At 32.2% G+C, this 144,179-nt stretch overlaps 10 protein-coding genes and 1 long non-coding RNA gene across 42 annotated transcripts; 8 read left to right on the top strand and 3 right to left on the bottom strand.

The window, feature by feature from the left end:
• Positions 1-5,677: 5,677 nt before the first annotated feature.
• LOC112719883 (transcription factor RF2b) lies at positions 5,678-9,089 on the top strand. Its single transcript, XM_025770609.3, has 4 exons — positions 5,678-6,557; positions 7,471-7,603; positions 7,956-8,040; positions 8,145-9,089. The coding sequence occupies exons 1-4, from the start codon at positions 5,923-5,925 to the stop codon at positions 8,507-8,509; spliced, it is 1,218 nt and encodes a 405-aa protein (XP_025626394.1). The 5' UTR covers positions 5,678-5,922; the 3' UTR covers positions 8,510-9,089.
• Positions 9,090-37,436: 28,347 nt separating this feature from the next.
• On the bottom strand, positions 37,437-38,692 carry LOC140176451 (uncharacterized). The gene is made up of 3 exons (XM_072207826.1): positions 38,366-38,692; positions 37,831-38,289; positions 37,437-37,751 (listed from the first exon to the last, which is right to left on the bottom strand). Exons 1-3 carry the CDS (start codon positions 38,690-38,692, stop codon positions 37,437-37,439), a joined length of 1,101 nt encoding a protein of 366 aa, XP_072063927.1.
• A 458-nt stretch (positions 38,693-39,150) lies between these two features.
• On the bottom strand, positions 39,151-43,034 carry LOC112719884 (uncharacterized). 11 transcript variants are annotated; one of them, XM_072206297.1, is made up of 7 exons: positions 42,054-43,034; positions 40,844-41,311; positions 40,347-40,507; positions 40,182-40,248; positions 40,036-40,101; positions 39,829-39,962; positions 39,151-39,481 (listed from the first exon to the last, which is right to left on the bottom strand). In XM_072206297.1, the coding sequence occupies exons 1-3, from the start codon at positions 42,889-42,891 to the stop codon at positions 40,500-40,502; spliced, it is 1,314 nt and encodes a 437-aa protein (XP_072062398.1). In that variant the 5' UTR covers positions 42,892-43,034; the 3' UTR covers positions 39,151-39,481; positions 39,829-39,962; positions 40,036-40,101; positions 40,182-40,248; positions 40,347-40,499. The 11 variants fall into 11 exon arrangements, with proteins under 11 accessions (XP_072062398.1, XP_025626398.1, XP_025626397.1 ...); XM_025770613.3 differs by having other exon boundaries at positions 39,829-39,917; positions 40,404-40,507; positions 40,824-41,311; XM_025770612.3 differs by having other exon boundaries at positions 39,829-39,944; positions 40,404-40,507; positions 40,824-41,311.
• Positions 43,035-56,232: 13,198 nt separating this feature from the next.
• LOC112719886 (uncharacterized) lies at positions 56,233-60,011 on the bottom strand. 7 transcript variants are annotated; one of them, XM_025770616.3, is made up of 7 exons: positions 59,015-60,011; positions 57,889-58,271; positions 57,470-57,573; positions 57,248-57,314; positions 57,101-57,166; positions 56,762-56,877; positions 56,233-56,410 (listed from the first exon to the last, which is right to left on the bottom strand). In XM_025770616.3, the coding sequence occupies exons 1-5, from the start codon at positions 59,850-59,852 to the stop codon at positions 57,128-57,130; spliced, it is 1,431 nt and encodes a 476-aa protein (XP_025626401.1). In that variant the 5' UTR covers positions 59,853-60,011; the 3' UTR covers positions 56,233-56,410; positions 56,762-56,877; positions 57,101-57,127. The 7 variants fall into 7 exon arrangements, with proteins under 7 accessions (XP_025626401.1, XP_025626402.1, XP_029145911.1 ...); XM_025770617.3 differs by having other exon boundaries at positions 56,762-56,942; XM_029290078.2 differs by having other exon boundaries at positions 57,413-57,573.
• A 9,240-nt stretch (positions 60,012-69,251) lies between these two features.
• LOC112723735 (agamous-like MADS-box protein AGL80) lies at positions 69,252-69,878 on the top strand. Its single transcript, XM_025775180.3, has one exon. The coding sequence runs from the start codon at positions 69,252-69,254 to the stop codon at positions 69,876-69,878; it is 627 nt and encodes a 208-aa protein (XP_025630965.1).
• A 3,254-nt stretch (positions 69,879-73,132) lies between these two features.
• LOC112723989 (agamous-like MADS-box protein AGL80) lies at positions 73,133-74,354 on the top strand. Its single transcript, XM_025775311.3, has one exon. The coding sequence runs from the start codon at positions 73,179-73,181 to the stop codon at positions 73,872-73,874; it is 696 nt and encodes a 231-aa protein (XP_025631096.1). The 5' UTR covers positions 73,133-73,178; the 3' UTR covers positions 73,875-74,354.
• A 2,635-nt stretch (positions 74,355-76,989) lies between these two features.
• On the top strand, positions 76,990-80,991 carry LOC112719887 (uncharacterized). 14 transcript variants are annotated; one of them, XR_011867171.1, is made up of 10 exons: positions 76,990-77,851; positions 78,005-78,067; positions 78,145-78,586; positions 78,738-79,058; positions 79,244-79,287; positions 79,399-79,451; positions 79,600-79,784; positions 79,918-79,975; positions 80,098-80,162; positions 80,667-80,991. It is a non-coding gene; the product is annotated as an uncharacterized lncRNA (long non-coding RNA). The 14 variants fall into 14 exon arrangements; XR_011867174.1 differs by having other exon boundaries at positions 78,329-78,586; XR_003161939.3 differs by having other exon boundaries at positions 76,990-77,201.
• A 2,848-nt stretch (positions 80,992-83,839) lies between these two features.
• On the top strand, positions 83,840-84,502 carry LOC112723991 (agamous-like MADS-box protein AGL80). The gene has a single exon (XM_025775314.3). The coding sequence runs from the start codon at positions 83,840-83,842 to the stop codon at positions 84,500-84,502; it is 663 nt and encodes a 220-aa protein (XP_025631099.1).
• Positions 84,503-106,743: 22,241 nt separating this feature from the next.
• LOC112719891 (nardilysin-like) lies at positions 106,744-115,729 on the top strand. Of its 2 annotated transcripts, none has more exons than XM_072206307.1 (19): positions 106,744-107,390; positions 107,820-107,898; positions 108,033-108,079; positions 108,928-109,040; positions 109,848-109,921; positions 110,052-110,147; positions 110,251-110,370; positions 110,669-110,902; positions 111,371-111,519; positions 111,821-111,977; positions 112,220-112,372; positions 112,546-112,925; positions 113,411-113,560; positions 113,675-113,857; positions 114,255-114,458; positions 114,561-114,667; positions 114,826-114,979; positions 115,143-115,264; positions 115,359-115,729. In XM_072206307.1, the coding sequence occupies exons 1-19, from the start codon at positions 107,064-107,066 to the stop codon at positions 115,600-115,602; spliced, it is 3,093 nt and encodes a 1,030-aa protein (XP_072062408.1). In that variant the 5' UTR covers positions 106,744-107,063; the 3' UTR covers positions 115,603-115,729. The 2 variants fall into 2 exon arrangements, with proteins under 2 accessions (XP_072062408.1, XP_025626407.1); XM_025770622.2 differs by having other exon boundaries at positions 106,832-107,390; positions 107,823-107,898.
• Positions 115,730-118,034: 2,305 nt separating this feature from the next.
• Positions 118,035-121,080, top strand: LOC112719892 (uncharacterized). Of its 2 annotated transcripts, none has more exons than XM_025770623.3 (4): positions 118,035-118,317; positions 118,401-118,502; positions 119,638-119,806; positions 120,692-121,080. In XM_025770623.3, exons 2-4 carry the CDS (start codon positions 118,440-118,442, stop codon positions 120,886-120,888), a joined length of 429 nt encoding a protein of 142 aa, XP_025626408.1. In that variant the 5' UTR covers positions 118,035-118,317; positions 118,401-118,439; the 3' UTR covers positions 120,889-121,080. The 2 variants fall into 2 exon arrangements, with proteins under 2 accessions (XP_025626408.1, XP_025626409.1); XM_025770624.3 differs by having other exon boundaries at positions 118,035-118,300.
• Positions 121,081-134,157: 13,077 nt separating this feature from the next.
• Positions 134,158-138,491, top strand: LOC112719893 (expansin-A8). Its single transcript, XM_025770625.3, has 3 exons — positions 134,158-135,088; positions 135,778-136,090; positions 137,630-138,491. The coding sequence occupies exons 1-3, from the start codon at positions 134,935-134,937 to the stop codon at positions 137,931-137,933; spliced, it is 771 nt and encodes a 256-aa protein (XP_025626410.1). The 5' UTR covers positions 134,158-134,934; the 3' UTR covers positions 137,934-138,491.
• The last annotated feature ends 5,688 nt before the right edge of the window (positions 138,492-144,179 follow it).

The raw sequence follows: 144,179 nt of genomic DNA on the forward strand, positions 1-144,179 counted from the left end.
CTCTGTTTCCAGAATTCATTATTAACTTTTTTTTGTTGTATTACCAAAAAAAATTCTTTGTTTTACTTTTTAATATATAATTAAGATATGATTGACTTTTGAAAAGAAGCAAAAATTACATAAAAAGTTAAACAATTAACTTACTACAATTATTTTTTCAAACCGCCATTTTTTAATTAAAATACTAACAAATTTATTAAGAAAACACTCACATTATCACAAATAGAATTGTTAAAATAGACTAAATCTATCGGATTAGCTTATTTATCCACTTAAACAGGTAAATATTTGTTCTTGAATTAGTTCTCTTTAATTTTAAGACTAAACGGGCAAATCTGATTAATTCAAAAAAAATAACGGATTAAACGGATTAATTTATAGACTAAACGAGAGATTAATTTTTTTGTATTTTTCAAAAATATCATCACTTTTTACCATATTTTTTTATCTAATCTGAAAATTCAGCCAACCAACTAAAAAAAATGTTTGTTTAAAGATTTTGGTATAAAAGCAGTCTATCAAAAAATTCTTTTTCATATAAAATTGGATTTTTTATCCAATTCTTTTCGAAAATAAATAGACCAACCTATATAACCCAATCGATTGACTATAAAGGATCCAGACATAAAATTTGTAACTCGCGAACAAATAAAAAATAAATGGACTGATCTTTATATCCTATGTCCTAGGGGAATTGGGTCTTAACGAGCAGAACTAGCCCGTTTAACAACCCTAAACGCACTCAACTATGGGTTCCTTTTTTTTTTCATTGATCATGGGTGCTTCATATCCACTCCAAGAAAAGATAGGATCAAATCCACAAGTATATTTTTATATTTTTGGACAGCATAAATAGGGGTGTTTGGTTGGCCCAATAAATTACACAATACTTCATTTGTGGCCCAACTCCGTTTTTGTAAGCACATGTGTCACTTTTCATTATGTAACTCTATTCATAAGTCAATACTAAAAAAAAATATTATTCATAAGTCCGCTTAAACAAATATTAATCCAAATTTAAATTACATTTTGTACCTACAATAATTTATCGACCAATACAAATTCTTAAATGAAGTTTAAATCTACAATAAATTAGTCTTATACAATAGAAATATATTTGATTTTACGAAAATAAGATAAAAAAAAAAATAGTCTTTGTAACTTGATATTATTGTTTGGAATATAATGTATTTAATCAATTCAGCTAAGAATCAGCTGATTAGGACTTAACTAATTAGTATGATTAGGTTAGAAATCAATTGGAACATTCCATTCAAGGAAGTCAATTAGAAGAGAAAGTTGGTTAGTTAAATAACTTGTGGTTGAAGTTTGTTTATAAGGCTTCAGCTGTAACTCTCATTATGTAATATCTTCCATCATTCTCATTTTTTTTATCTTGAAAATAGAATCGAGTTTCACATACTTTTTTTATTCAATTCCTCTCTCATCTCAACTTTCTTCTTCTGCAACAAGTCTTTAAACTCTCTCATTTCTCCCATCCATGCATTATTCTTTTTTCTCCTTGTTCAATTTCATTATTCGATAAAGCTTAACGAAATTTTTTTCTATCTGATTTATTTATAAGATATCTAAAAATTTTTATCTTTGAGAGGTGTGGACTTATAATACACCCTTTTACGTTTAAGAATAATTATCGTGAATTTTTGTAAGTGGATGATCTAACAACATTAAATCGGATAAATTCTAATATTATATTATAAAATTAATTATTTCAAAAATTTAAATTTATAAAATGAGATAAATAAATAATTATATCTCTAATAGATGAAAAAGAGTTTAACTTCAATTCTAATAAATATGTAAGACTACTCAAATATTATTAATTCCATTCTATTATAATGAAATAATGAGTTTGTTGATAAATACATACAAATGAGTCATTTTATCACTCTTCACGGTATAAAAATATAAACAAATAAATACACACTTTTGACACGTTCATGGATTATTACCTCGTGCCTACCGTTGTCTTGGTTTAATCTCCATCAAGATACACATGCACATGTTGATTCATGCAAAGAATCCACCCCATTCATTATTGTGTGGTTCTTGGTTTAATCAAAAGAATTGATTGTATCATTCTATTGCACAAATCAGACCTTACTAATAAAGATACGAGATCCTTTTGTTGTTGCTTTCATCATTGCAAATCCATTCTTTTCCTACACTTTGATTTGATACTCGTATATATGTTTTGGGTGGAACACATTTATGAAATTTCAAAGGTTAGATGATTTATGTTAGAAACAAGAGACTAAATTGAAAGAAAAATTTGTATATTATTGAGTGTAATCAAGTTGTTTATTCAAGTTGTCTGGAATGATATAATATAAAGGATATTTATAGGTACTAAGAGAACTGTAATAATAAATATTTAGATATATTAAATAATACTAATTGATCCTAATTATACTATAATAATCTATATCAATTTAAATTAAAGTCAAAGGGTTGAATTACACACTTTATTTTATTTGAAGTTTAGAAGATAATAAAGTGCATATAAAATAAAATTTAAGGAATATAAAGTGCAACTAAAAATCAAAAAAATAGAAATGATTTAAGAAAAGAGAAGATCTACGAAAGGCTAGTATAAATTTAATTGAGGCAAACTCAGACATTTTATATTTGAAGCATATATATGTGAAAATCTTGAAACCTCATGCAAATATTTATAAAGTGCCAAATCCAATAATTCTTAACACTTTTCTTTCTTTGCAATGAAAAGCACCTTTGGCTTTGAGATGCTGACGGCCTAATTGAATGTGTTAAAAAGGGCGACATCATCATTGTTCTAACTAACTAATTAAGAGCTTTCATTAATTTTAAAAATCGATAGACAAAATTACAGAGCATGCTTAACTATGCTTTAATGGTAGTAAATTTTATTATATCTATGTTTACAGTGACTATGACATGATAGTTATGTAAAAGGTTGTGTTTGTTTATAGAGATAGAAATACAGATATATAAAATTGTATTTAGTAGATGAGACATGAATAAAAATTTTATTTCCAAAAATATTGAATTAGTATATTTTATATTCATCCTGACAAAAAAGGACACTAAAATATTAACAATAAACATAATTTATTTTTTATTTTTTTATTATTGTATGTTATTAATTTTTCGTAATTATACTTTTTATTATTATATTTTTTTAAATAAAAAATATGAATAAATTAAATTTTTATAATTTGTTCTATTTATTTTATTACTAAATAGAATACAAAAACACTAAATTTTATATTTTATTCTTAATATCTTGTCTTATCCTATTTTCAGAAATAAATGCAATCTACGTTTTATTTTTTAAAATATCAGTGACCCTATTTTTTAACATAATAATTACCTAGGCTAGTAGTGAATGCATGGCCCTACTCCACTACGTTCTTGTGTGCAAAATGCTTTTATTGATTCTCAATAGACGCATCAATTTTTAAATTAAATTATATCCAACTTAATGATCATCGAACTAATCCAAAATAAGTTTTTAATAATGGTCATCATCATAAATTTAGTTTATAATATATATAGGAGTATGAGTTGTTTGAAAATCGAACGTTATCAAATTAAATAAATCAAGCTATACTTTTTAACTAGGAGCACGAACACTTCTCTAATTTACCATATTTATATATCAGATATATTATTTTAAACATGAAATTTATTAACATTTGTCAGACATAACTAAATATTATTATGTGTTGGTATATCCAACCTTATTCTTAACATGTATTATTAAAATGAATTTAGAAATAGTATATGTTATTAATTATTAAAATAAAAAATATTTTTAATAATTTATATAATAAAAAAATATTAAAAAATTTAAAAATTAATTTATATTTTAATATTAATAAAATATCAAAATATTATTACAATTTATCTAAAAAATATTTTATATTTTTATATATAACGTATTTTCGTAATTTATAAAAATTCTAAATTTGCATGTGCATTATCATATCGTGTCCTACGTTGGGTCGGTAATTGTACATCATAATTTTTCAATAATTAGCATCTTTTACTCAAGACTTAAATTAAAAACTTTGCTTATTATGCAAAACAGAAATATTATATTTAATAACACTTTAATTAGTTACTAAACAGTGTTATAAATAACTAAATAAAATTGGAGGGGGAAAATAACTAAATGCTAGGCAGCCAAAAATTTATTATACAATTGAAATTTATTTCAAACACACAATTTTGTAAAGAACATAACCAAGCTTTAACCTTTATTATATATATAACATTGCCAATGAGTAATAGCTTAAATGGCATAATTTATTCATACTCAATTAAAAGATTGCGGATTCGAATCACCTATCTTTAGTAAAAAAAAAAAGTACAATGTATAATGACATTACAAAATAGCCTTTGCCAAACGAAAGACAATAATTGTGCAAGCGGTGCTACTACATGCTAATTGAAAGCCAAGTGTTTACTCAATCAAAATATTTATAAATACTTTAGAACAGTATTAAATTAAATAATACTAAGGTCACATGGAGGTTCACGATAAAAGTTTTCTTTAATTCATATATCGATTTATTTAATTATTTTCGAAGACGGGCTTGACAAGAAGGCTTTTAAAAAATACAAATTATTAGAGCCTTAGGACGAAGGATTTGAAGTTTTAATTTCAAAGACGTGCATCACGTTTAAGCCTAAATGTGTAGACAAGAGAAGTTACATTAGACATATCGACTCTATTATATTATTAATGCTATTAAATAAATGGACAGTATCATATTAATATTAAAGAATAAATTATATGTTTTAGTTATGGGGATGAAATGAATAAACATGATGAGAAAATACAATTAGTTACAGGAGTGTAACTTTTGCCTCTTGCAAAAAATTATTCAATTAGTAGTTTTTGAAGGGGGGGGGGGGGGGGGGGGAATGAAAACCTTAACGTATATAAAAGAAGTGAACACAATACAAGAAAAACTAGCAGGTTTTATTATACTACAAAATTAAAAATATAGTCTATTTTGACAATAGGTATATATAAAAAAGATATATTTTAGTATTTTTGTTAGTGATACATACTCTTCTATCAATGACAACTGTTAATTCTAAAAGAATCTTACTTGAAAATATTATTATGCCGATAAATTTCTTTGTTATCATTATTTGACCATCAAAAACACATTTGAAGATTTTTTTTTTAAGAAATTAATTACTCTATTAACTTTCTTTTTCAACTATTAATCATAAAATATGTTCATCTTTTTTATAATATCTGTTTATATTATATTTTATCTAAAAATATATACAAATTAAATCGTTTTATATATTCAAAGATATAATATACACACAAAAAATAGTCATACGTATATTTATTATTTATTTTATTTTTAATGTATATTTTATATTTTAATATATATTCTATATAAATGAGTGATTTTGTGATCGATTTTTTTTATACAAATACGTTTAATATAATTATTTATTCAAAAATGTGTTTAAACTTCTTTTACAATAATAAAACATTTAAATTAAGAGTTTAACTATTATTCAGCATTGACATTTTGGCCTTTAAAAAACAAAAGAAGGATTGACATTTTGTCAAAAGCGATTAACTTTTACGCCAACTGTCTTCAATTTTTTTTTAAATTTATGTAACAACGCTTAATTAGATATGAAGACAATATTAAAATAAAAAATGTAAAAAAGAGGAAATATTTCAATTTTCTTTCTTACAATCCGAGGAAGACGAAGCCGCGAAAAAAGAAAAAAAAAAAGGAAAAAAAGACACACAGAAAGAAGAGAGAGAGAGATAGAGAAGCTAAAGAGACATTGTGCCGTGTTTTTGTTGCACACGGAGAGCGAAAAAAAAAAACTAAATCGGAAAAATAAAAACTGAAACAAAAAAGAAGAGAGAAGAAAATGGCTACACATATGCAAGATCCACCTTCGAAATCTAACCCTAACAATCCCAATGCAAACAACAATGCCGTCAATGCTCATCAATTACCTCCTCAACCTCCGCCTACGGCGGCGGTTCCGCCATCTTCCACCGGCGTAACCTCATCCGTATTCATCCGCGGTGACGGTTGTGAAGGTGGCAGTCCGAACGCGCATCACCGGAGGGCTCACTCGGAGGTCAGTTTCCGGCTGCCGGACGACATGATGGACCTATCGCCGTCGGATCCGTTCACCGGCGGCTCATCCACCGCCAGCCTCGAGGAGATCGGATCCGAGGACGACCTCTTCTCTACCTACATTGACGTCGAGAAGCTCAGCGGCGGAGGAGGGGCTTCGAACGGTTCGATTCAGGGCGGAAATGGATTAGATCAGAGCAGTTACGGCGGCGCCGGAACAAGCGGCAACAACGAGGAAGATAAGAGCCCTGGTGGAAACGGTAGCGCTGGCGCCGGAGGAGCTAGGCCGAGGCACCGGCATAGTAACTCCGTCGACGGTTCTACGACAGGCGTGTTCGGAGAGATCATGGAGGCGAAGAAAGCAATGCCTCCTGATAAGCTCGCTGAGCTATGGACCATTGATCCGAAACGCGCCAAGAGGTCTGAACATGATACTCACTTCATATTTCATTTAATTTTTTTTTTTATTTTGATTTTGAGTACATGTTTTTGTTTTTGCAATTTCGGAATTCGAACAGTGGAATTAGGTTTCTTATGCTTTTACATTGCTGCATGAAGTTTACGAATTTCGTCTTGTTGAGTTAGCTATTGAAAATGAAAATTTATTGCGTTAGTTTGTGGTGGATAATTGCACTTTTTAAGGTAATGCAATCATTTGTATGCGTGGACTTTTTCCGTTGATCTTAATGTTATTTACAAACAATTCCTTTTGGGAAATCTTTGATTCTTGACGTCCGAACGCTGATTTTTGGCAATGATATTTGATTCTTACCATGTTTTTTCTTAATTTGATGCATGAATGGATTTTGGCATTCTAGCTCTATTGTAGCGTTGGTTTGTTAACCCTGGAAGTAATTGAAGCATTGGAATTCAGAATCGGATGAGTTGTTATAGCAATTGATAGGTAGTTTCTGAATAGGCACCTTGGAAGTTTTTAAGGTTACATGGCTGATGCAGCTGCAATTGTGAATTTGTAGCAGAACCTTCAAAACCAATACAAATGCTGTGCAGGCCACAGTTCAAAACCATTTGTCATGAAGACTCTTCCTTTTTTTTTTTTGGTGACTGAAGACTCTTCCTTTTTAACATGAATTATGCTCAATCTAGTGACATTACAATAGATAATTTATTATTTCTGAAAAACAGAGATCATCATGTATCCTCCCATTTTGTGTGTGCTTTGATTTCAAATTGAGATGGGAGAAACAAAAGTGAGGGATAGTGAGATTCAAGGGACGCTGCTCTTTTGTTTCATGTCGTTTTGTGCTTCCATATCTTAGTACTTTCTGTGGATTAGTATTCTGACGAATATTGTTGTATCTTGTATGTACAGAATACTTGCTAATCGGCAATCTGCTGCACGTTCAAAAGAGAGAAAGGCCCGCTATATACAAGAACTCGAGCGCAAAGTTCAGACCCTTCAGACCGAAGCTACAACTCTTTCTGCCCAATTGACCCTATACCAGGTTCGTGCTGTCCATCTGAAACCACTTGCATGATTTTGCCATAAAATAGATGAAGCACTCAAGTGTTAAGTTCATCTTTGCTGCAACAAACTGGAAATTCCTTGTACAATATCTCATTTTGTTTATTGAGGACTGTATTTTTCTTGGCTTATATTTTTTTTCCATAAATCATTGAGAATTTAGTTTGAAAAGGTTACGATATGCTTCTATCTGCAGTTTCCTTTTTGGCTGATTATGATTACTGCTCGATGATTTTCATAATTTAAGATTATTGCCATCCAATATTTATTGACTTAAATTACATACGGAGGTTGTATATGAATATGACATGTCTCGTCTTTATTCTTTATAGAGGGACACAACAGGTCTGAGTAGTGAAAATACCGAGCTCAAACTTCGGCTACAAGCCATGGAACAACAAGCACAACTTCGCGATGGTAAATATTATTAATTCAATCACTTTGTCAAAGTGTTACACCCTTTAGACTTTATTAGGATGGTAATCTTAAAAACACTGGAACTTGTTTCTGATCTGATGCAGCTCTTAACGACGCATTGATGAAAGAAGTAGAGAGGCTAAAGATTGCCACCGGGGAGGCAATGAAGCCCTCTGAATCTTTTAATCTAGGAATGCAACAGATGCAATTTGCAGGGTCAAATTTTTTTCCAGTCCCACAAAGTTCAGGTCCTCCTGGTCTGCAGAGCATACCAATGATGTCATTCTGTCACCCCCCATCCAACATTCCTCATGAAATGCAACATTCAAATTCTCATCAACTCGCTGATATATTGCATAACGACCAGCTCGGTCGCTTGCAGGGACTCGACATTAGCAGCAAAGGATCAACCCTTGTGAAAGCCGAAGGCCCCTCACTTTCTGCGAGTGAGAGCAGCAATACATTTTGAATTTAACAAATCTCTTGATTGACCTGCTGACTCATGGCCTTGTTCCTTCTCTTCAAGATGTTTATAATGTTGACATTTAGCCGTCTAATTAAGGTTCTTTGTTTCCTTTAAAGTTCCATTTAGATTATTGAGGATTAATTCTTAAATTGTTTATTCTTAGGGATTCCCTCAACAAAGGAGCATCACCCTTGGGGTTTTTTGTAGCAAAAGTTTTACAAAAATCATGTTGAATCATGACATTTTGGTTCTTGTGGGTGTTAGAATATAGGGAGTGAAAGGTCATTTTTATAGTTTATTTTTTGGTATGTTGGGATATTTAGCTATCACCTCCGTTTGATAGCTTGTATACTGTGATTTATTGTTGTGTTACATATTTTTAAAGTATGTTTAGGGTGGATTTTGCTAAAGTAGAAAATGGAAGATGAAACTAGTTCTGAGTTCATTCTACCATGCATTGTTATTGTATTTTTGGGTTTTACTCAATAGTTGTGCAACCCAATCATTGTTGGAAATTTTTATTTATTTGATCGTGTAAATTGATTTTTTTTATTATATCTATTTATTATTTTTTACTCTCTTATTTATTTCTCTTTGTTCTTTTTTTTTTTAATTGAATGCATCTGACCTTTATAGAACATAAAAAAATTTAATTTCATAAAGAATGAAGAATGCCTCAATAATTAATTAATGGGGAGTGTTAGGGAACAATGAAAATTTTGAACAATATAAACAACTACCAATCAAATAAAAATACACCATACCCTAATTTAATATTACTAATTAAATTTACTCTTTTAACTCTATTAATTTACATTATTTACACATTATTTAAAAATCTTATTAGTTACCTATACTTTTACTTAATTATAATACGTATTAGCATTGTATTTTTAAGATCTACTGAGTAGTTGTAGAATCCAAGAAATTTGGAAGGGACCAATGTAGTTGTAGTAGCTAGCTATCATGTCCATGTTGATATTAATAACTCAATCTAATTGTGTGCCGTACATTCATGATTTCGTTTCAAATATAAAATAACTTAGCTTGTACGAAATATTTGTGTTACATTCTATCATTATAAGGTGGTTTCTCCCATACCAACCTTAAATTCAGGGTTTAAGTTATTCTGCTTAGTTGTTCTTATTCAAATATAAACATGTGTCTATCTAATGACATATCATTGACTATAGTCTAATTATGTTTTAAACTTAAACATATTATTACTTTTAATTCTTATACTTTTACCCCAAAATTATATTTAAAAATTTCAATCTTGCTCAATGACATGAAGAAGAGGACCCGAAGAAATTGCTCCATCAACATGTAGAGCTTCATTTTCTTGTTCTTGTTCTTTGAACGCTTCTAAACAGTTCCATTTTTAGATCGTGCCTCCTCTTCTTAAACTTCTCGAATTCTTCGTGGTTGTTAACGGCGTCAAGTGATTCGACAAAATGAAGGAGCAAAAGCACTTTGGCTAATGTTAGATAGGAGTTTTTTAAGGTGGTGAAAATATATTTTGGTGCTTAAAGAACCAAAATAGATAATAAAATTGGTAATAATTTGGGGTTTCTTTATAAATATGGGTTTTAAGCATATGTATTCATTCAGGTCATCATTTATATCGGACAATCAACAAGTTTATATCCTTTAATGCCGTTAACAATGATTGCCGAAGATTAAGAAAAAAATGACAGCAATCAAATATCAATTATCATTACCAAAACTCAACGTTTTCATACCATAAATCAAAGACTTCTCAAAAGGAATTGTTTGAAAATAACATTAAGATCAACAGACAAATTGCAAAACAAAAACTTCTACCCAAAATCAAATAAAAAGATAAAAAAAATAAAAATAAAAATTGAAGTGAGTATCATATTCATAAACAAATTGGTGCATTTGGTGTTAGAAAAATGGAGCGTGCGAGCATTAAGCTCACCCCTTAAAAGATTAAGCAAATTAAAGCAAGTTTAGGAAGGAGTTTATATATTGCCCCCGTCAAGTTATTACTAGTAGAAATAACACTTTTTTCAACGGCATTTTTTGCTACTGAAAGCAAATTATCGTCTGCAAACCCTTTTTGCCACCCTCAACTAAAACCTCACTAATACACATCTTTATTTTATCTACTTATGAGTTATTAATTACGGATATATATATATATATATAACGATTGATTCTTATGTTAAAATAAAGGAAAAGTATAGGGAGCCAATGGAGTATTTATATAATGTGTACAATAGAAGTTTAGGGAGTATTAGAGATATAACTATTAGTGTTATCTTTTTCTATCAGCGTAAGTTTCTATCAGCGTAAGCTTTTGGGATGAGAGTGGTTTTATGATATGAGATGTTTATTATCCCTAATACCCGGATGGTTATTCTGGATATTATAGGTGATGTTTATTTTGTAACTCATATAGCCCATTGTACACATTATACAAATATTTCATTGGCTCCCTAGCAGGACTCAAAAATAAATTTTTAAGGCGGATGATGTTCATTTTGTAACTCATATAACCCATTATACATATTGTATAAATATTCCATTGACTCCCTAATAGGACTCAAAAATAAATTTTCGAGGCGGCCTTTTTTTAATTAACAACGGAATATAAAGTCCAAAAAAAAAAAAAAACTAAAGGACAATAATTCTTAAAAATAAAATACTGATAGAATTAGCACGAAAACGAAGAGAGATACAAAAAGGTAAATTAAAAAACACATAATAGCCAAAAAATAAATATAGTCATAATTAATTATTTTATCTACACAAAAATTTGCTTTCTATAACTGATGTTATATTTTTCAGTTAATTAATCTGTTGCACCTCTTTTTAATTGTCAAAATAAGGATTCAAAAAGAATATAAATCAATATTATCATAAAAAACAAGTTTTATTGCAACAACTAAATCTACTTCTATAACCACATGATATTATACCCAAAGTTTATAATAAGATCCATACTCATTAAAATTTTTTAGAACTCTATCGAAGTAACCAAAGTAAAAATTAAGTTTGTACTAAAACCAACAAAAAATTTTCCATCTATATCTCTAATAATCTCTCCACGGACTCTTTTTTATTATGTAAAACCTAAAAACCGAACTATCTATGTTTAACAAAAAAAAAAAAACCTTTAAGAAGTGCTATTTAATCGCCTTTTAATATAATGGTCAATTATCTTTTTAATTTGACTCATTCCAACCTGAACATGCTATGAAATAAATAAATAAATAAATAAATAAATAAATAAAAGAGAGAGCAGAGGATTCTTATTTCTAGTTTTCTACAGTCTAGTTATGAAAATTAATAAACCTATAAGAAACTAATAAGACCATAATATCTTGCGTGAATCGCGGCAGAAAATATCTTAAGATTTTATTTACTTTTATTGGTTATTAACACATTCCACAGACATTAATCTTGACTATTCATAGTAGAGTAGAAAAAACGGAAGAAAAGACAAAAAGTATTGCTTTCAATTATCTATTATTCTATCAATTATCTATCATAGTAGAGTAGAGAAAACGGAAGAAAAAATATGATATGATTCAAAGATTTTTCCACACTTAAGTGTTGAGTTGGGTTGTCTTTTTGTGCTATTTTTCTTTTATTCTTTGGAGTTTGGCGCAGTTCTTCTAATTTGCTAAATTATTGTTGATGTTGTAAACCAATCATCTTATTTTCTCAAATTATGGATCTCTAGAAATATTATGGATGTCGGTAGATATTTTAGACTTATCATCATCTCGGCTTTAATTTAATATATACCTGAAAATATATACATGCAACATATTTTATTCTTCAATTAAAAGGAAAATATTCTGAAACAATCAAGTTAACACGTGATATTTTAGTGATACATGGCAAAAATCAGTATGGACTATGGACAGTATTATTTGTATATAATTAATATTATAGTTCTTAAAATTGCAAATTATATTTAGAGTAGTGTGTTAGAAAATCAGTATATTTTATAATTTGTAGCCATTAATTAATTATCATTAATATTTTTAATAATATAAAATTATATTTAATAACATAAATTACACACTTTTTTTTAATGATTAAATATAAATTAAATTTTAATAAAAGTATTGACTCCCGAAATTTTATCTTACACGTATCTGTATCTCTACTTAGGTTGCTAATAGATAGAGTTTGTTAGACTTCACACACACTTATATTTAGAAAAGTCTAGGGCCAGCAACTTTTATGTTTTTTAACCAGCATTTAACCATTAAAACAAAAGTAAGTGATCTCCCACCATTAGATATAATCTCACACAATTAAAAACACTATTGATGGCCAATTGATAATTATAAAATACCAAAATTGCTGGCCCTAGCATTCCTCCTTATATTTTATTTGTGTAAATTTTTTTCATAGGATTTTTTTCTTTTTTTTTTTCTAAAATTGTTTTCTTTTTTGCGTCAATAAAGATCAAAATTATAAAGATTAAATTTTATGTTTTCTAATCATAAAAATTTCTGATATCATAATATAGTATTACTTCTCTTAAAAATTTAATCTGATAAAAAAAAATACATACATAAATAATTATATCTATCGATAAACATAGCACCTAATTAATAAATACTATTTGCAATCTATCTGGCTACTCAATCTAATCTTAGCAATATACACCCTTAATTCTCACATTTTTTTTTACAGTTCTTTGCATGATGAGGCACATTATTCTTTGAATTTTCTCACCATGAATAATGCAAAACAATCAAACAATTATGATGGCTCTATCTCTAAATTTATTCAATCCCCCAATGCTTACAACCAAAATCCTCCACTCTATATAATAAATCCCCCACAAACTACCCCTCAACACACAAACAACCATACACTAAATAAATTAATAAATCATATTACTTAAGAAAACCCATTTTTGCAATGGCTAAATTGGCATTAGTAGCTACAATTATGGCTTGCATGGTGATAGTTGGTTCTCATGGTCAAGCAACATTGAGTTGTGACCAAGTCACAGTTTGGCTACTTCCATGCGTAAGCTATGCAGTTTTGGGAGGGAATGTGTCACAATTGTGCTGCCAAGGTATATATTCTCTTAATAAAGGATATAAGAATGGAGATGATAGAAGATCTGCATGCCAATGCATTAAGGATAGGGCTGCCCTTATTCCTGGGATTGATTATAAACGTGTTAATCAAATTGCTGGTTTATGTGGCACTAAATGTCCCTACAAAGTTTACCCAACTACTAACTGCTCCAAGTAAGTTTTTATTATTTTTCTCTTTTTTTCTTTTTCTGTTTTGAATTTTATATATAGTAGGTTTTCTTAAGTAATTATTTGAGATAATCATAATCTTATTCAATTTTTTGAGATTCTATAAGTGATGTTAGTGTTTGTTTGGGCGCCGTTATTTTGATAAAAAAAGATGAAAAAAGATCTTTTTTTATTTTTTAACGTGTTTGGCAAATTTCTAGTAGTAAAAGTAAAAGTACTAGAAAAATAAAAAAAAATATCTTTTTTGAAAAGCTATAATTAACATCTTTTTTTAAAAGATCTTTTTTCCTTAAAAAAGATGTTTTTCATGTAATAAATAAATAAAAAAGTACTTTTATATTATTATACCTAAACATAATTGATAAATAAAAAGATCTTTTTGTACGAGATACCCAAACATAAAATTACTTTTACTTTTCCATAAGATCTTTTAAAAAAAGATAACTCGAAAAAAGATCTTTTCTTAGAAGCTCACCCAAACAAGCCTTACAGTAGTATCATATTTTGATTCATTGTAAACACACATTTTCTTTTCTAATCTCTTTTTTAAGTTTCTAGCATGGTGTTAGAGCTTTTATAGAATAATCTCTTATAGTCTCTACTTATAACTTATTTAAACGTTAATAGATTATATAACTGTTATTCTTAAAGTCGTAGTTAAAATTGTCGTTGATTTAATAGATAGTGGCGGCAATCAAAACAGTCGCTAATGATTCGTTGTTATCTCTAACTTCTATTATAGTGAAAAAATAATGATAAAATTTATATTTTGTTAAATACCATGTTAAATACTATCTTTACACACCATATAAACATACAAATTTTGGCTCAAAAGATAGTTAGGGATGAATCGAAGTTGGCATTTAATAATATGTGAGAAGCATGTACGGGAAGGTGTAATAGTTAATAAGAAAATATACAAGACTTTGTTAATTAATTACTTTTATTTTGTAGTTAACGATATTATTTATATTTTTTCCAAATTTATTTTTCATGTCTAATAATATTATATATATCACATACATACATATTTATACTAATTTGATCGATATTTGATGTTATTTTATAGGGTGCAGTAAGCAGCAGCAAAGAGTTCTAATTATTGGCCTAATCGGGATCAGGATCGTTATTCACCATGACTTGTATAAATAAAGATCATTAAATAATTGATCTATATATATATTAATATATAATATATAGAAATATTTAGCAATAATTGGAAATAAATAAGAAAAATAAGGTGTACGTTACGATCCAATTATCAATTTCTATATCGATCATCAATGAAATACCTCCCTTCAAGTGTTTATTATTTTTCAATTTCTCTGTAAGGTTGCATTTGCTTACGAGTACTAGCTGCAATAGTGCGACATGAAGTATATAGATTAATGCTAAAATACATCTAAAATTACTAAAAAAATATTATGGATTATTCTACTGGGACTATACTATAGTCACTACGATAATTATGGTGTAATAAAAAGTATTGTTAAAATCAAAGTAATATTTTTTTGAATTTTGATCCTCTAAATTTTAAATTTGTATTTTAAAGGATAAAGTGTGATCTTCTACCTTTGAATAATTTTTCTCTCATATTTATTCTTGTTCCCACCTATAAAATAAATGGTGAGAGATCACACTTTATTCTATAAGTGAAATTTAAATTTTAGAGAATCAAAATCCTATTTTTTTAGAATTATACTACACATACAAGTCTTTTTGGCTTACAAGTCTTACAAGTTAGGCCAAATCTAACAAAAACTACATTCACCTATTGGAGCGTGATAATACCCGCGTAACTCAACCATTTCCAAAGTACGCTCTCACTCACCATTATGGAAGGCACTTCTTCTTCACGTTCCTCTTTCTCCTCCTCCTCTTCCTTCTTCTTCTTCTTCTTCTTCTCCTTTTTCTTTGCGTTTCTCCTTTTTCTTCACGTGTTTCATCTTTATTGTTGTTTTTTTTATTACCGTTGTTGCTGCATTTTTTTTTCCTACTCCTCTTTCTATTGATTTGCAATATTATGTATTTTTTTTCTTCTTTGTTTGATTTTTTCTCCCAAGAAGAATTATAAGAAAACGAAATAAGAAGATGAGGAAGAAGAAGCAGTAGACAGTAGAAGATGAAGAGGAGGAAGAGGAAGAGTTTTGAATTATACAGAACTTATCAGAATAGAAATACACCAAAAAATTCTTAAAATACACCTAAATATCTTCGTGTTACACCCAAATATCTTCGTACTACACCCAAATTTGCTGCAAAAAAATGTTTCCTCTAATGCCTTGTTTTTTCTTCTAAATTGAACCACACCTTAGCCTTGGATTCAAAACAATAATCAATTTCGTTCTGATTCAATTGACAAGCTGAACCTGAATTATTTATTATCTTCAACAACAAGATAACTGATGATGATGATGAAAGAGAAAGAAAAAATAAAAAAAAGAGAAAAAATTTTAATAAAAAAAAAAAAAGAAGAGAAGAGAGAGGAAGAAATAATTATCATAACCACTATAAGAAATTTTTTAATTTATTTAAAAAAAACATTTCAAAAGGTAACAAAAAATGTAATATAATTTTAACAACACTTATATAATTATCATAACCACTATAAAAAATAATCATACTAGAATTGAACTTTTTAGTTAATTAATATACGCACAATGCAAAAGTAGACTAAAAGAACACCTTGTTAGAAGATAATAGATCAGATGAGAGAGAGTTTGGTGATTAGGATTATGATTAATGAGGTGATTAGAAGCATGCAGGAGGATTAAATAATAATAATAATAATAATAATAATAATAATAATAATAATAATAATAACCAGGAGTAAATCGAAACAGCTTGAGTCGATTTATGCATGCATGTGAAGTCCCTACTAGTTTAAAATAAACTGTTTCGATTTACTCCTGGTTTTGTTCTTATATAATTCGAATGGGACTGATTCGAATTACTATGCATCAGCTATTACAAATTTTTACAGCACTCCTAACATTTTTTAAGTCATTTTTTTAAATTATTTTACATGAAATAAAATCTTTTTTGTGGTATAATTTAAATAAATTTATTAAAAAAAATTATTAAAAATTATATATACTCAAATTTCAAATATAATACTCTTTAATATAATTAATAATTTAAAAATTTAAAAATTATTTTATTTTATGCGAAACAATTACTTACCTAAGTCACTGGGACATTATAAATTTTTACAGTATTGCTAACATCTTTTAAGCCATTTTTTTAATTGCTTTGCATGGAATAAAATATTTTTTTAATTTTTAAATTATTATTGATTACGTAGAGTATTTTATTTAAAATTTGAGTACATACATAAATATTTGCATTTAAATTTAATCTTTTTTTTTTAATTGCTTCGCATGAAATGAAATAATTTTTTTAATTTTTAAATTATTAATTATGTAAAAGAGTATTATTATATTTGAAAATTGAGTAAATATATTTTTAATAAATTTCTTAAATAAATTTATTTAAATTATACCACAAAAAGATTTTATTCCGTACAAAATAATTAAAAAAAATAACTTAAAAAATGTTAGGGGTATTGTAAAAATTTATAATAGCTCGATGCATAGTAATTTGAATCAACCCTGTTCAAATTATATAAGAACAAAACCAGGGACTAAATCGAAACAGCTTGTTTTGAATTAGTAGGGACTTCACATGCATGCATAAATCGACTCATGCTGTTTCGAATTACATAAACCAATTCGATTTGTGTGTATCTCTAGTAATTTAAATTGGTAGAATTTGAATTAGTGTTGGAATAAATAATTCGAATCAGACTGATTTAAATTACATAAAATTGTCCTTCTGGTAGATCTTTATAACGTTTTTCTTTTTGGTAGAATTGTGTAATTTTGAGTTCCATTTGGTTTATATGTGTGATTTGTCCTAAAATAAATTTGATGATATAAATATATAAAATAAAAATTTAACCATTTTGATTATCTTCTTAAAAAATTCTCTATTATAAACCACATATGTTATTGTCATGATGATGTGAGAAAAATCAATCACGCTCTATATGTGTTCAATCTATTTGATTTAGAAGGGGGAAAAGGATTTCTTCTATCATTATTCTTGGTAAGGTCTTGGTCTTTGTCAATAAGGTATATTATTATAGGCTCTCTACAATAATTTAGAACTAAAATACCTTTTCCCCCCAATATTTCATATATTTTTGTTATTGTTTCATTTTCAGTATTTTATTCAAAACAAAAAATAAGATGAATACAATATAAGAGCCTATGAATTTTATTTTTGGTGGAAAAAATAATTTTTTTAGTTATAATAAAAAAAATTTATAGAGTTGTTCCGGGGCTTACCTAGAACCGGATGGTGGTTGGGCTTGTTTGTGAGGCCCAAGCGCAAGAGGAGTGTGGCCTCCGACTTGGTTTACGTCTGGGAGCCGCCTCCGAGTTGTGTATGTGAAAGAATGGGGGGTGGTACCTGCAAAGACACTCCGATGCCTAAGTCAGCATGGGTTAAGCAGGTTTAGAATGTATTGGAACTTAGTGATACCTGAGGGGTGTCAGGGTATTTATAGTGGTGATCCAATAACCACCGTTGGAGTAGTGCCACCTTTTTAGGTGGATAACCGTCCCTTTATCTAGGGATTATTGGGATATGACTTCTAGAAGTGGGTTGAGAGATTTTAGGGGCAGTTACTTATTTGAATAAGTGTTATCTGCTAGCTATCTCTTGAGCCCGACTTCTTTGGAAAGAAGTCTGTGTTGAGTCCGACCTCTTCTAAAGAGGTCGGTGAATAACGAAGGCCAATCTTTGGATTGGACCTTTTGGTGTATTTGGACCTGAGCTTTAGTGTTGGGCCAGTGTATGAACAGTGTCCTTACTCGAGTTCAATATCTTTTTCTTAAGAGTTGGATTCGAGTATTTGAACCCGGGCTTGTAGGCTCTGTATGATTGGTTTTAGCACATCTTGCTTAACCAAAGAATATTTCTTGTCCTAGTTTCGTACAACTCGTTCAGTTCGAGTTGTTTTGAGGATACATGACTTGTTTTAATACAAAGCATTTAGATCATATGGTTATTTTTTACTCGATTTTGTTCAACTCATGAGCTCGAGTTGTTTTAAATCATCAAGCCGTATTATAACCATTGGACACCAATTTGAACCTCGTAGCTTTATCCGAGCGACCATTGAAAAGATCAGCCCGTGATTTTTGCGCTTTGCCGAGCATAAATTGGCGCCTTAGGTGAAGGGATTATATGCTTATTCCCTCCCCTTTCTAGTTTTTACAAGATTGTCATCCTTGTGTATGATACAACTCGTTTTACCCAAGTTGTTTTGGAGGATAGTTTTTACATTTCGATTTTGTTCAAAAACATTTACAATCCTTTCTTTCCTTTTTAACTCGTTTCTATACGAGTCATTTGGTTGAAGGATTTTTGTTTTGATTTTACTTTAGTGATTCATTTTGATAGAAATCACTTTTTAATGCATTGCTTTAATGATTTGTTTTTATACAAATCACTTTTAAAGCTTTGCTTTTAGATAGACACGACTTGTGCTTGACACAATTTCGTTGAAAATATAGTTGACTGGCATAACTCGTTTAATCCGAGTTATTCTTATGTTGTTGTGAATACTAGAACGAGTTTTCTTGGAACAACTTGTTTTTGTGAAATTGTTCCATTTTATACGACTATGTCGTTTATTTTTAGAACTTGTAGAGATGAGATCGTGGGCTTGAGATTTTGTACGATCCATTTGTTATTCGTGTGGATTGAGTTGTTAGATCGTATTTATGCCTCGAGGAGCATATTTAGTTAAGTTACTTTTGCGACTTGTTCTAAACACAACTTTTTCAACCCATTTGGCCCGAGCTGTTTCGAGGTGTTTTCTTTCCAATTCGCATATGTAACTTCTTTCCACCAATTGGTTCCTCGTCGCTTCATCCAGGCGATTTCTATATGATCGCCCCGTGATTTTCGCGGTTTATCGAGCTTCAATTGGTGTGTGTTAATTGTAGAAAATCAATTTTCATAAGGAATTATTTTATCTCCTTATGTTGGAGGTGTGTCGCGACCTGGGTAGTTCATCACCTTTGAGGTCGGACACTTTGTAGTAGCCCTTTTCTAAGATCTCAGTAAACTTGTAGGGTCCTATCCTTTTTGTTGTCAGCTTTTCTTCGCCCGAACTTAGTAGCCTGATATTTTTTCTTATCAAGATGAGGTCTTTTGCGGTGAATCTCGTAGCCATCCTTTGTCTCAAGAGCTCTTTCCTTATCCGAGTTTGCTCTCGAATTTCCGGAAGGGGGTCAAGCTTTTCTTTTTGAACTTGAATGTTATCAACTTCATTGTAGAATTTCTCAAAACCTCTTTTCTTATCTGAGTTTGCTCTCAGATTTTTGGAAGGGGGTCAAGTTATTCTTCCGTGCTCTAGCATCATTGTAGAATGTTGTTTTTGGTTAATAATTTTGGACTTGGCTCTCATAATAAGCCAGTGCCTCTACTCGAGGTCGAGCTTCATAAAGTCGGACTCGAGTATTCAGTCATGCCATTCTTGAATCTTACTATTTGTTGCTATGTGACTTTTACAAGTTATTTTGGACTCTCTTTTTGGGAGGTCGAATAACTTGTTTTATACTTGTTGTGTTAACTTAGTAAGGTCGAATACTTATCCCTTGGCTTGAGGAGGCATTCTTATAAATTACTATCCTTTTTCAATTTGTTTTAAACAAATTGTTGTGAGGTCAGGTTTACATCCTCTTCGTGTTGATGTTTGATTATGATCACGCTGTCCTTAAGTTATTTGTGCAATTCATTTTAGGTTTGTCCCTTGCCAGCTTGATTTAGTACAAGTGGCTTAATGAGGTCGGACCACGATTTGCATTTATAACTTCTTACACCACTTTGGATCTCGTCACTTCAAGTCAGAAAAAGTGTGCGTTAGGGAGTAAGGTGTGCTTTCTAGCTGTAGTATCCCTTTTGTTGTAGATATGGCATAATCTAGGTAGATTGTTTTTGAGTAAGTCGAGTACGTTGTAGTAGTAGTTCTTTTTCAAGTCTTAAGTGATTTTTTTGGGATCTTTTTATTTTGGTGTTGGCTTTTCTTCGTCTGATTTTGTCCCGATGTCATTTTGGATCAAGACGAAGTTGTTAGTTGAGATATTTCTTCGTATGGCCTTCTCTTGGCCATTTATGCTTGGGATCTGGTTCTCGAAGTCGTACCTCAAGAAAGAGGTCGGACTTTTCTTTGAAAGCTCTAAGCCTATCCGACCTTGTTGTAAAGTTGGACCTTTAAAAGAGGTCGGACTTTTCTTCATAAGCTCTAAAAGAAGTCGGATTTTTATTTGTAGACTTGAATCCCCATAAGAGGTCAGATTTTCTTCATAAGCTTAGATCCTTAGAAGAGGTCGAATTTTTCTTTTTAAGCTTGGAAAGAGGTCGGACTTTCTTTCTAAGCTTGGAGGTTTTCGACCTCATTATAGACTCTGATCTTTAAAAGAAGTCAGAATTTCTTTTCTGGTAATCTTTGAGATTTTCGACCTCATTGTAGAGTTGATCATGAAAGAGGTCGGATTTTTCCCTTGTCGGCTCTAAAGAGGTCGGATTCTTATAAGCAAATGAGGTTTTAGACCTCATTTGTAGAGTCTAACTTTTAAAAGAGGTCGGACTTTCTTCGTGGGATCTAACAGAAGTCGGATTTTTCCTTATTAGTCTGGAGGTTTTTGACCTTATTGTAGAGGCTGACCTTTAAAAGAGGTCGGACTTTTCTTTCATGAACTTTGAAAGAGGTCGGATTTTCTTTGTGAGCTCCAAGTTTATCCGACCTTGTTGTCTGACCTTTAAAAGAGGTCGGACTTTTCTTCATGAGCTCTCTAAAAGAGGTCGGATTTTCTTTGTGAGCTCCCAGCTCATCTGACCTTGTTGTAAAGTCTGACCTTTAAAAGAGGTCGGATTTTCTGTGAGCTCCAAGTTCATCCGACCTTGTTGTAAAGTCTGACCTTTAAAAGAGGTCAGACTTTTCTTCATGAACTCTCTAAAAGAGGTCAAATTTTGTACAGCTTTCTCCGACCTGGTGGACTTCTTTGAAGTTGCTGAGATAGTTATGTGGATCAGTAGATCCATTATAGGGATCCATGTTAGGATGTTGAAAAATTTTTAGGACCTTTGTATGCATGACCTCTTTAGAGAAAAGATCATCCCCTCCAATGAAGACTGGGCCTTTGTCACCCCGACTTTTTTTCCTTTGGATCAGATTCCAGTTTTCTTCTTGGAAGACATCCATCTTTATTGGTGTGCAAACGACATCAAATTCTACCATAGGATTATTTCTTTCCATATTCATTGGTAGTGATGTAATTTGTGAGCAACCAACGAAAGATGTGCCATGTGAATTTTCCGTGTTATTCACTACTCTGTTGTAATTGATATGTGAATCCACTGAAGAAAAAACTGGATTCATCACTCCGTTGTCGGATTGGGTTGCATTCAAATTGGTTGATGCTGTGTATTTGGAACATGCAACTGCTCCATTCCATGAGTGGGTATCATGGATTTTTCCGAGATTGTAAGTCGACACAGGTGTCATTGTCCATCCTATTTCACGAAGAGGTTGGGCGTAGTCACGTTCCCTTTTCCTCTTATTTTTTTTTTCACGTAACTTCTTTTGCCAATTGAATTTTCTGAATTGAAAATTCTTTTATTCAATTAGCTTTCGAGTTCGTCTTAGTTTGCTTTCTACAATGGCCTTGGGATGGTGCTTTCTTCTCTTTTGTTTAATCCAATTTAACTGTAGAAGTAGAATCATCATCCCTGTTTGATATCCTCTGCCCATCGGGAGAAGTTTTTACGGGATTTCTGGTATCCATAGAAACTGTATTCCAGCTTCTTTTTAACATGCTTGCATCTTATTCATGTCGAGTGGTTGTCTGACTATGTTGTTGATCATCCGCCATTATCAAGAGTTGAGCTCCAGGTCCCCAACAACGGCGCCAATGTTCCGGGGCTTACCTAGAACCGGACGGTGGTTGGGCTTGTTTGTGAGGCCCAAGCGCAAGAGGAGTGTGGTCTCCGACTTGGTTTACGTCTGGGAGCCGCCTCCGAGTTGTGTATGTGAAAGAATAGGGGGTGGTACCTGCAAAGACACTCCGATGCCTAAGTCAGCATGGGTTAAGCAGGTTTAGAATGTATTGGAACTTAGTGATACCTGAGGGGTGTCAGGGTATTTATAGTAGTGATCCAATAACCACCGTTGGAGTAGTGCCACCTTTTTAGGTGGATAACCGTTCCTTTATCTAGGGATTGTTGGGATATGACTTCTAGAAGTGGGTTGAGAAATTTTAGGGGCAGTTACTTATTTGAATAAGTGTTATTTGCCAGCTATCTCTTGAGCCCGACTTCTTTGGAAAGAAGTCTGTGTTGAGTCCGACCTCTTCTAAAGAGGTCGGTGAATAACGAAGGCCAATCTTTGGATTGGACCTTTTGGTGTATTTGGACCTGGGCCTTAGTATTGAAACAGTGTATGAACACGAGTATTTAAACATACAAAGTTTTATTTATATTATGGAATGAGGTGCATTTTTTTCTTAATTTATAAGATAAATTAAAATATAGATTACAAAAAGAAAACAAAAATAAAACCAATTTCAAGAATAATCATGTTACGTATATACAAAAAATTAGTAGAAATAGAAATAGAAATAAAAACCAATTTCAAGAATAATCACTTGTAGAAATAGAAATAGCTATTTATTTGGTAGCTCAAATAATTATTTCATTATACTACTATAAATAAATTTAAATAATTGTTTGTTATAAATTGGATTATTCTAGTATAACATATTTGATTATTCTAGTATAGTTGATTATTTAGTTAAAAAATGTATAAATTAATATAAAATTTAATTAAATAGCAAAATTTTCTCAGTCAACTTTTTTAAATTTTAAATTTTATGGCCTAAATTTTAAACTTAAATCCTAAATTTTAAACCCAAACTTTTAATCTAAAATCCTAATTTTTTTCAAAAACAAAAGTTAAAATATAATTTTATAATTATTATAAAAATAATAAATATTAACTAATTAAAAATTAATTTTTTATATTTTTTAATATATATATATATATGATCGAGTCTTCCATCTGGGCCCGGGGTCTTCTGGCTCGTCAAGTATCTTAGCCGGCGGCGCGCTGTAGGCTCAGATAGGATAGTAGCGAACCAGAAAAAATTCCCGTAGTTGAATAAGGTAAGGTGGACGTTGAAAACTTTCCAACAGATAATATGGAATACTCTATATATATATATATAGTAATTAATTTTTAATATATAAACATTATGGTTTAACGAAATAGCAACAAGGAATTGGCATGTGACATTTATTAGTTCTCCAATTAGTATAATATAAGAAAATCATTATATCCAATATAGATATATCCTTGTAAAACCAAAAAGGATAATTAAACAGGTATATGCGTGAAAAAATATGATATGATTCAAAGATTTTTACACACAAAGTGTTGAGTTGGGTTGTCTTTTTGCGTTATTTTTCTCTTATTCCTTTGGAGTTTGGCGCAGTCCTTCTAATTTGCTAAATTATTGTTGATGTTGTAAACCAATCATCTTATTTTCTCAAATTATGGATCTCTTGAAATATTATGGATGCTCAATAATGGTAGATATTTTAGACTTATCATCTTCGCTTTAATTTAATATATACCTGAAAATATATACATGCAACATATTTTTTTCTTCAATTAAAAGGAAAATATTCTGAAACATCAAGTTTAACACGTGATCATGCTAGATTGCTAGTGATGATACATGGCAAAAATCAGTATGGACAGTATTATTTATATATAATTAATATTATAGTGCTTAAAGTTGCAAATTACATTTATCCCTTACTCCACTTAGGTTGCTAATGGATAGAGTTGGTTAGACTTTATAATTTAACAGGTAGATAGAGAGATCTCTGAAGGTTGTGGTAGGCTTAGAGAAGGGGGGGTTGAATCTATGCCTTCCTTTTAATTACTGTTGTTACCCTTTTAAAACAGATTTGCAATTCTGATTCTGTTTTAACTTAGCAGCGGAAATTTATGAGACAATTTATTTTTGTCTCATGAATATCAGAAAATAGAACACAGCAGAGAAGAGAAAAGCTAACACCAGCATGTATCCTGGTTCGGTTGCCTTGTGCTATGCAACCTACATCCAGTCTCCTCCACAACTGTGGAAGAATTTCACTATAGTAAACAGTATTACATACACCAATAACACAGGATTGACCCAATCCTTTCACACTCAAGTTCTAACCTAACTTGACATTGGCTATGCTAATACCTAACTATACCTCTTAGTGCTAACCCAACTAAGAAAGGGATACCATTCAGATACTAGATACAAGACACTTAATCAACCTAAAGAAATCAGAAAATAACTCTAGGCTTTTCTCTCAAGTGTATCTCTCAGCCTTTTTCACTCATGGCTTTTTCTCAAGCTTTCTCACAATGCCTTTTCTCTCAAGAAATTACAGAAAGATAAGCTTAGAAAAGTACATTACAATCAGTAAAACATGAAGGAGATTGACTTCATCAACAGCCTCTGTGCTATGCGAAAAACCAGATTAGCAAGCCTCTGATTCAGTTCTTCATACTGGCGGAATGCACCTTTGATTAGGTTACACTGTCCAGTTAGTTGAACTTCTTCAAAGAGCTTTCTCAGAACAAAACCTCTATTCACTGGTTTTCTCTCCTTAGTTTCTGAATGAACATCAAACTTCTTATATCTCCTTGCATGTGGCTGAGTTCATCTTCCAAGGTCAACACCTTGAGCCTTGAGCTTCACCAACCCACAAGCTTTTTTTCCAGTTAATCCCCAAAATGGAAACTTTGGTTCTGACTTCCCTTTGGTGACCGAAAGCCACAGAGCAGTAGAAACAAAATCTTTCAATGGTGAACCTAGATCTGAACCCTTGAGATACTTCTTGGTCCCCAAGAAACAATCTTGACCATTGATGTACAGTAGTGGTGAACAGAGATTACTTTCTTCATTTACCCCAAATTAGGGATTTGCTTGACCGAAGACATTTGACATCATAAACAGATGTTTCCAATGGTAAAACCCCATCTCAGCCATTGAAAACCAACTTGGTTCCCAAGATACACTTGTGACCGTGGATACACAGCAGATTAGAGCAGAGATCAACTTTTCCTTGTAACCCATTTTTGGAATGGCAGAGTGTTGGGAAGAAGAGAAGAAAATAAGATGCATGTAGAAGGAAATGAAAATCACCTTTAACTTCTGACCTCTTCTTGATATAGATTGATGATGGGTGATTAGACTTCTATCATTTGCTTAATCTTCTCTTTCTTGCTTCTTTAGTGAATAGCTTAGGGAAGAAGCTCTCTCTTTCTTTTTCTGAGTTCTGACCAAGAGGGGACATGTTAACGTTGCTTTTGGGTGAGAGCAAGATGGAAGAGTTTGAATGAGAGAGGCAACGAACTGGGCTTGGATTGGATCTTTTTTTTTTTTTTTTCATTCAGCCCGTTGCCTTGTATTCTTTGTTTCTCTTGGGCTTCGTTTGCATTTTAGCCCACCAGCCTTATATATATGTTTCTCTCATTCACTTGGGCTGCTGCTGCATTATATTTATGTTTGGCCTGCAACATATCATCATAAATAATCAGCAGCATATAATTATAGATAATTAATATTTAATTATTTATTTTGCCCAATAAAATAATGTTTGTCATCACTAATTAATTTAGTTAATTTCTTAACTCAACAATCTCCCCCTTGATGACAAACATATTTAAGCAATAACCAAAAGGAATTGAATTTTAGAAAAGTTAGAAAACTTCCCTTTGATTGATGTTTCTTGCTTTAGTGTTGCTCCCCCTTTCTTTTTCAAAGTTAACTCCCCTGGATTTGTACTCTTCTTTTCTTTCCTGTTTGCATTTACTTATAGAGAGCATTATAAAGAGCTACACAAAAATATTTTGACTAAGGGAGTTTAAACAATCAACACTACAAATTTAGCCCAATTCTCAACATATTATGTCAGCAGCAAAATCAAAGTATCAAGATTAATCAAGGGCAAGCCAACAGCATATGAAAGCAAGTTTTAATTGTTAGTGGGGATACATTCCCTGTAGCAACACAGTTGCAAGACAAAATTTATATGCTCAACACTATCATCAGCAACAATCAAAAGTTCACAATTCAAATCACAGAAAATTCAGTAGCAGCAAAAGCATTCAGTAGCTATTACTCCCCCTTTTGTCATCAAGGGCGGACAATAAGCAAGATCAACAAAAAAACAGCACCTTAATCTTTGCAAGAAAGTGTCAGAGACTTTCCTTTGATGATACCAGATTAGCTTGATGTGCTCTCCCTTTCTTCCATATGAGTTGCTCCCCCTTAATGTATGCTTATCGCTTAACCTGAGGACACAAACAATAATGCCAACACAACAATTCACCAGCACAACATAAAGTTCAAATGACTTAAAGTCATCCAAGTTTAGTTCACAAACAAGTCAAACAGATTTCAATTCATAAACCCAAGTCAGTCACCAAACACAAGACTAATCAAAACTAATATCCAATAATCTCAGTAAGTCTTATGTCTTATCAAGCCTCATATATGCATTTTTCTCCCCTTTTGTTATGAAGGTGGGAAAAACAAAATAGAACCTGCAAAATAGAGTATTAGAGGCATGTTAAAGCTAGATGTTGCGTTTTGAAATAAAAAATTCGGAAGAATAATAAAGATCATATTTCAACCAGCAACACCATAGTTATATAACAAAACTCACAATGTTCAAATACCAATTCTTGGTAAAAAATCATTAGAACCAAAAAGAGAGTTTCATATCACTTGAAGGTTTCAAAAACAAAAAAAAAACCACATGTATAATAAGATTCAAGCATGGTCCATGTCCATTTTTACACGACAAAAACCAGATCTCCCATTTTTTTTATTCAACAAATGTCTCTTTGACCTGCAAAATAGAATTCTCAAACAAGACATTAGCACAATTAAAACAGAAGTTGTAATTTTTCAAAAATTGAAATGATGATAATGAGAAATGTAGAAAAGACATGCACAATACATGAATGGGTTTGCAATTTGCAGCAAGTTAAGAGAATTCTTGAAAAAATTTCAGAACCCTATTCCAAGAAGGTTCAGAGCCTAGAAGATAAAGTGCCGAGTGATGGTTCTTCTTCTGCCCAGAATTGTCTCATTTGAACCTGTGAGACCAAGACTTAACAAACACATCAGCAAAGCTCAAACAATGAATCATAGCTTAAAATCCCTAAACTAGTCCTAAGCGTACAAAATCTGTCCTCAGCAAGTGGTTTTGTAAAAATATATGCTAATTGCTCCTCCGATTTAACAAATTGAATGCTAATATCCCCCTTTTGGACATGTTCTCTGATTGAGTGAAATTTCACTTCAATATGTTTAGTCCGAGAGTGCAAAACTGGATTTTTAGAAATATTAATGGCACTCATGTTATCACACATCAAGGGAATATTTTCAACATATAATTTGTAATCAGCAAGCTGTGTTTTTAACCATAAAAGCTGAGAACAACAAGAAGAAGCAGCTATATACTCAGCCTCTGCAGTGGATAAGGCCACTGTTGGTTGCTTCTTACTTGACCAAACATTTAAGGACTTTCCCAGGAAGCAACATAAACCAGAAGTGCTCCTTCTATCAACTCTATCACCAGCAAAATCTGCATCACAATAGCCAACTGCAGAAAAATCGTCAATCTTAGGATACCAAAGACCAAAATTGGATGTGCTATGAACGTATCTAATGATCCTTTTAACTGCAGAAAGATGTGACTCTTTTGGTTTGGATTGGAACCTAGAACACAATCCAACGCTTTGCACAATATCGGGTCTAGAGGAAGTTAAGTACATAAGAGAGCCAATCATTCCTCTATACCTAGTCTCATCAACATCTTTCTCAGTTTCTCCCTTATCTAATTTAGAATTAGGATGCATGGGAGTTCCCATGGGTTTGGCATTTTCCATACCAAATTTCTTAACTAATTCCTTGGCATACTTCTCTTGATGAATGAAAATACCTTTTTCAGTTTGTTTAGTTTGCAGCCCAAGGAAGAAATTAAGTTCACCCATCATACTCATGTCAAATTCACTTGTCATGAGTTTTCCAAATTCAGAACAAAGGGATTCATTTGCTGATCCAAAAATAATGTCATCAACATATATTTGGACTAGAATAAAAGAATCATTAGAGTTCTTGATGAATAGAGTTGTGTCAGTGGTGCCTCTTTGAAAACCATTTTTCAAAAGAAAAGAGCTAAGTCTCTCATACCAAGCTCTAGGAGCTTGTCTTAAACCATAGAGAGCTTTAGATAGTTTGAAAACATGATTAAAATGCTCTTTATTTTCAAAACCAGGAGGCTGCTCCACATACACTTCTCTATCTATCACTCCATTCAAAAATGCACATTTCACATCCATTTGGTATAATTTAAAACCACAAAATGCAGCATAAGCTAAGAGAAGTCTTATGGCTTCCATTCGGGCAACAGGGGCAAAGGATTCATCAAAGTCGATTCCTTCTTCTTGGTCATATCCTTGTGCCACCAGCCTTGCCTTGTTCCTTGCAATGCTACCATCTTCTCCCAACTTGTTCCGGAATATCCACTTGGTGCCGGTCACTTTCTTTCCACTTGGCCTTGGAACCAACGTCCACACTTGGTTCTTTTCAAATTCAAGAAGTTCATCCTCCATAGCTTTAACCCAAGAAGGGTCACTAAGTGCTTCCTTGACATTTTGAGGCTCTATTTGTGAAAGAAGGGCAGTGTTTGAACCTTCATTTGCCTTTCTAGTAGAGGACCTTGTTTGCACTCCATGAGAGACGTCCCCAATGACAAATTCCTCAGGATAATTCTTCAAGAATCTCCATTCACGAGGTCTGGTGGACTTGGAGGCAGATTCAGTCACCAAGGGATTCTGTGTGCTGCTGTCTGCAGAATTTCCTTCAGATTCATGAGACAAAATGGAATTGTCTCTTGAATTTTCATCATTTGCTGTTTCTGGTTCAGCTTGTCCAGAATTCTCTTTTCCATGATTCTGAGCAGTCTCATCCTCCTTTTGAGCTTGATTTCCTGCATCAACATCTTCCAAAATGCTTTGCACCAAGTTAGTATCACAGAATGTAACATGTATGGACTCTTCAATAATTCTAGCATCTTGATGATAAACCCTATATGCTTTACTCGTTGTGGAATATCCTACAAACAAACACTCATAAGCCTTTGGATCAAATTTTCCCAAATTTTCTTTGTTATTTAAAACAAAACATTTGCATCCAAAGATGTGCAAGTAATCTAAGTTTGGTGGGTAGCCTTTCCAAAGTTCATAAGGGGTTTTCTTCAAAAATTTCCTTATGATTGTTCTATTTAAAATGTGGCAAGCTGTGTTAACCGCTTCAGCCCAAAGGAATTTTGGAACATTGCTCTCACAGAGCATAGCTCTTGTCATCTCTTGTATGCTTCTATTTCTTCTTTCCACAACACCATTTTGTTGTGGTGTTCTTGGACAAGAGAAGTTGTGAGATATTCCAAATTTCTCGCAAAAGGATTCAAACAAATTATTTTCAAATTCAGTTCCATGATCACTCCTTATAGAAGAGATTTTCAAATCCTTTTCATTTTGAATTTTCTTGCAAAAAGGTTCAAAGGCCGAAAAGGCTTCATTTTTGTGTGCAAGAAATAAAACCCAACCAAACCTAGTGTAGTCATCCACAATTACTAAACCATAATGTTTACCACCTAGGCTTTGAGTTCTTGTTGGACCAAATAAATCAATGTGTAGCAACTCAAGTGGTCTTTTAGTAGAGATGTCTTCCTTTGGTTTAAAAGAACTTTTTGTTTGTTTTCCCATTTGGCAAGCATCACAAGTGATGTCTTTGTCAAACTTTATCAAAGGAAGACCTCTTACTAATTCTTTCTTTACAAGTTTGTTTATTTGAAACATACTTGCATGGCCCAATCTCTTGTGCCATAACCACTTTTCAGATTCTTTAGAGTGAAGACAAGCTACATTTTGATTCTTTAGTTCATCAAGAGTAAGTCCATACATATTATTGAAACACTTGGCAACAAACATCACTTCATTTGTCTTTTCATTAACAACACAGCATTCAAGCCTTTTGAAAACAACTAAATATCCCAAATCACACAGCTGACTTATACTTAAAAGATTGTGCTTTAAACCACATACCAAAAGTACATCATCAATGAAAGTAGATTGCTCATTACCTACTTTTCCAACAGCAATGATTTTACCTTTACCATCATCTCCAAAGGTCACAAAACCTCCATCATACTTATTTAGTTTGATGAAGTAGGTTGACCTTCCAGTCATGTGCCTTGAACATCCACTATCCATGTACCACATGTCCTTTTTGTTCTTGGATGCTAGGCAAATCTGCATGATGAGTTTCAAGTAGCCTTAGGTATCCAAATTAATTTGGATCCTTTGAAGTTAATCCATCTTGGTTGCCCAAGTGCATTGAAATCACAAATAACATTGTAGACTTTGTTTCCTACAACTCTCTTTTCAATGAAGCATTGTGCATATGAGTGACCAAATTTTTTGCAATTAACACAATGATTTTCTGGTGTGTGATGCTGAAACTGATGTGAGTTATATTGCTTGAAATGATTAAAGTTTTGAAATTTTCTGGTTCTTGGAGGAGATGCATTTCTTTTGACAAACTGATTTTTAGTAAAGTTATTTCTCTTTGCAAAAGCATTTTCACCAGAATTTTTTTGAGTATTTTTACCTTTCGAGAATGAGGTTTTGTAGTGAAGAGTTGGTTTCTTGAAAGCGGCCTCATTTTTCGAAATATAACCCAAACCTGGCCGGTTTGAACTTGGACTAGTTCTTGGTGAATACTCAGCTACATTTGTGTATTCTTCATCAGATTTTTCTTCACATTTTGAAACATATCCGATACCTGATTTGTTTGGTATGGATTTGGTATTTGATGAAGAAGCCACAAATTTTATAGAGGATGTGTTAGAAACAACATCTTCCTTGGCTATGTAGCCTAAACCAGATTTTTCAAACAATGGTCTTTGACTTGCAAGTAGTTTGTCCAAGTTGCTAGAACCTTGAGCAAATTTTGCTAAGTCACCATTCAACATTTTAATCATATCATTTAATCTTTTGTTTTCAGCAATTAACTCATGTGAAGGATCCACAATGTGCTTTCCTTTTAATTTTTCAAGTTCAGATTTTAGAAATCTGTTTTCTTCAATGATGTCCAAAGCACATTCAGTTTCCTTCACTTTTTCTTTTAAAAAATCATTTTCAACTCTTAACACATCTCTTTCAGATCTGCATCCATTGTATTTATCAAGCAGTTTTGAGGTGTTTAAGGTGAGATCATCAATAATAACATGCAAGTCCTCAATGGTCAAATCATAATAATTTACCTCATCAAGATTGTTGTTTCCAGCCATGAAACAGTCTTTGTCATCTCCTTCAGATTCTTCTTCTTCATTTGAGTCATTCTCAAGATCCTCCCAAGCTGCCATGAGTACTCTCTTCCTTTCCTTCTTGCCTTTGTCATCCTTTTTGAGCTTTGGACAGTTTGACTTGAAGTGTCCAGCCTCCTTGCAATGATGGCACGTCACTTTGCTCAAGTCTATCTTGTGCTCCTTTGAACTTGAACTTGAACTCTTGTATTTGCCTTTGTTCTTCATCATCCTTCTAAATCTCCTAGCAAAAAATAAAAGTTCGTCATCTGAAATACCATCACTAGACTCACTCTCTTTCGCTTCTATTTGTGACTTGAGGGCTATTCCCTTTTTCTTTGAGTCTGTGTTTGTGTGTGTGGCTTCATAGGCAAGGAGTTTTCCTCTCAGCTCATCATAGGTTATGGGACTTATGTTGTTACTCTCGGTTAGGACAGTGGCAGTGTTTTCCCACTCTTTTGTGAGGCTTCTAAGGAGTTTTCTCACCAAGGTTTGTTCTGCATAGTTTGTACCCATAGCATCAAGGTTGTTGATTATGATTGAGAATCTCTCAAATGCTTCATCAATGCTTTCTCCATCCTTCATGCTAAACATCTCATACTCTTTTCGCAGCATATCAATCCTCGTTTCTTTGACTTGTTTAGTGCCTTCGTGTGTAACCTGGAGTTTTTCCCAGATTTCTTTGGCTGTCTTGCATCTAGACACCTTCCGGTACTCTTCAAAGCTGATAGCACAGTGAAGAAGGTTGATTGCTTTAGCGTTCAGCTCTATCTTCTTCTTGTCATCTTCATTCCATTCAGCTTCTTCTTTCGGAGTCACTACTCCATCAGCACTTGTTTTTGTTGGGATCTTGGGACCACTCACAACGATCTTCCATAAGTTGTAGTCAATGGATTGGATGAAGATCCTTATCCTTTCTTTCCAGTAGGAATAGTTCTTTCCGTTAAAGAAAGGTGGCCGGTTGTTTGACTGGCCTTCAGTGAGGGTGTAGGCAATTGTGGTTGTGCCCAGATTGTTCGCCATTGAATCTTTTCTCCAAGCGGTTAAGCTTGATTCTTGAGACCTTAGCTCTGATACCAATTGAAGGTTGTGGTAGGCTTAGAGAAGGGGGGGTTGAATCTATGCCTTCCTTTTAATTACTGTTGTTACCCTTTTAAAACAGATTTGCAATTCTGATTCTGTTTTAACTTAGCAGCGGAAATTTATGAGACAATTTATTTTTGTCTCATGAATATCAGAAAATAGAACACAGCAGAGAAGAGAAAAGCTAACACCAGCATGTATCCTGGTTCGGTTGCCTTGTGCTATGCAACCTACATCCAGTCTCCTCCACAACTGTGGAAGAATTTCACTATAGTAAACAGTATTACATACACCAATAACACAGGATTGACCCAATCCTTTCACACTCAAGTTCTAACCTAACTTGACATTGGCTATGCTAATACCTAACTATACCTCTTAGTGCTAACCCAACTAAGAAAGGGATACCATTCAGATACTAGATACAAGACACTTAATCAACCTAAAGAAATCAGAAAATAACTCTAGGCTTTTCTCTCAAGTGTATCTCTCAGCCTTTTTCACTCATGGCTTTTTCTCAAGCTTTCTCACAATGCCTTTTCTCTCAAGAAATTACAGAAAGATAAGCTTAGAAAAGTACATTACAATCAGTAAAACATGAAGGAGATTGACTTCATCAACAGCCTCTGTGCTATGCGAAAAACCAGATTAGCAAGCCTCTGATTCAGTTCTTCATACTGGCGGAATGCACCTTTGATTAGGTTACACTGTCCAGTTAGTTGAACTTCTTCAAAGAGCTTTCTCAGAACAAAACCTCTATTCACTGGTTTTCTCTCCTTAGTTTCTGAATGAACATCAAACTTCTTATATCTCCTTGCATGTGGCTGAGTTCATCTTCCAAGGTCAACACCTTGAGCCTTGAGCTTCACCAACCCACAAGCTTTTTTTCCAGTTAATCCCCAAAATGGAAACTTTGGTTCTGACTTCCCTTTGGTGACCGAAAGCCACAGAGCAGTAGAAACAAAATCTTTCAATGGTGAACCTAGATCTGAACCCTTGAGATACTTCTTGGTCCCCAAGAAACAATCTTGACCATTGATGTACAGTAGTGGTGAACAGAGATTACTTTCTTCATTTACCCCAAATTAGGGATTTGCTTGACCGAAGACATTTGACATCATAAACAGATGTTTCCAATGGTAAAACCCCATCTCAGCCATTGAAAACCAACTTGGTTCCCAAGATACACTTGTGACCGTGGATACACAGCAGATTAGAGCAGAGATCAACTTTTCCTTGTAACCCATTTTTGGAATGGCAGAGTGTTGGGAAGAAGAGAAGAAAATAAGATGCATGTAGAAGGAAATGAAAATCACCTTTAACTTCTGACCTCTTCTTGATATAGATTGATGATGGGTGATTAGACTTCTATCATTTGCTTAATCTTCTCTTTCTTGCTTCTTTAGTGAATAGCTTAGGGAAGAAGCTCTCTCTTTCTTTTTCTGAGTTCTGACCAAGAGGGGACATGTTAACGTTGCTTTTGGGTGAGAGCAAGATGGAAGAGTTTGAATGAGAGAGGCAACGAACTGGGCTTGGATTGGATCTTTTTTTTTTTTTTCATTCAGCCCGTTGCCTTGTATTCTTTGTTTCTCTTGGGCTTCGTTTGCATTTTAGCCCACCAGCCTTATATATATGTTTCTCTCATTCACTTGGGCTGCTGCTGCATTATATTTATGTTTGGCCTGCAACATATCATCATAAATAATCAGCAGCATATAATTATAGATAATTAATATTTAATTATTTATTTTGCCCAATAAAATAATGTTTGTCATCACTAATTAATTTAGTTAATTTCTTAACTCAACAATCTCATTTCTGATCAATATATAGAAAATTTAATACACTGGATCGTGGTTAAGTGCAAATATGCAATCCATACACGGTATAATTATTCCCAATAATAACTATAACGGTTTTGTTAAAAAATTAACTAGAAACGTAGTCAACTAGAATTAATTAATTAAAAAATAAAAAATTTGTTATGAAAAAATCTTTTATTATTTAATTTTTTAAATTTTAAAATTAAAAATATAAAAAATTAACTTAAATTGGGTTATGTTATAATTAATTTCTTAGATTTTTATTCTTATTGATTGTTTTATTTTTCGATCTATTCTTAGATTGAAAAGCGATAAGAATCAGAATCTTTGTGTTCAAGGATAATCTCTAAAAAGATAAATATTTGTCTCTTCTTCCTTCCAGCATTTGGAGCAAAGATTTATGTCTCTGATTTCTCTTTTTTTCAGGTTGAATTTTGTAGGTAAAGCACGTGAGATTAACCTCCAAACAAAATTCAAAGTCTTTGGCTTGCTTTAGTTTTCTAGAGTTGTTTCCAAGAGAAGTTCATACGCTAGTTTGGATTGCTTTCTTGTGTTGAATTTTCGGGTTGGGACCTAATAAGATGGTACGCCTTTTAACTTCAAACTTTTCTATTCTAGAATATTTTTAATAGTAGCAATCTTCTTGCTGGTTGATGTCAAGTGGTAATTTTAGAATTTGTTCTGCCTCAAATTGTAAGAAAGTCTGTTTGATTATCTCCTCCGTCCATGTTAATGATTCTTGATCGATGAGGTTTTCCATTATGGCTTCTTGATCAAAATTAGAGCAAGGGCTTCGATTTTGAAACCATTTTCATGAGGAAGCCACGGGTCACCCCAAATTCTTGTTGTTCTGCTCGAACCAATTCTCCACTGCCCTCCTAAATTAAGAACCCACTTAGCAGAACAAATGCTTCTCCAAGTTTAGCTAGGCATGTATCCAATTTCAGACTTCAAAAAAAATTTTCTGTTAAAATATTTAGCCTTTAAGATCCTTGCAGCTAAAGAGTCGGGATTCTTGATGAGTCTCCAACCTTGCTTGGCTAAGAGCACTTGGTTGAAAGCTTCAAAACTTCTAAAGGCTATTCCCCCTTCCTCCTTAGATGCACATAACTTTGACCACTTTATCCAATGAATCTTTCTCTCTCTGTTTTTGCTCTCGGAGTAGAATTTGCTAATGAGGTTTTCGATATGTTGGCAAAGACTCTTGGAAAGTTGAAAAAGTACCCCATAATGTATGAGAGTATGGCTTGGGCAATAGATTTGATGAGCACTTTTTTTTCCACTCTAGAGAGACACTTTTCCTTCCATTCTTTTAACTTCTTTCAAATTCGATCTTGCACAAATTCAAAAATCTGGTTCTTTGACCTACCTATGAAGGTTGGAATTCCCAAGTATTTTGAGTGATTCTTCACTGCCTTTATCTCTAACCATTCTTGTATAAGTTTTTATCTGAGAGGAGGCACATTTCGGCTAAAGGAGAGTTCAGATTTGTCCAAGTTAACTCTTTATCCAGAAGCCAGTTGATAGGATTGAAGGATGTTCTTGATCTCTGTTATGTCTTGGTCTAATGCTCTCGCAAAAATTATGCTATCGTCCGCAAAAAATGGTGAGAGATCTCTGGGACTTGTCTTGTAATCTTGATACCTCGAATAGCCTTTCTTTCTTGAGTTTTTATAAGCAATCCCAAAAATATTTCAACACCAAGGATAAACAGATAAGAGGATAGCGGGTCCCCCTATCTAATACTCCTAGATGGGGTGAACTACTTATATGGTGTCCCGTTTATGAGAATTAAGAAAGAAATTGAGTTAATGCATCTTGCAATTAGTTTTGTCCATCAATCCGGAAAGCCCATGGCCCTGAGAACTAATATCAAAAAATTCCATTTTTGTCTATCATAGGCTTTGGCCATGTCCTTAATCCCATATGACTTTTGCTGTCCGTTTTCTTCTTCCTCATAAAATGAAAAATATCAAAAGCAATCAGCCCATTGTCAGTGATCAATCTCCCAAAAACAAAAGCACTTTGGAAATCGCCTACAATTTCAAGTAGGACTAGCTTTAGTCTATTGGCTATAGTTTTTGTTGCTATCTTGAATATGACATTGCATAAGGAGATTGGCCTGAATTCTCTTGTGTGCTTCGAGTACTTTGTCTTGGAAATTAGGCATATGTGAGTCTTGTTTAGTTATGTTGGGTAACCTCCTTCGTTAATACAATTTAGCACCCAATTGGTTGTGTCTTACCCAACTATATCCCACATTTTTTGGTAGAACAAAGCTGGTAATCCATTCGGACCCGGGACTTTGATGGATGCATCTGGTTTAATGCTCTTTTGACCTCCTTTTGTAAATTTTTTATCCAGCACATTAAACGCCTCTTGTGATACTCGTCCCCTCACTGCATCAGCCATCTGTTCCACATTTTCTGTGCTCTCTGCCCTGAAAAGATTTTTGTAGAAGTCAACAATGATTTCTTTCATCTTTTTCTCCTCTTCAAAAACAATTCCAACCTCATCGGCGATTCTTTCAATGCGATTTCTCTTTTCTCTTTTGGGCTGTTTTTTTATGGAAAAACTTGGTGTTTTTATCACCGGACTTTAGCCAAGTGGCCTGGGATCTTTGTGCCCACCAAACTTCTTCTTGGCATAGAAGGTCATCTAAATAAGCTTGAATCTCCTTTATTTCCTTCATTGTGTCCTCGATTTGAGTGAGGGTTGTTAACTGCTCTAGTCTTCCTTGTTTCTCATTTATTTTCTTTGGGATTATTCCAAAACTTGCCTCCCCCCATTCGATTAAGACTCTTCCATAATTCTCTATTCTTCCATTGATCTGATTTGAGCTGTTATTCCATGCTCTTTTCACAACATCTTTGCATTCCAGGTTCCCTAGCCACACCTCTTCGAACCTGAAGAGTTTGAGCTTCTTTCTTCTCTTTAATGTCTCTCCTTTTACATCAATGAGAATGGGGCAGTGATCATATTGGTATCTTTGGAGATGCCGCACTACCATTTTTGGGAAGGCTTCTTTCCAGCCTATAGATGCCACTGTTCTGTCCAGTCTTTCTTGAATGTTTGCAGCTCCTGTTTGGTTGTTCTACCACGTAAAGGCATATCCTACAAAACCCAAATCAAGTAATTGATTGATCTGCAAAGTCTCAAAATTTTTTTACCTGAGTGTAAGTGACTGGTAAACCTCCTTGTTTCTCCTTTTGTTCAAGAACCTGATTGAAATTATCGAAGACAAGCCATGGCATGTTTGAGGCTTGTCCAAGGGTGTTCAAAAGATTCCATGACTCATGTTTGTTTGTTGTTTCTGGATTGCCATAAAAGCCCGTGACTCTCCAAATCTGCTCACTCTGTTCTGCTTTAACCTCCATATCTATGTGGTTTAGGGACATGAAAGAAACATTAATCTGTATAAAATTGTCCCACAGATCTGCAAGGCCCCCTGCTCTACTTCCACCTTCCCCGAAACAATCAACTCCTGCAATGTTCATCATTCCTCCTCTGTTTCTTATCCTATTTAATTCATCTACTTTTCTCCTAGTCTCCATTAGCAACACCAGGTGGGAAGCTTGTAATTGGATTCATCATTCCTCCTCTGTTTCTTATCCTATTTAATTCATCTACTTTTCTCCTAGTTTCCATTAGCAACACCAGGTTGGAAGCTTGTAATTTGATTTTAGTCTATGGTGGGAGATGTTGGAATTAATAGGGTTATATATAGTGTGCAGAATTGGGGTGTTGTGGCATAGAAGATTTTGGTAATAAGTAACTACAATTGGGTCCAAGAGGCTGCTATATGTTTCGAGATAGTGTCACCAATTTCTTTGTTTTGCATTATTTTCATGGTGAGAAATTTCAAAAATCATGTCTCATCACGAAACTTCAAGGTGGAAGTTGCGTATTTGGACATTATTTTACTCGCACGTTTTTGTTTGAGAAGACAAACATATCAGAAAATTAAATTATATTAGTCAGATAGAATTTACTAAAATGAATGTCTATCTTTTTCACAAGACAAAGATAAAGGGTAGCGAGTTGCACTTGCTATTGAGTGGTAACAATGCAATATTTAGAGTAATACACTATTACCCTATCTACCTACTACCAACACAAAATACACTTAATTAAAAGATCTAAGATTTACACTGAATGCAAAGGATATCCAGAAGACGAAAAGCACCATCTAACTATATCTCTATACATAGTACTAATCAATTGCAACAAAATCGGCAGCATTTCCTTCAGTCTCAAGCTTCCCAAATAATCTTGCATTTATGTACCTGAAAATTATTAGGGTTTGGAACACTCTTAATCGGAATGGCTAAAGTGACAGGGATAATACTTTTTTTTCCCCGCATGATGAAAATAGCATAGGTACGGTTCAGAAGCAAGAAAACTGCAAACTTTAACTCTTTACTTAAACTGAATTATTATAATTGTAAATTCCGTTAAAAGAAACTATTATCTATAGAGTCATAGAACTTATCTGTTAAGATTAAACAACAAGGAAAAAAAAAACACTGTTTTCTTGAAGTTTGAACTAAGATCTTATCTTTTAGAAGGTAATTCCTTCTAGTTTATATAAAAAGTATTTTTGGAGATTGGATTTATTTACAAGTAGACTAACCTTTATATGAGCTCTTAAAGCCAGGTATAAAACTGAAGTGTATTGGCAGCAAAGTTGGTACATAGGTCATAGATCCCTCTTCAAAAAAACTTGGTTGCATCCATAGAAGTTAGAACCTTGATGCATACTTTTTACTGGGTGCATTAAAGAATGAGCCTTAAAACAAATAACTTTATGAACTGTAGATATAAATGCAAAGAAATATACCTCCCTAAGATATACACATGTCCATCAATACCGCATCATGTTTCTCCACTTGTCCTTCAAATCAACCTGATAAAACCATTGCAGTTGTACTTAATGCTTAAGTCAAGAAAAAAAAGGCAAATCACTTTGGAGCATTGATTACATACTGCTAGTCTATGTTCAAATACATCACTGTAAAAACTTTGAATTGTTTTCCAATTTCCTGCACCAAACCTGTATAAGATAATATGGTTAATAGGAACACAAAACCGCTCATGATGTACAAAATTGTTAACTAAATCAAATAGTTTTCAATTTCATGTATAACTAACATTCAAGACAGTTCACCCTGCTCTTTTCGGTTTGACTAGTTTAGAGCTAACACATACATTTGTACACCAGTTCTTAGTGTCTCCTCTTCCAATGAAGACCATTTTCTTTTCTTCCTTCTTAGCTGCATTCCATTGGGCATGTTTTCTATTGAATCATTCCACTGCAAAGATAAAGAAATAACTAAGATGCCAATCCAAAGATATAAACAAGTACAAACTGAATGCCTAAACCAAGCAGGCAAAATATATATATATATATATATAAACCATCTTGTTGTGTAAAAAACAGTCTTTGATGGTCCACATCTGCAGAACCCAAAGTTCACTGCATCAGATGTTGGTAATCGTCTTAGAGGATAAACTAGCTCCAGGCATAAGCAAACATTTTCTTTCTCATTAAAAAAAGTTACCTTGAACAACATACCACCCTTAAGATTTATGCTCCCAGATTAATGCAGATAATAAAGATATGATTACCTCATAAGTTTGAGAAGTACCATTCGGTTCCATCAAACTGGGTCTTTTATGAGCAGTATTGTTTGGCTCAGTTGAATTGGGACGTTCAGCATTAACTCTACTATGACGAACAGAAGGCGACTTCTTGTGCTCCGCATCTTTAGGTTGATAAGGAATAATAGCCCTGCAAGTATTTGAGTTTGGTACATCTACATCTCTGCTATGGTTTTCCATTGGCTGTTCATGATTTGTTCCTTTCCGTGCAAGTTTAGATCTAACAGCATCAGATATATCCAATGCCTCGGGAAGAGGATCATTGACCAATGCTCGTAGCTCTGAAAAACTTGATTTAAGAGATTCTCGGGCCGTTTTAACTTCTCCACTTAGCACAGTATCATTTTTTCTCCATGATCTTTCTGTCCCCAATTCCTCAGCACTAGACATTTTAACTCCTCTACTGCATCTACGAAATGCAGGCAGCTTGCGTTGAAGTTGAGGATTGCCTCTTGCTAATGAGGACATAACATAGTACACGTGTAAATAACAAAGAATAGGTGTAAGATAGCCAATCATGAACAGCATTATAAATTGCATAATTGTCTCTTGTTTTCAACAATGAGCAAACCCATTCATTTGTTAAAACAAAATTTAAGTTCAAACTGACCCTGATTGAAAATAGTCCTCTGGTAAGTGGTAAGCAAGAGTAAATGAGTAAAAACAGATAACAACATAGTCCCACTTGGTAATAACAACACCGGAAAAGGTAAAAGCATAAATCAAGTAAGGGAAGCATTTGCGCCAATTTACATTTAGTAACTTCATATTTAGGCCAATTCACAAGTTTCTCTTCAATTGGAGAGAGCGAGCGGCTAAATTATCATTTCTAGAGCACTAAATATCTATGCGTATCCTTATTTAAAAAAGCAATAACAAATGAATTAACATAAACATTTTAAAAACTCTTGCAAGAAGGGACACCAAAACTGTACAACAATCAAGCATTAGCTTACTAGATAGGGTTGGCACTGCCCTGCACGAAAATTCAGTTTCAAATTTGATTTAAGAAAAACTACTTGAACTGCACTCCATATGCCATACCATACACCATTAGGACTTGAAACACTAAAACACATAGCACTATTGTGCATTGTACTGGTACACTAATAACCAAAAGACATAAAATTTGCAAGGAACAGGTCCAAGACAATAAAGAAAAATCATTAACATCAAAATCCACTAAATAGAACAAACCTTTCTTCTCCTTTGCAGGCTCCTGGGTTCCATCAACAGAACCTTCAGCTCTCTTCACCTCCACACCGTCCATGCAACGTGAACCATCATTGTCGTCGTCACCATTGTCATCAACACCATGATCCCTTGCATGTTCAGCACCAGAGGCATTTCTGCAAACACCTGTCGTACACCCTGCCACTCTAGTCTCCGGCACCGGATTCAAAATCACATTCGGCAACTCTTTCCCCTTGCCTTTCGTCTTTCCTTTGTTCTTTGTCATTTCTGCTACCGATTCAAGAAAAGAAGGACCCATTGTTTCCCACACTTCCTGCAGATAAAACCTAACTTCAGTAAACGCGTCGTTTCGGGTATTCAACTCCTTCAACCTATCAGAAACCCTAGTGTCAAAAAGAGCGGCCTCAATGTCGTCCCTCCATCGCGCAATCTCGTCGAAGAACAGCTCGCTCTGGCGCTGCTCCAACTCCTCCACGCGGCCGCGCCAGATACGCGTCACCGCGGATAAGTACTCACCGCTGGTGGTCCCGTCGTAGGAGGCGGCGAGGAATTTGACGGTGCACTCGACGGCGACGGCGCAGTAGGCTCTGCGCATGGAATCGATGATCGGAACGGCGTCGTTTCGGTCAATCGCTTCGATTTGCTCCAGTATCTCGAGAGCGGTTTCGGTGATTGAGGCATTGCAGAGTTGGGATCGGAGGGTGCGGAGGAGTAGGGTTTTCTTAAGTTTGGGATCGGCGCCGGAGAGATTAAGGACCCTAAGGATCTTGGAGACGAGGGAATCGGGGGCGGAACTCCGGAGGTGGAATTCCGCAACCCACCGCGCAATGTCAGGATCCATTGTCTGTTTGGATTCAGTGGAAAACTCAGCAGTCAGCACAACTCGTATGGGAAGATTTGGGGATGAACTGGAAAATTAGGGTTTTTTAATTTTACTTTTTGCTACTAACGAGTGACAGGTGTAAGAATGAAAAAGAGTGGGGTTTGGAATTTGATCCAAAAATTAATAATAATAATAATAATAATAATAATAATAATAATAATAATAATAATAATAATAATAATAATAATAATAATAATAATAAATTTATAAATTTAATGATAATTAATTTTTTTTATGTTAATAATTTTTTATTCTTAAAAATTTTTCATTTTAATATTTGTTTCTTAGTTTAGATAACAATTTTTATTTACTTATTTTTTAAATGATTTTTAATTAAATTTATAAAATATCTATTTTTATATTTATCATTAATTTATTCGATGATTTTAGATAATTTTATTTTTAAAAAGAATTTTAAATATAAAATTTCATTAGAATGACTTGATTTCATTCAAATTAATTCATATCATCTATTAATTTTTTTAATTAAATATGTATGACAATAATAAATATGAAATTAGTCAGTAGATTGTTATTACTAATATGACTATTACTAATCTTTTTGTTTTTACTAATAAATTTTTCAATTGTTTAACTTTTTTTCTGTATTACCTATAGAGAAATATTTTTTTATTTAAATTAAAAATATAATATTTATCAATTTAAATAGACATATAAGTATTTACTAAAATACATTTAGGGTCATATCTCGAATACCGTGGAAGAACCACAAAACGAACATATCTCGGGTCCACTGACTCTATTCTGTGATATGGGACGCGCTGGTCATATCCCGGGTACACCCGAGATATGAACAAGAGAGCATCTCAGATATATTGCATCCGAAATATGCTCATATACTGACATAGACTAGTGCATCCGAGATACGTGTAAGAAAGCAAAACAGGGACATGCAATTTAGGGTTTAAATCTTTTTGTTCCAATGTTGTCACTTTGATATACTGATTGTTATTAAATGTATTTAATGTGTAATGAAGCATAATTTCTGTATAACTATTAATTTTATAATTATATAATTATTAATATTATAGTAGAAATAACTCTTTTATTTAATTAAAAAAAAAAAGAAAAATAAAAATTTTTGGCCCGATGGCCCGGCCCGACCTGCCAGAACCCGCAAATTTGACGGTGCGGGTTTGGCAGATTTTTTTAATTTGCCGAGTACCAAAATCTAGCCTGACCCGCATTTTTTAACAGTTCGGCAGGTCGGTCCGACGGGTTCGACCTGTTTTGCCACCCCTACTTCCAATTGGACCAAATACACCATTCCATGACCCAACACGTATTCCCTCTCCCTTATCTAACACGTCCTCACCTTCATCTTCTCCAGACAGCATCCTTCCTCCTATCACTTCCCCATCGTCACCATCTCTCCCATCACCACCCTCATCTCCTATCCTTTTTTCTCCCTTGTTTTCTGACCAAACTACCTCTCCAGCTACTTGTGCTTTCCCACCAACTCCGATTCCTCATCTTTGTCGGAGCCAACGCCAGTCGCGACCACCTTCTCATCTCTCTGTTTTTTTTTTCAATTCTTCTCTTAATGCTCAAACCTCTCGCTCCTCGAGTTCTAGGTATTCCATTTCATATGTTTTCTCTCTTGATAACTTTTCTCTTTCACATAAAAAATATGTCTTATCTTTGCATTATGAGTATGATCCCAGGAATTTTTAGGAAGCACAAAAGGTCCCTTACTGGCAAAATGCCATGAATGAGGAAATTGTTGCCCTAGCGTTGAACATGACTTGGGAACTGGTGGACTGCCCTCCAAAAGTGCAACCCATTAGCTGCAAATGGGTTTACAAGATTAAACGCCGGCCGGATGGTTCTATTGAGAGATACAAGGCACAACTCGTCGCAAAGGGTTTCACACAAACAGAGGGGGTTGATTTTCTCGAGACTTTCTCACTGATGGTGAAACCTGCAACGATAAGAATTATTCTTGCCTTAGCATCAATGAAGAGATGGTCTATTCATCAATTGGATGTCAATGATGCATTTTTACACGGTAATTTGACCGAAACAGTTTATATGGCACTTTCTCCTGGCATCACTCCATCCCGTCCCAATCAGTGTTGCAAGCTCCTTAAGTCTCTTTATGGGTTGCGACAGTCAAGCAGAATGTGGTATGAGAAACTTTCTTCTCTTCTCCTTTCTTGTGGTTATCAGCAGACAACTTTTGATTATAGTTTGTTTGTCAAAATTCTGGGCAATGAAATATGTATTCTATTAGTTTATGTCGATGATATCATTGTTACTAGAAATTCTGTTGCTGAAATTGCTTCTATTAAGAAGAATTTAGATTGCAATTTTAAGATTAAGGATCTTGGTACACTGAAGTATTTTTTAGACATTGGAGTTGCTCACATTTCAAAGGGTATTTCTCTTTCTCAGCATAAATACTGTCTTGATTTATTAGATGATTAAGGATTACTTTGTGCTAAACATGCTGTTGTCCCTATGGAAAGTACTGTTAAGTTTTACCAAGATAATGGTCCTCTTCTTTCCGATCCTTCTGTTTATCGCCGTCTTGTTAGCCGGTTAATTTATTTGACTACTACTCAATCGCATATTATGTATGCCACCAGCAGCTTAGCTAGTTCATGGCCTTTCCTTCTCAGGCTCATTATAACGCTGCACTACTGGTTCTTCGCTATCTCAAGAATAGTCTAGGCAAAGGGTTATATTTTCCTAGAGACTATACTTTTCAGATTTATGGATTTAGTGATTCTAATTAGGCCCGATGCCCTGATACTCACCGTTCCTTAATTGGCTACTGCTTCTTTTGGGGGATTATTTAGTGTCTTGGAAAACTAAGAAGCAGACCGCTATTGCTCGTTCTTCTACGGAAGCCGAGTATTGTGCTTTGGCTAATACAACTTGTGAGCTTTTATGGATATTAAACTTGCTGCAATTCCTTCACATTACTTGTGGAAGACCACCAATTCTTTTTTGCGATAACCAGAGTGCATTACATATCGCTGCCAACCCGATTTTTCATGAAAGAACCAAACATCTAGAGGTTGATTATCACCTTGTTCGACAAAAAATTCAAGCGGGGATCATGAAATTACTTCTCGTTCCTTCCTCACGGTAATTGGCAGATATTTTTACCAAACTTTTGCCTACTCAACCGCTTCATGCTAATCTTTCCAAGCGGTGGATTCTCGATATATACGATCTTCCAGCTTGCGGAGGCATATTGAATCAATCACCTTCAGAATCCCATGAAGAAGTTTAAAATTTAAAACTCTGTTAGTTTGTTAGCATAGTTTAAAATTTAAAATTCTATTAGTTTGTTTTACTTTTGTGTATATATATAGTTAGTCGTTTTTATCTATTTTTAATTGAATAAGAAATACAGTTATCTTTATGCACAATTTTATTAAAGAGTATTGTTGAGTTTAGTAAAATAAACTGTGATAAAGATGATGACTAAACATTATTGGGTTAATTATCAAATTGTTTGTGATTGGTTTGATTTAGTGTGCAAAAAATAAAACAAGCCCAAAAAGTAAATGATCAAAGCCCACATACACACACAATCTGGCCCTATATCAATTCAGTTGTACCACTACATTCACTCCAATCTTGATCCAAGAAGGCTGGATAGCTGAACTAAGTGAAAGAAACAAAGATAAGTTGGCCCAATCCAAGCCCAATTCAGTGACCACACTTAAACCTATCTTTCTTCATCCTAATCACTAACCAAGCAAGCAATTTAAATTCTAATTAAATCTTCTTTCACTTTCACCGAATACAAACTTTCTCTTTTATCTCTTTCACTCTTCTCACGTCAAATCCCTTAACTAAGAAAGAAGAAAGTGGAAAGATCAGAAGCTAGAGCAAAACGAAGATAAAAAAAAATTGTTTTCGATTTCAAGCAAAAAGAAAAAAGGATTACAACAAAGGGGTAAATCTTATCCGAATAGAGTATCCCAAAAGCTGATTTTTTTTTCATTTGTGAATCACCAAGAAACCGTGAAGAAATCAACTCTGTACAAGCAGCATTCTAAAAAGTATGGAAAAAGTGAAGTCAATGGTGCTCTGTTGGGAATCTATGGTAAAAAAAAAAACTTGGGGGCAAAGCAAAACTCAACGCCTCAAATTCAAGATTCTTGAAGAAAAAGGTTGAGAGAGAAACGTAAGGTTGAAGAAGAAGACAACCCAAGTGTTGAACTTGGTTCAAACCTTGGAAACTTCACTCTTCTATAATAGGGGTGAACGGCCAACGATTGAGCAAGAAAGAAAGAGCACTTGTTTCGGTTTCCATAGTTCATTGAGCTGCTCCTTTTCTTCTCCTTCATGTTTTTTATTTTGTAATTCTTTTTCTCAATTTAGTCTGTCTGAGTTTCATTGGAAAAAGACAAACATGGTGAGTTTTGTAAGAAAAAGCCAATGAATAGAAAAAGATAGTAAGCTAGACTTGGATAAAAAGCCATAGTTATCTTAGAGATTCTTTGTAAGTTTTTATGTTTTGTGTCATGATCCTGAGAGGATTCCGTTACAAGTTGGGTTAGCACTTTATTGTTAAAAGATAGGGTGAGTCCTAGTCAAGTTCAGTTTGGGTTAGAATCTGACTTGTCCCAGATAGGATTAGGGTAGATCTTAGGGAGAATTGGTGTATGTAAACTGTTGAAAAGATAATAAAATTCTATCATTGTTGTGATGGAGACTGGATGTAAGTTACATTGCACTGAGTAACCGAATCAGGATATATCTGTATGTCACTCTCTACCATCTTTATTTTTGGTTATATATATTAGAAGACAAAACTAAAAATGTCTCCTAATTGCTCAACTTAACTACATTTGTTCCAACAAGTGATTGTATTCTGGTTCATCTCGTATTAGGAGACAAAATTCAAAATCTCTTCTGTATTTATCTTAAGAAAGAAAAGTTACAAAAATAAAAAAAAAAATCAAGATTCAATCCCTCTTTTTTTAGCCACTAATTATCATCAAGTATGTCTCCGAAAACTTCAAATCAAGTATAAAGTTGCGTAATTAATTATGATTATTTTATGAACTAGCCCGATAATAACGATAAGACTATTAAGAGAAGTCTCACTAAAGTTGTTTCACATAATCATTTCTTACACGCCTTTGTTTTAAGAGAGAGAAAGATTAAAAAAATTATGGAACTCTTGTAGAATAAATAAAGACGATATATATAAATTAAAGAAGTATAAATAGAAGACTCTAATATTAGTATTTACCAATATAATAATTTTATTATAATATATTTCATATATAGTAACGTATATAAAAGAGAGAAAAAGAGAAGAATGTTTTAGCAATATGAAGAGAGAGAAGAAATTTTATTGATTGTGTTGTGTTTGCTTCATATCACACTCCTATTTATATGCACATAGGAGGTAACATTTTTAACTCTCATTAAATTCATCTCTCTTGAGAATGTGAGCTGCCCATATTAAATGATGGTCATCCACCTCATTTGATCTTATCACAACACTCTTCCTTGGATGACCATTTAGGATTATGCCTCATTAAAACCTTACTAAAGAAAAATCCAATGAAAAAAAACTTTAGTGAAGGAAAAAGAGTACATTATCCTTTGTGATGGGAACTGCCTCGTTAAAAACCTTGTCAAGAAAAACCCAATGGGAAAAAAAAACTTGACCAAGAAAAAAATAGTACAGTCTCCCCCTCTTGTCGACATCATTTAATGTCTCGAAATCGGCACATCCCAATCTCATGTACCAATCTTTCAAAGGAGAATTTTGGGAGTGACTTTGTAAATAAATATGCCAGATTATCACTTGAGCGGATCTGTTGGACATCAATTGTCCCTTGATTTTGAAGATCATGAGTGAAGAAGAATTTGGGAGAAATATGCTTTGTTCTATCACCTTTGATATATTCGCTCTTAAGTTGAGCAATGCATGTTGTATTATCTTCAAATAGGACTATTGGAGCTATCTTATGGTCAAGCAGTCCGCATGATAACAGAATATATTGAATCAAACTCCTGAGCCAAAAACACTCGCGACTTGCTTCATGTATCGCGAGTATTTCAGCATGATTAGAGGAGATTGCTGCTATCATCTGTTTTGTGGACCTCCATGATATAGCTGTACCACCATATGTGAAAAGATATCCTGTTTGAGATCTTTCTTTATGTGAATCAGACAAATATCCTGCATCTGCATAGCCAACTAGTTGTGACTTGGATCCATAGGGATAAAACAATCCCATATCAACCGTTCCATGAAGATATCGAAATATTTGTTTGATTCCACTCCAATGTCTTCTGGTTGGAGAGGAACTATACCTTGCTAATAAATTCATAGCAAATGATATATCGGGTTGTGTATTATTAGCAAGATACATTAGTGTACCAATGACATTAAGATATGGTACTTCAAGACCAAGGATATCTTCATTTTCTTCTTTAGGACGGAATTGATCCTTTTTCACATCCAAAGATCTTACAATCATTTGGGTACTTAATGGATGTGACTTATCTATATAAAATCTTTTCAAGATCTTTTCTATGTATGTTATTTGATGAATAAAGATCTCATTTTTTGTATGTTCGATCTGCAGGTCAAGACAAAATTTAGTCTTTCCAAGATCTTTCATCTCAAACTCTTCTTTTAGAGTTTTAATAATTGTTAGAATCTCTTCAGGAGTTTCAATGATATTTAAATCATCAACATACACAGCAATTATAATAAATCCCGATGCAGATTTCTTTATGAAAATACATGGGCAGATATCATCATTTTTGAATCCGTTTCTAGCCAGATACTCAATAAGACGATTATACCACATTCGTCCAAATTGCTTCAGACCATATAAAGATCTTTACAATTTGACTGAGTATAATCCCTGCGAATATTCATTAGATGGTTTAGATATCTTCAGTCCTTCAGGGACTTTCATATAGATATTCTGATCTAATGAGCTGTATAAATAGGCTGTTACCACATCCATTAAATGCATATGTAGTTTATAATATGCAGATAAACTGACCAAATAACGCAATGTTATCGCATTCACTACAGGAGAATACGTTTTTTCATAATCTATACCGGGCCTTTATGAAAAATATTGTACTACAAATCGAGCTTTGTAGCGTACAACTTCATTTTTTTCATTTCGTTTTCTCACAAATACCCATCGGTATCCAACAGGTTTTACATCTTTCAGTGTACGGACTACAGGTCCAAAGACATCACGTTTTGCAAGTGAGTCTAACTCAGCCTTCATGGCTTCTTTCCATTTTGGCCAATCATTTCTTTGTCGACATTCTTCGATTGATCTTGGCTCAAGATCCTTACTTTCATACATGATATTTAATGCCACATTATATGCAAATATTTCATTGACAATTGTCTTATTTCGGTCCCATTTCTCTCCTGTAAAGACATAATTTATCGAGATCTCATCATTTTCACAATTTTCGGGTACCTGAACGTCTTCTGGCGTTAAAATTATATCAGAATTTTGGACAACTGCAGGTGTCTTTACTATGTCTTTTTCAACAGGAATAGTATTTACCTCTTTTCTCTTTCGAGAATTTTTGTCTTTAGAACCGACAGGCCTGTCACGCTTCTGGCGTGAATTTGCTTCAGTGGTTATTTGTCCGACCGGGACCTCAATTCGAATTGGGGCATTTTCTGCTGGTATATAAGATTTGGTTATCCTCTTTGTATCGAAAAATGCATCAGGCAATTCATTTTCTATTCTTTGCAAATGTATAATCTTTTAAACTTCTAGTTCACATTACCCTGATCGAGGATCTAAATGCATCAACGATGATGCATTCCAATTAAGTTCCTTTTCAGGAAGCTTATTCTCTCCCCCTAATGTTGGAAATGACAATCCGCAAATTTGGCTTTAAATACATCCTCGGTTTGTATCTCAAGATACTTTACTATAGAGGGAGAATCATATCCAACATATATCCCCAATTTTTTTGGGGATCCCATTTTGGTGCGATTAGGTGGTGCAATGAAAACATATATCGCACATCCGAATATTCTTAAATGGGAAACATTTGGCTGCTGGCTAAAAGCTAATTGCATAGGAGAGAATTGATGGTAACTTGTTGGCCTCAAACGAATAAGTGCTGCGGCATGTAAAATAGCATGCCCCCAAACCGAGGTTGGGAGATTTGCTCTCATAAGTAAGGGTCTAGCAATTAATTGGAGGCGTTTAATAAGTGATTCTGCTATCCTATTTTGTGTGTGAACATAAGCTACTAGATGTTCAACACTTATTCCATTAGCCATACAATAAGCATCAAAGGCTTGGGAAGTAAATTCACCAGCATTATCAAGATGAATTGCTTTGATTGGATTTTCTGGAAATTGTGCTTTTAATCGAATAATTTGAGCCAGTAATCTCGCAAACGCCAGGTTGCGAGAAGACAATAAGCATACATGTGACCATCTCAAAGATGCGTCTATCAGGACCATAAAATATCTAAAAGATTCACATGGTAGATGAATAGGTCCACATATATCGCCTTGAATCCTTTCTAGGAATTCAGATGACTCAAACCCAATCTTTACTGGTGATGGCCTTAAAATTAACTTTTCCTGAGAATATGCAGCACACCAAGATTCACTAGTTTTAAGAATCTTCTGTTTCTTTAGTGAATGTCCATGGGAGTTTTCAATAATTCTCTGCATCATGGTTGTTCCCGGATGACCCAATCGGTCGTGCCAAATTATAAATTCATTTGGGCTGGTAAACTTCTGGTTTACAATGGCATGTGATTCAATTGCACTAATTCTAGTATAATACAACCCAAATAAAAGTGAGGGTAACTTTTCTAATATAACCTTTTTATTTAAATAATGAGTTGTGATACATAAATACTCATGATTTTTCTCATTCATGGTCTCAATATGATATCCATTTCGGCGAATATCTTTAAAACTCAACAAGTTTTTTAGAGACTTGGTAGATAATAGTGCATTATTTATTATGAATTTTGTTCCTCCGAAAAACAAAATTATAGCTCTTTCGGAGCCTTCAATCACATTGCTTGAGCCAATAATAGTATTAACATATTCTTCTTTTGGCACAAGATGGATAAAATATATATTACTTTTAAGAATAGTGTGCGAACTTACACTATCCGCAAGGCAAATATCTTCACAATATGTCCTTGCCATTTTTCTTTAAAGACAAATAATAATAATAATAATAATAATAATAATAATAATAATAATAATAATAATAATAATAATAATAATAATAATAATAAAATGAGTAAGTGTTCATGCACAGTAAAATTATTCACATGAATACTTAACAAACACAGATATTAAACTATTCCATCATTGATCAAATAGCCAATATTTCCTTTAGAATCCTCAAAGAAATTAGATACATCATAATGAGTGGTGGAATTTTTATCATTTGAAACAAAATTTGTTTCTTTTCCTTTGTCATCCTTTTTCAAAGATGCTTGATAAAGGTCAATTAGGTGCCTTGGGGTACGACAGGTACGCGACCAATAGCCCTTTCCACCACAATGGAAACACTTATCGTCTGTTTATTTATTTTGCCCAGAGTTTCTTTTTTTTTTATCCCACTTCTGGTGAGATCCTCTCTTTTGAACATAATTCATTTTCCTTCCATAATTTTTCTTGTTATTAAAACCTTGCCATTTACCTCTTCTGGGTAATTTGCCGCATTTACTTCAGGAAATGGGCGGCGCCAGCTGGGCGCGCTTCATGATTTTTTAAGAGCAACTCATTGTTGCGTTCAGCAACAAGAAGGCAAGAAATTAACTCAGAATATTTTTTAAATCATTTTTCTCGATACTGTTGCTGCAGGAGCACATTCGAGGCATGGAAGGTCGAAAAAATTTTCTCTAACATATTATTATCAGATATCTTTTTTTCATATAATTTTATTCGTGAGGTGATTCGAAACATTGCCGAATTATATTCATTTATGGATTTAAAATCCTATAGACGCAAGTGCGTCTATTCATACTGGGCTTGAGGAAGTATCACCATTTTTTTTTATGATTGTACCTTTCTTCAAGGTCTTTCCAAAGATCTGCAGGATCTTTTAATGTGAGATATTCATTTTTCAATCATTCGTCAAGATGACAACGAAGAAAAATCATGGCTTTGGCTTTATCCTTTTGGGATGCATTACTTTCAGCCTTAATGGTATCTCAAAGATCCATTAAATTAAGATGGATTTCAGCATTTAATATCCACGATAAATAATATCAAGAGCATTGAATTTAAGATGAGAGAGTTTCGACATAATGAAAATTTGTTACCTGAGTCTTCCTAAAAATTTGATCAGAGTCTCGTGCTGATAACATGTTGTAGAATAAATAAAGACGATATATATAAATTAAAGAAGTATAAATAGAAGACTCTAGTATTAGTATTTACCAATAGGAAAAAGTTTGGTAACCAAAATTTTTCAGCCATAATCAGCCAAAACTTTCTATATTTTACTTCATTTATATCACTTAATAACAGTTTTATTTTTTACTTCACTCTCTTATCATTCTACTTATCACCGTTCTTATCAAATCTGCTAATTAATGATATTAATTAGAAAATCATATCCCTTTTTATTAGGCACTATTGTAATCAATACTTAATATTCCTTTTTATAATTTGATTTATATATATAAAAATACAATAAAAATTAATAATAATTATATTTAAGAACGATAATTATAATATCAATTACATTAAATAATTGCAATTGATTCTTTGTCCGTTATGATATTTATCATCAATTATTTAAACTATATTTTATTATGTAGTTCAAATTCTTTACATATATACTAATAAATCATGATTCAAAATATTTTAATATTTTATTTTTGAAGACATTATACATTTAAATCAACGTATAATTTTTTAAATCACCGTCTTTGATAATTTAAAATTTTATTTCATGTTTTTCAAAGTAAAAATGATTTATTTTAATTCACATATATTTCTAAATTTTACTATAATTAGATTTGAAAAAAAATGTCAAATACCTAAATCAATTTATTCAATTGACAAATTTATTCATAACATCCACAAGTTCATACACATAACATCCATAATTAAATAAGATACACATAACATCCAAAATTTTATATTAATAACATCCATAATTTCATACTCATAACATTCATAATTTCATACATATAATATTTATAATTAACAAATTTTTACAATTAATATTACCAAATTTTAATATTTTTATTTACTATTCATATGTATACTTATTTATTGATTTTAATACGACGAGTTAATAATTATTTTTTAAATTTTATTTTTTAATTTTAATTTTTTTATTTTATAATAGCCTATATGTAAAATATGAGTTGTATACCAGAAGTTGTTAAATTCTCTAATTTAACATCTATATTTTTATACGTATAATATTTATAATTATATATATATAATATCCATAATCAATAAATTGGTGCTAATTTATTATTATTTATTATTTTATTTTGTAGGTTATGAACCAACAATTTTAGATATTTTTAATTTTCAATAAATAAAAATTGATCAAATTTAAAATATTTTATTTTTTATAAAATGTGTTGAGGTGATTTGAGTTTTTTTTAATTAAAAATATAAGAATTTGAAATTTTTATTTGGAAGAAAAAAATTATACAATTATAAATACATGTAATAATAATGAAGGAGAAATTTTCGCAATCTTATTCACATTAAATTTGGAATTAACTTTAGTATAATTAAATAAGGAAAGATAATTAATGATAGAAAGAAATTAATTGCGTCAATTAAATTAGGAGAGTGATTCACATTCTCTTATAAACGCAAATACTATTAGTCATATACTTTTATTTATTATCTATAATATTTTAGTTACGTAGTATTGCCCTTACCAATATAATAATCCCACTATAATATATTTCATATATAGTAACGTATATAAAAGAGAGAAAGAGAGAAGAGTGTTTTAGCAATATGAAGAGAGAGAAGAAATTTTATTGATTGTGTTGCGTTTACTTTATATCACACTCCTATTTATATGCTCATATGAGGTAACATTTTCAACTCTTATTAAATTTATCTCTCTTAAAAATATGAACTGCCCATATTAAATAATGCTCATCCACCTCATTTGATCTTATCACAATAGAAACATGTATTTAAAAGGAATCTACTCAAATGTCTAATTAACTTTTAAATAAAAAATAAATTGTCAAGAAAATAATCTACGTACTAATTATTATTTATTTCTGTTGTGAGTTGTGACTTCACGATTATTATTGTGATGATGATGAGACACGTATTAATTATCATCTAGGGCCTTCATATTTATGAGAAGAACTAATTAAATTTTTTGTTCAATTTTTTTTTACATTTGTTCAATCTATTCGCAAGAGAAGGTTGAAGAGATATTTTCAGTATCATCGCCCCTCACTCTGATGTCCAATCCGATTAAAACTCTTAACTCTACTTGGTCTTATTCTCTTATTTTACAATTTTGTTATACAATAATAAACATTAATCTTTTTTTCAATATTTTAAAAAATAAAAATATTAAAAATGGATAAGTTAAGCCAGCAAAAAATATGACTGGTTTATAAATTGGCCATTTGACTCGATTCGAATAACTCGTGAATTAAATGGGCAAGAGTCGGCTCATTTGACCCTTTTTTTTTAAAAAAAAAATATAAACTATGTAAAATGTAATATAATTTTTTAATATACAAAAAAAAATATATCATGTATCAAAAAAATAATATAAAGATATATAAATGTATAATACAACTTCTTGACTTGTATGGATATTAATTAATAAAAATATTAAAATTATCTAATTTTTTTCTTATTTTAGTTTAACAAGCAATACGAGTGAACTCGTTTAATTAACTTATCAGCTTGGACGAGTCAACTTAGTATTTAACTATTTATTGGTTTGTTTAAAAAAGAGTCAACTATTTTTTAATTTTAACTCGCCACTCATGATAAATTTACTCAAATTCGCGGGTTTGTCCATTTGACAACTCTACTTCTTTCCCTTCAATTTCTGAGTTCCATACGTTAATTTTTAATTTTTGTCACCCTTTCACCCGGTAATAATTCATTTCTTACATGATTACATCATTTCCTCATCTCATTTGAATAGCAAAGCGCCACTATAATAAACTAATTCACTCTTTTATTGTAAGGTATAAGCCATATAATTGTAATTCAGTTTTTTGTTTGTTTAGTTTTTAATAATTATTTCTCTCGCATAGTCATTGTAAGTTGCAACCAATATAACCTTGGAAAGATGGATAAAATTCTTGCATGGAACGATTAATTATTATTGATCAACATAGAGATTATTGCTCTTTGAATCGTTTATGTAAGATCCATACACTTTATTTCATATATCTCTATACATAGTACTAATCAGTTGCAACAAAATTGGCAGCATTTCTTTCTGTCTCAAGCTTCCCACATAATCTTGGATTTATGTACCTGAAATTTATTAGGGTTTGGAACACTCTTAATCGGAATGGTTAAAGTGACAGGGATAATACTTTTTTTTCCCCGGCATGATGAAAATAGCATAGGTACGGTTCGGCAGCAAGAAAACTGCAAACTTATCTCTTTACTTCAACTGAATTATTATAATTGTAAATTCCGTTAAAAGAAACTATTATCTATATAGCCATAGAACTTATCTGTTAAGATTAAACAAAAAAAAAAAAAAAAACATTGTTTTCTTGAAGTTTGACCTAAGATCTTATCTTTTAGAAGGTAATTCCTTCTAGTTTATATATATAAAAAGTATTTTTGGAGATTGGATTTATTTACAAGTAGACTAACCTTTAGACGAGCTCTTAAAGCCAGGTATAAAACTGAAGTGTATTGGCAGCAAAGTTGGTACTTAGGTCATAGATCCCTCTTCAGAAAAACTTGGTTGCATCCATAGAAGTTAGAGCCTGCTAACAGAATTGTCATCACCCCAAGCATGACAAGTTTTGGAAGATTGGAAAATGTTTTGACGCTGTTGAGAGCAGAGGAGGCAAAGGAAGAATAGAATACTTCTACAACTTATTTAAGGTTCTTGATGCATACTTTTTACTGGGTGCATCCGTGCATTAAAGAATGAGCCTTAAAACAAATAACTTTATGAACTGCAGATATAAAAGCAAAGAAACATACCTCCCTAAGATATACACATGTCCATCACTACCGCATCATGTTTCTCCACTTGTCCTTCAAATCAACCTGATAAAACCATTGCAGTTGTACTTAATGCTTAAGTCAAGAAAAAAAAAGGCAAATCACTTTGGAGCATTGATTACATACTGCTTGTCTATGTTCAAATACATTACTGTAAAAACTTTGAATTGTTTTCCAATTTCCTGCACCAAACCTGTATAAGATAATATGGTTAATAGGAAAACAAAACCGCTCATGATGTACAAAACTGTTGACTAAATCAAATAGTTTTCAATTTCATGTATAACTAACATTCAAGACAGTTCACCCTGCTCTTTTTGGTTTGACTAGTTTAGAGCTAACACATACATTTGTACACCAGTCCTTAGTGTCTCCTCTTCTAATGAAGACCATTTTCTATTCTTCCTTCTTGGCTGCATTCCATCGGGCATGTTTTCTATTGAATCATTCCACTGCAAAGATAAAGAAATAACTAAGATGCCAATGCAAATATATAAACAAGTACAAACTGAATGCCTAAACCAAGCAGGCAAAAAAATATTATATATATATAAAGCATCTTGTTGTGTAAAAAACAGTCTTTGATAGTCCACATCTGCAGAACCCAAAGTTCACTGCATCAGATGTTGGTAATCCTCTTAGAGGATAAACTAGCTCCAGGCGTAAGCAAACATTTTCTTTCTCATTAAAAAAAAGTTACTTTGAATAAGATACCACCCTTATGATCTATGCTCTTAGTTTAATGCAGATAACAAAGACATGATTACCTCATAAGTTTGAGAAGTACCACTCGGCTCCATCAATTTGGGTCTTTTATGAGCAGTTTTGTTCAGCTCAATTGAATTGGGACGTTCAGCTTTAACTCTACTATGATGAACAGAAGGCGACTTCTTGTGCTCGGCATCTTTAGGTTGATAAGGAAAAATAGTCCTGCAAGTATTTGAGTTTCGTACATCTACATCTCCGCTATGGTTTTCCATTGGCTGTTCATGATTTGTGCCTTTCCGTGCAAGTTTAGATCTATCATGATTTGTATCATTTTTTCTCCATGATCTTTCTGTCCCCAATTCCTCAGCAGTAGACATTTTAACTCCTCTACTGCATCTACGAAATGCAGGCGGCTTGCGTTGAAGTTGAGGACTGCCTCTTGCTAATGAAGACATAACATAGTACACGTGTAAATAACAAAGAAAAGGTGTAAGATAGCCAATCATGAACAGCGTTATAAATTGCATAATTGTCTCTTGTTTTCAACAATGAGCAAACCCATTCATTTGTTAAAACAAAATTTAAGTTCAAATTGACCCTGATTGAAAATAGTCCTCTGGTAAGTGGTAAGCAAGAGTAAATGAGTAAAAACAGATAACAACATAGTCCCACTTGGTAATAACAACACCGGAAAAGGTAAAAGCATAAACCAAGTAAGGGAAGCATTTGCGCCAATTCACATTTAGTAACTTCATATTTAGGCCAATTCACAAGTTTCTCTTCAATTGGAGAGAGCGAGTGGCTAAATTATCATTTCTAGAGCACTAAATATCTATGTGTATCCTTATTTAAACAAGCAATAACAGACGAATTAACATAAACATTTTAAAAACTCTTGCAAGAAGGGACACCAAAACTGTACATCAATCGAGCTTTAGCTTACTAGATAGGGTTGGCACTGCCCTACACGAAAATTCAGTCTCACAATTGACCTAAGAAAAACTACTTGAACTGCACTCCATATGCCATACCATAGACCATTAGGACTTGAAACAATAAAACACATAGCACTATTGTGCATTGTACTTGTACACTAATAACCAAAACACAAAAAATTTGCAAGGAACAGGTCCAAGACAATTAAAGAAAAATCATTAACATCAAAATCCGCTAAATAGAACAAACCTTTCTTCTTCTTTGCATGCTCCTGGGTTCCATCAACAGAACCTTCAGCTCTCTTCACCTCAACACCGTCCATGCAACGTGAACCATCATTGTCTCCGTCACCATTGTCATCAACACCATGATCCCTTGCCTGTTCAGCACCAGAGGCATTTCTGCAAACACCTGTGGTACACCCTGCCACTATAGTCTCCGGCACCGGATTCAAAATCACATTCGGCAATCCTTTCCCCTTGCCCTTCGTCTTTACCTTGTTCTTTGTCATTTCTGCTACCGATTCAAGAAAAGAAGGACCCATTGTTTCCCACACTTCCTGCAGATAAAACCTAACTTCAGTAAACGCGTCGTTTCGGGTATTCAACTCCTTCAACCTATCAGAAACTCTAGTGTCAAAAAGTGCGGCCTCAATGTCGTCCCTCCATCGCGCAGTCTCGTCGAAGAACAGCTCGCTCTGGCGCTGCTCCAACTCCTCCACGCGGCCGCGCCAGATACGCGTCACCGCGGATAAGTACTTACCGCTGGTGGTGCCGTCGTCGGAGGCGGCGAGGTACTTGACGGTGCACTCGACGGCGACGGCGCAGTAGGCTCTGCGCATGGAATCGATGATCGGAACGGCGTCGTTTCGGTCAATCGCTTCGATTTGCTCCAGTATCTCGAGAGCGGTTTCGGTGATTGAGGCATTGCAGAGTTGGGATCGGAGGGTGCGGAGGTGTAGGGTTTTCTTAAGGTTGGGATCGGCGCCGGAGAGATTAAGGACCTTAAGGATCTTGGAGACGAGGGAGTCGGGGGCGGAACTCCGGAGGTGGAATTCCGCAACCCACCGCGCAATGTCAGGGTCCATTGTCTGTTTGGATTCAGTGGAAAACTCAGCGCAACTCGTACGCGAAGATTTGGGGAAGAACTTGAAAATTAGGGTTTTTTTAATTTTACTTTTTGCTACTATCGAGGAACAAGTGTGTAAGCATGAAAAAGAGTGGGGTTTGGAATTTGATACCAAAATAATAATAATAATAATAATAATAATAATAATAATAATAATTGGAATTTGATACCAGTTTAATATTTGTTTCTTGGTTTAGATAAAATTTTTTATTTACTTATTTTTGAAATGATTTTTAATTAAATTTAAAAATATCTATTTTTATTTTTATCATTAATTTATTCGATGATTTTAGATAATTTTATTTCTAAATATAATTTTTCAAATATAAAATTTCATTAGAATGACTTGATTTCATCCAAATTAATACATATCATCTATTAATTTCTCTTTTTTTTTATCAAATATGTGTGCCAACAATAAATATGAAATTAGTCAAAAATAGATTGTTATTACTAATATGACTATTACTAATTTTTTGTTTTTAATAATAAATTTTTTAACTGTTTAACTTTTTTTTTCTGTATTACCTATAGAGAAAAGGTTTTTTTATTTAAATTAAAAAATATAATATTTATCAATTTAAATAAACTAATAAGTATTTATCAAAATACATTTAGGGTTATATTTCGGATACAGTGAGAGAAACCACAAAACAAACATATTTCGGGTGCACTGATCCCGTTCTGTGATATAGGACGCGCTGGTTATATCCTGAGTGTACCCGAGATATATTCATATTCTAACATACCAGTGCATCTGAGATACGTGCAAGGAAGCAAAACAGAGACATGCAGTTTAGGGTTTAGGTCTTTTTATTCCAATGTTGTCACTTTGATGTACTAATTATTATTAAATTTGTTTAATGTGTAATGAAGCATAATTTATGTATAACTACTACCTTCGATTGTTATGGGACCATTTTTCATCTACAACATTACAATATTTTCATAAAAAAAGCATTGGATCTTTACTATATTTCGGATGCACTGGTCCATGTCAGAAATTGAGCATATCTCGAATGCAGTATATTCGAAATGCTCTGTTGTTCATATCTCGAGTGCACTCGGAATATGACCAGCACGTCCCATATCACAGAACGGGGTCATTGCACCCGAGATATATTCATTTTGAGGTTTCTCCCACTGTATCCGAGATATGACTCTAAATATATTTTAATAAATACTTATACGTTTATTTAAATCTGTAAATATTATATTTTTTTAATTTAAATAAAAAAAAATCTATAGAGAAAGTCTAGAAAACCAGCACTTTTATTAAAATTTAGCCAACACTTAACCAACAAAAGAAAAATGAATAATCCTATATCATTGGATAAAATCTCACACTATTAAAAACAACATTAATAACTAATTAATAACTACAAATTACAAAACTTGTAGATCCCTAACACTCCTCTTATCTAAAATAAGTCTCTATATTTATACCCAATCTAACGAGATGATGACAGATTTGTCAAAGTTGATATTAAATCCTGAAATCATTTGAAAACACTTAATGGTTCTTTTATAACTCTTTGACATTTGGAAATTTGACAGACATGCAAAATTTGTAGGTAAGTTAATGAAATTTTTTATTCTTTTTCTTGCTAATCTTTAACTCTCGCACCAATCGTAGTTGTATTGCTTTTGTCATCAGTTTTTTAAGTAATTTAGCAACTAGGACAAAGAAAAAATGTGAAATTAAATCGTTTTGTCTTAGTCCACATAGCATTTGAAATATCTTAGACAGTGAGTCATCTACCACAATTAACATGCTTGTTTTCTCAAAAAATCATCGTATCAATTTTCTCTAAACCTGTCCAAATTCAATCCTGCAAAGCATATAGTGAACAAACTTTCATCTCACTAATTCGTATGCCTTTTCGAAGTCTAATTTTATCACGACATTAATTTTATTAGTTTTCTTAATTCAAATTACTATATCACATGTTATTAATGCACTATCTAGTGACTAGTATTGCTTATTTTGAACAAATGCCATTAGTTTTTCACCTACCAACCTTCTCACAATCGTTATTTTAGATAACACCTTATATATGCTTTCGATCTTGTTATTTTAGGCCTCGTATCTTTTATATTGTTTATTGTTTCTCTTCCCGGCTTCATTGCTAGAGTCACCTAAATCATGTTAATCACTTTTTGCCATTCTGTTTTACAAAGAAATTAAATTTCCAACCATATGATCAATAAGTTCTGCTCCCACTGTCTCCCAAATCTTTTTCATAAATCCCATATTGTTACCATCCAATTCTAGAACTCTTGTAGATTCACATGACCATATTCCTTCTTTGATCTCTCTAGCATTTAGTATTATCTCCAATCGATTTGTTTGTTCTTTAAATATCTTCGATACCATTCCATCTTAGAAGAACATCTTGTCTTATATCTTTTTTACTACAGGTCTTTAAACACTACAAGAAAAAGGCTGAGTGCCGTCGTATTTAACATCGCAGAGTAGCGACAGATTTACCGTCAGATTTACCGGCGATAACCACGTCAAATTTGTAAGGTTACGTAATTACCGGTAGATTTTGTTTTCCGACAATAAATCTGCCGATAATATTTGGAGGAAAAATAAATTAGACTGACACATCCTTTACTGTCGAGTTTACCATCGAAAAAATTCGACAGTAACTCAATTTCACCTCTTCCCTTATTTCTTGCTTTGTTCTTCATTACAGGTTCTTGAGCAACTCTTTTTCAATTCCTTTAATTTTAGTTTAATTTAGTTTAGGTTTGAGTTGAATTTCAATTTTAATTTTGAATCAGTTTCAAAGTTAGTTCAGTTTAGTTTTCTAATCTTAGTGGATTTAGGTTGATTAATTTAGGTTAGATTCAATACGTTAGGTTTTGAATTGTTGAAATGTTTGGAATTCTCTAATTTTGTTATTTTCTACGTTGATAACTGTTTTGCTGAGAAATTATTGCTGAAATTGTTCGCTAATTGTTTAATTTTAGTTTAATTTAATTTAGTTTTGATTAGAATTTCAATTTTAATTTTGAATCAGTTTCAAAGTTGGTTCAGTTTGGTTTTCTAATCTTAGTGGATTTAGGTTGATTAAGTAAGGTTAGATTTAATACATTAGATTTTGAATTGTTGAAGCGTTTGAAATTGTCTAATTGTATTAATTGCTGCGTTGATGACTTTTTGCTGAGAAATTATTGCTAAGATTATTTAATAATTGTTTAATTTTAGTTTAATTTATTTTAGCTTTGATTAGAATTTCAATTTTAATTTTGAATCAATTTCAAAATTAGTTCAGTTTAATTTTCTAATCTTAGTGGATTTAGGTTTATTAAATTATGTTAGATTCAATACATTAGGTTTTGATTTGTTGAAGCGTTTGAAATTGTCTAATTGTATTAATTGTTGCATTGGTGACGGTTTTACTAAGAAATTGTTGCTAAGAATTGTTTGATAATTGTTTAATTTTAGTTTAATTTAATTTTGGTTTGATTAGAATTTCAATTTTAATTTTGAATCAGTTTCAAAGTTAGTTTAGTTTAGTTTTCTAATCTTAGTGATTTTAGGTTTGATTAAGTTAGGTTAGATTCAATACATTAGGTTTTGAATTGTTGAAGTGTTTGGAATTGTCTAATTGTGTTAATTGCTGCGTTGATAATTGTTTTGCTGAAATTGTTTGATAATTTGATATTTGCATACATGCTGACAAGTAGAGGTGCTGCGGATCAGGCTGCTAGTCGCGGTCGTAGCCGTGGTCGAGGTAGAGGAAGGGTTTCTTCCAGTACCCCCAGGACTTCTGGATCCTCTCCCTCTACTCCAACCACCCCGGTGATGCCACAGGTTGTGAGTTTAGCGGACTAGCCATTCATCATGGTCCCTAACTCCAACTATGTGCCTTCGTCTATGGCGACGAAGCTACCTCCTGCCGCTCAGCAGCCCGCATCCACATCGACGTTGCCTCTAGCGATGGATGCCACGGCCCCGGAGTCCAGCCATGCATGTGAGGCAGCAACTGATGCCCCTCCATCACCTCCCATCGTACAGTTGAAGATTTGGCCTGATGGCGGCACGGGGTAAGTATCATATTGAGTCTCGTGTATTTTCTGTTTATGATTATTGCTAAAAGTGCCTGAAAATTGATTCTAATTTAGTGGATTTAGGTTTGAATACTGGTTAGTATTTTTATGTTATGATTAAATTTGTTGCTGAAATTTAGTGAAAATTGATTCCTATCTAGTGAATTTAGGTTGATTTGGTTTTCTGGTTATTGTTTTAATTTTCAATAATTATGGTTGTTTCTAAAAGTTCATGAAAATTGTTCCTATTTAGCGAATTTAGTTTGCTTTGGTTGGATGTTTAGTGTTTTTAAGTTTCAATGATTATGATTAACTTTGTTGTTGAAATTTAGTGAAAATTGATTCATGTCTAGTGGATTTAGGTTGATTTGATTGTCTGGTTGTTGTTTTAAGTTTCAATGATTATGGTTGTTGCTGAAAGTTTCTAAAAATTGATTCTTGTTTAGTGAATTTAGGTTGATTTGGTTGGCTGATTAGTGTTTCTTAAGTTTCAATTATTATGATTAACTTTGTTGCTAAAATTTAGTGAAAATTGATTCATGTCTAGTAGATTTAGGTTGATTTGGCTGGTTATTGTTTTAAGTTTCAATGATTATGATTCCTATTTAGTAGATTTAGGTTGATTATTCTTGTTTGTGGGTTGTTAGGTTTGCACCAAACAACGTGTGTAATTAGGGCATGACCAATGTCATCAAGCTGATGTACAACCATTCCTGGCCCAGCTACATGAAGATTCCCGCTGAGACCAGGAAGCGATGGTTTCAGAAATGGGCGGTAATTACTCTTTTATTTTAGTTTCAAACATTTTTAGCTAATTTATATTTTCTATCTTGCTTAAATAATTTTAAAGTTTCTTTGTTGCAGCTGCACTTTAGGTGGGATGCTGAGCACGACCTTACCATCAGGAAGATATTCAACTATAGAATGGGTCGACGGCTCCAGCAGATGCTGGATGATTTTCGTCAGGGATGGGACCACCGAACGACCTGGCTTAGACCAGACATATAGAAGGCTCTGTTTGTTTATTGGAAAACCGATAAGGGGTTTAGGCATCAGCGTCTCACCAACAAAGCTAACAGAGCCTCGGTCAGGTCGTCCAAGTATACTAGTAACTCAGCGACCTTCATGAAGACCAAGGCCAGGCTGGTATGTGAAGTGACTTTAATTTTGTTAATAACTTAGTTATATTCTCCTGCATGTCATTACTAGGCATCCTAATCATATTGTTTCAATATAACATGTGTAGTCGAAGTCGTTGGATCGGGAGGCGACGTTGGCAGAGACATTCAAGTACACCTACACGCTGAAGAAGAACAAAGAAACATTTGCTGATCAGCGATCTCACGACCATTATGTGAGTAAACATACATCTAATTATCTTTCGCTATAAAATTATTAGAGATTAAATGTATATCTGTCGTATTAATCACAATAACTTGTGTTACTTACACAAGAGTCCTACACACAGAGACTAGAGGCCGCGACTCAGTAGTCTCAGAAACGTAGGGAGGACGCCACTGATGGCTCTGCAGCTTCAATCGTCGATCCTGATGTCGTTTGGCACGAGATCGCCTCAGCGCCATACAAGAACCGCGTATGCGGGATGAGGTCGTTCTTCGCCAGTAGCCATCACACATCCATGTTGAGGCCGTCGTCAGGCTCCACCACCAGTTGAGCTGTCGAGCCCGAGGAAGGCGTGGATTTGAGGCTACAGGTGCAGGAGCTCCAACACATCCTTTAGCAGCATGCTCGGGAGCTTAATAATTATCTGGAGAGGTATCAGGAGATCCTCAACCGCGTGACATCTACGGATGAGCTCAGGCTGGAGTGGAGGGAGTCGTTGGAGCGGATGCAACATATGGAGGCTCAGATGGAGGTGTACCAAGCTAAGATGCGCACCGCTTTTATCGACCTTACTGGTGGCAGCACCGCTACTGGTGGCAGCGGTCCTGCTAGTGGCAGACGGACATCACCGCCTTCTACACCACCGACTTAGGTTCATGGGACCAACAACGACGACTACCTAGATCTGTAGTTATTAGTTTTTCGTTTTATTGTTTCATTTTATTATTTGATGTACTTGACTTTTAATTTAGTTGAATATTGTATTATTTATTTTAAATAACAGTTTTTCATTATTTATGAATGGACAACTAACTGTGCGAAAAAAATTAAATTTAAAATTGACCATTTATTTTAAATTGAAAAAAATTGACATTACTGTCGGAATTACTGTAGGAATAATCCGATGGTAATAGTGTGCGAAACAACATTTTTTGGCGCCAACAATACCTTCAGAAAAATCTGCCGGTAACTAATTGGTTTTCTAAGCTGACAATCCATCGCAAAATCCGACGGTAATTACCGTCGAACGAAAAAAATTCATGGGTAAACATTTGTCAGCGAGGTTTATACCGTCTGATTGTTTTCGACGGTAAATTCGATGATAATTAAATTATCATTGGATTTTATTCGTTTTTCCGATGATAAATCAGATAGTACTCAGCGTTTTCTTGTAGTGAAAATTACTCATAGAAATTTGCTTCATTTTTCTTGGTTTTCTAACATTTCTTCCTCTCACTGGCACTACCTGAATCTAGCTTCTTCTGCTTTTATCTAATTGTTGGATTCACATGAAATTACTTTGTGTTTTTGTCGACATTTTTAATGCATTTATTCCTTGATTGTTGCTTTTACTATTTTACTCTTCTTTCATGTCATACTTCAATATTGACTAGTGAGTATTCAACACTACTCATCTACTCATATTCTCTTCTTGATTGGCTCTATTCTCCATGCATTCCTATATTTCATAATTTTCTCTTCAAAATACTTTATCTTTTCTTTAATTTCTCAAACTTTTATATATTCTATTTTTCCAATGTTTTTCTTTTCCATATTTTTCAATATTTCAACAATCAAATTCCCTTTTATATTCATACATTCCTTATCAAACATCTTTTTTAAATTATGGGTGGGAGAACCAAACATCTAGAACCTTGAATGGTTTGGGACCCCGATCAACCTTCTTCTCTTCAAGTATAAGTGGTACACGATATATTTTGAGTATTACACTACTTCAACCTTTAAACTTGAAAATCTTCCCCAATTTGGATAGATATAGAATGTATCAATTTTGTTGGCACACATTCTACTTCTCCATGTAAATTTTCTACCACTTAATAGTATATTCATTACTTCCGTCCCCTTCATCTATTGTTTATTTAAACTATTGCATTCCTCTCTTACTAACACTCCTACTACTTCTTTCATTAGGATTGATAAACTCATCAAAATCCCCAAATATAATAGCAACAACATCAATTTAATTCTTCACTTTCCAAAAGAAAAAAAAAGTAAGAACGAAAAAAATAAACAAGTAAAACCAACAACATCAATCGAACCTTGGCCAACTAGCCAGTCAATCTCAGTTAAACCTCGACCAACTATTTGGCTAACTCCCAAATGATCCCAACTATCAACTAGATGATCCCAAGTAACTGCCCAACCAACGTAGGTGACAAACACTAAACCGATGGACAAGGCTGGTCAACCATTGGATGACCTCGAACGATCCCGATAGTTTAGTAGTGACCAGCAAAACTTCTATAGTGGCGGTAGATTATGTAATATATTAGAGAATAGAGAATAAAAATGTAAAATTCTACGGTTAAATCAATTCAATTCTCATTTATTTACAATGCAAATATAAAAAATTGATTTCCAAAACAATACAATGTTCATAACATTTATTCAAAAAAATGTGATAGAAAATAGTTTGTGCAAGCAAAAACGTAAAATTTACACAATTGACACAAAAAAAAACACCAAAAATTCTACTAAAGAAATATATAAAGTATAATAGAGTTATAAAATCGGATAATCACTCTATGTTAACTAAATTTCTGATACAGAGATACAAATTAAAATGGTAACTTATGACACTCCACTCAAAATCAAGTCTCAATTATATCAAAAATACTAAATTAAATGGTGTAAATACTAAATACACAACCCAAAGACAAAAAGAATATCCAAAAATACAAAATCAACCATATCTAACCAAAAGAATAACTAATGATTTTATACACAAAACAAATATAAAAATATAAAAAATATCTAATAATTTGTTCTTTAACACTCACTAACTGACTTATAAACCTTAATAAAATGATATATAAATTTGAGATCAAACTACCTCTTTATATTATTTTCGTGTACGCAAAAAGACATTCAACTATGCAACTTGTAAACAAGTTGTATATTACTTGTCATAATTATCATAATATAAGAATTAGTCAATATTTTTAATTATATTATAATATGATTCTTGTATGTGATTTTACTGTATTTTTCAATAATTAAGATTATCATCATTGCAACTTAATATTTATTTAATTTAATTTATGCACATTCATTTTCATCGTATTGACAAATCAAAATTGATTTTGATTTCTTCACAAATTATGCTTACAAAGACACTCTAGGGTGAGAAGTTAGTTCATCTTTCTAGAAATGGAATGAATTTTCTTAGAAAACATTAAAAAAAAAGAGAAAAAAGTGATAAAAGAGAATTACTTTCCAAAAAGGGAAAACTACAAAATATAATCAACGAACATAACAACATTAGTTGTTTCTGATTCAAAGTCTACACCAATACACCTTATTGACTTGTATTGTAAAGCTTTAAAATGTTAGGGAAATAAAAAAAAATAGGTATAATTTATTTTATTTAATTTAGCATTTAATAATTGTTAATAATTAATGAATGCTAAATAAGGTAAAATCTGGTTATTTTTTACTGGGACACTCTACTATACAGATTAAAGTGGTATAGAGAGAGAAAATAAATTTCTTTTATAATTATTTTTTATTATTTTATTACTATTTAAAGTGTGGATGCTATTTTTTTTAATCTCTCTTTCATCCCATAAAAAAAACTGTAAACTTACATCTTTACCATATAATTTACTTTTTTTACTAATATTTTTTTGTTACTAAACATTTCCGTTTATTTTATTTGTTACGAAACATTAAAAGATTTAGATTCCAGATATCCTCCCCATATGGCAATGCATTTAAACAAAATCTATTTTAAATTCTCTCTCATTAAATCAGGAATTTTTGTACAATGGCAACAATGCACATACATGCTACCTAAGATATTCAATTGTATGCATATCAAAAATTTATCCTATATAAACATCCTAAATAGAGCAACAGAAATTGAGTCACAATAAAAATCAATAACTTTTCATTCTTGATTTTCCATCTTTCTTATCACCATACCATCACTATGGCTAGAAAGAAAGTGGAGTTCAAATACATAGCAAATGACTCAAAGAGGAAGGCAACACAAAAAAAACGGAAAAGTGGTCTGACAAAAAAGGTTGATGAGATTAGCACTCTTTGCGGAGTTGATGCGTGTGCTATAATTTATACCCCTGATGAACCACGGCCAGAGGTATGGCCGTCGCCATTAGAGGTGAACCGAGTGATCTCTAGATTTAAGGAAATGCCTGAATTAGATCAAAGTAAGAAAATGATGTCTCAAGAGAGCTTCTTGAGACAAAGGATCCAGAAAGGCCAAGATCAACTAAAGAAACTAAAAAATGAGAATAGAAAGAAAGAGATGAACAATCTCATGTTTCAATCCTTAGGTGGCTACCAATCCCTTGACAATGCCACCATGATTGATCTCAATGATCTTGCATGGATCATTGATCAAAATATCAAGGAGGTCAACAAGCAAATTAGCAAGCTTCAAGGGCAAGAAGGGACTAGTAGTAATAATAATAGAGTAGCAACCATCAATGAAGAGCAAGCTCAAGTGGACAATATCATCAACGATGGTGTGTTTTCATTTGTGGATGCTGCTAATAATTTCCAAAATGATTATCGCCCAACTCCATTTAATCCTTGAAAAACAAACAAACCAACCAACCATGCTTAGTGGGGTGTGCAATGATGAGTTTGTCCCATGTTGTTTGATTTAATGTTATGTTTGTCATTATTATTATTATTAGATGTGTCTTTCTTACACCATCATAGTTTAGTAGCTTTGAATTTTTTATGCATGTTTTATTTTTCGTTTGCACAACCCAAGTGTACTTTTTTCTTATGAAATGTATTGGTGATAAGAAGAATTATCATTTGTGAGGTATTCGATGAAGTTCTATTAGTGTTCTTGGATCTTTTTATTTGATGTACATTTTCTTCATTTTCCTGTTTTGGAACTTTAATGAGTGCATAAGTATTTAAAAAAATCATTTTAATCAAGTTGAATTGGTCTAATGGTTAGCTCACTAGTCCTTTTAAATAAGTATTAGGGATTTGAATCTCATCTTATACATGCAGCAATCTATTAGCCAGCGACAAACACTTAAATGAAACTTTGATCCATGACGAATTAGTTTTTAGTCTACCGTCTTAAAGAAATGCCGTAGAAAACCGGAAAAAAAAAAGACACCCTAGGATGAGAGGTAAGTTCATCTTTCTAGAAATGGAGTGAATTTTCTTAGAAAACATAAAAAAATAGGAAAAAAGTAATAAAAGATAATTACTTTCCAAAAAGGGAAAACTACAAATTAATCATAACAATATTAGTTGTTTTTTACTCAAAGTCTACACCAGTACACCTTATTGACTTGTATTGTAAAGCTTTAAAAGTTTAGAGTAAATTACCAATTTCACCCTCGAATTATGAGAACGCTGATAAAAATAACCTCCAGTTTTATTAACGATAAAAATACACCTAAAATATTAGAAAACACTACAAAATACCCGGCCATAAATAAAAATCTATTCCGTTAACAGAGTTGGCTGAGCTGTCAAACGGAGTCCGTTACACCCTTTCTTCTGCTTCTCCTTCATTCTTCCTCACTTCCTCCCTCCCCAAAGCAACTACAACAACAATAAACAACATCTCAGTCACTCGTTTCCCTCCCCTAAACCTCCAAAAAGCCGCTACAAGCTTCAACAACAACAACATATCTCAATCACCCCAAAATTACAATAACGACAACAACATCATCTTCCTAGCTGAAGCTCCTACAACAACATCTTCCTCACTATTTCTCTCATCAAATACGATGTCGGCTCTTCTTCCACAGTTTCTCTCCCTCAAGTACGACAATGGTCTTGCTCTTTGCCAGTGTCATCTTGCTCATCCACTTCTCCTTTTTTGATTCATCTCTCTCGCCACCTCTATCTTTCTCTCTCCTTGTTGTTCTGGTTCTCTCTCTCCTCAAAGATGGTGCCTGCAGTGATGCTACCCTCTCCTCCTGTCCTCTCTCACTCCCCAAAGCAACTACAACAATAAGCAACATCTCAATGACTCCCTCCCTCTAAACCTCGCAGAATAGACCTTACACCTCACCCTCTTCATCTCATCCACAACAATAATCAGCCATAATCAGTAATAATCATCCATAATTAGCAATTTCACAATTTCTCATTATGCTTTTTTTAATAATCTAATGAAAATAGAATCCAAAGAGAAAGAATGACAAAAGAGAGGAGCTGGAGAGAGAGCTCCTCACCGCCCTCGAGAGAGAGGGACTGTTCGCTACTGGCTTACTGCGAGAGAGAAGAGTAAGGCACTACAATACAGGTTCCTGACAAGGATGGAGGGGTGACGAGAAAACAGCAACGGTGATAGCGAATCTAAGAGGAAAGATCGAGAGATCTACTGCGAGAGTGAAGAGGGTGAGAACTACAATATCCGCTCCTGACGACAATGGAAGGGCGGCAAGCAAGCAGTAGTGGCGACAATTAGGTTCTTCCGTTGAAGACAAAGAAAAAGAGAAAGTGGTGTGGGTTGATGAGCAATTGTTCTGTGTGTTGGAGAAGTGAAAGTGAGAAGAAGGGAGAAGAAAAAAGGAACGGGAAGTGGGGTGTAAGAGCGCGAGACAAAGAAGATCGAAAGGCAGCAACCATGGATTCAGAGTGAGAGTGAAGAGGGTGAGGCATAAGCTCTTTCTGGGAGGTTTAGGGAGGGAGGAAGTGAGGGAGAATGAAGGAGAAGCAGAAGAATAGGTGTAACAGAATCCATTTGATGGCTCAGCCAACTCTGTTAACATATTAGATTTTTATTTACGAGCGGATATTTTTGTAGTGTTTTTCAATATTTTTGGTGTATTTTTGTCGTTAATAAGAGTAGAGGTTATTTTTGTCACCGTTTTGATAATCCGAGGACAGAATTGGTAATTTACTCAAAAGTTTATTAGATAAAGTATTGTTTTAATCCCTAACATTTGGGGTGAATCCTATTTTGGTCCCTAATATTTTAATCGTCTTATTTTTATCACAAAATGTTTAATGGCATCAATGTTATCCTACTGTCGAATCCTTCACTAAAACTTAACGAAATTGATGTACTATTAATAATGTCTTTGTTAAAGCTACGTTTGTCCAACCCCCTTTTCCATCTTCACCCTCTCAACAAGTCCAAACTCCATTCTCTTACTCTCTTTTTCTTCCTCCTCAAACTCCTCTTGAAGAATTAATAATGTAAAAGGGAGAGAAAGAAACGAGTAGAAAAATGGGATTTGAGCTTGTTAAGGGGATGAAGGGAGGAGAAGAGGGTTGAGCAAACATAATTTTAACAAAAACATTATTAGCAGTAATATCAATTCCGTTAGTTGTTAGTGAGGGATTTGATGGTAGGATAACATTGACGTCATTTTAAACGTTTTGAGATAACAATAGGATGATTAAAACATTAGAGACCAAAATAGAATTCACCCTAAACGTTGGGGATCAAAACAGTATTTTACCCAAGTTTATTTTGCGATATTGGTAAGGAGATAAAAAAAATCATAACTTATCTTATTTAATTTAGCATATATTAATTGTTAACAATTAATAAATGTTAAACAAGGCAAGCTTTAACTGTTTTTTACTAATATTTTTTTATTATTAAACATTTCCATTTGTTTTGTTTGTTACGAAACATTAAAAGATTTAGATTTTCTGATATCGTCCACATATGGCAATGCATTTAAAGAAAATCTATTTTAAATTCCCTCTAATTAAATAAGGAATTTTTGTACAATGGCAACCATGCACATACATGCTACCTAAGATATTCAACTTGTATGCGTATCAAAAATTTATCCTATATAAACAACATGAATAGAGCAATAGCAGAAATTGAGTCACAATAAAAATAAATAACTTTTCATTCTTGATTTTTCATCTTTCAGATCACCATATCATCGTTATGGCTAGAAAGAAAGTGGAGCTCAAATATATAGCAAATGATTCAAAGAGGAGGGCAACACAAAAGAAAAGGAAAAGTGGTCTGATAAAAAAGGCTGATGAGATTAGCACTCTTTGCGGGGTTGATGCTTGTGCTATAATCTATACCTCTGATGATCCACAGCCAGAAGTATGGCCATCGCCATCAGGGGTGAACCGAGTGATCTCTAGATTTAAGGAGATGCCTGAATTAGAACAAAGCAAGAAAATGATGTCTCAAGAGAGCTTCTTGAGACAAAGGATCCAAAAAGGCCAAGATCAACTAAAGAAATTAAAGAATGAGAATAGAAAGAAAGAAATGAACAATCTCATGTTTCAATCCTTAGGTGGCTACCAATCCCTTGACAATGCCACCATAATTGATCTCAATGATCTTGCATGGATCATTGATCAAAATATCAACGAGGTCAACAAGCAAATTAGCAAGCTTCAAGGGCAAGAAGGGACTAGTAGCAATAATAATGGAGTAGCAACCATCAATGGAGAGCAAGCTCAAGTGGACAATATCATCAATGGTGGTGTATTTCCATTTGTGGATAATATCATCAATGGAGAGCAAGCTCAAGTGGACAATATCATCAATGGTGGTGTATTTCCATTTGTGGATGCTGCTAATAATTTCCAAAATGATTATTGCCCAACCCCATTCAATCCTTGAAAAACAAACAAACCAACCAACCATGCTTAGTGGGGTGTGCAATGATGAGTTTGTCCCATGTGGGTTGATTTTAATGTTATGTTTGTCATTATTATTAGATGTCTCTTTCTTACACCATCATAGTTTAGTAGTTTTGAATTTCTTATGCATGTTTTTTTTTTTCTTTTGCACAACTCAAGTGTACTTTTTTATTATGAAATGTATTGGTGGTAAGAAGTATTATCATTTGTGGGGTATTTGATGAAGTTGTATTAGTGTTTTTGGATCTTTTTATTTGATGTATATTTTCTTCATTTTCCTGCTTAATAAGTGCTTAAGTATAAATAAAAAAAGTGTTTTAACCAAGTTGAATTGATCTAGTGGTTAGTTCACTAGGCTGCTTAAGCAAATATCGAATATTCAAATCTCGTCTTATACACACAGTAATCTATGGGCCAGCGACAAACCCTTAAATGGAACTTTGATTCACGACGAATTAATTCTTAGCCTACTAAACTAGAGAAATACCGTGAGAAATCGGAAAAAAAAGTGTTCTTTCTTTTTTCTTCTACTTTTTTTTCTTTCCTAATTTACTTTTTGGACCATGAAAATTTACAAAGATATAAAATAGGATATTTGACACATTTGCTGCTATAAAATTAAAAACATATATTTCACGGAAGTGTTGACATACATTCACCGAGAATGAGAAAATTCATTTAAAGACTTCTCTTTTGTGTAATCCTTTTCAATAACTCACTCTATAGTCTATAATACTTAGGCATAGTCTTCGTCCCTATTCCAATTTTTTTCAAGAGGGAAACTTATGTCTCCATACAATATTTTTGTTCCCATTTTTATAATATCTTACAAATAACAATGCTCATCATCTTTACAAGCTTAAGTATTAGGTAGGCAATATTTTTTTTAAGTGTCTTACATTTAATTTAAACTAATATTAACCATCTTTTCTTTTCTTTTTTTTTCCCTCCTAGGAGTGTTGGTCTCCTAGTATTTTTCATACATATTTGGTGTTTATAAAAAAGGTTAATTATATTTTCATAAAATATTTGATTATTCTATTATGTTAAGTTTAATTATTCTGATGATTAATTAATTTTGTTAAACTAATGTACAAAAATAATAAATATATACATGATAGTTGGATTGGTGATCAATTTTTTATATTTACGGATTATTTTTATTATAATATATACCCGTTTGTAATAAATAATTAATAATAAATAGAGTTTTTTAATAAATGAAAACTTGTTCTCATACCACATAGAGAAATATTAGGTATAATATTTTTGTATTAGTGTTAGCCAATACTTTGAATCGAAACCTTATTTTTATACTTAGGATCTAAGGTTTAAAGTTTGGGGTTTAAATTTAGCTAATACCATATTTTTTGGATATTAGGTATAAAAATATTATTGTTGGTTAACCGTTGACCGAAAATGATAAATTCTATTGATCATGTAACATTACTCTATCATTTATTTCTTAGCTTGATCAATAATTGTATGCTTAGATTTGTGTAAAGTATAACTTATAAAATGAATAATTACGGCTCTTAAAGAATAAAATCTTATCCTAATTTGTTGGGAATAAGTAATATAACCACATTCCAATTTATTAATCTATCATGTGTCAAATAATTTGTTATTGGTATTACATTAAAGGGTTAATATAATAAGGTCCTTGATTAAATTTATAGATTTATCATTGTGATAGTGATCATAATATTGAGAGATAAATCTTTTATAATTTAATCTAAAATATTCTTGGTCATAAGATTATTAAATGAAGATTAATAATCCAAAATATATATATATATATATATATATATATATATATATGGTCTTCATTAAATGAAGATTAATAGATCTCATTTATTAAATTATATATGTATGGTACATATAGAGATATGGCCATTGAACTGACTCACTTCAAAAATTCCTAATGGTTATAATTATCACATATTTGTCAATGGGATATTCTCAAGATGAACATAGTAATAGAGTTTCCTTTGACCTGCAACTGTCATCGTAATTAATAATGTATTTATTATACTTTGATTCTAGGCACCTAATACCCTAGGGTGCTAGTTTAATGGATATATTGGGTATTATTTAAATATTTGTAGAATTAATGATTAGTCAAGAAATCTGTCAACTCTCGGTAAAGAGTTTGAGCTCTATGATTATAATGACTGAGATGAATAAAATCTTGGCTAAGGGGACTGAATGAATGAAGAAATGAGTTTCTTAAGTTATTCACAATTCATTATAATAATAGTAACAAGTTAGAATTTTGACAATTAAATAATACTTTGAGGGTTAATCAAGAGTTAGAAAGATGGAAGGAATTATACTTTGTTCTTCTTAGGTTCTTAGTAAAAATATATTACTTCATACTATAGGGTCGTTAGGAAGTGTTGCTAGACGCCAATCTTAATTAGTAAATTGAGTATGACTAATTTACTAATTACTACCCGCTTAGTATTGAACCTATGGAATCACACACTAACGAGTGTTCTACTCTTTGCTGTAGAATTATTTAATTATTATTTTGATTCGATCAAATAAATAATAATATTAATTCAAATAGAATATTATTATTTTTTTGCTAGCACCAAGAATATAATAATAATATACTAATTGAGAATATTAAATGAGAATCACTACAAGAAAAAGTGTATTTTTCGATGCTAAAAATCGACGGTTATCTCTCCCGTCGATATTTTTCGACGGCTTGCTGTCGATATTATTAAAAATGATAATTAAAAATAAAATATTAAAATTGACAGCAAAGTCATCGATTTTTTTGGTAATCCATTAACTGTTCTCTTATTATCGACATATTGTCGACGGATCGTGAGAGGAAAATACTTTTATTTTAAAATCGACGAACATAGCGTCTATTTTATTATTTGAAATATCGACACATTTTATCGTCGATACATTTAAACGGTCTTAATCACTTTTGAAAAATAAATGGAGGGTATAGATTTAATATATAAAATCGACGACTAAGACGTTTTTTTTTTCAAATTAAAATCAACGAGTATGCTATCGATTTTTATCAATAAAATAACTTTTTCCCCACTCACTCACCGCGTTTCCTTCATTTCCCCAAATTCACCATTTCAATTTTCACCAACCCTTATTTTACCCCTGAATTCACCTTGCATACTTCAACCCTCCTTCTCCATCGCCGTCGTCGCTCCGCTACTTCCGTGCAGTTGTCGCTCCGCTGCTTTCGTCGCATCGCTGCTGCTGTCGCAGCGCTACTACCATCGCTTCGTCTCTCTGCACCGTTGTTGTTACTTCTCAATCAAAATTAGTTACTCACTTACTCTCTCTCTTTTGTTCTTCATTGATTTTTCATCAATTTTTTGGATAAAAAATTTGCTCAACATTACTACAGAATAGGTCTTCAAAGATTGATTTGGTAATCATTAATCTAATTTGGATCCTGAAGCAACTTAAAAAGCACAGAAGAACCTAGTATCTAATTTATTCAATCCCTAATTTCTCATATTCACTTCAATTATTCTGTAGCATAAACTCAGGTTTTTTTTATTCATTACTTTTTTCAATGATTCTGTTTGTATTGAGCGACTTTAATTTGTTTTCTTTTGTTTTAGATTGAATCTTAACTCTATAATTTGTTACTGAACTCTTTTCAAAGCCAACTTCAGTTTAATTTGGAAATCCCCTATTTCAGGTGTAAACTATGACCTAATCGTAATATCCTATTTTCTAAATCTAGAAATCCTGGTCATGTTTTTTCTGGTCCTAATCGTGACTCTCTGAAGTCATGAACTCTACTAAGAGGAAAGAATTATTCAGAAAGTTTTAATTTATGCCTAGAATTCTTCATGTTTGTGGTGGCTAAGTCATCTGAAATCTAAACCAAATATAGGTGTTGTTACTTTTTGCATTTTGTGTAGGACTCAAATCTCTCTATTTCATTGCCTACATTCTGAACAGGTTGACTATTTGTTTGCACTTATCAGATTTATTGCAAGATTTTACAATGACTAATTTGTTGCCATAAACTAACGATAGTTAAATCCTGGTCATGTTTTTTTTTGTTCTATTTTATTTTAAGAGCTAATATGTGTCTAAGTTCTGTGCTAGCAGAAAACAAGTTCGTAGTGGGAAGTGGAGCCAAAACTTGAGGTGATCTTCCTCAGTTTGAGTCCTGTAAGTCAATTTCAATTATTGATCTAGATAGGAACAACTTATCTGGAACTAAACCAAACAGCTTTTCCAAATGTCAGGCTCTTGAAAAACTGAACTTGTCGAACAACAATATGATAGGTCATATACCAGAAGAACTAGCCAGTATCCCTGTTCTTAGTGTTATAGACCTATCAAATAATAAGATCAATGGCCCCATACCTGAAAATTTTGGTAATTCTTCAAGTTTACAACTTCTCAATGTGTCCTTCAACAATATCATAGGTTCAATTCCAACAGGGAAGTCATTCAAATTGATGGGTAGCAGTACATTTGTTGGGAATTCTGAACTTTGTGGAGCACTGCTTCGACCATGTCTTGGTTCAGTTGGAATATTGGGGAGCAAAGGAACATGGAGGCTTACCCGTATTCTGCTACTCTGTTTAGGGTCATTAGTAATCCTTCTAGGAGTCGCTTTTGGAAGAGGGATCAAAAGTCGATGGAAGATGGTCTCATTTGCTGAACACTTTATGTCATTTTGAAGTAAGCTTCTACCTTTATGTCATTTTGGGTTTCTCTTGTTTTTAATTTTAGTGAATGATCAACTAAGTTAGATGATTTAACTATTTTTGTCTCTGCTCAATGAAGTGTATTGATGGATCTGTGTTCTGTTTGTGCTTAATATTTTTAACAGTGGGATTCTCAGAGAACTTTGGGTGCTGTTAAAAGAATCCAGTTTGCAACATGTTGTGGCGAATGGGGCCTATGGCACTGTCTATAAGGGCACCTATGATGGCCAAGATGTTGCAGGTTTAATTTGCACTCTTAGTTGTCTTTTGTTGTCCAAATAATTCAAAATCTGTTATTGGTCATGTCATTGGGAATGTAAGTCAATCTTTAGCATTTATCTCTTAATATTTGGAATCTAGTTATTGAAATTTTTCTATAGGTTCTATTCTGCATTTGCAAGGACAGCTTTTAAGGGTGAAAGTCAACAAAGTTTACATATCTTTTGGTATACTTCTTGCTTCTACTTGTTTATATAAATTATATACTTATAGGACATTGTTTTAATTTTCCTTATTTTCAACAACATTCATTCTAGTGATGATAAAAGGAAATAGATAAAAGGAATCTAATTATCTAAATCTATGTAGAACAGTAAATACTTATTTTACTGACTGACTTTATTTTCTCCAGGGAAATGGTTGCATATATTGCTAATACATTAATTTTCATTTGAGGTAAGATCATAAATGGATTCTGAAATCATAACAATCAATTGATATAACTTGTGAATCAAGCTTTTCATACCCTTTTTTATTATTATTTTTTATGTTATCTTCTTTTTGCAGTGGAGTTGTTATAGCTGAAGGAGTACTTGGTGATGACAATGTCTTCCATCATGGTAGTATACTAGTATTTACCTCTTAAATTATCTTCTTTGCTCAGTAGGCCATTGATTATACTCTCACTTTTCCATTTAGTTTCTCTTGATAAAAATGTATGTTTGTTGAGTCTAAAAGACTCGCTGCAAATTCTTGGTTCTGTTGAAGGAACGTCATGGACCCACCTCGTGCTTCTCTATGTTTATGTTCAAGTGTCGAGATGCATCATAGTTGGTGCATTATTTTCCTTGCTAAGGTATTTTGGATATGGCTTGGATTGGAAAGAAGCTAGTATTCTAATCTGGTCAGGATTGTGAGGGGCACTTGCCTTGTCACTTTCATTATCAGTCAAGGCAAGTATTCAATGACTAATGAAAGCTGCATTTTTTAGCCAAACACTTCATCTCTTTTATTGCTAATGTTCTGAATTTCTTTATGCACATACTATCTTATTATTAGTTTAATCTTTTAATTATTAAATTTTAGGTTTGTTCAGCATTCGAGTGGCCGATCACTTGAATTGACTCCAGAGACAGGAGCATTGGTATGTTCTGGGTTTAGGATTTAATTATGACTGTACAAGGACATTAGATTCATCACTCAAATACCTTTTGCTTGTGCAATTTATTTTCTTCACTGGTGGTATTGTGTTTTTAACACTTATAGTGAATGGTTCGACAACACAGTTCGTTTTACACTACCTTGACATGGACAAGTTAACAGCTGTAAAGGTCAGCATTCCAGATCTTCTAAGTTCAGCTTATCTTCTTACTCTAAGGGATAAAACATTCTGTTATCTCATGCATTAAATGGTGCCTTAATGCTTCAATTTCTATCTTACTTGTGAAACAATATCTCCACTCTGATATAAGGATATACCTTCAGAAGTCTTGTCTTTCAAGTTATATTTGGCCTTTGCCCTAATAATTTGATTGTATAATTAACAGAAACGTATCCTTGATTTCACAAAGTATGAAATGTTGAACAAAGCACTAGAAGCTTTTGGTGAACTTGGAGATGATGAGGAACTTGGAGAATTTTAACTGATGCAAAGTAGTCAATGCTTCTGAGTTAATCTTTGTTTCAATATGAGATTTTGTTTTATTTGTAGAAGATACAAATCTAATGTCAATAGCATTAATTACCATTTTCCTATATATCTTATGGCAGTTAAGATTGATTTATACATATGATTACGTTCTTATGTTACAAATGTCTTACACCGACCGTTTTAGGGACAAGAATCTTGGATGCTATCAAGGCAACAGTGGGAGCTAAAACTAAAGTTATTTACGAGAAGGTCCCATCGAAAGACACCATAAACAATAGTGAGTTCTCATTTGCAATTGTAGCTGTTGGTGAACCTCCTTATGCAGAGTCCTTGGGTGACAATTCTGAGCTTAAAATCTGCTTTAATGGACCTGACAATATAAGTCTAAGTTTATTTATTTATCTTGTCTTAAGTTTTTATGTTAGAGGATTATTTATTATTTAAAAGTTTATTTGTCTTGTTATCTAATATTCTATATAAATTTTATTTCTATATTTAAAAGTTTATTTGCATTAATTGTTTATTATCTTTCAAATTAAAAAATAACAAACAATATAGCTATTAAAATTGACGGTAGCGTTGTCACTTTTTATGTCGGTATCTAAATAATTAAATCGACGACAGTTATGTCGATTTTATTGAATCAAATATCGACAAAAATGGTATCGATTTTATATAATAATATCAATGGAAATGTTGTCGATTTTAGTAAGAAGGCAAAATTTTCAAACTCATATTATAGACGGAAATGATGTCGATTTTATTAAATTATTATCGACGGCTAGGCAAGCCGTCAATTTTATTCGAATTCTGAAAAATCGACAAGCTTAATAGCGACCACCTCCGCCGTCCATTTTGCTGTCGATTTTTAATATTATCGACAGCTTAGCCGTCGATTTTAACAATTTTTTTTGTAGTGAATTGAGAATAATTAGCTATTCTATTTCTAAATTTGAATTCTAAGTTTGGACGAGATCCTAACTGATTTTGTTTCAAATTGAGTTATGATATGATTCATAAATTTGAAAGATTCAAATATAAAATCAGTAACAAATCTCTCATATATATATATATATATATATATATATATATATATATGTATGTATGTATGTATGTATATATGTATATGTATGCCAAGAGTGGAGGAAAGAGACGAAAACCAACACAAGAGTTTTATTCCTTCGTAAATGTATGTGAGTCTAATTCTTGGAAAAGAATTTTATGGTGTGTAAAGAGTTGCAAAGAGATTTCTCAATTTAGATCAGATATCCGTTGGTCAATGAGTTAACAGCCAAGGTTGGTCTCGGTGTGGATGCGCATAGAGTCTTCGTACAACGAAGAACAAAGTTTTTACTAAAACATCCTAAGGTATTTAGATCTGATCTATATATTATTTGAATAAAGTTCAAGTACAAAATAGATCTTTAGGATTACTTTCTTTTCTTCTGTTACGTGTTATGAACATATGGTAATCCTTTATTATCAACCACTTTATAGAGAACGACTCTTTTTTTAGGCTAAGAGGTTGATAGTGAAATATTGAATCAACTTGTTGGCCTTATAATATATCTTAGTATGAAGGACGAGAAAGATTTGTACCTGTTTATAAATTTTCCAAGCGATGAATAATACTCGGAATAGCAATTTATGATACTATGCAATTTGTACGACTCGCTATACAAACGGTATACATGAGATTAGCTACTTCAATAAAATGGGATCTTTTCTTTTGGAAGGTGGAGAAATTACCAAACATGTAGCATTCTCTCACGCTTAGCGCCAACAAGTCCTTAAAAAAAAGACTATGTCTTCGCCAAATAAATATTAAGTAATAATAGCATGGCACTTCGAGTTCGACATTAATTTTTTCTCAAAAACCATTTAATTTTGTATCGAAAGAGTAGTATGAAAAAAACCAGTAGTTACCATTTTATATGATTTATCGAAAGCCTATTTCAGTATCACAAACTATTAAATATTTGGTTTAAATAAGTTCTTGGTCTTATAAAATATTTATTTTTTCCTATATTCTTTATAAATTTGTTTATTTGGTGTTTTTTTACAGTAGCGTATTAAATTTGGCTTTTGAAAGATGATTTTCTAAAAGCTATTGTATTTATGTTTAATACATTAAATTAAAAATAACTTTTAATAAGTCTAAAATAATTATAAATTAAAAAAATAATTTTTAAAATTTAAAAGGTATACCACTCTTATAAACATAAGAGTAAGTTTGGATATTTATTAATATATAAGAATGTATTAGATTTTTTAATTTTGATAAACATTAGTTGTTTCTAACTAAAAGTCTACACCAATACACCTTATTGACTTGTATTGTAAAGCTTTAAAAGTTTATTAGGTAAAGTATTGTTTTAATTCCCAATATTTAGAGTGAATCCTATTTTGGATCCTAATTTTTTAATTGTCTTTATTTCTATCACAAAATGTTTAATGACATCAATGTTATCCTACCATCAAATCCTTCACTAACACTTAGCGAAATTGATGTACTATTAATAATGTTTTTATTAAAGCTACGTTTACCCAACCCCTTTTTCACCTTCACCCTATCAACAAGTACAAACTCCATTCTCCTACTCCCTTTTTCTTCCTCTTCATACCCCTCTTGAAGAATTAATAGTGTAAAAGGGAGAGGAAGAAAAGGAATAGAAAAATGGGATTTGAGCTTTTTTAGAGGGTGAAGGTAGTAGAAGAAGAGGGTTGAGCAAACATAACTTTAACAAAAACATTATTAGTAGTATATTAATTTTGTTAGTTGTCAGTGAGGGATTTGACGGTGGGATAACATTAATGTCATTTTAAACATTTTGGGATAAAAGAGGACGATTAAAACGTTAGAAACCAAAATAGAATTCACTCTAAACGTTAGGGACCAAAACAGTATTTTACCCAAGTTTATTTTACAATAATGGTAGGGAGATAAAAAAAAAGTCAGAAATTATCTTATTTAATTTAGCATACATTAATTGTTAACAATTAATAAATACTAAACAAGACAAATTTTAGCTATTTTTTATTAATATTTTTTTATTACCAAATATTTCCGTTTATTTTATTTGTTACAAAACATTAAAAGATTTAGATTTCTCTTATCGTCCACATATGGCAATGCATTTAATAAAAATCTATTTTAAATTCCCTCTAATTAAATCAGGAATTTTTGTACAATGGTGATAATGCACATACATCCTACCTAAGATATTCAACTTGTATGCATATCTAAAATTTATCCTATATAAACAACATAAATAGAGCAATAGTAGAAATTGAGTCAATAAAATCAATAACTTTTCATTCTTGATTTTCTATCTTTCTGATTACCATATCATCTATATGGCTAGAAAGAAAGTGGAGCTCAAATACATAACAAATGACTCAAAGAGGAAGGCAACACTAAGGAAAAGAAAAAGTGGTCTAACAAAAAAGGTTGATGAAATTAGCACTCTTTGCGGGGTTGATGCTTGTGCTATAATCTATACCCCTGATGAGCCACGGCCAGAGGTATGGCCGTCGCCATCAGAGGTGAATCGAGTGGTCTCTAGATTTAAGGAGATGCCTGAATTAGAACAAAGTAAGAAAATGATGTCTCAAGAGAGTTTCTTGAGACAAAGGATCCAAAAAGGCCAAGATCAACTAAAGAAACTAAAAAATGAGAACAGAAAGAAAGAAATGAACAATCTCATGTTTCAATCCTTAGCTGGCTGCCAATCCCTTGACAATGCCACCATGATTGATCTCAATGATCTTGCATGGATCATTGATCAAAATATCAAGGAGGTTGACAAGCAAATTAGCAAGCTTCAAGGGCAAGAAGGGACTAGTAGCAATAATAATGGAGTAGCAACCATCAACGGAGAGCAAGCTCAAGTGGACAATATCATCAATGGTGGTGTGTTTCCATTTGTGGATGGTGCTAATAATTTCCAAAATGATCCATTTGTGGATGGTGCTAACATTTTCCAAAATGATTATCGCCCAGCCCCATTCGATCCTTGAAAAACAAACAAACCAACCAACCATGCTTATTGGGTGTGCAATGTTGAGTTTGTCCCATGTTGGTTGATTTTAATGTTATGTTTGTCATTATTATTATTATTATTATTATTATTATTATTATTAGATGTCCCTTTCTTACCCCATCATAGTATAATAGTTTTGAATTTATGCATGTTTTTTTTTTTCTTTTGCACAACCCAAATGTACTTTTTTTTCTTATGAAATGTATTGGTGGTAAGAAGAATTATCATTTGTGAGGTATTTGATGAAGTTTTATTAGTGTTCTTGGATCTTTTTATTTGTACATGAGTGCTTAAGTATATAAAAAAGTATTCTAATCAAGTTGGATTGGTCTAATGGTTAACTCATTAGTCCGCTTAAACAAGTATCGGATCGGAGATTCAAATCTCATGTTGTATATACAACAATCTATTAGTCAGCGACAAACTTTTAAATAAAACTCCGATCTGCAACGGATTAATTTTTTGCCTACCGGATTAAAGAAATACCGTAGGAAACCGAAAAAAAAATGTTATTTCTTTACATGCCTACTTAGGTAGTCAATATTTTTTTTTACATTTAATTTAAACTAATATTAACCATTTTTTTCTCCTAAAAGTGCTGATCTCCTAGTATTTTTTTATCAAAAATGTTATTTGTACATCAAAATCAGTCATTAAAATTAGCCACCAATGTATTTATGTATAAATATATATGTGGTTTAATTTATTTTCAATATGTATTTTGTATTTCAACATGTATTTTATACTGGTGGCTGATTTTGATGTGCACGTAGCATAACTCATTTTTCATATATATATTTGGTATTTATAAAAAAAAAGTTAATTATATTTTCATAAAATGTTTGATTATTATATTATGTTAAGTTTAATTATTCTGATAATTAATTAATTTTGTTAAACTAAAGTAGAAAAATAATAAATATATACATGATAGTTGGATTGGTGATCGATTTTTTATATTTACGGATTATTTTTATTCTAATATATACCCGTTTGTAATAAATAATTAATAATAAATAGAATTTTTTAACAAATAAAAACTTGTTCTCATATCATATAGAGAAATATTAGGTATAATATTTTTGTATTAATGTTAGCCAATACTTTGAATCTAAACCTTATTTTTATACACATGATCTAGGGTTTAGAGTTTAGAGTTTAAGGTTTAGCTAATACCATATTTTTTGGATATTACGTATAAAAATAATATTTTTGGTTAAACGTCGAACCGAAAATGATAAATTATATTGATCATGTTACATTACTTTATCATTTATTTCTTAGCTTGATCAATAATTGTATGCATAGATTTGTGTAAAGTATAACTTATAAAATGAATAATTACGGCTCTTAAAAGGATAAAATTTTATCCTAATCAACCGACTTTATAATATATCTTAGTAGAAAAGACGAGAACAAAGATTTATTAGTTTTTTTAGATAGTTTGTTATAATTCGAGCAAGAAATGAGAGTACAAAATGTAATGTAGCACTTATATATGTTTTAAATGTTTTAAATTCAAACATTATAAACCTACAAGAAATAACAAAATTATTGACATTATAAAATTCATTTCTAACTATGTCTGCATATATTTCTGATGATTATTAGGTTGCTCTCACTTATTGTTATATATGTTCTCATAGGCTACAAGGGTGAAGGGTTGTTTTTGTTGGCATAATAAATTTGTTTTACACGCTTTTAGTACATTTTTGCTTTATTTGGAGAAAATGAGAAAATAAAAAAAATAAAAAGGTATGTTTTTCTTTCTTTATTTGGTTGTGGAGAAAATAAGAAAAAAAATAAAAAAAATGAAAATAAAACATATATAGCAAAGTGGTTTACTTAAAAAGTAGCATTGTCTTTAATGCTAGCAAAGTGGTTTTTTTGGTTGTGAAAAGCAGAAAAAATTTTCTGTGGATTTCACTTCAAAATTTTCTCTCTCTTCATTTTTTTCCGGACAAAAGGAAAATGGTATAATCTAATTAATCCAGCACAAATTTAGAAATTAGACAAAAAGAAAAACTTTTGAAAATTACATTAAATATAGGAGTTTGTTAGGTAGATAATAATTTTTGTGAACAATGTAAATAATGAGTTCTAAAATTAGCTTAATAAAGTAAAAACACACTACACTCCTAAATTATTCATCTAAATTTTAATATTAGGATAACCATCCGCACACCTAATGAATTGAACATTCGATATATCCATTATTCACACTATGAAATATTTTAATTGTCTACCTATATTTTTCCTTATATTATAGAACTACGTAATTATTTTTCAAATTTTATAGTTTATAGTCCTATGAACATGAAAATAATATAATAAATTAATTATTTAGAGTTTAAATCAAACATAATATAATATATTTAAATTTATTTCATGTATTAAATATATGTATAATTAAGATTATTATGCGATAATGCATGTATAAGAACATTTAAGTTGCCATCTAATTTTCGAAGGGTACCGGAGTAATTGCCACTTTCGTTTGTGTATATTTTGAAAAAGAGTAAAGTATCGTTTTTGTCCCTAACGTTTGGGGTAAATCCTATTTGTATCCTTAACGTTTAAATCGTCCTATTTGTATCCCTAACGTTTGTAAAAGTGATTCAATGTTATCCTGCCGTCAATTACACATCATGAGCGCTTTAGTTTGAGTTTTAAAAATCTCTTCTTGAAATTAGAATACAAATGTCTAAGATAGAATCGATGATCTACTCCGAAAAATAGCTAATCAAATGTTGAAACTAATTCCTATAATATTTATATAATTCACTTTTCTAGGGACATAATTGAATCTAAACACAAATAGTGGGTATAATATTAAAATCGAACACATCCAGGTGAGATCTAATTGAGAATGAATACATCTAAGTGAGAATAATTGAAAAATATAATCTGATTTGTTAGTATAATTGATAGTAGGATAACATTGAATCACTTTTATAAAAGTTAAGGATACAAATAGAACGATTTAAACGTTAGGGACACAAATAAGACTTACCCCAAATGTTAGGGACAAAAACGATACTTTACTCTTTGAACAAATATATTATATTAATTTTCAATTATATAAAAATATAACAAATAATTCCAAATATACATTTTTTAAATAATCTATAAAATATAAACTTTTAATTTAATAATTAATTTTTTTAAAATATTACCTAAACAGAATTTATTCTAGTATAATACTATTTTTTGAAAAGCGCCTACATTTAATGACTTAGAGCCTCGATTCTCATTTGTTCGTTGACCCATAATGCAAAAGATACGCGGTAGAGGTGTACATTTTCCGACTCAGTCCGAATTCAAATATTTTAGGGGAATAAATTATTAGAGATTTGTACCCATGAAAGATATAATTGCTGACAAATGTACCCATATAAGAATAAAACGACAATTGTAACCATGGAAGATGGCCATCGTGTGCCAAAAGTACCCGGACGTTGGTTACGCAATTGGTCTGTTAGGGTACTTTTGACACAGATAAGCCATCTTCTGTGGTTTTAATTGTCATTTTATTCTTATATGGATACATGTCTGTATCTTTCATAGGTACAAATGGTAATTTATTATATTTTAGGGACTAATTTAGTATGATTTTATTAGGTTTAGGGTTGTGTAAGGATCTTAAAAATAGTTCCGATTATTATTTAGAGTCGGGTCTGGATCAAAGCGAATCTGTCTCATCCGATTCTATATGCACCGTAAAAAAACTAAAAAAGGTACATATGTTTTAAATTAATTCTAATATTGTGTTATATTAATTATAAGCTTATTATTTTATTTTTAATCACACTTAGTTGAATTAGAAAATAAATCAAAGAAGCATGGAATTAGAATTTATAGACAAATTCAAGTTCAAATATAGATATCAACTTTTCGACAACAAGTAAGTTTTTTTTCTTCTTTATAAATAAATTCATCATAATTTTTTGACATAAAGTTTATCAAGGTCTGAACTTCACCTATTTAGACCCGATTTTAGTGTGACTCGAAAATAATATAATTTCACCGAATTCAAAACCGAGTAAGAATCTCAAAAGTAGACCCGATCATTATTTAGGATTAGGTTCGGGTCAAGACGAACCCAATTTCACCGACCCATGTACACCCCTAATACGCGGTTAGAGTGAATGCGCTTTCTAATAGAATATCAAGTAAAAGCTCTAAGCTCCTCGACTGATTGTTCGCTTGAATCTCAGGCTCTCTATTACACTCTCCCTTATGGGACGGATCGAATTATTTTCCTCTTTTTCTCATGATATTTGTACTCTATTGGTCATTGAAGAATACTTAGGCTTAGACAGCCTCTTTCTCACGTAAAAGCTATCAAAATTCAAACACATCGCATTTTACTCAGAAGGATCATTGTAGGCCTAAGACCATCTCTAATAAGAAACTTATCTCAATCTTTATTTATGACCCACTTGTCATAAAAAATAATTTCATATAAGCTTTTGCGTGATAAATAGTAAATAAAAATTTAAGTTGTCTCTTTTATCCGTCAGGAAGAACTAAGTTTAATTCCTATTGTGGTCCTACTTAATTAATTAAAGTAATTAAATTAATATAGTTACTATTTTTTTTATAATAATATTATTAAAATTTATAAATTCAAAAAATAATTCACTATTAAAAAAATTATTAATATTAAAAAAAATTAATAACTTCATAAATTACAATAATACACAAAACATAATTCAAGATTAAACTAATTTGTAAAATTACTTAATATAAAAAAAATAGTTAAGCTCTATAGTTGACGACAAATATTGTGAAATTGCTATATGTGTTCAATCAAGTTCTCTTTCAATTGTCGATGTTGTTGCCTATTCCGAAGTTGGGTATTTTTTTTTTTTTTTGGAAAACTTGATGGTACAATGTAAAATCTTCCACTCCCAATTGAGGGTGTGATAAGCTATTTTCGATATCGTCACACTCTAGGTTTTGAGCAAAATTTTCTGCATAAGTGTCTCTTTCATCCTCAACAATCATATTATGCAATATAATACAAGCTCTCATTATGTTTGCAAGCTTCTTCTCTTTCCAAGAGCGTGCTGAATCACGTATAATTAGAAAGCGTGCTTGCAACACTGTGAATGCTCGCTCCACGTCTTTTCTTTGATAAATGTAGCCCATTCAGGACAAAAATACCATCTGTTAAATAGTATCTTATAATATAATTATTACCATTGATGGTATAATTTACCTCCAGAGCACGGTCATTTAGAATATCATCGAACACCGGTGAACGATCTAACACGTTGATATCGTTATTTGAATCAGAAACTCCAAAGAATGCATGCCATATCCAAAAGTCTGAATATGCTACAAACTCAAGTACTATGGGTGCAACCCCACGATAACCACTCATGTACATACCTTTCCACGTCTTTAGACAATTTTTCATTGTCAATACATGCAGTCAATGCTACCTAACATGCCAGGAAAGTTATGATCTTTTGCCATTTGTGCTTTTTCCTTACCTTTTCTCTTGCTCTTCTTTGATCTTTCTGGGCGAACGGGAGAGGCTACACTGATTTTCTCAGTTAACGATGTTTTTGAATTTGATGATGATGAGTATGCTTCACTTGTATTGACTTTGTTTTTCTTTGAGCCTCCACTTTGTGTAGGTAGTTGATTTCTCTATTTTTGTTCCAAACGAATCATATTTGAATGCCTCTTAAAAGTGAATTTTTATCTATAATTTGTGGAATAAAGTTTATAGGTCAACTCCTTTATATCATCAACGTTCGAAGCACCCTTTATGTTTTGACTAGTTTGATTGTAGCAACCAACAAATTGTGCAACTGCCTTGTTGATTTTATATCATCATTTCTTATATGCAACTATCCCCTTTCACGTCGGCGCTAAATTCTACACAATAACTGTGAATTTAATTTCAAAATATTTTGCCCTTTTGGTCGGTACCAACTATAGAGTCAGTTGAAACATTCAACCATGCACTGATCAACATCTCATCCTCTTTCTATTGCCAGTATTAAATACTATCTTGCCTATTATTTTCAATGTCATCATCATTGAAGTCGATAGCATCTAATTCACGAGGGTTGGTAAAATCTAAATATTATGAATTTTGACTAAATTGTATTGGAGTTTGAAGGAGTGGGTTACAAAAGCTACCAACACCAAATGAGTGATGTCTTGATGCAGTGACTTGAGTTGGAAAGATGTTGGAGTAAATTTTCGATAGAGAGATTAAATATGGTTAAAAATAAAAAATGTGGTGTTTGTGAATTTTGATGATGTGGTTAAAAAATCGGAAACTGATTATTATAATGAGTTTTAAAATTGAAATTATGAAGATTTTGTGGATTTGGACTTTGAAATGTATTTGGTAGTGTATGTGAAGTTTTGATTTGGAAATTGAAAGTTTAAAATTTTAAATTGTTGGGTATTTAAAATTTGAGAAAAGTTTTGCAAGTATTGAAAAAAGTTGAATTGGTTTGAATCCATTTTTTTGAACAAAAAATAACATCAGTAGAACTTTAATTTTGTAAATTTGAAAAAAAATAAAAAAAAGTAAAAAAAATTATGAGAATAAAAATGTATATAAGTAGTATGTATAGAATCATAAAATATTAATTTATTAATAATAACGATAACGGTCATATATTTTTATTAATATATATGTTATATATAATATACATACAACGGTCATATATATATATAAAAGATGCAATGGTCAAAATAGATAACTTAAATTTGGTTAGTATTTTAAATTTTATAAATAAAAATAAACAACTTAACCAAAAATTATTTTGTAATGTGTAAAAATTAAATTTAATTTTATGTAAATAAATTTAATTAAGGTTTAATTATTCTATTGGTTTCTATAGTTTCACCAAATTTTTAAATAGGTTCCTGTACTTTTTTACTTTCAATTAGATCCTTACACTACTTTTAATTTTATAATTATATTCTTTTTTAGTGTAAAAAATGTTAGAATCAACTGAATATTTCTTCGCAAATTAAAGGCATTCATAATTAAAAACCTAACTAGATCTTTGATCGCATGTATTTTGGGAGAAAATTTTGTGAATTTTAATGTTTTTCGTATGAAAAGGACCTAATTACAAAATTAAAAGTAGTGCGAGGACTCAATTGAAAAGAAAAAAAAAGTATAAAAACCTAATTAAAAATTTAATAAAACTATAGGGACCAACAAAATAATTAAATCTTTAATTAATTATAATTTAATATAATAATATAAACAATGTTCAATATTAATTTAATATAATTATTTATATTAATTATGATTTAATAATTATTTATTTTTAAAATAACTTGTCATGTGACAAGTTATTATTGGACATTCAAAATTTTTTTAAAGAAAAATTTTTTTCTCTCGAAATGCGTGTGGATTGTGGAGACGGTCCATCTCTCTCTTCCAACAGTTGGTCCCCGTTTTAACAGAAAAAGTGAAAATGGAATGTTTGAAAAATCATCTGTTGGAGTTTCTCTAAAATTTACCTCTACTGGTGCTTCAAAAGGTTTGATGTAATTGACGTCGTAATTTGGTCACTCGTAGCTTCGAATCCAACTCCGGACTTTACTGTTAGTTTTTCTCTCTTGCTTTAGCTCGATGGAATAAACAAAAATCTGCTTCAGTCTTTTTTCTATTGTGTCTAATGCTACTGCGATAGGCTTTCTCTGGATTTTAACGTGAACTGAGGGAGGCGTAGAATTAGAGTGAATAAGGAAGCATTCAGTATAGGAGAGAAGTGTCTTACGAGTTAATACTCAAAATTACACCTAAAATTTGACTTCGACTCAATTTAGTTCTCTAATTTTTAATTGATCCAAATGGTACCCTGAAATTTTAAGTGTAAACCCCGCTAAAATCGGTAAATAATTAGTTAATAAATTGAATTTTCATTAGGAAAGCTAAAAATACAAAACTAATATCAAAATAGGATAGAGCTCTCGAAACGAGAATTTTGATACCAATTTCGAAAAATTGGCCCAAAATCGGACTGAAAAAACCGAACCGGTTGAACCGGGGCCCAAACTGGGCCCGTAGGTCCAACCGGACCCATAATTAAAAAGAAGCAGCAGCTTCTTCTTTTTCATTCTTCACCATCGTTGCAAATAGATTGGGAAGAGAAGGAGCTTCCCTAACCCTCACCTTTCCTTCTCACTACCATAACTCCCCCGTCCGGGCTCCGATTGTCGCACCGTTCGCGGCCACGCGCTCAGCGCGTCGAGCTTTACCTTTCTATATGAACAATTTTATTGGTAAGCCTCATATTTGGTTCATAATCTCTACCCCTCTTTCTTTGGTGAAATTGAAAACCTATAGTGAATCTTGTCCAATTTTTGTGTTCTAGGTTCAAGTTAGCTTCCGAAACTTGTGGGCTCAAGCTATTGAGCATATGGGTATGGTAAGAACACCCTAACCCTAGCTCAATCTTATATTTATAATGGGAAAATTGAAATTGGAACATGTATATATATTAGGTGTAGATTAAGTGGGTATATATGCATTGGAATTGAATTGGGAATACTTGGAGACTTTTTGGTGGTCAAGGCTTGTTTTGGGGCTGTTTTGATTGAGCTTGGAGGGGCTATGATTTGTGTTGTGAGGCTGCCTTGGGTGATACAAAGTGATCGCCAAGGTATGGTTTAAGTTTCGCACGTTTAATATTTACGGTGTTGTGAAAACTTAGGTTAGAGGAACCATAGGATAAGTTGAATTGTTTGTTGTATTTAATGATTAGCCTTGTAATGTTGTTGGAATAGATTTGTTGGTGGATATATATTGGAAGAGTAAAGTATCGTTTTTATCCCCAACGTTTGGGGTAAGTCCTATTTGTATCCCTAACGTTTAAATCGTCCTATTTGTATCCTTAACGTTTATAAAAGTGATTCAATGTTATCCTACTATCAATTATACTAATAAATCAGATTATATTTTTCAATTATTCTCACTTGGATGTATTCATTCTCAATTAGGTCTCACTTGGATGTGTTCGATTTTAATATTATACCCACTATTTGTGTTTAGATTCAATTATATCCCTAGAAAAGTGAATTATGTAAATGTTGTAGGAATCAGTTTTAACATTTGATGAGCTACTTTTCGGAGTAGATAATCGATTCTATCAGAAACATTTGTATTCTAACTTCAAGAAAAAAATTTTAAAACTCAAACTAAAGCGCTCATGATGTATAATTGACGGCAGGATAACATTGAATCACTTTTACAAACGTTAGGGATACAAATAGGACGATTTAAACGTTAGGGACACAAATAGGATTTACCCCAAACGTTGGAGACAAAAACGATACTTTACTCTATATTGGAATTATGAGGTGTGAAAGTTATTAATGGTATGCTCTTGTATTTATTTATGATGGATTATGGTTGGTGTTTGTTAATAAAGATGTAGAGTTGTGTTGTGGTGGTATTGCATATGCTGTAACTAATTCTGTGATGATCGAAATTACGTGGAACTAAGTCCTGGTTAAACCTCGAAATATTTGGAACTGAACTGGAGAATTTGGGATCTTTTCGTTAAATATATGTTTTATGGTGAATTTTCAAATTGTAGTCATGGAATTTGATTTTTATTGCATAATTTTTAGAATAGCAGTAACTTGTTGGCTTTGCTGCGAATGTTTCAAAATGAATTTTGAAATGAAACCAATTTTAAATAAAGCTTTAGTTCTATTATTTTAACGTCGTAAAATTTGAGAATGATTGGACTTGTGGTTTTAAAGATATGAATTTTTGAAATATGATGCGTTATACAATAAAAGCCAGATTCTGTTTTCTTAGATCAGCAACTTTGAGAGTTTATAACTTCTGATTATGGATGGATATTCAGATGCAACTAATTGGAGGTGAAAATTAATTATGCTTAGCAGTTGTGATTTAAATTTCAGGGTTGTCCATGTTTTAATGAGTGAGTTATGGGACTTGGAAGAGGACATGTTCATTGGCTTTTAAAACAGAATTCTGCAAAAAGTTACTCAAATTCCAAGTTACATAACTCCTTCATTAAAAATGGTTTTGACCTGAAACAAATTTTAAAAGAAACCTGGATATGTTAAGTTCAACCATATTAATTTTTAAGGCTATTGGATTTAATTTGAATTTTATATGGAATTTTAGATATCGTATGCTGCTGCTGTTTTCTGGTTTCTAAGCACTGCAGAGTAGTCAGTATTTCTCCTCTGTTTCTAAGGCTAGTTAAATCAGAAAATTGTGATTTTTGATTTTTAGAAAGCTTATTTCGAGATGAACGTCTGGACATAAAGTTTGTCCAATTCCGAGTTCATTTGTTATATTAAAAACAGAAAAGAAAATAGAGTGTCAAGGATGTCTTAGTGATAGTCATGGGTCCGAGAAGACAAAGTTTAACGCTAAGGCTTGATATTTGATGATGTATCGATAATAATTGCTATGGCTTATGAATAATGATATCTGAGATACGAGTTTCCCTGGGTAAAAACTGTGACTCACCATCACGTGTTCCAGGTTGAATCTCGATACTCTGTTGACCCTACGTCGTAAGGGTGACCGTTCACATATAAATTTTCGGGTATGGATAGCCCCCATTGAGTGATTATATGATTATTGAATGTGAACTCTATGCATAGACTCTTGGGGATGCGCGACGGGGGACAGTCTAAGGTTTTTAGACTTGTCGAGTTGGCTGGATAACCGACAGATGGGCCCCATCGGCCATAGGACAGGCATGCATCATATGCATTTGTTTGTTTTGATTGCTATGCATTTCCTGGGTTTGCCTAATTGATATATATCTCACCTGCTATCTGTTCTACTTGCTATTTATACTATCTACTCACTACTTGTGCGTGAACTTGTTTGGTTGCTTGTTTATGTTGCATTTTGGATGATGGAGGGATGGAGGAGATGAAGAAATGGTTGGATGTTAGATTAGGATTGAACTTGAGCAAGTTAGGTAGATTTAGAATACCTACCCCTGTTTATGGCTTCTGTTTAGTACTTGAGTTGGATAACTGAATAACGGAGTTCTAGGATTGCTATGGCATTCTCAGGACCTTATTTATTATACATGTGGCACTTTTACCATGCTGAGAAACTTCGGTTCTCATTCCATATTGTATTGTTGTATATATGTATATATGTATTTAGCTTACTCTCCATGTAACTTATGTATGCTGCTCCTCTTAGAGGTTGAGGGAGAGATAGGAGTTTACTTTGGTACTTTGGTGTATTTTGGGAATACTTATGTATGTTCATATATATATATATATCCTCCGGCCAGCCTTAGCTTCGCAAGTTGATTCAGGGGCTAGTTATACTGTTTCCTTGGCTTTCCTTTACTCTTTTGCTTACTTTAGTCTTTTTCCTATTAGGTTTCTTAGCACGCAAGTAATCCTATTCCTTGAGCGTTGTGCTTTTCATTTTGCGATTTTTGTTTACCCGTTTGTTTCAAGGCTTGTAGTGTATTATTTCTTTCATTATTATATGTATATTTTTACTGTTTAGAGGTCCGTAATACCACACTACCTCTGTTCTACGAGTTAAGCGTAAAACACTGTGTAGTAGGGTGTTATATTATGGTATCAGAGCAGTTCGTTCCTATAGAGCCTGAGGACGGACTGATGGTGCTTTTGTGCATTCTCTGTGTATGTGTTTATGTGCTATTAGGATATCTAATTGATATATGTGGCATAAACGTTCATGAGCATACATTTGGGACTGAAAGCACTGAACTTGAGATATTGAGACTGATCAACTTGATATCACTTGTTTGGTGTGTATAGGGACCAGATGTCTACTTGCGAACGCGGACGCGGGGGAGGTAGAGACTGAATAGACAATGTTATGCCTGAAGCATCAGGAAATACTCCTAACCCTATAGACTTCATGGCTGCCTTAGGCAATATGGCAACAGCAATGCAAGCGACAACTGAAGCCTTAGGAAATCAAATTAATAATGGAAATAATGGCAATAATGATGAGAATGGTCCAATGTCACTGCATTCCTTCCTGAAGGTTCACCCTCCAACTTTCAGAGGGACCACGAATCCTACTGATGCCGATAACTGGATACAGGCTATTGAGCAGGCATTACAGGCTCAGCAGGTTTCTGATGAACAATGGATTGAGTTTGGGACCTACCAGTTGCATGGTGAAGCTCAGCACTGGTGGCGGGGCATGAGGCACATTCTACAGCCTGACGGAGTTGTGATATCTTGGGAGTTGTTCTGAGAGGAATTCTACAAGAAATATTTTCCCACTTCAGTTAGAAATGCTAGAGAACTCAAACTGCTTCAACTTAAACAGGGCCAGATGACTATTACTGAGTACACCAGTAAATTTGAGGAATTGTGCCATTTCTCACGCATCTGTCAGGGAGCTCCTGAGGTCTTTGTTGAATGGAAGTGTATAAAGTATGAAGGAGGCCTTATGAGTGACATTCAGAGCTTTGTGGTGCCTATGCAGATTCGGGTGTTTTCTGATCTGGTGAATAGGAGCAGGGTGGCAGAGGATTGTGTCAGAAGGGCTGCAGCAGAAAAAGGGAGTCTGAGGATGCCATTCCAAAAGACCACAGGGAGAAACTTTGCACCCAGAGGTAGACAGTTCAAGCGTGGTGGCTATGTCCCTCAGAACAATCAGGGGCAAGGCAACTCTAGGAGACCTAATACCAGTGCTAATCAGGGAAGGAGACAGGGGAAGCAGCCACAGCAAGATATGAGTTGCCATAGATGTGGAAAGTATCATTTTGGGCCATGCAAGTTTGGGACTGGAGTCTATTACTCCTGTGGGCAACCAGGACACTTGGCTAGTAGTTGCCCAGAGAAGAAGAGGTATGAGACAGGCAGAGTGCAGCAATCAGGAAGAGTATACACTACTTCTTCAATAGGCGCTGAGGGGTCAGAGGCATTGATCAGAGGTAACTGTGAAATGGCGGGTAAAACTTTGAATGATTTGTTTGATTCTGGAGCTTCACATACTTTTATTGCATTTGAGAAGGCTCATGAGTTAGGATTAAAAATAGTAGTATTGGGATATGATTTAAAGGTATATAATGCCACCCACGAGGCTATGGTGACTAGGTTAGGGTGCCCCTAAGTTCCTTTTCGAATACAAGGGCGTGATTTCATGCATAACTTAATTTGTTTGCCAATGACTGGTCTCGATCTCATTTTGGGATTGGACTGGTTATCCAAGAATCGCGTTTTACTGGATTGCTCTACGAAAGCAGTGTATTTCATGCCTGAAGGCACTCAAGGGCCGATTGTGGTAAATAACTATTACTTGAACTCCATGACGGTGAACTGTTCTGGGGCCGAATGTAAGGGGATATTGTTGTTAGCTGCGGGTGTCTCGGGTGATGATCAGAACTTGGAACAAATCCCGGTTGTATGTGAGTTCCCGGAGGTGTTCCCTGATGATATTGATGAATTTCCACCAAAACGGAAAGTTGAGTTTTCCATTGATTTAGTACCTGGGGCCGGACCAATCTCGAGTGCTCCTTACAGGATGTCGCCTCTAGAAATGGCCGAATTAAAGTCTCAACTGGAGGATCTGTTGGGTAAGAATTTTATCCGACCAAGTGTATCACTGTGGGGTGCGCTGGTATTACTGGTGAAGAAGAAAGATGGAAGTATGCGCTTATGTGTTGACTATAGGCAGCTGAATAAGGTTACAATGAAGAATAAATACCCGTTGCCAAGGATTGATGACCTGATGGACCAATTACAGGGAGCCGGTGTGTTCTCTAAGATTGATCTACGATCCGGATACCACCAGATAAGGGTCAGAGATGATGATATTCCTAAAACTGCCTTTAGAACGCGCTATGGCCACTATGAATATACCGTGATGTCCTTTGGACTAACTAATGCTCCAGCGATATTCATGGATTACATGAACAGAATTTTTTTATCCATATCTGGATAAGTTTATTGTTGTGTTTATTGACGACATTCTTATCTATTCTAAGACCGAGGATGAACATGCAGAACACTTGCGAACAATGCTACAAATTTTAAAGGATAGGAAGTTGTATGCCAAGCTATCCAAGTGTGAGTTTTAGAAGTCTGAGGTGAAATTTCTTGGTCATGTGGTGAGTAAGCAAGGAATAGCAGTGGATCCTGCTAAGGTTGAGGCGGTGATGAATTGGGAGTGGCCAACTTCAGTGACGGAAATCAGGAGTTTCTTAGGCTTGGCATGTTATTATCGAAGGTTCATCAAAGGATTTTCATAGCTTGCTTTGCCTTTGACCAAGCTGACCAGGAAGGATGTTCCTTTTGTATGGATTCCCGAGTGCGAGGAGAGTTTCCTTGCCTTAAAACAGAGATTGACTACCGCCCCTGTATTAGTGTTGCCTAAGCCGAGAGAAGCATTCGAGGTGTATTGTGATGCGTCCTTGAAAGGTTTGAGATGCGTGTTGATGCAGCATCATAAGGTTGTAGCTTATGCCTCACGTCAGCTAAGGCCACATGAAAGAAACCATCCAACTCATGATTTGGAACTTGCATCCATTGTCTTCGCCCTGAAGATTTGGAGGCATTATCTCTATGGAGTGAAATTTTAAGTCTTCTCAGACCATAAGAGTCTGAAGTACCTGTTTGAACAAAAAGAATTGAATATGCATCAGAGGAGGTGGATGGAACTCCTGAAGGATTATGACTTCGAGCTAAACTACCATCCGGGAAAGGCAAATGTGGTGGCAGATGCTTTGAGTAAGAAATCCTTATGTGCTGCTTGGATGATGCTAAGGGAGGAAGATTTGTTGAGAGCCTTTCAAGGATTAAAACTGGGAATCAGAGAAGAGTTTGGGACTTTATGCCTAAGCCAGTTACAGATCTCAAGTGACTTCAAGGCTGAACTAGTAAAGGCTCATCAGAATGACCAAGAATTGTACAAGATTTTGCCGGCGATTGAGAAAGGCAAGCAATGTAAAGTGTCAGAAGATAAAGATGGGTTGTGGAGGTTCAAGGGCCAGATAATTGTGCCAGATATCGGGGATTTGTGACAGAGCATATTGGAGGAAGCTCACAAGAGCGGTTTCTCTATTCATCCTAGAAGCACCAAGATGTACCAAGACTTAAAGGCGATGTTCTGGTGGCCAGGAATGAAAAAGGATATGGCGTTACATGTTTCCAAATGCCTAACTTGTCAGAAAGTCAAGATTGAACACCAAAGGCCAGCAGGAACCCTTCAACCTTTGGAAATCCCACAGTGGAAATGGGAGAGTATTGCTATGGATTTTGTATTAGGCTTACCAAGGACTCAGACAGGTTGTGATGCTATTTGGGTGGTTATAGACCAAATGACCAAGTCAGCTCATTTTCTGGCTATTCGTATAAGTTGTACTATGGAGGAGTTGGCGCGCTTATACATAAAGGAGATTGTGAGATTACATGGCGTACCTTTCACAATTGTATCGGATAGAGATCCTCGTTTTACATCACAGTTCTGGGGTGCTTTTCAACGAGCTTTTGGCACCCAATTAAGCTTAAGCACTGCCTATCATCCTCAGACGGATGGCCAATCAGAAAGAACAATCCAAACCTTGGAAAACATGTTAAGAGCTTGTGTTTTGAATCAACCGACGAGCTGGGATCGATATATGCCTTTGGTAGAATTTGCTTACAACAATAGCTATCATGCGAGTATTGGAATGGCTGCATATGAGGCTTTGTATGGAAGAAAATGCCAGTCTCCATTATGTTGGTATGAGGCAGGAGAAAAGAGTTTGATAGGACCTGAAATGGTATATGAAACCACTGAGCAAATAAAGAGAATCCGGAGGCGAATGCTTGAAGCTCAAAGCCGTCAGAAGAGCTATGCTGACCGAAGACGGAAGCCTTTAGAATTTGAGGAAGGAGAACACGTCTTCCTGAAGGTTACTCTGACCACTGGAATAAGGAGGTCCATGAAAACCAAGAAGTTAAATCCCCGTTACATTGGGCCGTTTGAAATCCTGAAGAGGATTGGACCAGTGGCGTATAGGATCACGCTACCACCACATCTTTCGAACCTGCATGACGTGTTCCACGTATCGCAGCTTCGCAAATACACTTTTGATCCTAGTCATGTCCTAGAACCAGAATCAGTCCAAGTGAGAGAAGATTTGACGCTTCCAATAACTCCGGTTAGGATTCATGATACCAGCATCAAGCGTCTACGCGGAAAGGAAGTTTCTTTGGTGAAAGTAGCTTGGAGTCGGGCTGGTATTGAAGAACATACCTGGGAGCTTGAATCAGAGATGCGGAAGGACTACCCACACCTCTTTTCAGGTAACTCACTCTGAATTTTGGGGACAAAATTCCTAATTAGGTGGGTAGGATGTAAACCCCGCTAAAATCGGTAAATAATTAGTTAATAAATTGAATTTTCATTAGGAAAGCTAAAAATTCAAAACAAATATCAAAATAGGATAGAGCTCGTCGAAACGAGAATTTTGATACCAATTTCGAAAAAATGACCCAAAATCGGACCGGAAGAGCCGAACCGGTTGAATCGGGGCCCAAATCGGACCCGTGGGTCCAAACGGACTCATAATTAAAAAGAAGCAGCAGCTTCTTCTTCTTCATTCTTCACCATCGTTGCAAACAGATTGGGAAGAGAAGGAGCTTCCCTAACCCTCACATTTCCTTCTCACTACCAAAACTCCCCCGTCCAGGCTCCGATCGTCGCACCGTTCACGGCCACGCGCTCAGCGCGTCGAGCTTTACCTTTCTATCCGAACAATTTCACTGGTAAGCCTCATATTTGGTTCAGAATCTCTACCCCTCTTTCTTTGGTGAAATTGAAAACCTATAGTGAATCTTGTCCAATTTTTGTGTTCTAGGTTCAAGTTAGCTTCCGGAACTTGTGGGATCAAGCTATTGAGCATATGGGTATGGTAAAAACACCCTAACCCTAGTTCAATCTTGTATTTATAATGGGAAAATTGAAATTGGAACATGTATATGTATTTGGTGTAGATTAAGTGGGTATATATGCATTGGAATTGAATTGGGAATACTTGGAGGCTTTTTGGTAGTCAAGGCTTGTTTTGGGACTGTTTTGATTGAGCTTGGAAGGGCTGTGATTTGTGTTGTGAGGATGCCTTGGGTGATACAAAGTGATCGCCAAGGTATGGTTTAAGTTTCGCACGTTTAATATTTACGGTGTTGTGAAAACTTAGGTTAGAGGAACCATAGGATAAGTTGAATTGTTTGTTGTATTTAATGATTAGCCTTGTAATTTTGTTGAAATAGATTTGTTGATGGATATATATTGAAATTATGAGGTGTGGAAGTTATTAATGGTATGCTCTTGTATTTATTTATGATGGATTATGGTTGGTGTTTGTTAATATGGATGTAGAGTTATGTTGTGGTGGTATTGCATATGCTGTAACTAATTCTGTGATGATTGGAATTGTGTGGAACCAAGTCCTAGTTAAACCTCGGAATATTTGGAACTGAAATGGAGAATTTGGGATCTTTTCGTTAAATATATGTTTTATGGTGAATTTTCAAATTGTAGTCGTGGAATCTGATTTTTACTGCATAATTTTTAGAATAGCAGTAACTTGTTGGCTCTGCTGCGAATGTTTTAAAATGAATTTTGAAATGAAACCAATTTTAAATAAAGCTTTAGTCCTATTATTTTAACTTCGCAAAATTTCAGAATTGTTGGACTTGTGGTTTTAAAGATATGAATTTTTGAAATACGGTGCGTTATACAATAAAAGCCAGATTATGTTTTCTTAGATCAGCAACTTTGAGAGTTTATAACTTCTGATTATGGATGGATATTCAGGTGCAACCAATTGGAGGTAAAAATTAATTATGCATAGTAGTTATGATTTAAATTTCAGAGCTGTCCATGTTTTAATGAGTGAGTTATGGGACTTGGAAGAGGACATGTTCATTGGCTTTTAAAATAGAATTCTGCAGAAAGTTACTCAACTTCCAAGTTACATAACTGCTTCATTAAAAATGTTTTTGACCTGAAACTAATTTTAAAAGAAACCTGGATATGTTAAGTTGAACCATATTAATTTTTAAGCCTATTGGATTTAATTTGAATTTTATATAGAATTTTAGATATCGTATGCTGCTGCTATTTTCTGGTTTCTAAGCACTGCAGAGTCAGCATTTCTCCTCTGTTTCTGAGGCTAGTTAAATTAGAAAATTGTGATTTTTGTTTGTTAAAAAGCTTATTTTGAGATGAACGTCTGGACATAAAGTTTGTCCAATTCCGAGTTCATTTATTATATTAAAAGCAGAAAAGAAAATAGAGTGTCGAGGATGTCTTAGTGATAGTCATGGGTCCGAGAAGACGAAGTTTAATGCTAAGGCTTGATATTTGATGATGTATTGATAATAATTTCTATGGATTATGAATAATGATATATGAGATACGAGTTTCCCTGGGTAAAAACCGTGACTCGCCACCACGTATTCCAGGTTGAATCTCGATACTCTGTTGACCCTACGTCGTAAGGGTGACCGGGCACGTATAAATTCTCGGGTATGGATAGCCCCCATTGAGTGATTATATGATGATTGAATGTGAACTCTATACATAGACTCTTGGGGATGTGCTACGGGGGACAGTCTAAGGTTTTCGGACTTGTCGGGTTGGCTGGATAGTTGACAGATGGGCCCCATCAGCCATAGGACAGGCATGCATCATATGCATTTATTTGTTTTGATTGCTATGCATTTCCTGGGTTTGCCTAATTGATATATATATATATATATCACCTGCTATCTGTTCTACTTGCTATTTGTACTATCTGCTCACTACTTGTGTGTGAACTTGTTTGGTTGCTTGTTTATGTTGCATTTTGGATGATGGAGGGATGGAGGAGATGAAGAAATGGTTGGATGTTAGATTAAGATTGAACTTGAGTAAGTTAGGTAGATTTAGAATACCTACCCCTGTTTATGGCTTCTGTTTAGTACTTGAGTTGGATAACTGAATAACGGAGTTCTAGGATTGCCTATGACATTCTCAGGACCTTATTTATTATACGCGTGACACTTTTACCATGCTGAGAACCTCCGGCTCTCATTCCATATTGTATTGTTGTTTTTCAGATGCAGGTCGAGAGGCTCCTCGCTAGGCATCTGGATCCTGGGAAGCGAAGTAGTCCTTTGGTGTATTTTGGTTTCCTGTTGTATATATGTATATATGTATTTAGCTTACTCTCCAAGTAACTTATGTATGCTGCTCCTCTTAGAGGTTGAGGGAGAGATAGGAGTTTACTTTGGTACTTTGGTGTCCGGCCAGCCTTAGCTTCGCAGGCTGAGTTAGGGGCTAGTTATACGGTTTCCTACTTTCCTTGGCTTTCCTTTACTCTTTTGTCTACTTTAATCTTTTTCCTATTAGGTTTCTTAGCACGCAAGTAATCATATTCCTTGAGCATTGTGCTTTTCATTTTGCGATTTTTTTTTACCTGTTTGTTTCAAGGCTCTTTGTGTATTATTTCTTTCATTATTATATGTATATTTTTATTGTTTAGAGGTCCGTAATACCACACTACCTCTATTCTACGACTTAAGCGTAAAACACTGTGTAGTAGGGTGTTACATTAAAGCATAATTCAAGTTGATTTCTTCATCCATTTTCGTCCCGAAAAGATGACATGGCACGATTAAATGACATCGTTTTGTTGTTTGAGCCTAAATGATGTTGTTTTACTCCTCTTCCTTTTCTTCCTCCTCCTCAATGTCTGAACCTCCCACCATTCCATATCTTCTCAACTCCACCACCGCCACCCTCCTCATCCACCACTCCAATTCGGGTAAAAAAATGTGTTTAACAATTTGGTTTGATCTATAATATTGTAAAGAAAAAAGAAGGTTGTAATTTGTAAATGAAGCTTCTAATAATAAACATAATAAAAATTAAAGATAGATAGATACAATTTATATGGTCATTATAGAAGCTATTTCAGAAAAACATAATTCTTTACTTATATATAAAGTTGTAATTAAGAGATTAGTACATTTATATGAATTTAAGAACGATAGCTACTTGATTTTGAGAAAGAATAGAAGTTACATTAGAAAACTTAACCAATATAAATTTACAAATAAATAAAGCTTATGAGTAACATGACAATAAATTAAAAAAAAAATGATGGTCTCCTAGTATTTTTTTTTTTAAATGTGTTTAATGGTTTAGTTTGATTTATTGGATAAAATCAAAATAACTTACTACGATTTAGGTTTTATTGCTTTGATTTTAGTTTTCAACTTAATCCAATTTGATTTAAATGATTATGACATTGTATTTGTATCATTTTAAATTTATTTATTTTTAACTTCATCCGATTCAAACTATTGTAGTTTGAAACTTTGAATTGATTAGTTTAAATTTCATCTAAATTTTAAATTTTATAATTTAAAACTTTTAATTATTAATTTTCTCTCAAAATCAAATTATCTTCTACCCAAATTTAAAATTTTAAAAATTTTATAATTTAAAAAACACTTCTCCCAAGATAAATGTTAAATTTTCGCACAACCCTTTTGAAATCATCCATGTATGGATTGATGGTTCAGACACTGGTTGAGGATCAGTCTTAAAGAGTTCTTGAGTTGGTTCCTATCTTCAAAAGGATTCTTGCATTGCTAGTTCCACTACTAACTTAGGAATGTATTGTGTAAGTAATTCAGTTGAAGACTTGAGTGATATTTGGTGTTGATTCTTTGTTGGGATTAGGCTGTAATATACTCTCCTTAACTTGTTTGGGTGAAGCAATTTAGGGTGCATCATTGGAAAACATAGTTCAACTAATTTGGTTTTGGGTTGGGTTTGTTTAATCAATGTAGTATTTTTCTACGTGGGAAAGAGTTTCTGGAGGTTGGGAGTTGGATATTATGGTTTTTATGGGCTGAAATAGTGATTTCTTGGATTTGGTCTTGGGCTTGGAGTTTTTGTTCACTTGGGCCTATTTTTTTGTACACTAGTTTGGGTCCTAACTCGTTCGCTAACAATACCCTTTATACCTTTTTCATTTCAGTAGGAGTAGGAATTTTCTTAGAAATAGATATTTTTAATTGGTAAAAAAAAATTAAGAGTGTAAAGTGTGATTTCTAATCCTTCATTATTTTTATATTTATTTTTTTTTCACTTATAAAATTAATAATAAAATAAATTATATTTTACTCCCTCGATTATAAAAAAAAAATGAGAGGTTGTATTTCCAAATTTTCTTTGCACAAGTAATCACTACATCGTTAGTTGGAGTTTTATGGACATAGTCTCTTTTTTCTATACCATCATAAAAAAATTGTGGGATGTTTATTGGATATTCACAATAAATTTCTATCCTCCTCTCATCAGTAATAGCAACCTCATAAATCATGACAATGTCTATATCTATCCTAAACATCTTCAAATTTTCATTAACTTTCTTTCTAGGTTCAAACCTGTAAAATTAAGAAACGTTAGTATATTATACATTTCAACAAATCTTGGATGAAAAATCGGTTCAATATGTCAGAATTAATCATCTCAATCTCTGATACTTTTCTTCGTATATATTTCATCCTTCCATCTTTTTATTTTTGAATTTTTTTTTGTGATGGATCACCATCACAATATGTACTGTAGTCATCTACTTTAAAAAAATAGAAATAACACCAAACCTTACAAACTTAACAACCCTAACCAAAACCAAAAACTCATCCTTAACTAAACAACCCTAAATTCGCAGCTGAGACCCAGCACAGTTGGCATACCTGTCCGTCTCATACAACGCTGCACCCGGATTCAAATTCCAGCTGAGGCTGATTGTTGGTTTAAGAACCCATGATACCCATGATAGTGTGTGTAAGTGTGTTGTGTGTGTGAAACATGAGTGTAATGCTTAGAATTGGAGCTGTTCAATCCATTTGTCCAAAAAAAAAAAAAAAAAACCCTAAATTCTACCACAAAAAGAATCAAAACAACATGTACAAAAAATGAAAGAAAATTCAAAATTTATAAAATATCCAAATCTCTTAACTTAAGTATTTAAACAACACAAAAATGCGAAGAGTCAAACTCATTTAACACGAACCATAATGCAATAACTCTATAAATAATTCTAAGAGAAAATGATAAATAGATCCTAAACTTTTTGCCTTGTGGACATTTTCGTCCCTAATCATTGAGGGACTGATCCATCCAAATTTTGTGAAGGTCAGGAACTTAAAAGTATTTTTCAATGGTCAGAGACAAAAATGTCAGCAGAATAAAAGCTCAAGAACCTATTTGTCCTTTCCTCTAATTTTCTAAAATTTAGGATTTAGGATTAGGATACAATTATCCAAACATGGCCTTGGTGGCTTAGGCCTATTAACAGCGAGTAGAGGGAAAAAAGAGAAGCCCAAGAGCCGCCGCACTGGCTTATAACACATTTTGGGGTTGCGAGTTGCGGGTTCTGAGCTTAAAGACTACTTCTTCTCTTTCACTCTCACCATTTCACACTGCTTCTTCCTTTCTTCGTTCTTTCTGTTCCAATTCCAACCAACTCAAACCACGAACCACCAACATTCATACAATGGTCATCGAAGCTTCTAATCCTGCTCTTGTAACTTTCTCTTCTGACGACGTCGTTTTCAAGTCCCCTAACGACCGTCGTTTTTACCGCCTCTTACACCTCTCTAACGGACTTCAAGCTTTGATTGTTCACGATCCCGAGATTTTCCCTCAAGGTCCTCTTCAAGATGAAGATGAAGATGAAGATGAAGAAGAAGAAGATGAAGATGATGATGATGATGATGATGAAGAAGACGAAGAAGATGATGAAGAAGAAGAAGAAGAGGAAGGAGAAGAAACTGGAATGGATATAGATGGGAATAAGGATGCTGCTGCTCAGACTAAAAAGGTTTTTGCTTATATGAAGTTGAAAATTGCTGCAATTTTTGAAAATTTCATTTTTCTGCCTATTTCAATTTTATTGCTTGGTTCTTGAACTAGGTTATTGGATTGTTATTTTTTACTTTAGGGAAAGTAGTTGGCAAGGTTAGGGTATGATTTATGTGTGAAAATGTTAGTGTATCTGATTATGATCTATAATGCTTAATACCAAAGGGTCTAGAACTCTAGATTAAAGGTTACTTGAAGGATGGATTATCAATTGAGATTGTGGCATGCATACTTGTGTAAAATTTTACGGTCGAGTTAGTTGCAATGCTTTATTACTCTAAAAAATAAGCACTTCTATCGCTTGATATGATGCTGAGTTGTGTTACTTGTGTATATCATGGTTTTGTACTTCAATTGAATGTGGTAAGACTTGTGATTTTTGTTGTAGCAGGCGGCAGCAGCCATGTGTGTAGGAATTGGCAGCTTTTCGGATCCTTTTGAAGCACAGGGACTGGCACATTTTCTAGGTTTGGAAGTTATATTTTACATTATATTTGTAAAACATTTCATTCTTTTAACCAGTTCCTTCTAGAGACGTCCTAGCTCCTAAGAGGAAGCTTTTTGATTTCTTGAAGTTACCATTTTTGTAATTGATTTACAGAGCACATGCTCTTCATGGGGAGTGAAGAATTCCCAGATGAAAACGAGGTCGGTTTGGGTCTTATCTACTCATGCATTTGAATTTATCTCGTTTCCTCCCTATATTTTGGGAAGTATGCATTTATGATTTTGCTGAACTAAAGGATCAAATAATTTTATCAGAATATGTTTGTGTTGGCTAAGAAAACTGGTTTAGAGGAGATAGAACTGTAGCGTAAAGACTTGTTGCCTGTTATGACATAATATTGTAGAATTAATGTTAATTTTGCATTATAATGTCCTTTTTCTTTTCCCTTTATTTTGCACTTATATGAAGCCTTGGGTGGAAGAATGTATTTTATATATATCAGGGCATGCAGGATTTTGGCTGTAAGCAATTGTCGCATTAATTAGACGAATACCACATTGTCTGTTAGGGTCTTTCCAAAGCATCAACAAATAAATAAAAAATTCGTGTGAAATTCAGAATTATGTCCTTTAGGGCTTTTTTCCCTCGTGTTTTTTTTGTCTAAGTGATCCCTCAAGCTTCAATATATTCTATCCCTCATGTTTTTGGTCTAAGTGATCCCTCAAGCATCTTTTGCAACTTAGCCCAGCTCAACTAACTTCATTTATTTATTTTTAATAAATGAAGAATATCATTAAGATAGGATGATGAATAAATAAAAAATCCTCATTATAAGAGAAAAAAACAATCCCAAAAAAAAGCTATCCATGAAGTGTTTTTAATCTTAGCTTATTTTTTTGTACTTTCATCAAACTTAAAAAGGCCGAAATTAATTAACATTAATTTGATTCATTTCTTTGAATGTAACGTAAGCGTACACCTTGTAATTTGTTCCAAGACTACAATGTGCAGTTAATTTTCCTAGCAGCTTGACTGTTTTTATTGCTAGTATGATAGCTATTTATCCAAGCACGGTGGCTCCTCAAATGCATATACAGAGACTGAACATACATGCTACCATTTTGAAGTAAAGCCAGAGTTTTTGAAGGGTGCCTTGAGAAGGTAAATCTTGCTTTCCGTTGTGAGGACATGAAAATTCCTGTCTATTACACTTTGTTATGCATCCATTTTTGCATAAAGGCTCTTCCCAATTCTTACCTCAAAAATTTGAACTTGAATTTCATCTTGTGATGCTGGTTGTGAATTGTATGTAAATCCATATTGTATATGTTGATCATGCATTGGTTGTGAACTGTGCGTGAATCCATATTGTATCTGTTGATCATGCATAGCTTTTAGCAAATGCAGTTTAATAGAAGTTAACAGGACATTTCTGTTAAAGAATCCTCTACTATTTATCAAATTGTTGACATCATTTGTTTGAAAACATAACAAAAAATTACAGAGGGTAGAGGACAAGATATCCTCAATGAAAAAAATTGAGATTAACAGAGTGCATCAAAAGTACAAAGTTCTCTACTCTACTCTCTACATATCAAAGAGATTACCCCTCTAAACAAAACACCTAATCCTATTCCACAAGACTTGCTATAGACTGACATAAGAATCAATATCCCTCCTCAATGTTTGTTAAAATACAAGACTATAGACATAAAATCTAGTGATCTTTATTCTACATACTGATTATTTTATTCATCTCATTTTTCTTGGTAAAATATTTTCTGGTGATTTGGGTTATAAAATTTATTATTATCAATATTCCTTGTTTTTATTGCACTTAAACATAGCTAAATGAATCTAATGATTCAATGTTGATAATTTTATGAGGCCCTTGGAATTTTCAATCCTCTTGATAGGTATGCTAGACTTCTTTTTAAACTTTTGTTTTGGTCTTTCTTTTCTTATCAGATTTTCTCAGTTCTTTATTTCACCTCTTGTAAAAATGGAGGCCATGGAGCGAGAAGTACAGGCAGTAGATTCAGGTATGTCTCATTATAATCCAATTATGCAGATTTCCACTTTAATTATGATTTTAGAAAGCTCTCAAATTTCCTTATCTGTTTGCTGATAATGTTTTTGGTATACCATAATGGTATACAAAACTGAACATAGAATTTAACCAGGCTTTGCAAAGCGATGCTTGCCGTCTTCAACAACTTCAATGCCATACTTCTGCTGTTGGTCATCCTTTAAACAGATTCTTTTGGGGTATGCCATAAAAGTGTTGTTCATCGATTACATGGTCAATTAGATATTTAGATTTCTCTGTATAATTAAATTACTATTTCATTTCTTTTCCATGTACATGAAGGCAATAAGAAGAGCTTGGTTGATGCTATGGAGAAGGGTGTTAATTTGCGGGAGCAAATATTCAAACTATACAAAGATTATTACCATGGTGGATTAATGAAGCTTGTTGTTATTGGTGGAGGTGAATTCCTACTTACCAACACCATTATTCAATTTAAAGTTTTACAATTTTATTTTAGTCATGTTTTTCTTCCTGCAATAATAAGGTGCTTAGTTTTTTTTTTTCCATTCCCACTTATACATTTATTAATAGTTGAGAAATAATTATACTAGTCTCAAGATTAGATTCATCATAGATTTATCTTCTACAAAAATGAGATTTATTTGTTTTAACAACTCACGCCAGGATTAGGATTGAGACCAATATATGCTGGTATGTTTATTCTTTATAGTGATGTGCTTTATGCATAAATGTGTAGACCCTCTTGATGTGCTTGAGAGTTGGGTTGCGGAATTATTTGGTGCTATCAGAAAGGGTCCTCAAGTGAACCCCAAGTTCAGTGCAGAAGGTCCTATTTGGAAATCTGGTAAAGTTTACTGGCTAGAAGCTGTCAAAGATGTTCATATCCTCGACTTATTGTGGACACTTCCCTGTCTACAACAGGAGTATTTGAAGAAACCGCAGGATTATTTAGCTCATCTTCTTGGGCATGGTAAGATATCTCATTATGGATGAATAGCTGATACAGCGATACTTGACAATTAAGCGTGCATACTTTATAACTTTATATATGCTTGTATCTGTTGTCATGTATTTTTTTTGCATCTTAAGCAGAAGCCAGTCTTCTGTTTGTGTATATACATCTTCACCAGTTTTTGTTCCAACTTAAAATTATTATGAAAATTTGTTTTCTGCAATAGGATTTTTTTCATATCTGTAGAAGTTACTATGTTTAAGAGCTTAACCACTCTACATGCAATGGAAAGTGGTTTTGGTATATGATTTTGATGATATGTTTTTCTCATTCTTTCATCACAATTTCCTTTTTATGGTCTCTACTTTTCTTTTCCAATGGAAGTTTTACTTCTCATTTTTTCAATCTATATTTTTTTATCTAAAATCTAAGTCTGGACATTTTCTTGTGCGGCTTTCATTAACAATAACATAATCAACCTTTCAGAGGGCAAGGGAAGCTTGCTTTCCTTTCTCAAGGCTAAAGGTTGGGCTACATCTCTCTCTGCCGGTGTTGGGGATGAAGGAACTTATCGGTCAACTATAGCTTATATCTTTGTTGTGTCCATAAACCTCACTGACTCTGGTGTTGAAAAGGTGATCATAATCTCATCACTTGTATGACCTTTCAGATAGAAGAGAGTAAGAGCAAGTAGTGTGTTTAGTGGGCCCTCAAACATAATATTTATTTCAATTTCAGCTTCATTATTATTATTATTATTATTATTATTATTATTATTATTGGATTAAAATTTTTCAGTCAATAGACAAGTGTGAAAACAGTATTGACCAGTTGATGGGTAAATTAACTTGTGTGATCATTCAGATCAGCTTATGCTTTCCAGTTTCTACAAATTACTTCTCTTCAATATGGCTTAACTTTGATTTTTCTTCCCAGATCTTTGATATCATTGGCTTTGTCTATCAATACCTGAAGTTATTGCATCAAATTCCTCCACAAGAATGGATATTCAAAGAACTTCAAAGCATTGGAAAAATGGATTTTAGATTTGCAGAAGAACAACCACAAGATGATTATGCTGCTGAACTCTCAGGTTTCTAATTTATCTGCTTGGAGTTGTTTTCTTAAGTCGTTTGTTAATCAATAGGATATAGAGAAAATGCAACATATGATAGAAGATTAAAAAAAAATTGTTGTCAGTTTGTGTTTATAGCAAAAACTGAACATTTATTTGTTATGCTTTCAACCCAATTACAATATATTTTGAAATTTTAGGTACTTCCTATGCAGATTTGTTATATCTTTCTGGCTTATTTGAATTATTTTTTTGTGCAGAAAATTTACTCTTTTATCCGCCAGAGCATGTCATATATGGTGACTATGTTTACCAGACTTGGGATGAACAATTGATAAAGCAACTTCTTGGTTTCTTCATTCCAGAAAACATGAGAGTAGATGTTGTTTCGAAGTTGTTCCTTAAGTCGGAACGTGAGTTATCTTTTCACCTTTGGCTAGTTGGCACTTTTATTTATTTCTTTCACTGTTAATCTGCTATGTTGAACCATTGGGAATTGATAACTAAACTCAATTGTTAACAAAATATATCTGGAAGTTATATTTCCATCATGATGATTGAACAACTTGATGGTGCTACTTTTCAGATGTCCAATGCGAACCTTGGTTTGGTTCACGTTATGTTGAAGAAGACATTGCTCAAGATTTAATGGAGTTATGGAGAAATCCTCCAGAAATTGAGGCCTTGCTACATCTTCCATCAAAAAATGAGTTCATTCCAAGTGATTTTTCTATACGTTCTGGTGACACATGTGATGAGTTTGCAAATTCAACTTCTCCTAGATGTATAGTTGATGAAACATTGATCAAATTCTGGTACAAGTTGGATAGTACTTTCAAGGTTCCTCGTGCCAATACATATTTTCGGATTAACTTGAAGGGTGGATATGCTAATGCCCAGAGTTGTGTATTGTCTGAATTGTTCATTCTCCTTCTTAAAGATGAGTTGAATGAAATCATATATCAGGTTAATCGACTGTCTTGCTTGACACTAAAAGTAGAGCCATTCGTCTATATTATATATCCTCCATCAAAACATGTTGCTCATTCAGAAATTTTCTGTTGTTTCTGTTATTTGTTTACTTCTCTCTTGTTTGGAGGATTTCTGTCCTTCATACGTTTTTGTTTCTGAATAGATCCACTAGGTAATTCTATTTACTACATAGCTTCATACCTTAAGCATGTAAACTGATTAATTGAGAAAGGTATCTTTATAAGAGAGAGGCTTCCACTCTTAACTGACTATTCAAACTCCTAACTAATTACTTTTTTTTTTTCATTCCAGCTTTCCAAAATATCATCTGTTAGTTTATATGTACAAATTTTTGTATCATAAGATTTGGCTCGAGTTAAAATTAAATCATCTTAGGCAATCTAAGAAACTGTTGGTGAATGTAGTTACTTCAATCTTATTTTTAAAGGACTTTATATGACATGTGTCTATGTGTGCAGGCTAGTATTGCAAAGTTAGAAACTTCTGTCTCCTATGTTGGCGACAAACTGGAACTGAAGGTCTATGGTTTCAATGAGAAGCTTCCCATTCTCTTATCTAAAGTTTTATCAGTAGCTAGATCCTTTATTCCTTCTGGCGATCGATTTGAGGTACATCACATATTTCCTTTTATCTCTTATCAAAATGTCTATGTTATCCTTTTTGCCCTGTTTCATAGTTCTGTTTGCTTTGTTGATTGTAATGAACCAATCATTATTGTTCAGGTTATAAAAGAAGACATGAAGAGAACTTTGAAGAATACCAACATGAAGCCTTTAAGTCATTCCACATATTTGAGATTGCAAGTTTTGTGCCAGAGCTTTTATGACATTGAGGAGAAGCTGCATCATCTAAATGATTTATTTCTTGATGATTTGATTGCTTTTATCCCCAAACTTCGCTCTGAGGTAGGCATGAAATATTTAATCTTATATGTTATTGGTTGGACTATTTTGCAGTCTTTTATTGTCAAGTTTTATTTTATTTTATTTTTTGTAAAAAAGAATAATGTTTTCAAAAAATACATGCATGGGAAGTGTTATTATATCCTTAAATCCTAAACCCTAAACTTAATATAACTACTTTGTTTGATGCACTTGTTCTGTTTGTGTGTATGAGAATCTCATGTCTCAGCTTGATAGTACTTACATTTACAAGAAAATAGCTACTTCTTGGTAGCTTGTTCTTTGTTTATTAGTTTTTAATTACTTGGTTTTTAAACATAAGTTCCATGATATATTATAGTTCTCTAGTTTATATCAATAAATTGTTTGAAATTTATTCCTTTACATCAACTTTGGACAGCTATACATTGAGGGTCTATGCCATGGAAATATTTCAGAAGAAGAAGCAATTAACATATCAAATATATTTAAGACGAACTTTATAGTAAATCCACTTCCCATTGAGCTGAGGCACGCTGAACGCGTTATTTGCCTTCCATCCAATGCCAATCTAGTTAGAGATGTTAGTGTAAAGAACAAGTCAGAAAAGAATTCTGTGGCTGAGGTAATTTCAGTTGGATTATTTTTGTTTGTCCTTTTTCATGGATAATTGTTTTTTGAAATTTCTAACAAACTTCTCCTGTTTCTTAATTTGGTATTCATGCAGCTATATTTTCAAATTGAGCAAGATCTTGGGTTGGGATCAATCAAATTGAAAGCTTTAATTGATCTCTTTGAGGAAATTGTGGACGAGCCACTTTTCAATCAGCTGAGGTGATTATTGGATGCTATTTTAGTTTTTTGCATTTGACCGTCTAACATTTGTTAATGAAAATAAGTTTTCACTTTCCATGGCTTTTTATGGGTTGTTTTAATTTTTGTTTCTTTATTTATCTTTATTTGTTTATTTATTTGTGTGTATCTGGATACAGGACAAAAGAGCAGCTTGGTTATGTTGTCGAATGTAGCCTACGGTTAACGTACCGTGTTTTTGGGTTTTGTTTCTGTGTTCAATCATCTGAGTACGACCCAATTTACGTGCAAGGTAGAATCGACAACTTCATAGATGGCGTTGAAGAATTGTTGGTTAGTATTCCTGATTCCTTCTATCTCATTGTTCTGAGACTAATGGCTCCCTCGTGAATTGCATTAAATTTGACATGATTTGGGTGCTCAAGAAATTGTAAGCACACCCCACTATTTCCAAATTAAAAGACTTGTGGTCTAAGGAATTATATGTTGACTGCAGGATGGGCTTGATGATGATTCCTTTGAGAATTACAAAAGTGGGTTAATGGCAAAACTGCTCGAGAAAGATCATTCGCTTAGCTACGAAAGCAATCGATTGTGGAGCCAGATTGTTGATAAAAGGTGATTTTACATTTAGTTATATAATAAGGTTGTGGATGATGAATAAGGAAGACCAGCCTTGAAGAAAATGATAACAAAGGATATTGATTTTCAGGTATATCTTTGATATATCAAAGAAGGAAGCAGAAGAATTAAAGAACATAAGCAAGCAAGATGTTGTTGAGTGGTACCGGACATATTTCAGACAGTCGTCTCCGAAGTGTCGGCGACTTCTCATTCGGTTATGGGGCTGCAACACAAAGTTTGAAGATGATGTTGCACTGCCTGAAACTGTGCAAGCCATAAAAGATCCAGCTTCATTTAAAATGTCATCCGACTTTTATCCAAATCTTTGTTAAAACCTGAAGATATGCATTTTTGAACTCATGAAGTACCATTCAGATTTGAGAGCCGTTGTTTCTTAAGTGTAAATTACATTTATGTGCGAATTATTTATTGATCAATAATATTTTGGAATTGAGGAAAGTCTTCATTCATTGGTAGTTTCTTTTGGCCTTTTGGAGCTTGGTACACTGTATTATTGCTCTATTTGTTTGTCACATGAAATGATTTATGACACAGCATAGTATGATTCTGTGATTTATGTTGCTTTCTCACTGAATATTGGGTATATAATTATGGATTAATAGTGAAAATGGTATCTAAGATCAAAAGCTTTGAATTGATTGCTAATGTGTTGTTATCTAACCATCAGAATGATCAATCTGATGTTTTTAGACACAAATTGGAGGTGTGAATCTTTTGGAGATCAAATTAATGTACTTGTAAATTTTTAAAGACTTTTGATCATTATTCCTTAACTAGTGTGTATATGTATATATAATATCAAGTATACCTTAATCATTGATATAAAATACATGTAATACGAAATATATATTAAAAATAAGTTAAACAATACAGTTATTTATACACAAATATATAGTAGTTAATTTTTAGGGCAAATGACGCATATAAACCAAGTAGAGGGTGGTTTTACATAATTTCACCAAAGATAAAAACGTTACAAGGTTCTACCAAGGAGCACTTTTCTATATAGTTCGTATTAGAGCCACTTGAATTACACATACCATAGTAATTCGAATCATACTAATTCGAAACAGCATCTTTCGAATTAGTAGAGAATTTCGTGCCCATAGTAATTCGAAGCAGGCTGTTTCGAATTACCCCCTGTTTTCCCTATATAAAGAGTTCGAAGTAACCTCATTCGAACCACTATTCTAAATCAATGCCTTACCAAATCCCAGAGAAAGCGATCCATTACGACTCCAACAAAGGCTTGAGTAGAATATTTAGTCGATGGGGGATAATTCGAACCGACTTTATCGTTTGGATGGAGTAGCCCATATAGTTAGTGTTATCAATGAAGAGGTTAGTGCGAACTTGTTCTTTTAAAATATCAGTGAATAAGTTATTTTTGTTAGTGGTTTTGATAGTGAATGATGTTAGTTGTTTTGTTAGTGGTTTTGTTAGTAAATGATGTTAGTGGTTTTTATATTCTGGTACATTCTGTTTGCAGCCCCAGCGATGTATTTCGAGCATGCGACGGCAGCAGGATATGCGTCTAGACGAGAGATACGTTTCGCACTTGCAGATTGCTGGCTTATACCATCTTGCGAGGCTGAATGAGAGATGATTCAGCTGGTATAAGCCGGCCATCTGCAAGTACGGAACGTACCTCTCGTCCAGACGTATACCCTGCTGCCGTCGCATGCTCGAAATACATCGCTGGGGCTGCAAACAGAATGTACCAGAATATAAAAATCACTAACATCATTCACTAACAAAACCACTAGCATCATTCACTATCAAAACCACTAACAAAAATAACGTATTCACTACTATTTTAAAAGAACAAGTTCGCACTAACCTCTTTATTGATAACACCAGCTATATGGGCTACTCCATCCAAACGATAAAGTCGATCCGAATTATCCCCTATCGGCTAAATATTCTGCTCAATCATTTGTTGGAGTCGTACTGAGTCGTTTTCTCTGGGATTTGGTGGGTCATGAATTTAGAATAGTGGTTCGAATGAGGTTACTTCGAACTCTTTATATAGGAAAAACAGAGGGTAATTCGAAACAGCCTGTTTCGAATTATTATGGGCACGAAATTCTCTACTAGTTAGTGTGTGTAATTTGAATCGGGTTGATTCGAATTAGTGTGTGTAATTCGAATCAGTGTGATTCGAATTACTATGGTATGTGTAATTCGAATGACTCTAATTCGAACTATATAGAAAAATACTCTTGGTAGAACCTTGTAACGTTTTTCTCTTTGATGAAATTGGGTAAAACCACCCTCTACTTGATTTGATTTATATGCGTCATTTGCCTTTTTTTTATGACTCATTTTTAACCCTTTTTATTAAGTAAAAATTATTCTTCTTCTTGTTAATTAAATAAGTTTTATTTCTCTATTTATTATATTTTCTATCAATAATTTAAATTTAAAGTTTAGAGTTTAAAACTTAATTTTTTAAACTTCTGACATCAACTTAATTTTATGGATGTTGCACTTCTTACTTTTTCCAAAATACATTAGTATTGCCAATGAGTAATAACTCAAATGGTATAGTCTTTTCATACTTAATTAAGAGGTTACGAGTTCGAGTTTCCTATTTTTGGTAAAAAAAAAACCCGTTAGTATTTGATATTTTTTATAGTATAATAAGAAATTAATTAATGATTTCCGCTAAAAAAAAACAATATGTAGTAAAAAAAAAAATAATTTAGCTGTTAATAGTTAAAACTTTTTTATAATCCAATCTACATAGCGTATAACCTACTAAATTTTCCCAAATAAAAAATCGTGAAATTCTCCATCTACCAAAGTAACATTCAGAATCTGAATTTCAGATCTCACTTCACTTGTTTGAGAAACAAAAACACAACATTGAATTACCACCCTAACATTTGCTACGATCGGAACAAAGAACGAGTAGCCAGCCATCCGCCGCCACCGATCTTCGCCGCTTGCACCATGGTCACCGCACTGAGTTAGGAGAGACACTTCACTCTCACTAGGGTTCAGTCAGTGGGTTTCGCAATCTCGTAACTCTCTCTTTCTTGTTCTTAACTCAATTCATCTCATTCCGATCATTCTTTGCTTACGTTATGTTTCGCGTTTACTTCAGATTCCGCCGAACTACTTTGTTTTTTCTTTTCCTTTGGAAATGGCAGCAGCAATTTACAGTCTTTATATCATCAACAAGTCCGGCGGGTTGATCTACTATAAGGTATGTTCATTTGTAGACTCAACCTTCAGATGATGATTTTAATTTTAATTTTAATTTTTATTTTTTACTGCTACACGTGATTTTGGGGTATCTAAGATTTTTGAATCATGAAACTGTTTCAGAATGTTTACCAAGTATGTTGAATCTTCTTGTGATTAGAATATTTGGTTAGTGGGAAAAACTGGTAGCAATTATAGGTGCACTTGTATAAGTTCTAAAAGGAAATGTAATTTTAAGATGTTGTTACCAAGTAACACTAGAAGGTTGGAGTTAGCTGAGATAGCGTTTGTTTTGAGGTACTGAGACAGAGACCGAGAGATTGAGACTTAGTACGTGTTTGTTAGTTCAGAGACTGGTACTAAAATTTCTGTTTCTGTCTCTAAAATTTCAGTATTTCAGTACCTTCAAAAAGTAGGGACATAGGAGACTGAAATTTTTAGAGATGGAGACTGAAACTTTAATAACATTTTATATCTAAAATACTTTCATTTCAATTAATTAATTCCAATTTTACCCTTTGTGCAAATTAAATTAGAGTTTCATTCTTGTTTCAATTCCTGTCTCCCATTTTGCACCAAACAGAGTATTGAGATTTATTTCAATCCCTGTTTCTTAGTCTTTGTCTCTCAGTCTCAGTCTTTCCGTCTCTATCTCTCCACCAAACGCTACCTTGAGAGTCTGTCTTGATAAGGGACAAGATTGATATGAAGGATGGCAGTCCCAGCAATGAACAAGATCATGGCTGCAAAAACAATTTAATGTAGTAGTAGTTGTTTAGTTAAATACTGATTTGAGATTGAGCTGAGATAATTGAGAAATTCAGCTTTATGCTGGATGCTTGTACTGCAAGTTTGTTGTTCTCTTTGATTTGGGAGTCTGTGAAAACTCAGAATTGAACATTTTTTCTAGTATTGATTTTTCTAGGAAACAAACAGAAAACTCAGAAGTTTCTGGTTTTTTTCTTTCTCAAAACAGTCTATAAAAAACTTTAAAAATGGGTTTTCAAAGATAAAATAGTACCTTTTCTACGAAATTGTTAAAAGAAGTCCAATTTCCTTACTGTTGTTATATTTGCAGAATTTTTTTGTTGAACATATATGGAATGTATATATTGAAATTATGTATTGACATCTAGGATTATGGGTCTGCCGGACGAATGGATACCAATGACAGTTTGAGGGTGGCAAGTTTATGGCATTCAATGCATGCAATCTCTCAGCAATTGTCACCTGTTTCGGGTTGTTCAGGAATTGAACTTCTCCAAGCAGACACATTTGATCTTCATTGCTATCAATCACTGACAGGTATATTCTTAGGGCATTAGTGTTTATCTCTATTATTATGTTAAATTTCTTGTTTATTTGGTGAATAAGAGAGAGTGAATGTATGACATCATTTAGATATAGTAGATTTATATCTCTTACTGGCTTTTGCAATCATATCACTCACTTAAATGAGGCCTTGCAAATTGTCTAGTTTAAACATAAGATTGTTTTAGTATTTGTGGATATGTCAGTATCAGAAATTTTTCTGTGATCATTGTTGGTCACATTACTATTTGTTCACTTATGGTACCTCGTTGAAAAATCGAGTTGATTATTGGGATTTACTTATAGAATCATATGCTGTCCAAGTTAAAATAACTGAAATCCATTGAGGAAGGTCCAGATAATACTTTGCAGTATAATCATTAGGTTGGAAGATAAAATTTGGTTTTTGTTGAAGAGAATACTTCTTTCTTGTGACATGATATACTATTATCATGTGGAAGGTAGTAGATAAAAGAGCTTTTTTTTTTCCCTTTAATAATTCGTCCAACTTAATATGTACACTATTATTTTAGGGAGGAAAAGGGAGGACATATCCTTGTGGCAGTGCTATATACATGCTACCATTTGGATTTTGGAGTATTTAGTTGAAGTGCAACTTCTGGTTTTGTTCAATGAACTCGAGTTTTCGACACATGAAAATCTTTCCAGATGTTTAGCTGCACTAATAATTTCAACCTGTGTTCCTTTTGCAATATATATTATGCCATCTTTTCTTTTCCTTGTTGTGAAGTTCCCTATTCGGTTTAATGCCTTGGAAAAATGAATTTAATGATTATCTAATTATAACCAAACTATGATTTATTTTTCTAATACTGATATAAGTCAACGGCTTATGAAAATGATTCTTCTCCATCACAGGGACGAAGTTTTTTGTGGTCTGTGAACCTGGAACTCAACACATGGAAAGTTTATTGAAATATATCTATGAATTGTACACTGATTATGTTTTGAAGAATCCTTTCTATGAGATGGAGATGCCCATTCGCTGCGAACTCTTTGACATCAACCTAACACAGGCAGTGCAAAAGGACCGTGTTGCATTTTTGGGGCGCTGAGTTTGATTTGATTTGATCCTATTTTCTTGTCCTTCAATTTCTATATTCTGATGTGTACATAATCTAACAAGTTTCAAACTTTCAATTCAATTGCTTGTGAGGTACTTCATTCTTCTACAATGACTAGCATCTGTATTTGGTTGTTTTCAGCAAACTAAGAGCGTGTATGGGTAACAAAAATATTTTGTTTCATTTCATAGTTTTGTTTTCTAACAATGATTTTTCATTTTCAGAATGCAATTTTCAAAATCAAATTCAAAGTAATAAATCATATTTATCATAAGATTTGCTGTGCATGACGTTCCCCATTTCTGAGCTCTGCTTCTGCTGTAGTTAGCACTAGTTAGAAATGGCCTATGTGCTTAACTGCTTATATAGATGACACTGGAGAATGAATTTTGGTGCGGATTCAATAATTTATGTTCAAGGGGTTTGCTTAAGGGTTTTGAATTTTGAAGAACTATGTGGATATAAAGCTTAATTTAGAAGTATATTCTGTTCAGATGATTTTATCAGAAAACAATTTTATAGCAAAAAAGCTATTTCTTTTACTCATTTGTATTAATAAGTTTTCTTTGTATATTAATTAGAATATCAAAATCTCTGCTTCCAACTTTATGGAAGATGATAATAGTAAATTTTGAAAATCTTAATCTTTTGCTATGTTAAGTATCTAAAAAGATTGAAGCTATGATTTTTTTTTCCTTATAATTTGAAACAAATGCATCCTTATAGTTATACCTTAATCGGAAAAGCTATATTGATTTTGCAATTAATTCCAAAAAAGGATAAACCTTCAGAACTTTCAATTCCCTCTAATTGGATTATGAAAATTAGTCTCAATATTGGAATATTGTATTATTGTATTTGTTACATTTAAGGTTATGTTTTATATTGTATATTGTATACTTTAGTCTCATCAAATAAAATACTTTAAAACTCAAGTTTAAAAGGATAGACATATTTGGAATTTTTTAAGTGTAAGAAGAGACGAAGATGCTCGAGTTGGTTGCATGTGTGTGCGTCCTATAATAAGAATAAATAAATAAATAATTCAGCTATCCTGGACCATAAACTTGCCATCCAAATTCATCCACAATGTCCTTTACCCTAAGAAATGGGACCAAATTTTGGGACAATCCCTTGTGAAGGGAACTTTCATTGATTCCTAAACAAATGGCACAAACCCAACAAATCTGCCCATGTCTTATTGAGCTCCTAAGTTTTAATTAAATATACTACTCTATGTTATGTTACATACCATGTTCCTACTCCTTAGTAGTGTTTTTCCTTTTTCATCTCTTGTTATATTTTTTTTCCTAATTCATCATCTTGAATAGGAAGAGGGAAAAACAAAAATAAGGAAACATCATTTTCATATGGAGAAAATCCTTTTCTATATTCTCATGTCTCTAAATTATTATTGACTATATATGTCTATCTACCTTAATTAATTATATAAAGACTAAGATGTATTTTAATTTACACCATGGAAGAAGGTTCATACATATATAAGTTATAAGGTTGTGAAGATTCTATTACAATTTTCTTGAATTAATAAGTTATATATAACAATTTTAAAGTTGGAGATATTTAATTATTGTTATATAATATATAATTTGGATGAAAGGTGCTAAAGAAAATCCAAAGCTTATCTAAGGAGATATATTCCTTAAGAAAAAAGACAAATATTAGATTTATTTTACTATAGAAAAAATATTTAAATTTATATAATATAATATATGATTCCTATGGCTGAAAAGTTAGAGAGGAATCTCTTTACAAATTCATGCACATAGAAAATAATGTTTTCCAGAATAATAGAGCGTATCTCGTATGATTGATTTTGTGATAAAATAAAAGCAAGTTAATAGTAGTTTATTATATGATTGATGATTGATTGGTGCATAAAATCTTATGAAGAATTAGAAAATGAAAAATAGAAACGACATAGATTAAGATTTGAGAGAAAACCAAGACTGAAGCTTGCATGTTGCATGTGCTTGTAACGTGGTAGGGTCCAATGTAATTTCACCAGCTATACTTTAGGCTCTTGTTTTTCAAATTAGGCATTGAGATATATATGACAACAGTTTGGTTTTCTTATCAATCCATTTTAAGGTTAATAAAAATAATAACGTGACAATATTATTATTAATTCCTAGACTTTCTACCTAATAATAGTTCTCATAAACGAAATCAAGTTTGGCCTTTCTTGGAAATACATAGTTAAACAGAAAAATCTAGGGGCAAAAAGTGTTATTGGTTAGTTAGAATTGGGGTATGTTTTACTTGTAAGTTGTAACTAAACACTTAATCTATAACTATTATGAGTCTCATATTGATATAATCAAGAATAATTTTTCACGTACCGGCGTTTTTTTATATAAGTCATTTATATTAATGTGTTTCGAATCGTACTGTACGTTTTTACTGCACCTTTTTTTTTCTTGCTATACGTTCTTCTTCCTCTTCTTCCTCCTCTTCTTCTTTTTCTTTTCTTTCGTTTCTTGCTTTCTCTTTCTCTTTCTTCATTTACGTGCTTTTTTCTTTGTTTTCTTTCTTTGTTATTTTCGATTTCTATTGTTTTTTGACATCAAGCTCTGAAATCGTTTTTGATGAAGAAGAAGCAGTAGAAGATGAGGAGGAAAAAGAGAAAGAGTTCTGAATTATGCATAAGATGTACTTTAACGAATTTTGGGTGTATTTCTTAAATCCTTTGGGTGTATTTCTGTAATCCTTTGGGTGTATTTCTATAATCGTTTAGGTGTATTTCTGTAATCGTTTGGGTATATTTCTGAAGTTTCATTATCTTCAAATTTGGCAAGAAACTCGTTTTCATGGAGGAAGAAGAAGAAGAAGAGTCGTTCATAATGCATGGTGAGTAGTGCGCTTTGGAAACAGGAAGTGGTTGAATAACGTGCGTTTATTTACTCTTGAATGTGGGAGTGTAATGCGTGTGTTTTGTTGGACTTGTGCCAACTTGTAAGACTTGTAAGTCAAAAAGACTTGTATGTATAGTAGCTCTATATAATCAATTTGGATGAGAGTTAATTAATTTGTTTAAGTAACGGAAATTTAAATTTTATTTTATATATGTAATAATTATTGGTTAATAACAAATTTTTAAATAAAGTTTTGATTTATAATAAATTAATTTTTAATTTGTTAAGAATAAAAAATACTGTAAAAAATAAATTTTGAATCTCATATTTTATTTATTTTTTCTTTAATAAATTCAATAAGTGTCTCAAATAGATACAAAATTTGATGTGAAATAAGCATTATCCAAAAGCATACTAATTAATTATTTTGATGTGATTATATAATGTTTAAAAATAAGACAATTCAAATTGGGTCGATAAAGAACTTTCTGGTAAATAAAAATTATTTAGGTGAATTTTGATATTGATCACCTATTTAAGTCATCAAAATATGAAGTTTAATAATAAAAAATAATATCTATAATTTTTTCTCAAATAAAGTCACTTCAGATACCTTCATTACTATCTTTAATATTTTCACAAAAATCCATTTACTTATAATTCATTTCAGGTATACCTCAAAACAACCATTATCAACATAATAAGAAAAACTCAATCTAAAAATTTTTTAAATATATATTTCAATTTTCAACTTTTACTACCTACATATCCCTATTTTCTTCTAAAAGGAATTGTGAAAAAGAGAATAAAAAAATATATAACAGTAGCAATTTTAGTAATAAATAACACTACTAAAAAAATAAAATTAAATCCAACAATAAATATAGAATCATAAAAGAACTGGAGCCTTTTTAAGTCACAAGAATTTAAGTGGTTAGGAGAGCTGAAAATTTAAGTTAAAATTTTGAAATAGCTGGAATCATTATATCAACATGAATAAGTAATTGATGTCTCAATTATATAACAATAAGAGAGAAAATTTATTGGAGATGTCCAAGTTTTTCCAATTTGATCATGCTGCTTCACATTATAAATGGAGTTTGCTTTAGGATTATAATTTTCTTATTTGTTATTAATAATAATAATTGTTACGGACCATTACAAGTTCAGTCCAACTAGTCGCCGGGTCGGGATACCACTCCTGACCCAGGCCCAAATTATCCCTCATAAGGAAAATCCAACGGGTCGGTTCTCAGCACTCGACCTGGTCGACGTCCGACTTCACCACCTGCCCGACCCAGCGCACCACGCCTAGCAAATCGGTCAGGTCGGCTTCCTCAGAACAACACCCAAAGTCCCGATTCGAAGTCCGAAACGACCTACTCCTCCCACGTGGACAAGGACAGCTCATAAGCATTTTGGCCAGTGGGCTAGATCATTTTTGGATCCGCCCAGCACAGTATATAAAGGGAGAAGTCAGCACTTCCTTAGAGATACACATCACCTTAACTAATTTGGCAATCATTTCGTACGGACACTGACTTGATCGTCGGAGTGTCCTTGCAGGTGGCCACCCCCTCTTAACCGTTCAACCACCGGTTTCGCCAGCCTCCAGCCTAGACCAGGAACCCACTCCAAGCTACTTCAGAGTCTCACCCTCTCATCTCTTCACCATCATCTGACTCGTCGAACACCTGAGATCACCAGGTGACGAACAATAATAATAATAAAAAAGCACATAAAAAATGGCTACTTCTGATTCTTGGTCATGGTAATAATGAGACTGAATGTAAGGTTTTTTTTTCCACCTCTGTTTTTTACCTAGCTTATCCTTATATATCATGGGAATAAAGTTGACATTATTCATTAAAAATAGATAAAAATCAGTTTGATAGAGATGTGAGGAAGCTCCCATGTATGTTATTCAGTTATTGGTCTGAACCTGTTTTTTGTAGCATTATTGCTGTGCAATAACTTTCATTGTACCGTGTTCGCCAAAAATTTATTTTATTTGGAGTGAGAAAGAAGTATTTATTAGAAAAAAAAAATTATCACTTCAAATGAATTTGTTCCCTTCATTGTTCTCTTAAATTTTTTTATGAGACTTGTTAATTTAAAATTTAATATAATATTATATAGCTAATTGAAGAACTTTACCTTTGTGGCTTATTGGAATCAAATTAATTGAAAAAGAACAATGTTTTTAATCTTTAGTACTTAATTACCAATTGCTTTAATCTTCAATTTAAAATTCTAGACTTCTAATCATAATCGAATTCTATAAGTCTACCCATCATTATATAATTTTATTTTTTTATTATTTATTTAAAAAAAAGTACTAGAGACCAACATTTTTAATGTAAAAATAGAAAGAGTAAATTAATATTGATTTAAATGTTGGACACCTAGAATACTATATGCATGTGTTTTTGATAAGGGAGTCATTCAGATAAAGATTTTAAAATTATTTATTTAATATTTTTTAATAATTAAAATTTAACACGTATAATCAATTAAATCGTGTTAATTTTTGTTAAAATTAGACCAAACAAATTAATTTGATCAAAAAAATAGTAAATTAAATTTTGAATTAGTCTAAATTAATATTATTTTTTATAGAAAATGACTAAAATATTCTTATTATAAAAAATGACTAAAATACTCCTATTATATATATTAATTTTGAAAATTTTAAATTCTAACCCTTTTTTTTTACCGTCATAGAGTTAAGATTTAGAGTTTTTAAAAAAAAAAATATATATATATATAGACTAATTTAAAATTAATTTATTAGTTTTTCAACAAAACTGATTTATCCTGTCTAATTTTAATAAAAATAACACAATTTAACTGGTTATATGTGTTAAATTTTAATTATTAAAAAATATTTTTAAAAAAAAAAAAACGTTTTTGACATCTTTATCTAAATGGCTCCCAATAAAGATATATAAATATAGGCTCTTAATCTCGCAAATTAGTTACCTAATTACCTTAAGGAAAAAGCTACTTTAAGAAAGCAATATTATTCTAGCTTACATGGCAATGAACCAATAAAATAACATAACCAAAAAATAGGATCAAATAACGAATAACAATACTACAAATGACATTTTTAATTGTTGATTTTAATTATAAAAAATATATAATTAATTAAAATTAACGGTTAAAATGAATGAAACACTAATATTTCAAAAACATTTAAAAAATTTTCTATTTCATATAATACTCATTCATTCACTCATGAGAAAAATTCTTCATCTCTTCATTATTTAGACTTTCCATCATAACATGCACCTAACCATATACAAGTTACAATATAACTTTGTATTTTAAGGGAATTTTTTACAACTTTTTTTTTTTTTTTGGGTTGGAAAATTTCCCAGACGAGACTCTGTCGTTATTGACATCTCTTCCAATGGAGTGGTGATTAGCTAAACTAATGATGAGCTAATAATCAATATTAAAGATTAATTGTCATTGAACGACAAAAGCTCACTTAGTTGAATTAGTTTAGTTTTGAGGTATATTATATAATTAGTCCATTACCAAAAAATAAAAAACAAATTGAAAAAACAATTATTTGATGACAAGTTATTTTATCTATTTCCACTAAAGTTAAAGATCTTCTTCTCTTATTTTGATGATTCTTTAACATAATTTTTTTTCTTTACAAAAAGACCCAAATCCATATATTTCTTAAAAATATATAATCAAATGAGTTCACTAGGATAAATTAATTAAAGGATAAAAAACTAAACAAATAATTTTAGTAAACAATTTTCATAATCTGAATTTTATTTTGCGGGTATTTTAGAATCGCCGCGAAAATCGCGTCCATTCGAAAACAACTAAAACATAGCGGCGGTTTGGAAACCGCCGGTAACTATGAAGCAAACTGTGTCTGTCTCATTTGGTGGCGGTTTTCTATTGGTGTGCCGCAAAATTTTGATTTAGCGGCGATGATACCAGCGATTGCTGGAAACCGCCGCCAAACCCAATCCCAACGCCTATATCCATGGCGGTCCAGTTAATCGCCGGCATTTGATTTTGCGGCGGTTAATAAAAAAAAAATCACCGCCAATTCGCGCCTCCCTTGTAGTGTTTGGGTATGCAAAAGTCATTATTTTTACTTTATTTTATTTCCTTCTAACCTCAAACTCCTTTAATGTGTGTTTCCCCAACTCGTGAAAATAGAAAATTTCCCCCCTTTGTCCATATATATAGATTATCCTAAAAACATTAAAACTAAAAGAAGGAGAAATGAGATTGATATTAAATATTCAATGCTATTCTTTTTCTTTACTTATTTATTTAATTTTTCATATTGCTCGGTGTGTTAGGCAAGTTAATTAGGGTTTCAAATGTGAACCATATTTATTATTACTAGCTTTTAGCCATTGTATTGCATGTGACCTAACTTCAAACCATAGGAGTTAGAATCTCGATTTAACTCTTAAAATCTTTTGATATTACAATTTTAAATAAATCTATCAATTTTACAAAATTTATACTAAGTCTGACAATTTTACGATTTAAATTTTGTTAAAATTTTACGTTTTACATTCTTAATTTACTTTTTCAATTTTACGTAAAATCTCGATTTTCTCTACCTTCTTCAAACATTTTAGCCCTCACCAAAAATTATCAACAATATCTGCCCCATGCCCCCATCCCAAGTGTCATAATACAAATTTAATTTATTAGTTATTTTAATAGTAAGAACTTTTTCAAAATTCAAGATATTATATATACACGCACACACACACGAGAAAACAATGATCATTTTATTCTCCTTTTTTTTTTGTTATTTAATTTGAAATAATGGAGATCCTATCATATATCTTCCCTCCCCCGGATTTCTATTTTAGTTTTTTTTTTTTTTTTTTATCACAAGAACAATAGTAGCATCTCCGTGAAACATTTTAGTCAGATATAGAGATAAAAAATACAAGGTGCTAGAAATGTTTATAAAATTACATATGGACTAAATTCAATTTGCTATGTACTAAATGGCATCATTATTTATATAAGTTAAATTTCGTTGGCAGTTAGAAAAACCAAGAAAGTAGTAATTGTCCCAAAGAAGGTGGGAAATAAACGAAACAGGAAAAATTGTCCATTTATCACTTTAACTAATTTTATGTTTTAACTAATTTTATATAATTCCACTCATGCATGGTTAGTAAATTCTTGAATATTTTTTTTTACATAAAAAAATATATATTACAAAAAATGTACAACTCTATTAAAAATATAATTATTTATATGGTTCTTTCTACTAACTTAAATTTTAGTTGAAATAATTTTATATTATGGTAAAAAAAAATTCTATAATTCAAAAATTTCAATCTTTGTTGACTCTAAAAAAAATATAAAAAATTTATTACACAAACTCAAAAAAAAAATTACCTAAAAAACGTATGTTAAAAAAAAAATATATATATATATATATATATATTCTTTAATTCATTTAAATTTTTAGGAGAACTAATTTGAGAAAAGATTCTATGTTATGATTTGTCCATTCCACATTATTTTTGTGTCTCAAATTACATTATTATCATGAATTATCCTTTTTCTTTTCTTTTCTTTTTCTTTTGATAGGGTGGGGTTGGGGGATATATATCAGATATATACATAATGAATTGGTGATTGTGATATATGCAACAACCAATAACCAATTTTAAAAGATCAAACATTACTCTAACAGCAATCATTAAAACAATAATAAAAGAAAATAGGGCAAGCAAGGTCACGTAATTAGTATTATTTATTTCATACACACGAGGATTATCTTTGCATGTGTCAAGCCCAGCCACAACGCACACCTAATAATCCAAATGAAAAGCAAGGCTGTTATACACTTATACCTAATAAATTATTAACCAAACACTTTATTATTATATAAAACAATATATAAATCGTTAAGTTAATTGATGAGTATGCCGCCGATTATTTCTTAGTTAATAAGTGGCAAAGGTTATTTTAGTTAATTTAGGAAAAATAATTATATCGATCATAATTTTTTATATATATTTATTTTATTAATTTATTTTGGTGACTTAAAAGAAAATAAACAAAAACTAAGAAAGAAAAAAAAAATAAGAAACTGCTTAAAAAAGACAGTCCCGCTGAATACTACTCTTAAACTCCTTCCAAGGCAATGGAAGCTCCACTTGGGGAGAAATAGTCCTCATTGCATTCTTTGCCATGATGTCTGCTACTATATTTGCATTTCTCAAGATCAACCAAAGATCAGCACGTCATTTCCAAGATATGATATCTCGAATTTTTAACACCAAAGGATCAATAAATCCAGAGCAATCTTGTAAATTATTGACAATAGTAAAAGCCTCCACACAGTCTGTCTCACATATAATGTCTCTTTGTCCCGAGTCCCATGCTAAAAGAAAGCCTCTCCAAATAGCAAACAACTCTCCTTGCAAAATGCTACGACTCTCAATTGTTCCCAAACAACCTCGTTGCCACCTTCCCTTCCAATCTCTACTAACACAAGCAAAACCAACTCGAGCACCATTGCCATGATAGCTAGCATCATAATTAATCTTAAAGGTACCCATTGAGGGGGGAATCCAAGAGCCACTAATGGTTGAGGGGATAGATAGTCGTTGCAACTCAAAAATATTTCGGAGATCCTTTTCTAAGGACAAAGCCATACCAATCACCTTGTTTGTGGTCCAATGCTCGTGAGGATGAAAGATCTCGTTATTTCTCGAACACCAAATCCACCAGAGACCAAAAAAGAATCTGAAGGGGCGCTGTTTGCTATTATGTAAGAACCAACTCATCAAATCCACTGGTTGATCGGAGATCCCTAAAGCTTGCCAAACAAGTTGGGCTTTTGGACAATCCCGAATACAATGTAAAACCGATTCCTGACCTGAGAAACATCGTGGACAGCTATCCGTGTGCGAAATGCCCCTCCTAAAACGAAATGCAGCAGTAGGAAGAGCCTCCCGAAGACATAGACAGGCCAAAAATTTGTGCTTTTCCGGAACATGTTGACGCCAAAGCCAAAACCAATTACCCTTGTCCTCCCAACTAAACATCTTCTTACTGAGCCACAAATAACCACTATGAGCATCATAAACCTTTGAGGCCGCACCAGTCCAACACCAACCGACCTCTGAACCAGCTTGAACATCTGGGTTGTAAGAGTTAATGTTGCTCTGCAGAGACTGATTCAGAGGAGAATAGATATTCTCAAGGTTCCACTGTTCAGATGAACAAAGGTCCAAGATCCTGAGATCCGAATCAGAAATGTGAACATAATCCATCTCCTGACACAGTCGCCCCTCTCTTCTCCATTTAGAAAACCAAAAGTTCTGTTCCAAATCCCCAATGCACCAACTAAAACCTTCCTTCAGGATATCCCAAACTCGACATATACTCTTCCAAACATAAGATCCCCTTCCTCGAGACTGACTAAAACAATCATCCTTAGAAGAATGGTATTTCTCCGTCAACAGTTGAACCCATAGCTTGTCGGGATGGTGAAAAAGTTGCCAAACTAGTTTTTCAAGAAGAGCAATATTGGCACAAAAAAGATCTCTAATTTCCAGACCTCCAAACTTCTTAAGAGTGACCAATACTTTCCAGTTAATTAGATTCAGGCCTCTACCATCAGCTTGACCCTTCCATAGAAAGTTTCGCATCATGGATTCTATCTTATTAGTTACCCCTTTAGGGAAGAGAGATACTTGCATGCGATAAGTAGGAATCGCAGTCACTACCGAGTTGAGCAAACAGAGTCTGCATGCCTTATTAAGCAATCTCCCTTTCCAGTTGGCTAGTCTTCCCCGAATCTTGTCCAAAACATCGTTAAAAATTGCGCGTGTCACCCGAGAGTGATTAAGGTTCACCCTTAAATACTTGTCCAAATTCTGGACGAATCTGATGGAAGAAACTTTAGTGAAAATCTCTTTTCTTGTCGCTGAAACATTCCTGGAGTATAGCGCTTTAGATTTTTTCACATTAATCTTCATCCCATAAACTCTGCAGAAATTTATTTTATTAATTTAATTTAACAATACGTAGTGACAATTATTTATATTAAATTTTACATAAGTCTAATGTTACTAAGTATATAATTGTAAAATTTTTGTTTACGTATGTAGAAAGTACAAAACAAATGATTTTAACTTTAATGGACATTATATTTTTAGAGAGATAATTCATATATAATATATATAAGTTTCTAATGTAACGGCTATGTTTATAAATTATACAGATAAAAAATTATTAAATAGAATCGAACATCGAACATCATTATTTATAAAAAAATTAAGTAGCTCTAGCTTACTCCGATTTATTAGTTAACTCAGAAAATAAAGATTGTTTCACATTTATAAGTAGGGGTGACAATGGGTAGAATATGGTAGGGTTTGGATCTAATCCTAACCCTACTCACAGGTTGAGATTTTTATATAAACTCAATCCTATCCTATTCGCGGGTTGAGAATATCCTAACCCTAACCCTACCCACTCTTAATCCGTGGATATCCGATTCTATCCGCAGATTACAAAAAATATACAACATTATTATATAACTTGATGATAATTAAAATAGAACTGATTTTTATGTAAAAAAAATATTAAATTATCAATTAATGATTTTCTTTTAGTGATTAAGGATCTTTTGTATTTAGTGGTAAAAGGTCTTTGATTTAACATCCACTTAAAACATATTTTTATATAAGTATATAACATAAACATATATAAAGTACGAGTTGATCGGGTAGGGTTGAGACTCAACCCGCATCCTACCCAACCCGCACGAGAACCCTACCCGCACCCTACCCTATCCGCTACGGATCGGATTGGCAACCCTACCCGATCGGGTGAGGTCGGGTTGGATACCCGCAGGCAGGGTACATATTGCCACCCCTATTTATAAGGACTATCAATTTTTTTATTTTACACAATATAAAACTTAATATTATTTAATCTCATAATGTTTTTCTTCAAGATACTATAAAATCCACAACCTTTCTTGAACCTTGGGTTACTGGAAAAGGGAGATGAATCATGTCATGAAAAATGTTCTTACATGTTTCTGCTTTTGATATTGATTTTGCCAATGATACATACATATATAATAATATATGATACTCTTCAGCTCCATGTGCTAAAGATACTCCTTAAGACCCTACACATTTCAATATCCAAACTCTAATTTTTCTTTTTTATTTCTTTCAAATTATTCCATATTTTTTATTATTTTTTGAGAGTATTGTCATTTGGTCGTTGGATATTTTCCATGCTCAAAATGAAATTTGCCTACGAATATTCGATTAGATAATGCACTTAATTATCCTACTAATAAAAATTATAACTCCTGTTTGATGCATGTGTAATTTTTATTTTCTTCATAATTTTTTAAAAACCGGCAATTTGGCATATAACAAAAAATATTGCGCTCGTTATAAATGCCATAAACAAATAAGTCTTTTTTTTTTTTTTTACATTATGTGGACAAAATATAAACATTAGTTTCTACAATTAATTGCAGCTTTTAGTCATAATGAATGATAAATTAACACTAGCCCCCAATATTTAAAAATGACCAACCACGGTCCCCCAATCAATTTTAAATACACACTTTGGTTTTTAGTAAAATTTATCATTCTATAAATTTCTTAAAATTATTTCAGTAAGATAGATTAATTTTTTGTGATTTTAATAAAATTTTTAATATATATTGAATAAATAAACCCTAAACCCATTATATAAGAAATTACTCCTAATTACAGAAGGATCAATCCGTTTTAATATTTTTTAAAGTGAACTTTAAAAAAAAAAAATCAAATATTCAATCTAAAATTGGTAAAAAGTAAAAACTCAAGAATTGATAGTTGAGAACTATTAGATGATGATTTAGTCAAATTTATCAAATCATTTAATGGTTCTCAAATATTAATTTTACATAAAAATAACTGCTGCATATGAATTTTCACCTTTAAAGTTTATTAAAGAATAATTTTAATCTTTAGTATTTAACTTTTTTTATCTATTATATAAAAAAGAGATATTTGAATAGTTTAGTGTCCAATTTTTTTAAAATGCCCTTCATTATATTTAATTTATAAAATAAAATATTTTGATACTTACTCTCTTGGATTCTTGATTAATTTCAAATTTATTCTTAATATCATATTTATATATAAAAGGATTAAGAGTAGCAGCAGGATAACACAAATAAAAATTTAAAATATAATGTTGGCATATTAAGAAGGATGGGAAGAAATATGGTTGAAGATGCATGTGGGGGGGCCATGGCCCACCAGCTTAGCGGTTGAAAACACCAACTAGAACCACCGCATGTGCACTTGTTCACTTCTTCCATGGCTTTTTGGAATAAAAAGAAGAAAAAAGTTTCCACTTCATTTATTTTTAAAAAAAAAAAAATCATATTTGAAGTTTTTAACTATGTAAATTATGACACCAATGAGTCACTTTTTATTTTTAATATTAGAGAAGAATGTGCGTTTTATTGTATTATAAAAGTGAGGAGTGTATCACAAAATTGTGGAGGATAATTAAAAAAAAAAAAAATCTAAGGGTCATATTTGAGTATAAAAAATTTAAAAATCAAATTTGTGTTTATGATTTTTTTTATATTTTAAAAATTAAAAATTTAAAGGTCATAATTGTGTTTGTAATTTTTTTTATTATTTTAAAATAAAAAATTTAAGAGTTAGATGTTATTTTATAATTTTTTTATCATTTTAAAATTATAAATTTGATCCTCTAATTTATGTACCTGTAAAATTTTACCATAAAATCTTATCTTTAAATTTTTTATTTATATATTAAAAAATAAAACTTAACCTACCCATAATAGTGGATAACACACCATGTTTGTCCATTTTTTAAAAAATTAGCCTCAATTAGTTCTTTAGAATTTATATGACGAATTAGTTATTTACATACATATTAGAAATTTTCCAACACAAAAGTTGTTAAAAGAAAAAATAAAAAAAAAGGCGCCCACACTTAAATACATGTTAAATTATCAAAAAAATGTTAGTTATAAATAGGGGTCCCTCATACACATTAGAACTCAGAGCAGAGGAAAGGAACAACAATTTGAACCTTCCCCTGTTTCTTACCAAAGGCTTAGAAGTTAGAACAAAGGAGAATGCCACAACAAGAGTTTTCAATGGCTCTAATGATTCTTCTCATTGTTCTCTCCATTGACATGATTATCATGCAAGGTGCCACAGCTGACTATGGTGGTTGGGAGAGTGCTCATGCCACTTTCTATGGTGGTGGTGATGCCTCTGGCACAATGGGTTAGTTTTTACCTTCTTTTTCTTTTCTTTTCTTCTTAGTATATTTGAATAATAATTGGTAAATCATGTTTTATTTGTTATAAAATCGTTTATTTCAAAAGTTTAAGCAGATAGAAAGATGCACCTGAATAATCTTAACATGTTCTTTCACATAGTAGCTTCTTTTTGTGTTTGCATAAATTTTTTTTTTAATATTTATCTTAGCATCGCGTTCTCTTTTTTGAAAATAAAGAATCAAATTCTAAACTTTTTTGGTTATAGAAGTTTTGATATTATATTATAAAATTATTTATTCTAAAAGTTTAAACTGATAAAAAATCACATAAATAATTATATTTTTAGTATTTTTCCGTACTTATTATTAGAAAAAGATTATTATAGATAATATAGTGAAATGTTATTTCCTAATACATTTGTAAATTTTTTATTTATTCTATTTTCTATTTTTTAAAATCAATTATTTTTTAAAAAAATTGAATTTATTAAAAAACCAATATATGTAGACATAATTTTATTTAAATATATTCACTTTTCAATGAATTAGAAAAGTGAAAGTGATAGTTAATATTAAAAAAAAAAAAACAGAGTATAATAATAAGTGCAATTCAACTAGATGAACTATTGGATCCATTATAGATGTTACATTTTGGTTTGGCATTTACCATTTTTATTTTTTATTTTTTATATAGGAGGTGCTTGTGGATATGGGAATTTGTATAGCCAAGGTTATGGAACAAACACAGCAGCATTAAGCACTGCTTTGTTCAACAATGGACTAAGCTGTGGATCATGCTATGAGATGAAGTGTAATGATGACCCAAGATGGTGCAAGCCGGCTTCCATCATCGTCACGGCCACCAACTTCTGCCCGCCGAACCCGGCTCTGCCCAACAACAATGGTGGTTGGTGCAACCCTCCTTTGCAGCACTTTGATATGGCTGAGCCAGCATTCTTGCAAATTGCTGAATATAGGGCTGGAATTGTGCCTGTTGCTTTTAGAAGGTTTGTTAGTGTCCAAATTATCTTATGCTCTTAATTAAGCTTTCATTAATTCCCTTACTAGCATAGTATCTAGAATCTCGATTTAACTCTTAAAATCTTTTGATATTATGATTTTAAATGAGTCTATCGATTTTATGAAATTTATATTAAGTCTGACGATTTTACGATTTAAATCTCGTTAAAATTTTACGTTTTACGTTCTTACTTTACTTTTTCAATTTTATGTAAAATTTCGATTTTCTCTACCTTGCTTACTAGTAAATACAAATGTGTTAATGTTTATTCAACAAAAAAACTTCCAAAATTTTCATTATAAATAATATTTAAGAAGCACTTTTAGAATAACGGTTAGCAATTTTTCTTTAAAGAATGCTAGTTACGTGCATATAACATATTTTATATCGATAGTTGATTTTTTGTGTACACATAACATGTTTATTTTTTCATAAATTATAGTATTTTTTATCTGAATTCTTTTCATTCATAATTGTTAGAAACTTTTTTTTTTCATTTTTTTCTTTGAACAAAATATTATGTTATTTAAAAATATAATATTATTGATTATTATTTTTTTCCGTTTATGCGGATTTTTCAGTCTGTCAGACAAAATGAAGAAAGAGATGATAATTTAATATAATTTCTCATATTTATGGTATACTTAATCATATATAGTTAATAATATAATTATTAATCATGGTGTAAAAACATTTAAAAAGGAGAAACTTATAGGTTGATGGAGGAATTATTTTGTACCATAAAATTATCTTGTACCAATACAACATGACCTATTAATAAAACTAGTGTAGTTTAGTTTCTACCTTGTCTACAGTTAGTTCCAACTTTGGTACCATAAAATTGATGTTGAGTTAAAAAGGTAGGAATAGCATAATTTCTTAGCTAACAAATTTAATTTACACATAGTCAAGGTATAAAAAAAGTTTACAAAAATATTTATAAAGAATTTTATCAATTTATCATATTAGTGAAAATGTTTTTCTTAATTATAGTCACTTATTACAAAAAAAAAATCACAAATATAAATAAATATTCAATTGAATTTTCATGTAAAACTATTTCGGAACCTAATAAAATTTAGGATAAAATATATTTTTGTTTTTGTCCTTGAAATTTAATAAAAAATTTAAAAATATTTTTAAATTTTATTTTGTTTTAATTTTGTCCTAAAATTTTTTTATTTATATCAAATATACTAAGGGCTAATTTTTTAAAAAACTTAGCATTCATCTAACAAAAATACACGAAAATTATGCTTGATTTGCTGTAATTGAAGATTGTTCTTATGAAATTGTTATTGGATTGATCCTAAATTTTTTTAAAAATTAGCCGCAAAGAATATATTTAATGCAAATCGAAAATTTTTAGAACAAAATAAAACTTACAAGTATTTTTAAAATTTTTGTCAAATTTCAAGGACAAAAAATATATTTTACTCTAAAATCTATATTTAATTGTTAATTACATTATTACCCTCATACCTAACTAATCTTTAGTATCATTTGGTGATGACTATGACTATAGAGTTCCTTGCATGAAGAAGGGAGGAATAAGATTCACCATCAATGGCCACTCTTACTTCAACCTAGTTTTGGTAACAAACGTTGGAGGTGCTGGTGATGTTCATTCAGTTTCCATCAAAGGATCAAGAACTGGGTGGCAATCAATGTCAAGAAACTGGGGGCAAAATTGGCAAAGCAACTCATACCTCAATGGTCAAACCCTCTCATTCCAAGTCACCGCCAGTGACGGTAGAACTGTCACAAGCTTCAACGTGGCACCATCTAATTGGCAGTTTGGTCAAACCTTTCAAGGAAGCCAATTCTAGATTATTTTTTTTTTCAATTTGGGTTTAGTCTAGTAAAAAAAATTAAAAAAAAAAAAGAAGTTTCTATACTTAACGATTTAAGGAAATATATTATTTATACTTATTTTTGTCTCGTAAATTAAATTAACACATATTTTTAATTTTTAGATGAGATATTCAATTCACATAAAATGAATTTTATATCCTATATCTAAAAATAAAAAATATGTATTTACAAGCTAAAATAAGTATATAAAATTTGTTTCCTAAATTAAGTTCCTTAATGACATACCCAAAAGAATGTCATTACAGGAATTAATTCATATATATAAGTTTGTAATTGGGATTATGAAAGGCCAGTGTTTTTATTTTATTGGTCTGCAAAAATAGCTGAGGTGTTCATATAGCACCCGCTGGTCTCTTTCTCATATATAAGATATGGATGTTATATATGTGAAGAGTTTATATGTAATTTGAGTATTATTGTGATACTCTTCCTTTAAGAGATGTATCTTTTGCTTGTTTTATTTGTAGCAAAGAGATTTCAAAATTTAATTTAATTATGTGTCTTATTTGATACTAGTATTTCTTATTATGAAAAATTATTATTATTTTACTATGTCAAGTTTTGGATATATATTCTTAGAATATAAAATGATTCATTGACTATTATTATAGAATATCTAACTAAAAGAAAAAGTTTGATAACAAAAAATTTTTGGTCATAATTAGCCAAAATTTTTTAAAATTTATTTTATTTATATAATTTAATAATATTTATTAATATTTTCTATTTTTTATCTTATTTTTTCTATCAATTTACTTATCATATTATAATATTATATCTCTAAATATTAGGTATTCTTATAATTATTATTTAATATTTTTTTTATAATTTAAATTTTATATTTAAAAATATAATAAAGACTAATAATAATAAAAAATAATAATAATAATATTCATTAAATAATTTTAATTGACTTTAATTTTTATTTTCTTTAATTCATTTATTACCATTCCAAGAATTAGAAAACGTGAAAGGCTTGTTTAATACCCTTATCATTGTTACAAGGATCATGAATTGAAGGTCGTATAGCTTAGGCTGAGTTTGGTAAAGCTTTTTCAAGAGGTGCTTGTGCTTTTTAAAAGCATAAGCACGTTATTTTGCGTTTGGTAAATTAAAAAGCCCAAGTGCTTGTGCTTACGGCTTTTAAAAGTTAGGGGTGCTTTTGAAAGCACCTAGGAGGGAGCTTTTCAAAGCTGGCTTATGCTTACCAAATTTTTTTCATTTTTCCGCACATATTTCTCGCTATTATATTGCCATTGAAATCCTCATATATTTCTAACTTCTTATCCTAACCTTCACAAATTCTAACACAATCTTCATATATTTTTTATTTTTCAACCTAATCTTCATGTATTTTTTTATTTTTTATTTTTAGTGATGATATTTAGGATAAAATAAATTTTTATGATACTTATATAAAATTTTAAAGTTAAAAAATAAAAGAATTTATTTATTATATTTATGTTTATTATGAATTTTTTATTTTAACATTATTTTATTTTAAAATATTATATAAATTTTTAAAAATTTGAAAAAAAAAATTATTTTTTGTTATAAACATGTTTATTATAATTTTTTCAACTTTTAAAAGCTGTTTTACCAAACATAATTGTGGTGCTTGTACTTATTAAAAGTCATTTTTAATTTGATTTTACCAAATGCAAGTGCTGCAGCTTTTAAAAAGCTATCTTTTAAAAGACAGCTTTCATAAGCTACTTTTAAAAAGCAAAAGCTTTACCAAACCAAGCCTTAGAAAAATCACAGCTATAGTTCAATTACAAATATAATTAGAATAGACTAAAAAAATTTATAAGAAGTTGTATTTATTATTGCAAATAATATGATATTTGAAATCGACTTTAACATGGATACCTATATCAGAAGGAGTTGAAAAATAATTTAAACAACAGATAGACTCACCTAATGAGATTGTTGACAGTCAACTAATTTTCGAGAATATAAAAAATCACACTAGTTTTGATGAGGTATGGTAATAAACTGATATAATTTTTTTGTATTTTTATGTACATTTATAATTATACTGTACTAACTAAGTTCATACACATAACATTCATAAGTTCATATACATAACATCTATAATTACATACAACTAACATCTAAAAATTAAATTCATGTTTATTAAATATTACATCTATACACATATCATTTTTTAGTTATTATTGCATAAGTATCTATCAAATTAACACAGATGTTTTAAATTTTATCATAATTGAATTTGAAAAAATATCAAATTCTTAAATTAATTTATTTAATTAATAAATTTACTCATAACATCTATAAATTTATACACATAATATCCATAATTTCATATTAATAATATCTATAATTTTGTGCTCATAATATTATTCACATGTTAAATGTATAAAATAATTATTTTTATTAATATAATAATACATAATTTAGATGATTTTTTTATACTTAACCAAATAGTAAATAGAGTAAACAAAAGATATCTATAAATATAATCATATGATACATCACCTAAAAGTTTATGTATCATGTGATAGATGGTGCTAATAAATTGTTACGTGTGCCTAGAGTTTCAATTTCGGTGTAAATGAATGAGAAGTTAGGCTTGTGCAGTTGAGTTGTATGTGTGTACCTTGTTGTTTGTGCTGAGCTTCAACCTATATATGCATAACTTCTTTGGGCTAAACCTATATATTCAATACAATAATAATAAGGAGCACATGTTTGTTACAACGTCTTAGTCCTCTCCTATTTATGTTTCTTCATCATGACAACTTCATTTATTTTATCTTTTTAGATTTTATTTTATGGAAAGAATGTACTAATTGAGTAGTGCTCTAACTTCTCCAACAATGAGGCTGCTATATTGATTCTTAAATTAATATATCTTCATATAAATTGTAACTGGATAGGTTGATGAGTGCACATGTAAAGTGTTTATGTCAAAAAGTTTATTTACCTTAATTGTCATGGTTTTGGAAAATGAACCGAGCGAGCCACTTATAATCAATTATTAAAAATTGAGAAAAATCGGTTAAAAATAGATGAATTAGTCAAATGATTCGATTTCTTAATGATTAATCGATTTAATATAATAAAATATAAAAAATATTATACATATAAATATATTATGTTTTATTATATCTAATTTAATTTTAGTTAAAATTTTAATCTTTAAATTCTTTTAACTCCAACGATTTCGAACCCGCGACCTCCTCTTAGATGAGTGGTTATAGCTCGTTGGATTCATAAGAAGATTTTAATTATGTCACATGAAGTTTGTTTTATTTTTGTCATTTTAGTTCATAGTAACAATTCACAAGAAACACAGATCGAGAACCAAATTCAAAGTGCTAAGTTTCAGACCATAGTCTTTATTCTCTCATATTTTTTATTTTATTGTGTACAACAATAATAAAATCTTATCCTATAACTGAAATTGGCTACACAGATTAAAAAACGTCATTACATTTGTCACATATAATAAGTTAGAAATAAGTACAATATTAAAAAATAAATACTTTTTTTTAAGGTAAGTTCCTAATAATCAGAAATAAATACAATCTTAAGTTAGAACACATATTTTTTTTTTCTCAAAAGGAACCAATAGAAATTTTAAACTTGCGGGTAAGATTACATAATATTTTTCCAAAATTTTATATATAATGATAACATTAGAATAAAGTTTAAACTTTATTTTATTCTTTTACGTCACTCCTGACTAAATTACATGTTTGACTCATTTCAACTTTTTGTTGAACAAAGAAACTATTTTAGGTAGTGTTTGTTTTAAAAAATAGAGATTAAAATTAGGAGACTAAAATTTAGTATTGTATTTAATAATCAGATACTAAAATTAAAATTTTAGTTTTGAGATACAAAATTACAGTTCCTTCAATACCTCTAAAAAAAGAGAGACACAGAAGACTAAAATTTTTGGAAACAAAGATTAAAATTTAATAACATTTTTCAAAAATACTTTCATTTAATTTTTCAAATTCTAAATTTATCCCTCGTTCTTTATATTTATCTTAAACCAAACATAATATTAAGACATAACTCAATTTAATATATTTTATATCAAATATAATATGTTTGCGTTTCTATATCCCTTCTAAAGGCAGTTTTATAGTTATTTTCTTTCATGAAATTTCTTGGTCTTGTCTTATAGTTTTTTTTTTTTTTTTTGTCAAGGTCTTGGTCTTGTCTTATAATAAATAGTAAGGACATTTTTTGGCAAGGATCGTTTATAATTACTATTAGGTTAATACTGGGTTGAATATAGTCACCAAAAAAAAAGCTGGTTTGAATATTACTAACCATAAATTGGGCCTATTGGGCTTACATAGGAAACCCTTCGGGCCAATTCAATTGTGTGGTTTTTTTTCTTTCTTCCGTATTATTTCACTGACTATTACATTTAAAAAAAAAATTTCGGTAGGGAGTCAATGAAGAATCTTGACAATATGTACAATGGGTTGGTTATTTAGCCCAGTAGAAATAAATAATAAATTCAAAAAGAAGAAGTATAAGGAGCTAATGGAGTATCTGTACAATGGGGTTTAGGGATGTTCGATTCAGTAGGATATCAGATGTTTATTATCCCTGGTATCCGAATGGTTATTCTGGATAGTATGAGTGTATTGTGTTTGAGAAATTAGTAGTACTTTATCCTGGATTTTCATTTTTTAACTCATATTGGGCCAAGTAAATAGCCCATTGTACACATTATACAAATACTTCATTGGCTCCCTAGCGGGATTCATTCAAAAATTCTCATTCAGTTATTGACTTATTTCATATCAAATTTCAATTTCAAATTCTCCAATTTCAAATTTTAAATTTTTAAAAAATCTAGTTCGTTATTTCAAAAAAAAATAACCATCTGAAATCCTAATTTACTAAAGCATTTCACTCTATTACTCTCTTCTTTTTCAATTGGCGCCACCCCCTTCATCAATAATCATCCCATTTCACCGTCGCTACTTGGCATGTTACACGCCACTCACCCTTAGTAAAAACAACCATCCACTTAAGGATAAAAATAATCATCCGCATACCTAATGAACTGAACATCTAACATATTTTAATTATATATAACTAAACTCAATCCAGTCAAAATAATCATCTATATAAAAATTAAAATAATCATTAGCATACCTACTAAAATGACAATTCTAAATTGACCATTAAAATAAAGGAGAAGATGATGAATAAACAGAAGAAACAACTATTGTGGTGAAACATAATTTTGAAGGAATAGGCATGACGAAAGCGGCACTATTGTGAAGCATAGGACTCAAATATGAAAGAAGCTAACCATGCTTGGATCCGAAGAAGAAGAAGAGTATGGTGGTATCATCGGTGAGAATGGGAGAAAGCGAAGCCGGTTCGAAAGAGAGGCGCGCGAAAAAGCGACAGTACCGTTAGGCTGAGCGTCGGAGGGCGAGGCGCGTCGGGATGACCGGCAGAGGTGAGGACGGTGTCGGTGGGAGGATGCAGTGGCGTTAGTATGGCCGACGAAAAATTCAATGACGCAAAGTGAGGACTGGAGAAGATGACGATAACGGTGAATTTTGAACGTGTATTAGAGGTTACGGTAAGATTAGAAATAACTGTACGTAATATGAATGAGTTTAAATACTAATTCTAATTTTTTAAAATTTAAAATTAAGTAATTAAATAATAATCTAATTTTTAATTATAATTTTATCTTTTTTAATCCATTGTAAATATTGTATACAATTTGTATTAGTTCCTAATACTTTTTTTTAAAAAAAAACACCAACTTAAATTTGTTAAGTAATTAATTTATTATCATAAAAAAATATAATTAATTTATTTATTTACTTAAATAAATATTAGGATGCAAATATTATTTTATATACAGAATAACTTTATTCAGATTTACGATAGATTAACTTTTAGTTTATCGAATTGAAAAAGACCGTGAATAAAAAAAAATTCGAAAGAAATCAGAGTCGTCTTTATGCCTAACCCAGGGAAAAAAAATATTTTGTAATATATTTAGTTATTCGATCAATGTTTTAACTTTTAAACGTGTTATTAATTTATTATATCTTTGGTTATGTTTCATACTATTGTTCCATATGAACAGACTTGTAATAATTTACGGTGAGAACAATTTTGACACGTTATAATCAAGCACTATATAACTTTTGAAATAAATAATAATTATAAAACTCATA

This window comes from Arachis hypogaea, chromosome 11, assembly GCF_003086295.3.
Source record: "Arachis hypogaea cultivar Tifrunner chromosome 11, arahy.Tifrunner.gnm2.J5K5, whole genome shotgun sequence".
In the NCBI taxonomy this organism is placed as follows: Eukaryota; Viridiplantae; Streptophyta; class Magnoliopsida; order Fabales; family Fabaceae; genus Arachis; species Arachis hypogaea.

What these genes read in the sequence shown, in the direction of transcription:
- LOC112719886 (XM_025770616.3), bottom strand. Translation starts at nt 59,852, where the DNA reads ATGGACCCTGACATTGCGCGGTGGGTTGCGGAATTCCACCTCCGGAGT. An exon ending in GTACTTCTCAAACTTATGAG is followed by an intron (nt 57,574 to 57,888) that starts GTAATCATGTCT and finishes TTATCTTTGCAG; the next exon opens with TGGAATGATTCAATAGAAAA. An exon ending in TATTTGAACATAGACAAGCA is followed by an intron (nt 57,167 to 57,247) that starts GTATGTAATCAA and finishes TGGTTTTATCAG; the next exon opens with GTTGATTTGAAGGACAAGTG.
- LOC140176451 (XM_072207826.1), bottom strand. Translation starts at nt 38,692, where the DNA reads ATGAACATTGCAGGAGTTGATTGTTTCGGGGAAGGTGGAAGTAGAGCA. An exon ending in TACCAGTCACTTACACTCAG is followed by an intron (nt 38,290 to 38,365) that starts GTAAAAAAATTT and finishes TTTACGTGGTAG; the next exon opens with AACAACCAAACAGGAGCTGC. An exon ending in ACCTTCTATGCCAAGAAGAA is followed by an intron (nt 37,752 to 37,830) that starts GTTTGGTGGGCA and finishes ATAAAAAAACAG; the next exon opens with CCCAAAAGAGAAAAGAGAAA.
- LOC112719884 (XM_025770613.3), bottom strand. Translation starts at nt 42,891, where the DNA reads ATGGATCCTGACATTGCGCGGTGGGTTGCGGAATTCCACCTCCGGAGT. An exon ending in GTACTTCTCAAACTTATGAG is followed by an intron (nt 40,508 to 40,823) that starts GTAATCATATCT and finishes TTATCTTTGCAG; the next exon opens with TGGAATGATTCAATAGAAAA. An exon ending in TATTTGAACATAGACTAGCA is followed by an intron (nt 40,102 to 40,181) that starts GTATGTAATCAA and finishes TGGTTTTATCAG; the next exon opens with GTTGATTTGAAGGACAAGTG.
- LOC112723735 (XM_025775180.3), top strand. Translation starts at nt 69,252, where the DNA reads ATGGCTAGAAAGAAAGTGGAGTTCAAATACATAGCAAATGACTCAAAG.
- LOC112719883 (XM_025770609.3), top strand. Translation starts at nt 5,923, where the DNA reads ATGGCTACACATATGCAAGATCCACCTTCGAAATCTAACCCTAACAAT. An exon ending in GATCCGAAACGCGCCAAGAG is followed by an intron (nt 6,558 to 7,470) that starts GTCTGAACATGA and finishes TTGTATGTACAG; the next exon opens with AATACTTGCTAATCGGCAAT. An exon ending in ACAAGCACAACTTCGCGATG is followed by an intron (nt 8,041 to 8,144) that starts GTAAATATTATT and finishes GATCTGATGCAG; the next exon opens with CTCTTAACGACGCATTGATG.
- LOC112719891 (XM_072206307.1), top strand. Translation starts at nt 107,064, where the DNA reads ATGGTCATCGAAGCTTCTAATCCTGCTCTTGTAACTTTCTCTTCTGAC. An exon ending in GCTTGTTGTTATTGGTGGAG is followed by an intron (nt 110,371 to 110,668) that starts GTGAATTCCTAC and finishes ATAAATGTGTAG; the next exon opens with ACCCTCTTGATGTGCTTGAG. An exon ending in AGCCAGATTGTTGATAAAAG is followed by an intron (nt 115,265 to 115,358) that starts GTGATTTTACAT and finishes ATTGATTTTCAG; the next exon opens with GTATATCTTTGATATATCAA.
- LOC112719893 (XM_025770625.3), top strand. Translation starts at nt 134,935, where the DNA reads ATGCCACAACAAGAGTTTTCAATGGCTCTAATGATTCTTCTCATTGTT. An exon ending in TGATGCCTCTGGCACAATGG is followed by an intron (nt 135,089 to 135,777) that starts GTTAGTTTTTAC and finishes TTTTTTATATAG; the next exon opens with GAGGTGCTTGTGGATATGGG. An exon ending in GTGCCTGTTGCTTTTAGAAG is followed by an intron (nt 136,091 to 137,629) that starts GTTTGTTAGTGT and finishes CTATGACTATAG; the next exon opens with AGTTCCTTGCATGAAGAAGG.
- LOC112723991 (XM_025775314.3), top strand. Translation starts at nt 83,840, where the DNA reads ATGGCTAGAAAGAAAGTGGAGCTCAAATACATAACAAATGACTCAAAG.
- LOC112719892 (XM_025770623.3), top strand. Translation starts at nt 118,440, where the DNA reads ATGGCAGCAGCAATTTACAGTCTTTATATCATCAACAAGTCCGGCGGG. An exon ending in GCGGGTTGATCTACTATAAG is followed by an intron (nt 118,503 to 119,637) that starts GTATGTTCATTT and finishes ATTGACATCTAG; the next exon opens with GATTATGGGTCTGCCGGACG. An exon ending in TTGCTATCAATCACTGACAG is followed by an intron (nt 119,807 to 120,691) that starts GTATATTCTTAG and finishes TCTCCATCACAG; the next exon opens with GGACGAAGTTTTTTGTGGTC.
- LOC112723989 (XM_025775311.3), top strand. Translation starts at nt 73,179, where the DNA reads ATGGCTAGAAAGAAAGTGGAGCTCAAATATATAGCAAATGATTCAAAG.